Source organism: Amphiura filiformis, chromosome 19 (assembly GCF_039555335.1).
Source record: "Amphiura filiformis chromosome 19, Afil_fr2py, whole genome shotgun sequence".
NCBI lineage: Eukaryota > Metazoa > Echinodermata > Ophiuroidea > Amphilepidida > Amphiuridae > Amphiura > Amphiura filiformis.
In genome coordinates this window covers 23011195-23139936 of record NC_092646.1, presented here as the reverse complement: position 1 = coordinate 23139936, position 128742 = coordinate 23011195, and the positions used below count along the sequence as shown (strand labels likewise).

The following is a 128742-nucleotide window of genomic DNA, read 5'->3' as shown; positions in this document are numbered from 1 at the left end:
CGATAATCAACTTTTGAAAAGCACCCTAAACAAGGATTTAACCCTTGGCTAAAACGATACCCTAAACAAGTAACACACGCCCTAAACAGAGATTTTATTCCTTGCATCAAATTTCATACCCTAAATTTCATTTTTGCGTATTAACAATTGCAATTTTTTTTCCTATTTTTCATGTTTTTGACACCCTAAACGACGACACGGCAGATCGTGTCTACCCACCTAAAAAAACTATCCTTTTTACACGCTTTTTTTTATTATTGCGGATGGTGTACAGGCCACAATCAGGGGCGTAGCAAGAGCATCAGGGGCCCATGGACAAGGAGCAGTACGGGCCCTTTTAACCAGGGCGGGATTTACCTTGTGATGTGGGGGCCCTGGGCCAGGCCAAAATTTGGAGGCCCTGAAATCATGTGACGATGAAGGCCTGTGCACTCAAGTCAGTGGCTAAGTTTTCGTATACGTATAATAAAGAGGGGGACTAATATATTTTGTTCCGATGTTACTAGGACACTTGCGCGGAAAGCACGCGCAAAAATTCAATTTCAGACTATTTGTTTTAGCCAGGCCCGTACGCAGGATTTTATTTGGGGGGCTGCTGATTTTGAAAAAGTGGACTTTTTTTTCCAAGGGGGGCGATTTTGTGGAAAGTGGACTTTCTTCCCTAAATTTGGACCATTTTGACCACAAAAAAAAACCCAAAAACGTAAAAAACCTGATTTTTAAATTTTGGGACTTTTTGTATACTTTTGCAAATTTTGGGAGGTGCGGTCGCACCCCCCTCCCCTGCGTACGGGCCTGGTTTTAGCCCCAGATCAACATGAATCTTGGCATTTGAATGTGCGCGAAGCGCGGAAAATTTTTACAATTTTGCCCTATTTTGGCCAAAAACATGCTGTTATTGGGGTTAAAAGAAAGATGCATAGGGCAATTTTGGGGGCCCTGGGAATCGTAAATCCGGCCAAGCTCTCCTTTATCAGCTCTTATTTGATTTTGGCTTTTGTGCTCGGGGCCCCTGAACCCTCGGGGCCCATGGACTTCATCCACCCTGTCCCCCCGCTTGCTACGCGCCTGGCCACAATGGGAGTGAACCCCCGGGGGTCCACTTTCAGACCCTCAATGGTGCACCTCTATGTGCATGCTCCCTGCAGACTCCTTGAATGCCTTGCAAATTATACAATGTGTACATGAAATTGAGATTGAGATCAAACTGGAATTAAATATATTTGATATAAACACCCACACCTACATACACATGTTCTTGCAAATATTAATTCGCAATAGAAGATGCAATGATGAAATTAATGTCAAAAATGTAGACAAAAAGGAGTCATTGTTCTTTTCTGATGTCATGCGCCATTTGTCCAGGGTAGCAACCATGTCCACAGTTTACATAGCTATTGTGTTAATAGCAATGTATAAGACTTTTTTCCCGATGATGAAAATATTGGCATGCATACAAAATAAAATGGGTTATGAAATTGGTTATAAAATGGTTATGAAATACTTTAACATTAATTTCTGATGGATGAGATTCGAGAACACCCGGAGAGAACACGCACCAACACGAACACTACTACATCCCGGCCCCCAACTCAATACAAAAATTGACAACCATGAGAGTTACCAAATAGCGCGGAAAGGGGACAATTTTTTTACCAGTAGCGAGGACCGCGAAATTGGGAAAATAGGGGGTATTTAATTTGGACAGGATGCGAAATTTGACCACGAAATCAGCAAAATAGGGGTATTTAATTTGCACTGTCCATGAAATTTGGATAAAAGGGTATTTGGGAAAATCCGTAATTTTATGTCAATATTTAGTGTCACTGAAAAGGGGTGTTGGAAATTCTGGTCATTGAAACCACAAAAAAGGGGTTGTTTTGGCCAAATTTTGTCCTTGATTTTGCATGTAAAAATTTGATGAAAAATTATTGCAAGGGGTCTCTAAAAGATTTGGTAACTCTAATGGTTGCAACTTTTGTCTTGAGTTAGGGGGCCGGGTACTACATGCAACATTGTGCAAGCATTTAAAGAATTATACTTGATTCCAAAAATAATTAGGCCTATAAAAAAATGCTTAGCTCATCTGCATTTGAAACAAATCATATAGGTGGGAATTACCTGATTGCACTGGTGGTGTATGAGGTATTACTATGTATGTCTAGCCACAGAGCCTGAAGTCAACTTTAGTCAAATTTGAACTTGACTTTATTGTGTGTAAACAGGGAGTTCAATATCAGCTATACCAAAGCCACCAGGTAATCATGCAAGATGAATTCTGATTGGTTATCAGGGACAACACCCACCTCACATGGCTCCTGGTATTGACACTACATTTTGTTTGGGTCAATAATCATGATAATAATGCAGTTTATTTTTGCCCCAAATCCATGAGGTAATCATGCAAGATGAATTCTGATTGGTTATCAGGGACAACACCCACCTCACACCTCCTGGGTTTTGGCACTTGGCCCAAAGCCATGAGGTAATCATACAAGATGAATTCTGATTGGCTATCAGGGACAACACCCACCTCACACCTCCTGGGTTTTGGCACTTGGCCCAAAGCCATGAGGTAATCATACAAGATGAATTCTGATTGGCTATCAGGGACAACACCCACCTCACACCTCCTGGGTTTTGGCACTTGGCCCAAAGCCATGAGGTAATCATGCAAGATGAATTCTGATTGGCTATCAGGGACAACACCCACCTCACACCTCCTATGTCTAGACACAACATTTTGGGTCAATGTTAAATAATGCACTTGGTAAAAGTTTGTTGACACTTGCAAATATTTAGCTTTCATGTACCCAATACTGGTTCCTTCCAAAATTGAGCATTTCTGGAAATTTTGTTAAGGGATGTACCATTATAGACCATTAGACCGAAGTTATAATAATTATTAAAAAGCGAAAATGTTGCAATAAGTATGCCTAATCCATGCACGTATTTTGGGGGTTTTTAGCCAGCCCCGGGTAAAAGCAGGGCGCCAAAATGAAGGGGCGGCGGAAGAAGAAGGCGGTAAAAAAAACAGGGCGGCAAAAACGAAGAAGTGGCAAAAAAGAATTAGTAAATACAAAAGGGCTGAAAAATTTGATAAAGATTAAAAATTTTGAAAAAATGGTACTAACTACTATACATCAAAATGTGCTACTTTTAGGGCGCTAGCACTTGAAACCTTTTTTTTTTTTTTTTCACTTTTTCAAACGACCGAGAAAAAAATTGGGTCAACCTTTTCGGGCTGTTGAGGAAGGGCGGCAAAATTGAATTTTCTTCAGCCCCGGGTTGGGGCGCCATGGTACGCCACTGTAATCCCTGCCACCCCTCCCCCCACCCCAAAAGTTGATCCTATTTGAATAACTTTAAATAATAGGTCAATATTGATGAATCACAGTAATTCTTTTTCATAATGGTTACTACTTTGAATTTGAAAATTAAGGTAAGTTTAGGAAAAGAGTAGCAGCCTAGAGCAGTTTTGTCAAACGAACAAGGTACCAACATTCAACCCCAGTTTATGATGTATCCCAACATTTGCAGATACGTGCAACGTGCGACGTGTGTCTGCCAACATTTTCTTGTTGAAGAAACAATGCAATGAGTGATCTGGCAAAATGCTAAGAACCTGTCCATCCAGGTACTGGGACATTCATGGTTTGGTGGTTTCATTATCCACCTGAATTCCTTTAAATAATACACAGTAGTTCATTGTGATAACGATGAAACCTATAGTCTGATAGTCAAATCATGCTATTCAATGCAAATACGATAAATACATTTGCCATAATGGTTTTCGTTGAATCACGAAGCAGGTCTCAGGCAGGTAAAAGGCTATCTAACTTGCTAAATGACTCAACTTTTTGGTCTTAAAGGGACATGTTGCAAAATGCCAAGAAGGTATGACCCCCCTCAGATGGTTTCAAGTAACATAGAAAGTGAAGGATATAACCCCCCCCCCCATGACAATGATATTCATATTTTGATATTTTTCAATTTAGATATCTCAAAAACAAAATACCGTAGAAACCCGTCTATAAGGAATAGAAGCGACTGTGATGATAGCATATTTCACGCTAGCGCCCTCCACAATATTATATCATTATGGAATTTGAGCAAATCATTTACCGACACAAGCAGGTATACAATGTATTATTTTATCTTTATTTAGCATCTCACGAGCATAGCTCACTTGGCAAGGCATAAGACTTTGGTTCTTTAGATCGGAAGATGGTGAGTTCGAGCCTCATCACGGTCACACAAACTTTTATAAACAAAATATTGTTCAAACTTTTCATTTATATTTTCTTGCATTTTCTAAAGACTCCTTTCGTGATCATTTTTTTTTCATATTTAGTTTAATTTATTCTATTGTTTTTCTTTTATTGTTTCTTTTCTTTGTCTTTTTTTCTTGTTTAATTTTATTTTGTCTTTATTTTTCTTTGATTCATATAATATTGGCAGGATAAGGAGAGGAGGGAACTAAAGACCCATTCAGTGATTTGCTCATCCGGACGATCGTAAAAATCATCAAAATTCACCTTTGTCATTGTCATAGATGTGGTAACATAGCCTGCTAGTGGTTCAGCAGAAAACCGTGTGACACATAATATACATTTGGCTACATTTTATTATACGATAAATAATGAATTTATTAAACATGGTAACAAATATTCTCTAGCAGATCGGTTATACGATGGAACTGGTAGGCATAGGCCTATTATAAATTCGGGATATTAAATATCTTCCTGACGAGACAGATCGCGCATGTGGTCAAAGACGATTCCTTACTAGCCACAGACCGTCCGCTGGAATTAGTTGAATCGCTATGGCTGTTGGTCGGACCTCTCATCTCTCCACATCGATTGTGACCTATCCCCGACATTGCCCTTATGAACTCACATCCTCCTGTTTTATTCCAATACGCTGGCGAAGTTACGTAATAATCGGATTAACTACATAGCAATAGGTGAAAACAATTTTTGAATATACCGCGTTATACACTGATCAGTCCCAGAACAACGCCAAATATGGATTAAAAGACCTTTGACCTTGGATGTACAACAGCATGTTATGATCTAATGGGAAACTGTGCACATCAGCAAACACCATTTCTATCAAAAAGGCAACGTCTGATATAATTTGAAACCACATAAATTACTAGAGTTGGTTCTTCTCTTGGATTTGGACCAAGCTTTAGAATATCGAATGTTGCGTTTTGAAATAAAACAAACCAGAAATTTATCACCCATTGTAAAAGATATGGCATATGTACCGAATACATGTACATACATTGGCTGACCTTGTGGATTTTCTGGCCCAGCCATGCTAACCACATAAAGGAGATTATACGATTAACCTAGTGCAGCTATTGTCATAGCAGGGTATTATTATGTAATACTCCTGATCCATATTTGGCGTTCTCTTGGACTGCTGATACGTTCAGGCGGTACCTCTTCATTGAACCATATCATGCTGCACCTGTAAGATCTTTGAAAAGACCAGTATTGTATTCAATCTATGATTGCAGACATACACAGTACAGGTGATGAGTGTAACCTGCTTGTAGCGCAGCGATATGTTCAAAATTGTTTTCACCTATTGCTATGGTAATTAATCCGATTAATTACGCAACTTCACCAGCGTATAATGGCCGAATAAATTCTGACCATCACTTGGCTTGTTGGATTCGTCTATACTACAATTCGCTGTCGAGTGACGTAATAATCGCAATAACTACCATCAAGCAGATTGCACTAATCACCGCGTATGTCACCAAACATAGATTGAATACCACTCTTTTCATAAATACTAATCTTACATGGCGAGTGATTAGCATTTCTTTGACAACTATGGTTTAATGCATAGGTGCCACGTGAACGATGAAGTGCAGGGCTATATATTCGAAATTGTATTCATCAATTGCTATGGTAGTTAATCCGATTAATTACGTCACATCGACAGCGAATAGCCTATAGTATGGGTTCAAGTGGAACAAAAATAGTGTATGTCCATTGCTAGCTATGGTAATTAATCATGTTAGTGTTTACATCACTACTCGGTGAAGACAAGAGAAGTGTGCCTTCTCTACCAACGCCTGTGATATAACAGGTGCAAAGCGAAACAAAATTGAATGACCAGAATAGTTTCCTTTGTCAGATGAATTGATTGAAGTTTTTGAAGACACTCTATTCTTGATGGGACAATAGATTCAAATATGGAATAATTATTATTCCTCATCTATTTTTTTTTTATTGAAAAAACTGCAATTGTGGCAACAGAACAATATTTATTTTGATTTCATTTCAAGTAGAAACAAAATCGTGCTTAAGCCAAAAACGCACCCTACCTCAAGAATTGGGATGGCACAAAGGTGCAACATAGGTTTTATTGCAAAGACGAGGACAGACAAGTAGTTACAACACATCTGTCTAACCGAGGGTTTCGCTATTATTTAGAATAAATGCTTTTACTAGTGTCTATAAAACCACAAAATTACTAAAAAAAACTATAAAAAAAACAAAAAAAAAAAAAAAAAAAAAAACGCACCTAAAATTAAAAGTAGAAAGGTAGATTTGAAGAAAGATAAAAAGAACATGTCAAAAAGTTGAAATTAAACGAGAATGAAAAAACGGAACCGGTGCCCGGACCATGCTCTCTTCAGCATGTCTTCAGTTCCAAAGTCTGACGCTCTATCAATTGAGCTATACGATCCTGATATACTGAAACAGTCGTTATTATGTCAATACAATTGATTGGTGTTACAACATACTTAGATGGAATGCATAGCCACCCAGTGCCAGTATATATTTGCTCAAACTCCAAATACAACAAGCAACCAATTTTACTGAGGGCGTTTCTTAGGTATATCCTTGTAGACGGGGTTTTACGGTATGGTATGACTTAAAACTTAGGCTGTTACACCTGACGATCCAGGGAGACGATGGGTGCAATATTCAATGTTGTTATTTTGTTGGATATTTAAACAAAAATGGAAGAAAAAGTGAAATTTAGTCAGCAATCCAGCAGAAATAATGCTTTTAGTAACACACACAGCAAGGTTGTGTCTTTGCATGTTATTTTGAAATACGATCGCGGACGGATCGCGGACAGCTATTGGCATGATTGTCAGCTGTGTTGCATTCAAATGAAATTTTTACTATAGTAACAAAATTAACTCCCTGGACACTACTGGTCATCTAACAGCATTTCCCCGGGAGCATTTCTGATTGGTTGATGACTTGAAATGCTCATTTTAATTGTCAATTATGACTAGGCTTTAAACTTTTTATGGTCAAACTTGCATTTGCAAATGATCTTATTAATACCCTTCTTGATTGGTTCAAAATTGGACACAATATTCATTTTGGCCAATCGGCAGGTAGTTCTCATGGGGTTAATACTCTGGAGTTACACAAATTTCGTGCACCTAGTGAGTTTTGTACTTACTCTGTGTCAGTTTGTACTTGTCCATTAGCTGTACATATACATGGTGTTTTCATGTATGTGGCTGGATGACATACCAAACATTCACATGTATACCCTTGGTCATCTGCGACTTGGATTGAGAACTCCCCATTGCACAAAATACATGGTGTCTGAGAGATAAAAGTAGAAAATATGAGTTATTTGTTGCTAAAATCAATTTAGAGATAAATGTTGGGATGGGGTGTCCCCCGGGGGGTATCCATTTGGCTTCGTCAAGATAGTGACATCAATACTGTCGGAGTAGTACTTTGTGCGTGTGTGTGTCAATTGGATCATGCACTGACAATACTCTCTCAAGGAAACCAAATAGATTTCAGGAGGGTCAGTGGATGTTTGGCTGGGGTTGTACATTTTTTTATTTCCAATTTTAAGTTTAACTTTGTACAGATTTGGGTGGCGGATAAATTCTTTTTTACTCATCAGTGGGGCAAAAAAAATTGTCTCGATCAATAGTGGGCAAAGTTTTTTCCCCAAACCAACTTCCATACCCCTTTCACACTTTCATTTGAGGCATAGCTAAAACTTTAACTAAAACTGAAATTTTCGCATGTGCAAAGAAAATCACAGTAAAACCTGAACAAAATATACTCATCCCCTAAGCACCCCTAAATTTGAATGCTTCCGCCACCACTATCAGCATTTGCATTAGGGGTTATAGACCCCAACTATTGCCTCCCTCTCAACCCTGTCATACTTACCACCACGCCCGGTGGGCTCTCCTCACATTCAATATCTCGTTCAGCTCTCTCAGGTTCACCGAGTCCCAAGTTTCACTTCATCAGCTGCAGAAATACCGGATATGTCACTGTCCTGTTGCTTGTCACCGACTGGTGAGGTACCTTGAGATGGGGTCTTGGTTGGAGAGGATGCGACTGTTGTATCATGTGCATAAGGTTTACCATGTGTAAAAGTTACCTTCAAAAAACAAAATAAAACATTATTGAAAGTTACATGTATAGAGCCTAAGTGCACAACAAATTTGTATTGGAGTTTCACTGCAGATCAAGAAGAAAATATTTTTTAAGTTAACTAAAGTAGAATTTGTTTGTGGTTTAAAACTGTAAGATAAGCTAGAATGCCTGAATGATGTAACAATTTTTGATCTGTATCTTGATAAAATTTGGTAACACATACACTTAGCTTTGGCCCTAAAAATGTTGTATAACAGTATTGGCATAACCCTGACTGACCCCCAAAATATGCACACAACAAAAGTTCCAATTTTCAAACAACAACAAAAGTTCCAATTTTAAGGCCTCTCTTAAATGCAATTTACAGCCTTAAAAGTGTGTGAAAAAAGCCGACTACCTAGTATCTACCTAACCTAATTTTTGTTCAGCCCACGGCAATATAAATAATAAAAATTTTGGCCTATGATGGCCACATACACCCCCCCCCCCACACACACACACAAATATTTTACAAGTTGACAGTTGTATAGATTTTAGGGGGATTTTAAGTTGTATTCCAAGGGGGTCACTTGTACATTCAATATCACTGGCCCAGGGGGGCCACTCATATATAAAAGTTGTAAGCATGCGTGTGAATGCACTTCAGAAAAGCACCCTTAACAAGGACAACCATTGTGTCTTCAAAATGACCCTTAACAAGGATAATAGTTTGTTAACCATACCCTTAACAAGGACAAAGTTACAAGTGGATTAAATCCAACCCTTTTTTAGCAAGGATGCATGATTGATCAATTTTGAAGAAAAAAGTAAAAGACATCAACTTTCAAGGTTTCTTATTTCCTTTATTATTATACTCTAATTGGATACTTCCTAACTGGATTTGGTAGGCTTAGGCCTACTCAGTTATCATTATTCAACATAATTATCGCCTGCATTATTATAGGGCAGTATATTTTATTATGATGATTGTAGAGGTAGGAATGTGAATTAGATTTAACTACCCTTAGCACGGACACATGGTGTCAAAAATGACACCCTTATTTGCAATAATCAATGATTTTGAGATTTTAACACGGCCCGTGCGGAACCCGTGTTGCAGTAGAAAAAACACCCATATTCCGTGTTTTTGTTCACACGCATGCTTACAACTTTTTATATGAGTGGCCCCCCTGGGATCACTGGACAACACAAAAAGAATTGTATGTCAAATTACCTGAAAACCGCAAAAAATATTACAAGGAAAACACATGCATGCATTCCACATGATCAATTTTAATAAGCCATATAATTATATGCATGGCCAGGCCAGCGAAACACCCATGGCTACCGGTCGGTGAGTGCTTGGCATGTAAGGGGTCCAAGGTTCGAATCACAAGGGTACCTTCTTTGTTCATCTTCTCTCCTTTTTCATTCCTTGTTTCCTTTCCAATAGCCAAAAACAGCAGGCATCATTAGAGTTAATAGACTTGGTGAGAAAAATTGGATTTTTAAAAAGTGGGCTTCTATGCAACAGCATATGAACTGAAATCAATTCATGGAAATTCCGTTGTGTACCTTTCAACTTTGAACGAACTTAAACTATAAAAACCATCTTGAAATTTAGTCACACCTAGCCAGACAAAACATAAACAAACATTATGGGGCAACAAAATTGAAGGCATATTCTCTGTCTTGTTTTCTGCTTGTGGGTACATTTGTTGTGTAAGGTGTGGGTGGGTGGGGTTGGGTTTATATGTTTTTTGTTTACAATATGTGTAGACAAACAGATTGACTTGCTGTCAGTATAAACAAAACACCTTCCAATTCAATTGTGTAATACAGACAAATGAAATTCCATGGAAGATCTGGTGGAAATTTGCAAATGTTATGGAGGAAAAAAAATAGCCTATACAATTTTTCACAAATAACACCCAAAAAGCACCCAAATTTGCCATAATTGGGTGCTTTTAGGGTCACTTTTGCCCAAATGCACCCAATTGGGTGCATTGGTCTCCACTGAAAACCCACCCATCGATATACCAAAATTGCTGAAAAGGTACTCCAAAACCGTGGCACATCCCTGTATACCTTCAATCAGGGAGAAACCCCTCCGGGGCGAAACACCACAGGCGTTAGAGTTAATAGCATTGGTAGAGAATAATAAAATGGGATTTTTCAATTTAAGCGGGCTTCTGTGTAACAGCATATGAACTGAAATCAATTCATGGAAATTCCCTTCTTGTGTACCTTTCAACTTTGAATGAACTTAAACTATAAAACCCATCTTGAAATTAGTCACACCTAAAGAGCTACGGTACCTAACCAGACAAAACATAAACAAACATTATTTGGGGCAACAAAATTGAAGGTGTATTCTCTGTCTTGTTTTCTGCTTGTGGGTACATATTTTGTTGTATAAGGTGTGGGTGTGGGCCCAGGTGTGGGTGGGGTTGGGTTTATATGTTTTTTGTTTACAATATGTGTAGACAAACAGATTGACTTGCTGTCAGTATAAACAAAACACCTTCCAATTCAATTGTGTAATACAGACAAATGAAATTCCACCAGAGATCTGGTGGGAATTTGCAAATGTTATGGAGGAAAAAAATAGCCTATACAACAAAAAGACATACCACACTGGATGGAATAATGATAAGTAAAGCTTTCAATCTAAATTGCAATGACCCCCTTTTTTCATCAGCTTGTAAACACCAAATGACCCCCTTTTTAGAAATTTACATTAAAACAGAAACATGTTTTGTGTGTGTCCAATTTTATGTTTTTGTAACAATTTTTGCTTAAAAATGGCAAATTTTATTTTTCATGGTCAATGACTCCCAATTCTAAGCATTTTTAAGGCCTCTAATGCAATTTACAGCCTTAAAAGCGACGTGTGAAAAAAAAGCCTACCTACCCTAAATTTTGTTCAGCCCCGATGATTTTGCCAATATAAAAAAAATGTTAGCCCACATGTATATTAAAACAGCCACATACATACACCCCCACCCACCCACACAAACACTTTCTAACCATACAAGTTGTTGTATATATAGATTTTAGGGTCACTAATTATATGCACGACCAGGCCATCGAAACACCCATGGCTACCGGTCATGATCTTGTGCTTGGGTCTAAGGTTTGAATCCGAGGCTACATTCTTTCTTCATCTTCTCTCCTTTTTCATTCCTTGTTTTCCTTTCCGGTAGCCAAACACCCATCAGTATACCAATTTTTCACAAATAACACCCAAAAAGCACCCAAATTTGCCATAATTGGGTGCTTTTAGGGTCACTTTTGCCCAAATGCACCCAATTGGGTGCATTGGTCTCCACTGAAAACCCACCCATCGATATACCAAAATTGCTGAAAAGGTACCCCTAAACCGTGGCACATCCCTGTATACCTTCAATCAGGGAGAAACCCCTCCGGGGCGAAACACCACAGGCGTTAGAGTTAATAGCATTGGTAGAGAATAATAAAATGGGATTTTTCAATTTAAGCGGGCTTCTGTGTAACAGCATATGAACTGAAATCAATTCATGGAAATTCCCTTCTTGTGTACCTTTCAACTTTGAATGAACTTAAACTATAAAACCCATCTTGAAATTAGTCACACCTAAAGAGCTACGGTACCTAACCAGACAAAACATAAACAAACATTATTTGGGGCAACAAAATTGAAGGCATATTCTCTGTCTTGTTTTTTGCTTGTGGGTACATTTGTTGTGTAAGGTGTGGGTGGGTTTGGGTTTATATGTTTTTTGTTTACAATATGTGTAGACAAACAGATTGACTTACTGTCAGTATAAACAAAACACCTTCCAATTCAATTGTGTAATACAGACAAATGAAATTCCACCAGAGATCTGGTGGGAATTTGCAAATGTTATGGAGGAAAAAAAATAGCCTATACAACAAAAAGACATACCACACTGGATGGAATAATGATAAGTAAAGCTTTCAATCTATATTGCAATGACCCCCTTTTTTCATCAGCTTACACCAAATGACCCCCCTTTTTAGAAATTTACAAAAAAACAGAAAAATGTTTTGTGTGTGTCCAAATTTATGTTTTTGTAACAATTTTTGCCCAGAAAGTTATTTTTCATGGTCAATGACTCCCAATTCTAAGCATTTCCGTACATAATGAATGACTTTGGAGCCGCCACTGAATGATCCCCTTTTTTGACAGAAATCGCCACCGATAGACCCCTAGTGTCATACTCCGGTAGGCACAGGTACGTCACTTTCATATTCAAGTGCCCCCTAGTGGTGTAGCATGGGTCATCATATTGAGGGGGGGGCACCGACCATGATTGGGGGGCACCGGGTATGATTGAGGGGCACAAGCCATTTTTCCAATGGGATTTTTAAAATTTTGCAATCTATTGGGGGCCCCGTGCATGATGCTACACAACTGCCCCCCCCCCAATGTATTTAAAAAACAGTCAGGTGGCTATATAGCTGCACCACCTGGCACTTTCTATGACCTGATATCTCTGTCTGGTCTTCATATAAAATGAATGGAATGTGCCAGACTGATCCCAAGCAAATGGCTGTCAATTTTCAGATATTATTATGGGCATTGTTGGGCTTTTGCCAAATCACATGATGGTGCTTTAAATTCAAGTCAAATTTTTCCTGAAAACTAATGTATACTTTGCCACCAATTAAGCAGTTTTACTTCCTGAAGATGTTTGAAATATAAAACTGTACCGTCCTGCAAACAATGATTAGGCCAAGTAAAATAAAAAACATGTTTCACGTCCGGGTTTTTGAAAAAAAGGAGGCAGAGGGGGCTTTTTATTTTTTATCGCAAAATCAGTGTAGATACCCATAATTAAAGCTGTTTTAGCGTATTCGATTTTGCCTGGAAAAAGGAGGAGGCCTCTTTTTATTTGTTGTTCTGAGAGATAGGCCCCCTCTACTTAACTATCACAAAACCTTATAAAAGAGTTTCTTGTAGGCCTATATAAGCAAGGCTATAGAAAGCATCTCTACTTCCTAGATATATTTTTTGAAAAGTTATAACTGAATTTCAAAAATAAAAATAAAATTGAAGAAACCTCAAAAAAGGAAGCGGGAGAGGACGTGAAACATGTTTATTTTTTTATTTGGCCTTATACAGACACTAATCCGAGACTAATCCAAATTATTAGATTCAAAATTCAATCTAATGGATTTGAATTTCAATCTATAGGCCTAGAAATAGATAACCTAATTCAGATTAGCCCAATTAAAGGGGCATTTCGTGATCCACAGCCTCATCCCCCCACTTTTCTCAAAAAAAGTTGAGATTTTTATATCGCTGGAAACCTCTGGCTACATAATGTTTATGTACAAAACATCTCTTGCAGATTAATTCGTTTAGCTAAGATATCGTGAAATTTGAATTTCGTTCTGGTGCACCAGAACGAAATTACAACATTGTCTATGGAGCAGTGTAATACACATAATCATGCATAACTCGCATAAGCATAAAACCGGAATCAACTGAAATTTTGGGAATAGGCTTTTTTCGTGGATATGTACTGAAACATGTCATAAAAAGAGGATGCTAGGATCACGAAATCCTCCTTTAAGAAGATTAAGAATTTTCACAATTGAAAGATTCAAATTGTAATCTTAAGAATTTTGAGAGTAGGCCTACATGTATGCAACTTGTGAAAATTTCAGTTATAAGAAGGCCTACAGGAAAATTTTAACTTGACCTAAGTGCACACAGTGAGATGGACTGATTAGAACATGAACTTCATGTGCACAGACTAAACCAACAATGTCTCTGGCACATTCCCAATAAATGATATGTTCTAATTTACTCTCTCTGCACAGGTGTTTTTGCGGTCATTACCAATACTATAGTATTAATCATGGTAATATAATTATTGAAATTTTTCCATGTATAGCCACAATGTACAATCTTTTAAAACAAGTTTGATAAAAAAATTTTCACACCTGATTTGTTGGCATATTTGTTTATATATGATATGTCCCAACTTACACCAAATTGGATTCAGCCAATTTCATTGTGTTTTAGGGCAACAGAACAAGTTAAAATTAAAGTCATAATTATGATGACTTTTTATAATAAATCTTCCATCACCACAGTTAAAGGAGTATTTCGTGATCCTAGCATCCTCTATTTATGTCATTTTTCATTAGATATCCACGAAAAAAACCTATTCCCAAAATTTCAGTTGATTCTGATTTTGCATTCGCGAGTTATGCATGATTATGTGTATTACTATTACACTGCTCCATAGACACTGCGTTGTAATTTTCACAATATCTTTGCTAAACGAATTAATCTGCAAGAAATATTTTGTACATAAACATTATGTAGCCAGAGGTTTCCAGTGATATAAAAATCTCAACTTTTTTGAGAAAAGTGGGGGATGAGGCTGTGGATCACGAAATGCCCTTTAAAGTGGCTAAGAATGTCAGTGGCTGAGCAAGTGATTTTTTTTTCATTTTACCTCATTAATTTGGCTTCAAAATGACCAGTAAACTTTCCTGGCAGTTGTTACTAAATAATATTTAATATTTGTCAAAGAATAACCAAATTAAAATTGAACATTAAGGCTTTAAATGTGACATGATCAAGGGAATGAGTCACATGTCGGCCGGACTCGGCCCTGGTCGAAAATGAGTTTTACATATTTCTAAAGAGGACACTTAGAGCTTTCAGAAACTGAAAACCCCATGTTGATATGACATTTCTTTGTGAAGTTATGTTAATTTATCAATTGCTGAAAACAATATAAAACAAAAGAATTTTAACACTTTCTTTGCTAATATCTCAAAATCAATATTAGCGACATCCGACTCATTTCCCTTGATCGTGTCACAAATTATGAATAGGCCTACTAATACAAACAAAAACACTAATGGCATATTGGTTTTTGCATCAGAGCTCATCAACCTTTAATACAGTACTCATTTGTCCATTTTTCATAGTAGGCAAGTTTCATGCTTTAGTTTAATCCCACCAGTCAGTAAAAGATTTAGTTTGACAGAAACAAGATCTGTCTTTAAAAAGGACAATGTAATAGATGAAGATCATAAATAATTAAATAAATTACTAAATAATATAATAAAATAATCTGATCTATTTATTTATTTAACATGTAATGTCAATAATAATGGCATAATACACACACTCAAAAAATGTGCCTGCTTATACATGTAGTTATGCTGATGTAAAACACAAAGTATTCTCCCTTTTTCTCATCTTTTTAGTTTCAATTAAATATGGCGATGAAATAAAAAGTCGTGTTTTCATGCATATTTTGCAAACTTTTGAAAACAATGCAAACAGAAGAAATAAGGAAATAAAATGGTTCACTTAACAAACTAAATATGATATGTGAGCTGAAACATGCTAACTATTTCAGTAATTGGTGTGAAAAAATTAAAAGTTTGTTGTCTGAAATCACATGAATCGGGTCATCTGCCTTCATCAATGGAAAATACCAGATTCGATTTTGCACTTTGATTGACATACTTGAATATTTTCCATTCAGTAAAAGTGGCAATGCCAATATTTTATGTATCAATATTGTCACTTTACCTTAGCAAATAGACAAAAATATTGCCATGTGCAACAATATCTACCACTACAAAACATGTTTATTTTGTTTTGATTTATGCTTCAAATTCCAAATATTGATTGTCAAATTAGTTGCAAGTAGGTTTAATAGATATGTAAAAATAGAATTGGAAAGCTATTTATAATTTGATTTTAATTGACACAATGTCTTTCTTCATTTTTTCCTTTCTTTTCTTCATTCTTTCTTTCATTCAATTTCTTGTTGGGTGTGCGCTGTAGACTCTCAGCTTACTCTTTGTTCCAATGTGTGTAGGCCTATTTGCTGTTAATAACCTTTGCCCATGCAACAGTCTATAATATCGAATTGATTAATTCGAATTAAACAATTCATCAAGTGGCCATGGGCAGCGCCATTAGACATGTTACAAGACTACCAAGTGACAGGTGATGGACCGTACCCACACAAATGAATAGGCACTTTTTTGATAATTTTCACCAAGGTTACTCAAAACTTACCTAGCTAATTTATTATACATCAGGGGTCTCTGTCTTTTTAATATGTTATGAAAAACTTAATTTTAAAAATATCTACCGACGGAAATAAAAATCCATCGACGGATAGTCTTGTTATGCTCTCACAAACTTTTAAAAAAATCTGAAAAATCCAAAATGTTGGTCTAAAACATGCCCAAGGTTACTGCTGTCCCATTCAAAAGTACAGGAAGACCACCTACAGCGTTGAGGTCAACTTTCTAGACTTCCTGTCTACTGGCAGTAATGGCTACTACCCAGTGCTAACATCAATGAATTGTTTAATTCGAATTAATCAATTCGATATTATAGACTGTGCAATAAAGGCCAATACTGTCTGTCCAATTAACTTAGATACCCGGTTTTTCCAGCCATGGCTTAATTCTGAATTGTCACCTAATTTGGGTGTACTTTGTCTTGGGTCCAATCTCTATCATGGAAAGTTTGCTATATCTTTCTAAATATAATGATTGTTTGTTCAAGATTTGTGTTTTAGCATTTCATATTTGAAAGAACTAATGTTTAATTGTAACATTTCGAAACTACAAACCCAAACTGGGTGCTATGATGTACAAGATTGGGCTACAGTATGCATTTTACCAAGTTAGCAATAGGTATTTCCTTCATGTTGCCAATGCATGACTTTCTTTATTATACTCAAAAACGGATTTTATTATACATGTACTAGAAAGTTGTTTACGTGCATATAGGCTCCTTCACAGTCGGTTTCTGTTGTGTATGTTAACAACTGGCCACATACAGACTGGGTTGCCAGGACTACCAGACAAAGAATCTGTTTTTGACTATAATTTGGCCTCCTATCAGTTTTACTGATAAGATGGCTAATTGAAAATAAACACTTATTTTGTAAACAGATATGCTCTGTGGTTATTTTATGGATGGAAACTTAGGAAATTGCTATTAATGAAATAATTAATATATTAAACATACATTTTGCTTTGTTAACAAATAAAATCCGTTCACAAATAAGGTTTTTAGAAACCATTCGACAATAAACATTTTGAACAATTTTGCTCTATGAAAAAGGATACAATTGCACCCCTGCTGATCCGACTACTGATAAGCTGTCAACAAGTGTGACCACTAATTAAACAATAATAATGAGCATTATCTGACCATTCCCTGATCTGACCAGAGCTGGGTATAAATAGTGCAGGTGCCTATGTTGGGAGTGACACTAGTCGTCGAGGGGTGGGGGGAGGGATACCAGTAATTGGGGTAGATAGTGGCTTTGGTTTTATAGTACATTTTTGGTACAAGGTCGTCCGAGGTGAATTGAGTATAGATTGTGGATAACAATTCTGCCCAAAATTGTTAAAGGTCATTTGAGGTCGACTAAGTATATATTGTGTTAGCTTGTCAGAATGTTCAAAGTGGTGTCAAGCGCATTTGATGTCATCAGAGCATCGATAGTCTGATTTTCATAAAACATGGTGCATGTAATCACAATTAGGCCCTAAGGGTCAAAACCATCAAGGTCATATCAAGGTTAACAGTTACTGATAATAGATAGTTGGATTGTCATGAAATTTGGTTGATATGAAATCCCTTAATTAAGCAGCAAACATTCTTACGGTTATCTGAATATAGATTGTTGGATTGTTGTAAAACTCAGAGGATGTGATTTCAATTGAGCCGTTTGTTACAAGTATGAATTAAATGTAGACCAATTTAGCACACATTCTCCAATTCAGCTTTCGACATGAAAATTTCGAGTATTTCCTAGTATGTCATTGGTGGTATTTACCAATAGGCCTAAATGCCAATATTTCGCACCCGGTTAGTTGTGCCAAACATTAAAATTTACTAGCTTTCCAAGTACTTGCAATGCAAAATTATGAAACATGATCTTCATCCATGGCGTTGTCTTTTTAAAGACATTTCTTGTTATTACTTATTTAAAGGAGTATTTTGTGATCCTAGCATCCTTTATTTATGTCATTTTTCATTAGATATCCACGAAAAAAAACCTATTCCCAAAATTTCAGTTGATTCCGATTTTGGGTTTTGCGAGTTATGCATGATTATGTGTATATACACTGCTCCATAGACAATGCGTTGTAATTTTGTTCTGGTGCACCAGAACGAAATTCAAATTCTCACAATATCTTTGCTAAGCGAATTAATCTGCAAGAAATATTTTGTACATAAACATTATGTAGCCAGAGGTTTCCAATGATGTAAAAATCTCAACTTTTTTGAGAAAAGTGGGGGGACGAGGCTGTGGATCACGAAATGCCCTTTTAAATGTATGTTTTTGAAAAAAGTCATGAAAGAAAAGTTGTTAGTGACTCTCAGACCTAAGAAGTTTTTCTTGTTCCAAAGATATTTGGTAACATTATAGCCACAAATCTATTGAAATTTGAACAACCTCACTGCAAATTTGAAAATGATCCATGATGAAACGTTGGGTACCATTTACTAAATACATATTTGGACGGTTAGGAATAATTGTGTGGTCCCATTTTGAATAAAAGTCGACATGAAGAAAAACATTTTCAAAATGTTACCAAAAAATCTTGTTATGTCCGAGGTCCACTAGAACATTTTTCATAAAAACCGGCAGTGACCAGGTAATGGCAGGTATCTAAGTTAATTGGACAGACAGTAGCTATTATTATTACACCAACCACCTGACACTTTCTACGACCTGCACTGTCTGATTTTCCTATCAAATAAATGGAATGTGCCAGACAGATTCCTGAGCACATGGTTTGCAATTTTTCAGACTACTCACCCGCGTTGTTGGGTTTTCGCTACATCACATGATGCTTTAAAATGTCAAATTGATTTCATTTCACTTGGATGAGAAAAATAAATTTAAGAAATATTTTCCTTTCAAACACACAAACCAGGAAATCCAATAGACATTTGAGGTTACCCTCGCCTGCTGTCCTTTTTTTACGCCCCGTCAAAATTTTATTCAAAACTTAGTGAAAAATATTTCAGTTTTTTTCTACTTTTGATACTCCAGCAAAGAATCTATTGTCATGTTAGCAGGCCTGTAGTCCTGCACTGTTAAACTTAAGTAAGTCAAAAAAGGTCTAATTCGACTAATTTTCGACTAACTAAAATTAGTTATACAAGATATAATTTTTTTATTCAGTGAAAATAATGCTGAAATTGTGTATTTATATTCCTAAAAGAACAGTAATATCATTTCACATTAATTTGCAACATTTCAACATATTTTCATAGCTTATAATATTCGATTTGTAAATAATTGAAATGCATGACTAATGACGACTTTATGACGTTGCGATTTTAGCTGATTTATTGCGATTTAATTAGTCATTTACGTGCATTACTAATTGATTGACTAATTAAATGACAAATTATTTATCGAAAATCAGATTTTTGAAACCCGCCATCCATATACTAAGAAGATAAACAGTTAAGGCTGGTTCAAAGTGAATATTCGAAGGCGAATATTCGGCTTCGAATACGTTTTGGGCGTCAAAATATATGCGGCTTGAATATAAAACTATGAACCGGAGAAAGATATATTTCTACAGTTCATTGCGTTGCCCGACTGTTAACAAGTATTGCCCGTTGACCAAGGTACGCAAAATTGAGAGAATTTCTTTAACGAAGTTAATAAAATCATAATAGGTAAACTCCATTGAACTATTGTCATGATTTAATGTCTGTATAAACATGATAAATGGGTTTAAATAGGAGCAGTGGGCGGCGTAACCAGTGGGGGCCGGGTGCAAGATGACCCCCGGACACACAAAAACAAAAAAAAAAAAAAAAAAATTGGGAAGAGGGAAAGAGATAGGAAGGGAGAAGAGAAAAAAGGGGAAAAAGAGGGAAGAGAAAGGGGAAAGAAGAGAAAAATGGGAAGGAGAAGAGAAAAGAGGGAAGAGAAAGGGACAAAAAGAAAAGAAAAAAGGGGGGAGAAAAGGAGGAAAAAAAAAAAGAAAAGGGGAAGGGACTCAAGGGAGAAGAGAAAAGGGAAAGAAAGAGAGAAGAAGATCTATAGGCCTACTACTTTCATTGTGAAATGTGTTCTCTGAAACACTGATATTTTCTAATATGCAAAAAACCAGGAGCTTCATTCGGCCCAAAATAACAAAAATGGGTGAACTTCCATGGCAAACGCATTTTTATATCAATAACCAATGATTTACCACCCGGACCCTCACACGTCCTCTGCCAGGGGCAGATGCATATGGGGACCTAGAACTGGGGCCAAACATTATTTATGTAAAACCGGGGTGGAGGCATAAATCTGAATTTGGAGTTAGACTTTTTTTCTGCATCAGTTGATTTAAATAGAGCTACGTTAATATGGAAACATTGAAGCACTTGTACATTTAGGTTATGTTTGTAAGCCTAAATATCATATTATTTGGATAAAACATTACTAATCATATAAAAATGGGTACTCTTGTACCGCACTAATAAGGGCACACCACTAAATCAATGCGCCATTTGTGTAACCCTAATGAGTTCGGTAAAATACAGAAACTATTTGAGGTATTTTGGGCTGGTCTTTAGACTTATTAATCAAAAAGAGTGGCGAATTATAGCTTAAATAAAAGTGGAAAGCCTATACATAAATTTGAGTCACCAAAAAAAGTAGCATTTTTATAATTATTGAGAAAATAGGTCCATGAATTAAAAAATGGCAGAATCGGGTTTGCAGTCTTGAGACTGAGAGCATGTCAAAAACAGTGAGGGCGCTGTTCAGCGGCCTAAAGGGAAAACGAGGTGGAAGGACCGTATACATTGAAACATATGTTAAACTTTCATCGATTTACAATCGACTGGTCATCATAAAAAATTTAAACGAGCCCAAAAGGCCTCAAAATGAGCAAAGAAAACCGGTGTTTTTACACGTATTTCAATGGGAGATTATTTAGTGGTGTGCGCCCAAAGCATTTTCTTTCAGTTCGTTATCAGCCATGTTGGAACTATCCAGGCGTATTTGACAACTGGGCAGGTTAAGGGATGGGGTATGAACGTTTGGACAGTAGGTCTATTTATTGTGGGACATTGGAGCACATCAGACATATCGAATAGGATTCAGAATCGAAGAATGTCCTTCTGATATCAAATAATTTTGATTTTTGAAATTAGCAATGAAATACACATTTTATGGCAAATGATTAAAAATTGATATTTTTGATATTTAACAGTAACTTAATAAATCTGATGATTTATACTTATAGTGTATGTAGGTGGGATGAAAAGCCGACAATCAATTGACAATTTTGACCTTTCGTATTGAAGATATGGATTTTTTCCCCAAAACACCAAAAAAAATTAGGTCTTTTGGGGAAAAAATCCATATCTTCAATATGAAAGGGCAAAATTTTCAATTGATCGCCCGCTTTTCCTCCCAACTACATACACTAAGAAAATATCATTAGATTTATAATATTTACTTCGAGGACTGTTATATATCAATATGTGAAAAATATCACATTCTAATAATTTGTCATAAAATTTGTATTATATCGTGAATTTCAAAAATGAAAATTATTTGATATCAGAAAGACATTCTTCGTATTCATAATGTAATTCGATATGTCTGATGCTCTCATGTCCCACAAAAATACTGTCCTAAACGCTCAAAACGCTCATTCCAGATCCTTTAATTTTCATTGGGGATTTTTGAAATCATCGTTCGTCCGAAGCGATATTCAGGTGACCTCGAGCCTTTCATATAAATCAATAGTATCTCGCTATCAGTTGCGCGATATTTAATCCGGTTCAACTCATATTTTATTCGTTTGCGTATATATTTTGACGTCACAAAAAGTATTCGAAGCCGAATATTCGTCTTCGAATATGCACTATGAACCGACCCTTAATCAATTGATGATTTTGTAGTTGACATGAAGCATAGGTCATTATTACAATGTACATGTACTACCAGAAAATTGCTTGTAATATGCTACGCCCACTGATGATTCATAATCGATAACGGTGCTTTGAACTATAGACAATAATAATAGTAATTGCAGTGTAAATAATGTGTGTGTTATTATTTTGTACACTTGTTGCGATTCAGTGATCTGCAGCAAAAGTGTAAAAAAATTGTGCATAAATTGCTTAAAAGTGAAGGATAAGTCATCAAATTTGCCATTAGGTACCTTTTGAAATGAAAAGGTTCGACAAAACACAGATATAGACAAAATTGAAGCCCCCATTGAAATACATGTAACTTCTTTAGTTTAGAGATACATGTACTATGTCCCTGGCTGATAAAACTAGTTAGGGTAAGATGGGGTAAGTGGGACAGTGGGGTAAGTGGGACACTTACTATAATACATCTTCATTGCAGCACTAAATCCACCAATACAATACCGAATGGTGACTTATTTATTACTAAATATTTGAAAATCTTTGTTAAGATTTATGGACAAATTGAGAGATAAAATATACAAGCCCGATAGCAGGAAAAAAATTATGAAATTATGCAAATGAGCCAATTAGGGCCTATTTAGTATGGTGTCCTTCTTACCCCATCCACTTGGGGTAGGTGGGACAGCGGTTCTTGAAATCAATTTTTGATACAAAAAATAACAAAATTACTAAGTTAAATTGCATATGCCGCCAATAAGCTCAAAAATTAAATTAATACTGAACACGCCTATTGAATGACTTAATTATTGATTTAGTGGCCGCAAATCATGGGTTTTTGGGGTTTTGTCACTAAAAAGCAAGAAAAAATAATCTGCCTCATGTATTCAGATGAAATTACTTAATAAACATAATGATAGTAGAGTATTACTCTTTTTTGGTTTAATGTTAATAATCCCCAAATGCTCCAATATATATATAAATATGCATTGCTATAAAATAATATCATAAATATATGTGTCAAATTTACCCCTACCAGCCCTCAAATTAACCCACGGCACCCATCGCTTTTTGCCGTGGGTGCCCATCCCCACTGCCGTATTATGCCCTCAAAATATGTCCTTTACCCAAGGCAGTCACCTGCTGTGCCCTCTAATGAAGTTGCCATCGGTGCCCCAGCCCTGCCCCTTCATTATAAAATCATCTAGCTATCTATGTTTGTGTGTGTTTTCTTCACTTTTGAGAAATTGCCTTGGTGCCCTTCTCAAATTTTCAACAGTTACCAAGATGCCCTCTTGAAATATTACAAACTCCCGTGCTGCCTTACCTTTTCAGTGAAAATCCAAGGCAATTATCAACTTGCCTAAAATAGTTGCAGTGCCCCTTCAGATCCTTAATTTGAGGGCTGAGCCCTACCCCAGAATGTGTCCCAATTACCACAAAGTGTTGGGGTAAGTGGGACAGTTGAGTCATTACATAATTGGCCCCTCCCTTCTGTACTGAATTGGAGTATCTGCCCCAAAACTAACACCAGACATTGTCCTAGGATTATGTGCTTCCAAATAGGTCCTAGTATGGGAAAGTAATATGGAATATTATTACCAATATTGAAAAATGAAATTAATTAGGTTTAGACAGTCTCTGTAGGCCTGTACGCAGGATTTTTTTTGGGGGGGATGCTGATTTTGAAAAAGTGGACTTTTTTCCCAGGGGGAGCAATTTTGTGAAAAGTGGACTTTCTTCCCAATTGGACCCTCCCTCGGGTCCATGGAGAACGACTGGTAATGTAGATTACATACATAGCATTAAAAATCAACCCAATACATGGACCCTCCCAGTCTGTAAGCAATTTCACTTCCAGTTCCCACAAAATGCTGGGAGTTCACTTTTCTGATTTGGAGTCATAATCTTTCTATATACCACGTCCATGTTTTCACCATATTAACGTTTGAGTAAGCGACTAAAACAACGATATTGTATAAGACCAATCAACGCAGCTTGGCAGCGGGGATATTTGAAAAGGCTTCCTAGCTAAATAATGTGCAAACATTTGCAAACCGCATACGATAATATCATAATATGGACAATAGGCCTAAGTCCAAGTCGAGTGGTTGCCTTTTATTATATTGCGCGTACCATGGGTCTATCAGACGCGTGCCACTTGAGCTCAATGGCCGGTATTCACAAAAGGAGACTATCTTTAGTCCTGGACTAAATCGGAGGTTTAGTCCAAGACTAAAGTTATTTGGTATTCACAAAAGTGGACTAGGCTTAGTCCTGGACTAAAATGATGCAAATAATAGTCCACTGAGAGGGCAGGTTTAACTTGTGGACTAAGCGGTGACCGGTGGCTGTGAAATAGCAGTTTTGGGCACTTTATTAAGCATTTTGTTGAATAAAAATACTGTCAGGGGCAAACAAAGTGATCAGAACTTTAAAACTTACTGCGGCTTTGTAAATGTTATGAAAGGTCGCCTTGGAACCTACGTAAATAAGTTTATAGGTCGAGTTTAGTTCACCAAACCGGGAATCGGGCCGCGAAACTACAAGAAAGGCTGAAATTTCCTAGGTGAGTATTGTGATATTTGTTCATTTTTTTTATTTAAAAAACGAATTAAAACATTAAAGGACATCATCTGTGACGAAACATCATTAACATGTAAATTAGTAACGCCCCGCCCATCAACAGTTTCCGGAAGTGCTTTATTAATGCCCGTAATTAATTGGAATTTTGACATGTAGCCATACCTACCGCCACATTACTCGGGTAAAAATGCCCAATTTTTCAATCTAAAAATGCATCTAGTATATTTTTCGTTCGTGCAAGATTTAACGGAGACTGTGGTCTGCAAAGTAATGAAGCATAGAACTGAATTAGTAGCCAGGTATGCCGTAAACAGAGCTATTTTCAACCTTAATGTTCGTGCCACGTAAGCTTACGCATACGTAGGCACATATGTCCGTCCTGATGTATTTGCTATACATCATTCATGAAATGCTATGTTTAAACAAGTCATGGTGTACAGGTAAACACTGGATCACGGTGATCAGAAGGACATCATGGTTACGTTTACTAGGGTACAGTCTGATAGACTCCATGTCGCAGCGCGATGCGATGACCCCGGGGCTATGACATTGCTGATGCTGTGATACGTCTATGAAATCTGAGCAGCCAGGTTTTTACAAGCTTGCATGCTCGACAGTGAAAATTCTCATCGTGCGGTGGAAATTTCGTAGGCGATGAAAGGTCGCATTGCACTGCAATATTGTGGCCATGCTGCATGCATATGCTTGTGATTGGCTGCTTGAACAACTGCAGAATAACTAGATAAAAAGGAGATGCAGACCCCACATGCATGACATGAAAACATCGCAGCATCGTGCGATTGACTAAAATGAACATTTTATTTCATTGTGTGATGCCGCAATGTTCTAAAAGCATAGCATCATGCTGCGATGTGTTGTGGAGTCTGAATCGGACTTTAGTTTAGGGATGTCCTTCTGATCGCCGCGATCCAACGCTTAACTGGTATAAAGCCATAAAGCAGTGCTGGTACAGTAGTGATCACCCAGGCTTTAAAGCATTATCCACCCTGATGTGGCAGTGACGTTAGTACCCATTTCATTGGGCGCAGCTTCAAATCGAAAGTGTTTGCTCCAAATGCCGCTGGCGTACACATGCTTAAAGACGCTGCATAGATGCACATGCGAAACAGCTGCCTTCAGCGGTGTCCGAGTACTCTTGCTGATAATCTCTAGTTCCCATTTTTAAAGAGAACTATATCTCATCCAGTTTTAGGTTATGCCATGTTGGATTTAGTAGTGGCAGACTCGAATCAATGCATTCACCCGGTTTAGTCACCAGCGTATGGACAAATCGCCCTTCTACATGTGTGTAAAACATCCAGCGGGATTAAGGTTGCGCACAAGATAGACTGTAGGTCATGACTTGTTACCTTGCTTGACCGGCGAATGAGGTGTTGATGTAAAATGATTGATTTGGCCAATCAGAGCCTTGTTTATGCTAAAACAGTGCCAAATCTCAGACCGCTGAAGATTCTGCTGGATTTCGTAGGCCTAGTGGCAGATTCAAATTTCTTGAAATATAGTGAATCTAGCATATTTGGTGGAATAAAATAAATTTGCACGAAGCGCGCACAAATTTGCACTTTTGAGGCTAAAATTAGGAGTGGGCTATAGATGGCTCATTTTTGTTTTATTTTCTAAACATTTTTTGTTTGTTTTATATCCTATCTCAGCATGAAATGACAAAATTTTTGGCAGGGGGTCTGAGAAAAAAGTGTGCAGCGCCTTCTTGTGTCACCATACCGTATCTTTGTGGAGGAGTGGATTTGAGTACAAAATACTTCATAGTACTCTTTTTCTGGCATATTGCTATGATTTTGGTGTCTAAATATATGTAAACGAGCTAAAGATACCTAATTTTGACAGTTTCATGAAAATCGGACATTCTGTTTTCTTAAAAATTGCCATTTTGGGACAAAATTGAGCGTGAGGGCGCTTTTCAAGATTTTGCGCAAATTTCTCTCCTTTCGGTATTTTAATGTTTACATCTATGAAGATACACCGAAGTTTGATCAGCTCGAGAAATTTGAGCTTTTTAGCAGAAGTAGTTTGTCCACAACGCTCATCAGAACGTTCATTTGGATGCCACCATTGGATTGTACATGATAATTGACCCCCATGTGTTTGTATAGCAGTATTGAAGGAACATTCAAACGAGTGCTATGGACAAACTAATTGTGAAACAATGCTCAAATTTCTTGAGCAGTTTGAACTAATGATCATCTTCATAGCTATTAACTTAAAAACAGCGAATGGACGTTAACTTTCGAAAGATCATGAAAAGCGCCCTCATGCTCAATTTTGACCCAACATGTCCATTTTTAAGAAAACGCAATGTCCAATTTTTATGCAACTTCCAAAATTAGGTATTTTGAGCTCATTTACATATATTTAGACACCAAAATCATAGCAACATGCCAGAAAAGGACTACTTTGAAGGATTTTGTACTCGAATCCACTCCCTCAACAATGGGGTATGGTGACACAAGATGGCGCTGCACACTTTTTTCTCGGACACCAGGCCAAAAATTTTGTCATTTCATATTGAGATAGGGTAAAACTAAAAGGAATAAATAAAAATTGTTTAGAAAATCATATGACAAAAAAGTAGTTTTCACCTCTGTATAGCCCACTGCTACATAAATGGCCAAATATGAGGTTCGTGTGTAATTACGCTCACACACGCTTGTACACAAACACTTTCAGATGTACACATACCCGGGGATAGCACAACAAGAATGATATGTAACCTAGTGGCCGGCATGCTGGGCTGGGGGCATACATCATGCAGGGGACTTGTAACATAATGCCCATGGCATTGGTATGCAGGGGATGGGGTGTATATAAAAGTGGGTGTACTAAATACATTTAGCGGGGACATTGTTAAAAATTCGTGAATTTAATGTGTTTTTTTAAGATCCACATGACCCCTGTGGATGTTACAAATATTTTCCACAAGGAACCGTGGCAGCACCAAGAATTTTTTTTCAGGGGAGCATTGGGGGGCAAAGTGAATTTCAGGGGGGCAAAATTGGCAAATTTTATGCCTTAAAATTGCTGCAAAAAAGTGGGAATCAAAAGTGGGGGCAAGAAAAATATTTGTTTTTTTTTTTTTTTTTTCTAATTCCACCTTGCCACCCCCCCCCCTCGTAGCGCCGCCACTGACAAGGATAGTGAATTTGAAATAGAATGAACGCATTAGGCAGCTCCATTGAATTCCATACACCCTCTGATAAAGATTCGGCATTTGAGGGAGTGTGAGTTTCAATTTTTCAAAATCTTTTCAAGGGGGAGTGTGTACTTTAAATGGCTTAGCCCAATATTACTGGTAGTATGGTTTATTTCAACTTTTACAATTACAAAATGTCTCAATTCCAAGTTCAATTTCATGAAAAAACAGTATATAAAACATGCTAGTGCTACTACATGTAAGTAGGTTTTTATGATAGGACAAATATTTGAAGATGGTATCTATTTCTGAAATGTTGCCATTTTGTTTTTAGTTGTTTCAGACCTGTGAGACATTGGTTGCACTGAAAGCTACATTGGTTTGGTTGCACTGAAAACTGGAAATTACGGCCTAAATCTATAAATGGTGAGTCTTTTTTAATATGTTTAAAACAATCTAAGAACAATGGAAACATGATAAAAGGATGTTAATTCTTTAAATTTTGAGAAATCTAGAAATGTGCATGATTTGAAACCAACATAGCCTCATGCACAGTCCACTGTACACTAAGACACACCCCACTCCAAATGCCCATCCCATACCGGCATAGCCACCTTTTCAACATCACCTGTGAGCGTGCACGCATACACACCCCACCCACAGTAATATTGGGCTATTCCATTTAAAATCCACACTGCCCCTGTGGAAAATGTTAGAAATTTTCAAAGGGAATGAACACATTAGGCAGCTCCATTTGAATTCCATTTGATTCAGTATGAATCTTCCATAGAAGGAGAGTGAGTGTCAAATAGTGTTGGTTAATGTGCTAATTCCATTTGAAATTCATACTTTTCATAGGTTTTCATCACAGGAAAAATGTTAATTTTGTGTTCAATGTTTGAAGATGATATCTATTTCTAAAATGTTGCTATTTTGTTTTCAGTTGTTTCAGATGTGCTGTGAGACATTGGTTGAACAGAAAGCAAGAAATTACAGCATTAGCCTAAATCTATAAATGGTGAGTTTCTTTTAACATATTTAATATCAATGTTACTTGTAAGAACCATAAAATCCATAAAATTTTGATATTTAAATGAGATGTAAATTCTTTCAATTTCAAAGTAACTTTTGAGAAAAATGGAAATTTACATGAATTGAAACCTACAATCACATTGTAACATATTGTAATTCCCTGAGACTTGTAACGACTCAACTGGGACTCGTCTCATCATTTTGGGATTTGTCACTTGACTCAAGTTTTAAATCCCAAATGACTCCAACTTCAGGTTTAGTCTCAAAATCCCAAGTGATGACTCACTTTATTTAAAGGGGTGTACATAGCCAGATTGACAGCCTCATTTCCCTTCCCACTTTATCCTATCAAAATAGAGATTTGGTACCAGAAGAAAACTCATATATTTATCATAATGTCAGTGAAATTTTGGTCCTGAAATTTGTCCTGTTTAGATGTTTGAACAAACTAGTAATAGCCTCATCCCCATGGTTAACCATGCACTGTTAACATTATTTACACCATTGTGAAACAGCTGCTTATATCAAAAGCACTAGTATAATCAGTGGTGGTGCCACAGGGGGCATGGGGGGAATTGCCCTCTCAGTCAGAACTCTTGCCCCCCTGTTGCCCCCCAGAAAAAACCCAAAATGACGACGAAAATTTCCACTTGTTGCGGTAATTTTGCACAAATATATTGTATTGGTAATAATAATTATAAAACATGGTAATCAGATTATTTTGGTACAAAATGAAAACCAAAAAAATCTGACCACCCACAGGAGAAAAAGAAAGAGCACCAATATTATAAGTTGTTAACTACTCTATTTCTTTCTTTCCTGTTACAGGTATCTTCAAGCATGATGAGTAGTAACAGTTGACACCACCAGTTGGATGACTAAAGATGTTTGTGCAAGATCTCTTCTGTGAACGTTTTCAAAGGAAATCAATGTAAAAATGATACATAAATGTTAAAGAACCACTAAATTTGATATAGATTGCAAAATTTCAGTGAACATTTTTCTGGACCATTCCATTAAATCAGCATAATTATGCCTCTTCATTTCAAGTGTGTGAAAAATGTTTGTTATTCAATTATTCATACAATTTGAATTTTATATTTTTATGCAACTTTCTATAGTAGCAGATTAAAGTTTGAAGTTGTTATTATTGATCTTGCAATTTATTAAGCCAAAGCAGATAATTGTAACCCCTTTTCTTTTACATTTGTTTATTAATCTTAATCTCAGTGAACATTTTGTCTGTTTTCGCCATGGTAGTACAGGGTGCTATCGGGTAATTTTTTAGTTAGGATCTAATTTTGCTGCAGGGGGCAACCCGCCACTCAGAACACCTGTTACTCAGAAGGCCCACTATTCAGAAAACCCGTCAAATTCTGAATAGCGGGCTTATTTTCATTTTAAATGACCCGCTAACCAGAAGACCCATCAATCAGAAAACCCCTTAATCAGAAGGGGGTATTTTTCTGAGTAGCGGGCCTTCTGATTAACGGGCCCTTTGCACCCCTTCTATTCAGACAACCCGCCACTCAGAAACCCCAGTTCTCAGAAGTTAGGATTAGGGGTTAGGGTTAGGGTCAGGGTTAGGGTTAAAACAGCCCACTTGTCAGAAGTCTGAATAGCTAGTGGGCATTCTGAGTAGCAGGTCTTCAAACGGATACAGCCCGCAAGTCAGAAAATCCCCTATTCAGAAGTCACACTAGTCAGAAAATTCTGAGTACCGGGACTTTTACATAAAATTCAACAAAAAGCCCACCATTCAGAAAGTCCGTTATTCAGAAGGCCCACTACTCAGAAAATTCAGACTAGGGGGCCTTCTGAATAATGGGTTTTCTGAATAGCGAGTCTTACCGGGTCTTCTGAGTAACCGGCTGCACCTGACTAGAATTGGTTCTCCATTTTTATGCCCCCTGTGCTTCTCATGAGGGGTCAAAGGGTCATAATGGGGCCAAAATTTCAAATTTGTTCTATCATGTTGCAATCCATCCCTCAAATTGTTTGTTCCTCTTAGTACTTGGAATAAAAAGGTCAACTGTCATTCTGAACTAATGGTTAGTTCAGGAGTTGAGTAAAATAGGTCGAAGGTCAAATATCACGTGCACAGTGGGCAAATTTTCAAAGTGCACCGATTTAATCACAGCTTGTCTCAATACTCCTCTGGGCAAAAGAAATAGGAAAACAATTTGTGTGAGAAATGTATTACCTCAGAATAGATGAAATCGCATGATGAGTCAAAGGTTATGCATGCACATTTCTATTTGACTTTGACTGCATTAACTCTCAAAGTATATGTTTCAGATTTTCTTTATTGAGGGGAGTAATTTGAGACCAGTTTCAATTAAATCAGACCATATTTTAATTTTGACCTCTGTGTATGAAATATTTGACATTTGACCTATCTGACCTTACAACTCCTGAATTAAGAACCGTAGAAGATGATGACTATTGACTTTTTTATTCCCTGCGATGAGAGGAATAATTTGAGATACATTACAACATGATGGGACTCTTTTGAAGTTTTGGCCCCACTGTGACCTTTGACCTCTCGTGTGGACCACAAGTAGGGGGTGGAATTATTTTACAAAATAAAAGGTATTATTTTTCTGCAGTGCTTAAAATATGTACAGACCCTAGATAATAAATTATCAAAAAGAAAAAAATCAAATCAATAAAGCTAACCCCCTGTACATACCCCCTGAAGATTTGAAATTAAGGTTGCCGAATTCGGAAGACTTGTACTGTACAAAAGTATAGGGAATTTGTGACATTCGGGATAACATTGTTCAAATACAATTTATTTGCACAAATGTGATAATTTAAGAGTCTATAATTGTTTGGCATACATAAAAACATATATTGTATGATATTTTGCTTTTAATATTCAGTCAACAGATGGGGGGCACATAGGCCTACCCCATAACCCCAGCATGTATTCATTCACACAGATCTCAGTTAATTGAGCTAAGTACTCACTAAAGTCAAAGTTTTTCTGTTTTATATTGTAACTAACTACTTGGTAAGTAGAACATTACCAGCAGCATTAAAATCACCAATGCTTGCTTCAGCCTTTGATGTGTTATGACGCTATTTGCTTTCCATAGCTAATTTAAATATATATCGCTCCGCGGCTCCATCTCCTCAATTACCCCGGCCTATTATTCGTGGTAGTTTTCAGCCAGCCACAGCCGGGAATGGAGCTAAGAATATTTACTCGTCTATATTATGTTGTGACCATTTGGTTGATGAGTAATTAAAGTTTATTTGTGAAGTTATATTTTGCTCTCCGTTTGTTTCTGTTTGAGTCTTTCCCCGTCTCAGATGGAAGATCCATTGGCCATGTATTTGGTTTAATTTCTAGTAATCAGATAACTGGCGAGTGGATCTTCACATCAAATTCTGAGTCATATTAGATGTAACATATTGTTCAGATAAACCTTCAAGTTGTTGGCAAAGGTGGTTAAAGGCAGGTTCTTGTAATCCCTTTTCAGTCTACATATGTCGCTATTTGGTATTGACAGAGCAGTATCCGGGCGTACCGTACTTCAAGATAAAGTCTTGACATCTTTTCCTCTTCTTCTATTTCACTAGCACTATCTAGGTTTTGGTCTACCTCATCTGCAGTTGTGAAAGGCCCACCGAGATCTTTCAGTTTCTGAAGATCCTTATTTATGATTGGAATCTGAAACAGGAAGCGCTTACCAAGGAAAGTCTAACTGTCAAAGAAATCGCAAATGTTAGGGTGGAATCCCCCGGTGGATAGAAGAAGAAATAAGGATCTTCAGAAACTGAAAGATCTCGGTCGGTGGGCCTTTCACAACTGCAGATGAGGTAGACCAAAACCTAGATAGTGCTAGTGAAATAGAATGCAGATGAGGCAGACCGGCCCGGGGGCACTTCAATATGAAATGTATCATAGATAGTGAAGTCTCCTTAACTATTTATGAATGGATAGGTGTAGCCATGTAGGGCTGGTACTTTCGCACCAAGTGGCATTCGGTAAGAGCAAAATATCAAAAATATGGGGTCATTGGGTGAGAGTGTGGTTTTTGGCATTCGGTGAGAGCAAAATTGACAAAACATGGGGTTATTGGGTGAGAGACGGACCATTCCGATCTAAATTAGAGAGGCGAGAGGTGAGAATATAACCTTTTTTTAAATGGGGTCGTTGGGTGAGAGCCAAAAGAAGCCTCGGAAAATTGATGTTTTTAAAGTTCTAAATGGCTTCAAATGGCTTGTTATTTGCAAAGAAGTTACAAAATCAGTGATAGATCATGTAGATGATGTGTTGCTGTTCAAATGGAAATATAAGGGTCTTTGGGTGACAGATCGAAAGGAAATATGGGGTCTTTGGGTGAGAGAGCATGTGCTCTAAAAGATATGGGATGGGGTCTTTGGGTGATAGCGATGTTGAAAAGGGGGTCTTAACAGCCCTAACTACGCGTCCCCTCCAAAGTTTGGGGGCCCCCCCCCCCCCCCGTAGACCAGCACCTAGCTGGTTTATTTGATTATTTGATTTCAAAATCAAGTTGATTTATATGTTAAGATAGGTCAGCTACATATTTTAAGAGGTGCAGAAAAAAAAGTTGGTGCTAATTCCACCCCCTACCACAAGGGGCATAGAAAAAAATGGAACCAAATTTTTATTATTTCAGGTTTAAGGATGCCAGTAGCAAAAGAAAATCCCAAACCCATAGGGGACCGTTCGCAAACACTTGTTAGGGGGGCCTGATGCAAAAAGGGGGGATATGAAATTTGTTGACCCTTCTAAGGGGTGCCCTGAAAAAAAATGACCACAAATTTTCCTGGAAAAATGACCACAAATTTTCCTGGAAAAATTGACATATGCTTTTCTATGGGGATGACCCATAGTTTTCATGTCAAAAAGGGGGGGGGCCTGAAATTTTTGAGATCTTAAAAGGTGGGGGCCCAAAAATTTTTCGCGATGACATTTTTTGCATCAGGCCCCCACCCTAACAAGTGTTTGTGAACGGTCCCTAGTGCCTTCTACTATGGATGATATACTTTAAACGTGTCAGTACATTATTATCATCAGCAAAATACTTAGAGACATTCCTGGAAATGTATGATATTGATGTTCCTGGTAAACATGTTAAAAAACAGAGAGAATAATAATAATAATAAAAATAGAAGAAAAAAAAGATAACCATAATAATTATGTGTGTGTGTTTATGGCTCATTTGAATTTTGGTAAGTTGGGTAACATATAATATTAATTAAATATATTTCACTTTTTAAGAATATTACTGAGAGGGACGAACCAGAAGTCGCTATTTGGATGTTAAGTCCACCATCCTATTGTGTACTTAAATTATTAATTTGTGACCTATGACAAAATTTATATAAGTGTTCTGTCCCTATATTTCAAAACACCTATTTTTTGCTGAAATTTGATTTACCAGAAAGCTTTTGAACTCATTATTGCGCAAAACATCTATTTTGGACATCAGCAGTTCTGGTTCTAAACCATTATTTATATGCAATGGTATTTTGTTACACATCTTATTAAGGGCTGGGGTATGAGCGTTTGGACAGTATTTATTGTGGGACATTAGAGCACATCAGACATATCGAATTGCATTCTGAATACGAAGAATGTCATTCTGATATCAAATAATTTTGATTTTTGAAATTAGCCATTTAATACACATTTTATGGCAAATCATTAAAATTGATATTTTTGATATTTAACAGTACTTGAAGTAAACTTTATAAATCTGATGATTTATACTTAAAGTGTATGTCGATTGGGATGAAAAGCCGACGATCAATTGAACATTTTGACTTTTTCAGTATTGAAGATATGGATTTTTTTCCCAAAACACCCAAAAAAATTAGGTCTTTTTGGGAAAAAAATCCATATCTTCAATATGAAAGGTCAAAATTTTCAATTGACCGTCGGCTTTTCCTCCCTGCTACATACACTTTAAGGATATGTCATTAGATTTATATCATTTACTTCGAGGACTGTTATATATCAAAAATTTGAAAAATATCGAATTTTTATAATTTGTCATAAAATTTGTATTATATTGTGATTTTCAAAAAATGAAAATTGTTTGATATCAGAAAGACATGCTTCGTATTCAGAATGCAATTCGATAGGTCTGAGGTGCTCTCATGTCCCACAAAAAATACTGTCGAAACGCAATAAACGCTCATTTTAGATCCCTTAAGGCAGGGTTGGCAATAAGTTTTCATAATGACGGTTACTTTGAATTTATTGCTTATTCCCCGCACCCTCTCCCATGTTACCCTCCCACAGAGTTCATAATTATTGCACAACCAGAAACTATAGTTTTTAAATGTAGACATTCCACACGTATGTCTATTGAAAAATTTATGAGCAGATGGAGGGAGATGGGATAAGGGCCAAGAGCCTCTACTGCAATAATCTTCAAAATTTCAAAATTATTCGGAATTTTAAACCACAACAAAGTAGGCCTATTCCTCTGAACCACGAAAAAGCCCCTTCTCTTCCTGCAGTAGACTTTACATTACTGGCAATAACCAGGAGCGGACCCAGTTCGTCCCTGTACTCCGTGTATCCGTCGTCACTTTAGCACAAAAATATCGTAAATTTTGTAAAATATGCGATGATTTATTGAACGCACAAGAAAGTGTCATTTTTCAAAATATATTCGCTGAATGGGTGCAACAAAAATTGAAGATCTGTTCGTCTATGAATCAATAAATGTGCATATCCAATTATTCATCATGCACGTATGCTCGAAAGTCTTTACAGAAATCAGTGCGCATAGTAAATCGGTGTTAGGACTAGTCGTAGGCCCTACGCGTTTCTGTCAAAAAAACATGTGAGGGTTTCGAGAAATCGATTGAAATTAGAAATGGGTCTTTTTCCTCTGAAATTGTCAAAAAATGATATTCAAAAAGGGGATGTTTTCAAAGTTTGCCAACAATCATGAGCACCCACGGATACACGGAGTGTGGGCGCCTACAAAAGGGACTTTGACCATTTCTTGGCAATTTTGATAAAATGTTGAAAAATGTTACAACTCCGATCGATCATACCCCTTCGAGCTCATATCAGAATTTCCAGTAGGCCTAGAGTCGTATTTACCGTGAAAATTGGGGTAAACGAAGCACGAGCAAGACAACCGCTCCTCCTTGCAATAACTCCCCTGTTACTGCCCCTCCGTCCCTCACTTTTATATACGCTAAGCCTACTAAATAAGCAAAGCCATACTGGAAAGGCCTAATGACTTGTCGAAACAACGTTAATAAACGTAGGGCCTATACTTTCTTTAGCAGTCATTCTTTCAAATTCCCGTTGGCCTACTTTAAATTAAAAAGAAATTATAATCAAGAAAGAAAACACATAAATAAACATAAATATGTAGGCCTATTAATGTATAAATGACGAATAAGTTTGTGTACAGGGTGTTTCAAGATTGATCTCTTGTCACATTTTCATCGGACTACCATAGAAAACCCGCGATCGATGATGTGCGGCCTCTGATGACGCTGTTGCGCATGTGCAGTTCAATTAGTCCATGGATTGACCGTTAGATCTCACGTTAGTCCAGGCCTAACTCGCAATCTGAAAAGATAGTCCGCGGATTAACTTTCAGATCGCGAGTTAGGCCTGGACTAGTTAGTCCAGCTTTTGTGAATACCAATTAGTCCAGGTCCGTGGACCATCCTTAGACCAGGACTAACTAGTCCAGGACTAGGGATAATCCAGGACTAAAGTTAGTCTCCTTTTGTGAATACCGGCCAATACCTCTCAGTTGTTGACAAGTGTCCCATCCGATAGTTGCGTCACATCCTGCGGCATAGGAGAGCGTGGCCTAGCGGTTAAGGCATAGGACTGTGAATCCGAGGGTCAAGGGTTCGAATCCCAGGTCCGGCTCTTTGTGTCCTTGAGCAAGGCACTTCACTCTACTTGCTTAGTGCTTCGGAGGGCACTTTAAGGTTGGTCTGAACCCTGGAATTATGGAAACTTTCGGGCCTCATAACTTCTAAATTGTTGGTCTAAAGTATATAAAAGTATACATATTTAAAATGGCAAAGACTTGATAAGTTCATCTGTGAGGTCAAATTTGGGCCAAAATGGCACTTTTGGCCCAAAATCCCAAAAATAACGGTTTTTGGCCCACTTCTTTTTCGTGCATCATAACAAAAAAATTCTTGGGCCAAAATGGTTTTTTTCTTAATTTTTAAAAACTAGATCAAAATATCTGGGACCCGTTTTTTCATTTTTTTGAATTTTGACCAATTTCACCAAAAATATTTGAAATTTGTGCCAAAATCGGGTTTTTTTATGATTTTTTGAAAAATCAGCATTTTTTGACCATTTTAAGCAAATTTCTCAAAGTTAGTCGAAATTCAAAATAATGAAAAAACAGGTCCTAGATATTTTGATCTTGACTTACTTTTTGACTTAAAGCCGTCCTCCTGAGGTAGGTCTCGGAGATGGCTTCCCAACTAGTTTGAGTCTCCACAGCTGTCTGTTGGTGGCCAGATGTCCTGCCGCTGCAATTGATGGTATTCCTGTCTCTGAACAGAAGTGCTTGATATCCTCTCGAGCCACTTTTTTCCGGTCTTCCTCTGGGTCTGTTGCCTTCTATGTGACCTTCAAGCAGGATTTTTGGATATCGGGTGTTGTTCATTCTTTTCACATGACCAAAATATTTGAGTTTTTGGTCATGATAGTTGTAGTCAGTTCTTTGTAGTAATGTAGTCGCTCCCTGATGCTAGTATTTCGGATTCTGTCTCTACGCGTGTGACTCCTAATATTTTCCTCAAGCACGCCATTTCAAATACTTGCAGTCTCTGTTCATCTGATTTCTTGAGTGTCCAGGTTTCGCACTATATGTGATGATGGATAGGACCAGTACTCGGTATAATTCAAGTTTGGTTGAATATTTGATGTCTCTCGACTTCCAAATGGGGTTCAGCTTCTGCATGGATCCCATAGCAAGACCAATCCTACGTGTGGTATCGTTTTAATTGCTGGGGGGGTCTGATATTACCCCTCCCAGGTATCTGAAATCCTCCACCTGCTTGAGGGCTTCCCGCCAATCAGAATATCAAGTTTCACTTTTTCTCTGTTGATGACCTGGACTTCAGTTTTGCTGATATTAATAGTAAGTCCAAACTTCTTGCTGAGAGTATCAACTCTTGTAACCAGAAACTGTAGGTCTTCTTTTGTTTCAGCCAGGAGGACAATATCGTCTGCGGCGGAGGTTGTTGATGTACTGCCCTTGCACTTTTGCACCTATCTGTTCGTCTTGGATAGCCAACCTTAACACTAGTTCCAGCAGAATGTTGAAAAGTTGTGGAGACAGTATGCATCCTTGATGAACTCCTGTCCTAGTGGTAAACCAAGGTGTAAGCTCTCCATTGACTCTTACAGTGCTTTGAGATGTTCCATAGAGTGACGGGTAGCCCAGGTGTCGCATGGCTTGCCACAGACCCTCTTGCCATACAGTGTCGAAGGCCTTCTGGTAGTCTATATAGCAGCAGTACAATGGTTTCTGTTTTTCGTTGTACTTTTCAGCCAGTTGTCTTAGGGTGAAGAGTTGGTCTATGGTGCTCCTTCCCGGTCGGAAGCCTGCTTGGGATTCAGCAAGTATTTCCTCTGTTCGGGTTTGCATTCTTTTTATGGAGTATGCTACAGAATACTTTTCCTGCAAGGCTAAGGAGGCTGATCCTCTGTAATTGGAGCAGTCTAACTTGTCCTTTTCTTATAAATTGGAACAATAACAGCTCTTCCCCAGTCTTCTGGAATTTCCCCCGTGTCCCATATTCTGTTGCACAGTTTGTGTATAATCCTGACACCTGGTTCTCCTGTAGCTTTCAGTTCCTCTGCTGAGATCCCATCAAAACCAGGGATTTGCCTGTTTTGAGATGACCGATGGCTGCTCGAACTTCGTCTATCAGGATGTTTGCTTCCTCCCCTTCTTCAGGAATGGTTGGAATTGTTTGGAGGATGGAGGTGTCATCAGGACTGACTTTGTTGAATAATTCTTCAAAACTTTCTTTCCATCTATCCTTGACTTCCTTATCTTCAGTTAGCACGTTGCCATTTTTGTCTTTGACACTTGACATCGATGTTGAGCGAGTCCCTGTGATTGTTTTTATGGTGGCATAAATCTGCTTGGTTTTCTTTGCTTCATGCGCATCATCCACATCTTTGCACACTTCACGCAGCCAGTTGTCTTTACACTCTTTCGACTTCCGTTTTATTTCCCTATTTAGAAAGTTGTACTTGGGTTTCAGAGTAGGGTCCTCCAAGCGCTGCAGTTTCACTTTACTTCTCTGTCTGCTTAACTCTAGGACCTCAGTACTTATCCATGGCTTCTGTTGTTGTGGTTTTTTCTTTCCAAGAAGTTTATCAGAAGTTTCATTGATTGTATTTCTGATGTCATTCCATAGGTCTTCAATCTCGACATCAGTATCTGGGATGTTTAATAGGGGTTTGAATCTACCACCTATTGTCACTTCATATGACTCTCTAATCTCTTCCGATTTGAGTTTTGTAACCTCGTAGCGAGGAAGTCTGTTTGCCTTTGGTTTCACTTTCAGCTTGAGTTTTAGATCAGCAAGGACCATCTGATGGTCTGATCCAATATCGGCGCTAGGGTAGCTCCGTGAGTTTGATATGCTGCTATTCCATTTTTGTTGAATAAGAATGAAGTCAATTTTGTTCCTTGTTGTACCATCTGGGGATTCCCAGGTCCATTCACGGCTAAACTTTGATTGTTTGAATTTGGTGTTTGATATGCAGAGGTTGTTGGTGGCGCAAAAGTTTAGGAGTTTTTCTCCTCTTTGATTTCTTTCACCACAGCCAAATTTTCCAAGTATACCATTCCATGGTTCCCAATCCTTGCCTACTTTGGAATTGAAGTCTCCCATCACTATCAACATGTCTTGGGATGGGGCTTCATTTATAGTTCGTTGTAGATCTTCATAGAACTCATCCATTTCTTCTTCAGTGTTGCTGGTATTTGGAGCATAGACCTGGATAATTGTTGCTGCTCCTACTTGGGTGCGCAGCCTTGCTGAGATTATTCTCTGAGATATTGGATTATATCCTAAAAGTGACTTCTGTGCATTTTTGTTTAGCACTATAGCCACTCCTTTTCTGTGAAAATCTTCATTGCTTGAGCAAAGAAATTGGAGTCCATCTTGTTTGAATTCTCCTTGTATTGTGAAATGGGTTTGGCGATACCCATCACTTCCCAGTCATAATTATCAAGTTCACTTATAAGCAATTCTAGATTGCCAGTTTGATGCAGTGTGCGCACATTCCATGTGCCAATCCCAATTGATTGCTTTATGCGTTTAAAAAGCCCTCTTTCCGTCAGGGTTATCAGCAGCAGCCCGTCGAATTGGGGATCGGTATGGTGTTCCCCTGATGAAGGAAGATCATCATCCCTTCCAATACGCTTTGAGGTTGATGCGTCATCATGCTCTTGGCTTTCCAGGCCCTGAGGAAATCGTGACTGGTTAATATCAGGGCTTTAACCCTGGTGCTGTAAATTCGACTCATCATGTTGTTGGGTTTAGTGGTCTTTTTATACCAAAGCGGGGCGAAGGACCTTGACTTCTCTCCCTGCAGGTCACTACCAGCTGGAAATCAGTAGATTGATGTAGACTCAACAAATGCCCAGCCACCCTGGTCTGTCCGTCCCCATTGAATTAAATCAAAGGGTTAACAACCCCTGCCACTTGAAGGTAGACCAGGACGCTTACTCGTTATCTCACAAGTCGGTTGTCCACCTAACTCTCACGTGCTATACTACGTGCTGATACTACTCTATCTACACTAGCACTCGTTACCGGGGACGTCTCCTCCTTGTATGGTCCATCACACAAGTGTATTAGGATAAGTATGGTCCTTCATACACAAGTGAGGTAAGAGACTACAGGTTTAGGGAGATATTTTGATCTAGTTTTTAAAAATTAATAAAAAAAAAATTTTGGCCCAAGAATTTTTTTGTTACGATGCACAAAAAAGAAGTGGGCCAAAAACCGTTATTTTTGGGATTTGGGGCCAAAAGTGCCATTTTGGCCCAAATTTGACCTCACAGATGAACTTATCAAATCTTTGCCATTCTAAATATAATACTTTTATATGCTTTGGACCAACAATTTAGAAGTTATGAGGCCCGAAAGTTTCCATATTTCCAGGGTTCAGACCAACCTTAAGCTGTCGGTCCCGTGTACATGCATATTTTCTCACATTAATGTAGTGTGCACGTTAAAGAACGTCACAGGCTATTCGAAAAGAGCAGGGGATCATCCCGGTACTGTTGACTGTACTTCAAAAATACAATCATTAACTCTAGGTTCCAGAGTTCTCCTCGCCTGGTTACAAATGTAGCGTTGAGGAGTATCAAAGCAGAAGCAGAAGCATAGCTTTGTGCTACCATATTTGAATTGAAACTGGGGCGGGGCTTTCGTAATTGACATCAGAATCACCGGGCTTCGTTGAACGAATATTTGGAAGTGAGATCTGAAACAGATTGGACCAGTCGAGGATTCAGCGCTCAATGTACTTTCGCGTTCACTAACATGACTAATAATACGAGTATGTTTCTATACTGTGTAATCAGTGGCGTCGATTTGTGGATGAAGAGGAATGGGTTTTTGGCATTGAGAAAACTAAGGGGGGGGGGTTACAGGAATAGGGCATTATGTATAGAGAGTCAACGTATACAGCTGTAGGCTAATGATACCAGAAAAGTTGAGACTTTTAAATTTCAAGTTTATTTAATAGTTACTTACCACTAATAATACCAAAATAAATACATGTAGGCGGAATGTCAACTCGTCTTTCCTTTGGGAAGAAGAAAATGATGTAGACATATTCGTATATGACAGCAGATCATGTTATGTTTATACAGCAGCGGCGTTAATCCGTATTGCTAGCTATTACATGTAAGCTTATTACATGTATATCCTGGGTTTATATACAACTACAGCAAAATTATCCTTGACACCACGCGACAGGTAGGTAGAGCTGCGGCAGAGAAATGGATTCTGTGCACAGACGGCCGTTGACAATACACGTCGGCCTCACTGGAATTTCCCAAATCTAAATATAGCCGTGACAGATAACAGGTAGCAGGTGGATTTTCTCGACGCTTCTCATTGGCTCCTGCACCGCCAGATATGGCGGGCTATTCTGCATATTCACTGTGATTGGACTATGATCGTTCACGTGATTTAAAAGTAGTAAATGCGTCAAAAAGTCAGCAAACCCAAAACCGCAACCACGAAATTTAGCGGTGTCGGATGTCGTTCATTCCGATCCGATCTTGTGTAAAACTAAAAGTAGTCTGGTTCTGATTCTAGTTTCATACAGTTCAATGGGGAAAATGAACCGCCAGCAGCAGCGGAACTTCGTAGTTTAGTTCACATCTTCATCTCCATTATGATTTATAGGCCTATAGGCCTACTACTACTTCACGTGGTCCATACCAGGATAATACTGTAACGGGATTACTGTCATGATTCTCGTCAAAGGCCTAACCCTAAAGATAAAATGTATCAAATGCGAAGCAGCAAGCAGGTAACCGTGAAGGGAAAAGTAGTCCTACTGCTAAGCGTGATGATGACGACACAGGTAAGCCAATTTATAATTACCGTACTAGAGGTATACCCGTATGGCCATATGCATAACAGCAACACAGGCAGCAAGTGCAATTGTTTATACCATGGTCACTGACTTTTGAAAATTCACATTTTCGCGGATTTTGAGCCCAATCCTTTACCGATCGCAACCAAATGTGATCCCCGCATTCGACCGAAAGTAGCTTAGGACACTCCCCATATTTTCCTTTATCTCTCGTATAAATTACAGCCTAATCGGACCAAGTTTAAAAATTGACCTTTGACCTTCGACCTCCGATTTCGACCGAAGGTAGTGTAGGACACTCCTCATATTTTCCTTGATCTCCCATATGAATTACAGCCCAATCGGACCAAGTTTAAAATTTGACCTTTGACCTTCGACCTCCGATTTTGACCGAAGGTAGGGTAGGACACTCCCCATATTTTCCTTGATCTCCCGTATGAATTACAGCCCAATCGGATCAAGTTTAAAATTTGACCTTTGACCTTCAACCTCCGATTTCGACCGAAGGTATCTTAGGTCACTCCCTGTATTTTCCTTGATCTCCCGTATGAATTACAGCCCAATCGGACCAAGTTTAAAATTTGACCTTTGACCTTCGACCTCCGATTTTGACCGAAGGTAGCTTAGGACACTCCCCGTATTTTCCTTGATCTCCGGTATGAATTACATAGCATGAACCCACATGAATTTTGACCTCTGTTTGATGACCTTTGATGGCTGTTTCACCCCGTTGACCCCATATGACCTTTGACCCAGGATGACCGTTGACCTTGGATGACATTAATTAATTTAATTAATGTATGCATGTATTTATTTTACTGACTACTCCCTTTCTTACTTAAAGGGTTAATATAAACACTGTATAGAGCGAGTATATACATGTACAGAATGCATCAGAGCTATTTATAGATGAACAGACAGTGCACACAGGGTGGCACTGTGGATTTAGGATTTTTAACAAAGATCCACATTTTCGCCGATTTTGAGCCCAATTCATTACCGATTTCAACCAAATGTGACCTCCGCATTCCCCTAGCATCAAGGATTCCACCCACCGAGTTACAGACCAATCGGACCAAGTTTAAAATTTGACCTTTGACCTTCGACCTCTGATTTCGACCGAAGGTAGCTTACGACACTCCCGTATTTTTCTGCATCCCCGTATGCGAAAAGATTCAGAAAAATGTATGTGTCCCGGTATGTTTCTGATGCGGTTCCCGTTTCAAGTTCAACAACACCTTTCAAGAACATCACAAAACATTTTTTTTGATCATATAGTAGGCCTTTCACCCAGGTATTTTCCCTGCCCCCACTTTTAAGGCAAACCTAGTACTAGTCACTACAAGGAACTATAGTAGTACATTGTCTCTGGACAGCGGCTCGAATTTTGAGCCATACAAGTTAAAGTGGTCAGTGGTGAACATTTATAATCATCGCTCATTCCTTCCCCTTCCATTAAATTACTTTCCCCTAAATAATTTAGGTAAGTAATTGAATACATGAATACAAAACCCACCCAAGTCCATGGGAAGTGATTTTGAGAGAAAAACCTGTGTATCATTTTAATTCCTTAAGTTAGATTTGCCTGGTCAATATGGTAAGTTTTATGTGCAAATGAATGGATTAAACTATATAAAGTATGACGATTAGCATTTCAGGGACTTTGTATAAAGGGTTCATTTTAAATTTTGGACTTGGGTGGTTTTTTTAATCATACAAAGACAACAACGTTGGAATGAGATTACCGCTAGTAAGATAATACAAAATAAAGCACACAGGTATGTATAATGTTGATAAGCATTCTGCCATGTAATATAAACCACACACGTTCCTTTATTAAACCCATATCAAAAGTCACTGAATGTGTTACAAGTGGACTTTTATACATACTGGATTTCAATCAATGTGTTACAAGACTCAAATCACGGAATTGGGTGGTTCTTTCATACATGCTATTTCTCACATGCTCAATAGACACAGATGATGAATTTGAGTTGTTCTTTCATACATATGACAGGCGCTAGGCCTATGTATAGCAACAATTTCCCATGCTGAACTCAATTTGGCCAACGTATATTTTCCCTTTTCTTTCTTAAGTTTACCTTTCTTCCACTTTCTCTCATTCCTTCCCCTTCCATTAAATTACTTCCCCTTTTCTTCCTGAAATTTTCCTTCTCTTTCCGTCTTCTTCATATTCTTCAATTTCTTCCCTTTCTCTCATTCCTTTCCCCTTCCATTATTACACTCACTTAAATTCCTTCCCCTCAATTAGTATATTCTCAATCACTTTCCGTTCCCTTCCTTAAATATCCTTTCCCTCTTCATAATCTTCAATTTCTTCCCCTTTCTTACACTCGAGCTTTGCTCTTTTTTTGGTCATACTTTCATTAGGCCATCTGAATGGAATCCTGTGTCTCAAAGCTTGCGAGAAATTGACAACCTAATGCCGAATGCAGTGTTTTTTACTGTATTTTTTTTTAATTTTAATTTTGTTATGTTTCAGTACAGGATTTCGGACAAGCATTTTGTGCAAAAAATATCCAGTGTTGCAAATGATGGAATAGCAGACAAAAAAGTCACTGCTACAAACTATTATTCTTCTCTTTCATTATTTTCGTGTCCAAAGTTTGCGAAAAAATCAAAAACTTGAAATCAAATACGAAATTTTGATATTTATTTTCGCCTTTTTGTTTGAAAAAAATAGATAGTGATAAAAAACAAAAATGAATTTCTTGATTTTCAAAGAGGACTAAGCGCACGATTTTACTAATGCGCGCGGCAGCTTTGAGACACATGATTTAATTAAGATGGCCTTATGTATTATAATAATATATATATTTTCTTTGCGTTGTTAATTGATATGGTAAATAAATAAACTAAACTAAACTCCTTCCCCTTCTGCAAGAATTGCTTCCCCATAAAAGTTGTTTTCTTTACAACAACAACAACAAACCCGCATTTTTATAGCACCTTACGCGTACACCTCAAGGCGCTGAACAAAAGAAAGACAAACCAATACATTACTAAAAAACCCTTAATACCTTAAATCGTACAGTTTACACAGAAATTTATATGAAATACACACTGGCAATAATTAAAAGCACACAAGATAATTTGTTAAAAACCTGCAGCAGAATGTATACAAAGCAGGATCCAATGCACAAAGTCAATGTTCAAATGATGAAGATTGCACAAAATATAAAATTAATATTTTCTTCTTCCATCTTTCGTTCCCCTTTTCCTATTTCTACCCCATCCCTCTTAGACTTCCTTTTTTTCATTTCCCTCTTTTTTTATTATTCTTGTTTCCTCTCTGTTGCTTTTCCTTCCCTCTTGACCTTTTCTTTCCCAAATTCCCTCTTCCCTTTCTCTTCTTCCTTTCCCTTTCTTTCTTATTTCCATCTTTCCTTTCCTTTTTCCATTTCTTTTTTCGTTTCCCCTTTCCTTTCTTTTTTGCCCTTGTCCTCCAAAATTTCCCCCCAGATTTTTCCAGGGTGAGCAAGTCGCCCACCTCTAGCTTCGCCACTGATTATTATTTATTTTAATTATTTATATGCAGCATTTAGTTGGTGACCATTATATAATGAATAGGGAACACCACAGAAGATGAGCAAGCCACAGATATGTTGAACTTGAATTTTTTTTTTATATCCTAATTTACTTAGGCCTACATGATTTACTCAGCATGCATACTTATGACCACCAGCAGTAGAATTAAGGATCTGAAGGGGCACAGCAACTTTTTTAGGGCAAATTGATAATTGCCTTGGATTTTCACTGAAAAGGCAAGGCAGCATGGCAGTTTGTAATATTTCAAGAGGGCATCATGGCAACTGATGAAAATTTGAGAACAATTTCTCAAAAGTGAAGAAAACACACACAAACATAGATAGATAGATGATTTTATAATGAAGGGGCAGGGCTGGGGCACCGACGGCAACTTCATTAGAGGGCACGGCAAGTGACTGCCTTGGTAAAGGACATATTTTGAGGGCATTACGGCAGTGGGGATGGGCACCGATGGCAAAATGCCATGGGTGCTGTGGGTTAATTCGAGGGCTGGTAGTGTGGGTCATCATATTGGGGGGGCACGGGTCTGATTAGGGGACACAAGCCATTTTTTGGCAATTTTCCTATGGGATTTTGCAATCGATAGGGGGGGGGGAGGGGGCACACCACTGATGACCAGAGTGGTTTCTCATGTTCTCGGTTATGATAGACTAGACAAACTGCAAAACATGCCTTTGAAGTTGATGCACCCAAAAACTGATGACACATCCCGATTTCTGGAATTACGTAGCTGATTCATTTTACTCAAAATATTATGCTTGATTTGTTTTCTATACCATTATACAGCTAAATTATCCAAATTTGCGGTTGTTTTGTTTGCCTTTTCCACCTCATTTACGTTATACTATAGGCTGAAAATGCTGTCCAAGTTAGTGTCACAGTGGGTAATCATGGTAATCAATGATGAACTATTCCCTACTTAGCATGCTTAGTTGTGCTATCTACTGAAGACAGGAAATACAAAAAGTGACAAGGCTTTAGCATACTTTGGTGTGAAATAATATCATGAAGGGGAAGTTATTGAATTTTTCTTCTCTATTTCTACCCCACTATATTTTTGATTTAGTACCAGTGGCGCCACTCGAGGGAGGGGGTAGGGGCAAAGGGTGAATTTGTCCCCCTAAATATTTTTCTTACCCCCCCACTTTTAACCAAAATTACGAAAATTTTCACTTTTTGCAACAATTTTGGCCAAAATTTGTTGATTTTACTTTTACCCCCCCCTTCACTTTGTCCTCCCCCGAAAAGAAAAAAAATTCCTGGTGCAGCCAGTGCTTAGTACCTTTTTTTTTATATGTGCCATTAGCCTTTGTTGCATTAAATCAAAAATTTATCAAAGTAACAAATAAATAATGAAATTTATCTGTTTCAACTCTTTTAGGTAATCCAAGTTATCAGTTCTGATGATGCTACTGATGTGTTGACACAAAGAAATGATGAGGATACAGCAAAGACAGGCCTGGGTATTAGTGGTGATGACGTTTTGGCCAGGGGTAAGCGAGGTGTTTGCCCAACCAGTCCAGTTGGCCAGGTATTGTATTGGGCCATTCCAGATAAAACATGCACCCTCCCTATAGAGGGCGCTTAGCTATGCATGACTGAACACATCCCACAATGCTCCCTGTCCAAATAAGATTACATAATAGAGTAAATGAAACTTTGACCTCATGAATATAACAGTCCACTATGACAAGGAATATTGACCAGTTCTTGGTTTAAGTCTATAAAATGATCCATGCAGCTTGATGGTGTAAAATGTAGACTGGTATGAAGACCTAGATATTGTGTAAATCACCCCCCCTTCAAAAATGGAACAAAAACTTAATCAAATGTAATAATTGTCTAAACCTTAGGTCAATCCATGTAATTGTGTTAGCTAATCCTAATCCTAAACCTAATCCTAACCCTAATTAAAATTACATGAAGCAATATTGAACCAAACCTGGTCAGAAGAAGAATTTCTATGCACCCCCCCCCCCCTTCCAAGATGCATCCAGTTAGTGCGAATGTGTTTTACACAAAGTGCCCGGCCCAACTTACTAATAATTAGCAGACGACGTGAGGGCCAGACCAGAGCACCACCACAAGCTTCCGAGTCAAATTGTGTAACCATAAAATAGGCCTCTTAAAAATTGAGCTTATTTGTTACATTTTTCAAGAAATATGTGACTCGGATACATTGTTTTGATGCCATATTAAAACTGGGATGGTGTCGGTGAAAGTACATGCTGAGAAAATGATTTTAAATCTGTTCAGCTGGACTACTTTAAATGCAATAGGGCAAATAGATATCCTTGAATATGATGGTGGTGACTAGTTTGTATACAGTACAGAGATGGTTTGAGTTCGATATGCAATATCTGGATTGATTATTCCAAAGTGCTCTTGTTTTTATTAATCAATCAATCAATCAATCAGTCTTTATTTCATTCAAAATACAACAATACAATAACAGCTAAACAACACATTTGAATGAGGAGATGCTCAGAAGGCCAAAAAGGCCTGAACAAGCACCCCCTTAACCTTAACCTACGTTTCTTAATTTGTCTAATAAAATACAATTACATACATACAAACACCCCCCCCACCCTCTTTCATACATTCATGTAGAAACGAACTAAGCAGGAAAAATGATGAATAAAGAACATGCAGAATATAAGTGTAAGACAAATTAGGATTTCATAACATATGCTCACGTATATCGCAAAAGAAAGCTGACATTTTGTGAATATAGTATAGAAGCTAAAAGATCGGTTAATTTTAATCGATTTTTTGTTTTAAAAGGGAGAAAAATAAAACTAAGTAAATCAAAACTAAGAGGTATTAAGTGTACATTTCCATAAGGTTTGTTTTAATTTGGGATCTAAAGAGTTTTACTGATGTAGCCGTTTTGGCGCATCTGTCGATCGAATGCCATTTTCTTGGCCCGGCGGTTCTTATTGTTTTGTTAGCAAACTCTGTTTTTGTAAGACAGATCTTGTAATCTTCAGCGTTTCTTGTGTGATACCTGAGGTGATTCCTCTGCTCAACGAAATAACTATTGAAGGCCTTTGGTAACTGATTGGTATTATACTTGTACATAAAAGTGCTTAGTTCGAGATCATAACTATCATAAACATTAAGCAAATTGTAATTCTTGAAAATAGGAGCTGAGTGACTTAAAAAGTGACTATTCGATATCATTCTAAGGGCTTTTTTTGAAGTTTGAAAATCTTTTCCAAATATTTTTGACAAGTATTTCCCCATGCTAAGATACCGTAGTTTATGTAAGGAAGTATTAAAGTACAATATAGTGAATACATTATTCGCTCAGGAACAAAATGTTTCAGTTGGTTTATTACACCAACACCTCTAGATATATTCTTTGAGATGTTGGTAATATGAAATTTCCAAGTTAGATTCTCATCAATTGTCACTCCAAGAAATTTGGTCTTATTCAACCTTTCCAGGATTACATTATCTAATATAATATTATTAGTAACATTGTACAATACGCGTGATGTTTTGTGATTTGTACCAAGCACCATATAATTAGTCTTGCTTGCATTCACTGATAGCTTATTAGCCTTAAACCAATTATTAACTTCTTTTAATTCATTGTTGATAAGATCGTATTTGGACACAATGTCCTTATGTGAATAAGTTATAGTAGTATCATCGGCAAACAAGACAAATTTTAGAATGGTGGAAGTATTTATGATATCATTAACATACAAAATGAACAATAATGGGCCTAGGATGGAGCCTTGAGGTACTCCACATATTATATCTTTATATTCAGATTTACAAGAATTGTAATACACATACTGTTTTCTATTATGTAAGTAATCTTTAAACCATTTTAAAACGTTTCCTCTAAAACCATAATGTTCCAGTTTATGTAATAAAATACTATGGTCGATAGTGTCAAAGGCTTTCGACAAATCTAAGAAAATCCCAACAGTTGTCTCATTGTTTTCGACAGCATTACTAATTTTGTCAATAAATTCCAAGATAGCCATATAGGTAGAATGTTTAGATCTAAAGCCAAATTGCTTATCATTTAGAATTTCATATTTATCAATGTAATGTATGCATCTGTTGAATACAAGCCTTTCAAGTATTTTTGAAAAGCATGGCAGGACAGAAACTGGACGATAGTTGGAGAAAACTTCTGGATTTTCTTTCTTATAAATGGGAATTACCTTTGCGATCTTTAACTCATTTGGTACTACACCAGCAGTAATAGACAGGTTGAATATGATAGTTAACGGAATCGATATTTCCTTTGCAATCCTTTTTACCACGTAATTACCAATAGTATCGTGACCAGCACTCTTGTTTTGATTAAATTTATGTATTATTTTTATAACGTCTTCATTAACAATTGGTTTCATGTACATGCTACTGCTTAATGGGCTCTTTAAATAATCATAGTACTTCTTTGCCATTTGTTGTAATCTTGGAAGCTAATTTAGGTCCGATGTTAACAAAATATTCATTAAATTCATTTGAAATTTTCTGGGGATCTGACACCGTTTCGCCTTCATCATTTTTGAATTTAGCTTGCATATTTCTTTTGTTGTTACGTCCAATAATAATTGTTTTCCAAGTTTTTTGTAGATTGTATTTAACAGATTCAAATTTCTTTTTATAATACTCTCTTTTTGATTTTCGTATTAACGTGTTTAACTTATTTCTATATGTTTTGAATGACTCAAGCGTTTCATCACATGGCTTTTGTATATACCTCTTATACATCTTATTCTTAGTTTTTATACTTTTGAGAAGACCTCTACTTATCCAAGGAAATTTTGGTTCTTTTTTATTATTACTCTTGCATTTTGTCAAAGGCACACATTCATCATATACATTATTGAAAATATGTATAAACTTATTGTAACTATCATTTACATCTTCATTATCCAGTTCAGCATGCCAATTCACATTGGAAAGTTTTTGCTTCAAATTATTTATATTACAAGTATTATGATTCCTCTTATAGAAGTAATTTCTTTCATCAGGCGATGTTTTTCTTACTGCCCGATTTTTGAGTACTATAGTTAATAGATGATCACTGACATCAGTAACTATTATTTCTGAGTTTACATCGTTGTGATTATTTGTAAGTATATTATCAATAATGGTTGCACTATGTTCAGTTATTCTAGTTGGTTTGTAAATTGTTGGCATGAACGAATATGAATAAACAAGATTAAGATACTCATGAGTTTGTTTGTGACAGTCATCCTTTAACAAGTCTATATTAAAATCCCCCATTAGATAGCATTCCTTATTTTCTTTAGTTATTTGATCAAAAATAGGACCAATATCTTTGATGAAATGCTCAATTTTCGTATGTGCACGATAAATGGCACCTACTAACATATTTCGTGTATTTTCTCTTTCTATTTCTACAAAACAAGATTCAAAATTAGAGTTTGAAATACAAAGATCAGACCTCAGTTTATATTTGATTGAAGTGGAAATATATAAACAAACACCCCTTTTTCTCTTTCTGTTCTGTTTGTATATTCCATATTATAACCATTTAAGTTGAAGTATTCGGATGGCGATTCTTTTAAGTGAGTTTCAGATAGGCCAATGATGTTAAATTCGTGATTTAAGGTCTTAATGTTTTCTTTTAATTTTTCAAAATTTTTCTTGATACTTCTAATGTTAACATTCAGTATGGAGAGTTCACTATTGGTATCAATATATTTTTGGCTGAATTCTTCTGGTGTTAAATAATTGCATTCTGGTATTTTGTTCATTTCAATAAATTCGTCATTTTTGTTATTATTTTGAAATCTAATTGGATTAAACATCATTTTATCATATTTGTCTATATTAATATCCGATACGTGGATTGTTTCTCCAGATTCATTCATAAGGTCATTATCGCCATCAGAATCCTCATCATTATCTATATTCTCATCATTGATTTTGGAACATTTATTACATACATATTCATCTATTTTAAGTTACGAAATTTCCTTTCGACTGAGGTTCATACATTTCTTATGCACATAGTTTTTACATATTTTACATGAGAAAATTTGATGTTTCTTTTGCATGTTCTTTTTACAAACGATACATTTTTCTTTACCTGCCATTTACGTCTACACACATACAATCTTATAAAACAAATATAAATAATAAAAAAAACAACAACAGTATATATACTGTATATCTTAATTTTGTACGATCAAATTATAGAGTGCTCAATAGGACGTGATGTACAAACAATTTGGTGAAAACCCTGCATGCAAAATATCCTAGACTTAACGCATCGTGGTTTTTAAGAAGTAAAATGTGGGTAGTGAAGAGCTAAAGCTTATTCAATAATTGAGTATCGATATAATATTGAGTATCGATATAATATTGATCAGCATTGCATACATTCAATCTACACACCAAATAGTTTTATTACACATGATTGCTATTAATTAAGTAGCAAGGACAATTTAGCATTAAGTGAGAACAACTTAAAACATTTCCCTGGTACCTAATTTAGTCAGTTAACAGTTTTAAAGGTAATAATAGTATTATGGTATTTGCTCGATAGTGATTGAATAACATTGCATAAAATTCATCAAGAGAAAGACTCTGATTAATGATTGTACAGAAATTTATCGAATTTTCGTATTGAACAACCTTACAATACTATTATAGTTTAGCCATATTTAACATGCATGTGTATAGGGGCCTACAGCTCGCCATTTTGATATACAATGATTTCAGAATATAATATTGAACACAGTTAATAATTTTATTATTTATATCTGATATATCTTGAATCTTCAAGACAAACATTTGTCAATAATTTTGTAGCATTCAAGTTCACACTTTCACAGTTATCAATAACTTAATTAGTCTGTTTTTTCTCTGCTTTCCCGTGCTGGTCGGTTATAGGATGCATCACCGATTCTACTCTTCCATTGTTTCTTCAAAGTCCCGCTTTTAACCATTTCAGCGCCTTTCCTCCAGATCCTATCGAGATCATCTTGACAGGTTACAGTCACTTTCTTCTCTGGAACTTCTATGTTTGTTTGCACAAGACAAGTAACACGACCGTCCCATGTCCATACTTTTTTAACCCACGGTGCTTTTTGTGAGAGCTGATTTGCCATGTTCAACATGTGCTGGGTAAAGGAAGTCAAATGTTCCTGGATTCCCATTTTCTTACCCTTGAGTTTCCTTCTTTCCTTCATAACCGCTAGGCGGGCGTTATATCTGGTGAATTTGACAATAATTGGTCTGTTTTTCCCTGCCTGTGGCTTGCCAAGACGATGCGTGCGGTCAATATCCACATCTTCGATGTTAACTCCCAGATAATCACTCGCAAATGTTTTGATCACCTCATCAGTATCTTCCGATTTCTCTCCCTTATGTTCTGGTATACCAGTCACTAGAAGGCAGTTACGCCTAGAATATTGCATCTGGTTCTCCAGTGCCATGGATTTGTTTTCAATGTCTAAGAGAAGATCATCCAGTTGCTCTTGCTGGTTAGAGGAAACAGACTCCATTCGTGTGTTGTTGCAACTGAACTCATGTATTTCCCCTTCCAGTTGCTCGATACGTCTGGTATATTGTTCTTCCATTTTCTGGATTTTGTTATCAACATGCTGTGCTCGGCTCATCTGTGATGCTTCCATTTCTTTATACTTCTTTTCCATTTGTTTAACATGTTCTGTGTGTTTCTCATTCATTTCTTCTATACGCTTGCAATGTCTCGCCTCCATTTCTTCAATCCGTGTTGTATGGTGATCTAGAGATTCTTTCATTACTTCTGATAATGTTACCTTCATAAAAGTTTTAAACTCCTCGTTGTTGATCAGATCTTTGAGTTCATTTGCCATGCTGATCGTAATAATTGTAATTCACAAGTCAGTCGCTTCGGTTGGTGTAAGGGCATCATACGCCTATAGATGAAATTACATACGGTTCACATGCGTGGCCGGAGCGTGCAATACACACGTCCACACTCGACGAAATCTATATTTTCTTGTTAGTCTGCAAAAAGTTGACTTGTAATCATAATTCTAAGCAGGGAAAGAAATATGTACACAAAATATCAGAAAAGACTGGATTAGGCCGATGTATTTAGGGGCTGTGCAATAATTATTTTCCCCCCCGGGGGGGTAAAATTTCCGAACGGCCCGCCAAAAATCGCTGGCCCCCCCCTCTCGGCCTGCCAAAAATCTTTGCCCCCCCCCCTTACACATGCCAAATTTTTGGGATCCCAATTTTCAAACCTTAAATGGTCTAGATATATGTTGCAAGCGCAGCGAGCAGGAAAATTTGCATATTAAAGCGTTTCTGTACTGTTTTCCTAAGCCTTTTTAGAGCGATTTATTTAAAAGGCGCCCCATGAATGTGTGCCAAAAATCGCTTGCCCCCCCCTCTCGGCTGGCCAAAAATAGCTTGCCCCCCCTTTTGGCTCGCCAAAATTTCTTGCCCCCCCCAATTTTACCCTCCCCAGGGCTCATAATTATTGCACAGCCCCTTAGAAAGACATGTAAAATATCTGTCAGTGATATGCAAACAAGACTAGTTTCCATCCTGCGCGAAATTCAATGAATTAGATTTCTCAGTGTTCGATAGTTTTTTGATGTATGATTCTTGCACAGCTATCATGAGTAAAGCACATTTGTCACGTGTGAGTATAGAGTAAAATATGGGGAAAAGACCGAAATATGTGTAAGCTTATCAAAAAATGTTTTATATCTAGAGCCTACCTATACCTGGTTGGCTACCACCATACGTACATATACTGTACGTTCTGCATGCATGGTTGCAAAATTCAGCACTCCATGCCTGGCTGAGCTATTATCAGTCTTGCATGGTACATGAGACAGCTAAGGACTGCCTTTTGAGGAGAGCGAGGGCAATTGCTCTCTACTGCTCTCCTTAAATCTGATATAGGAGAGCAATTTTTAGCTCTCCTTAAATTAGTTGAACATAAATTCTCTTAACAATTAATCCATTTTAATGACGTAAATGCTCTTATTTAAAACAGCTCTCCTGAAAGGCTCCAGAAGAGTTATTTAATGCTCTCCTGCCAATTCCAAAACTAAGACAGTGTTGTGTGTCGGTCTCCATAGCAACACGTAACACAGCACAGACTAATCTTCAGCATGTTCACTGTGTATAATACGGGCTGTGCAATAATTATGAGCGAGGGGGGCAACATGGTCATGCCATGGGCAAGAAATCCTAAAAATTTGGCATGTGCAATTCAAGGGGGGGAGATTTGTTGGCTGGCGGGGGAGATTTGTGGCAGGCCTAGAAGGGAAGTAAGTGATTTTTGCTGGGCGTTCAGAAATTTTACCCCTGGGGCTCATAATTATATTGCACGGCCCCTAAGGCTTAAGTAGAATTCTGTAGAAATCCGAGAAAACAGACTGTTGAATTGTCACTGCCAAAGCGTACCTTGCCTTGTACACAATATGCAACATTAGCACACAGCCAATTGTGTTTGCCTGTATTCACACACTATAATATAGAGTGATCTTTATATTCACCTCGAAGGTCAAAGTTTCATTTTGATTACATAACAAGTGTTTATCTTGGCTCAACCCATTGTTTGATATGGTAATTTTATTTGGACAGGGTGCATTGTGGGATGTGTTCAGTCATGCATATATAAGCGCCCTCTATACCCCCTGTGCACTCTTTATCTGGAATGGCCCATTATATAAATTGTATACACATATCTAAAATACTTAAAGGCCCATTCAGTGATTTGCTCGGTGATTTGCTCATTCGGACGATTGTAAAAATCATCAAAATTCAGATTTTGGTACCTTTGTCATTGTCATAAATGTGTTAACATCATTATAGCCTGCTAGTGGTTCAGCTGAAAGCTGTGTATTTAAGACAAAAATAAAGAATTTATACATGAATCTGTAATTTACATAACTAGAGTTAATACCCGTATGCGTAAATGATTATTAAGCTCAATATGCCCGTATGCATAACAGCAACATAGCCGGAGCCCACATGACCTTTGACCTCTGATGACCTTTGACCTCGGATGACATAAATTAATTAATTTTGATGACCATTTGTTTGTTTATTTATTTATTTATTTATTTATTTATTTATTTGGATGACTTTTGACCGCAGATGACATCACTTATTTACCGATAATTAATTAAATCAATTAATTTATATAGTTACTTGTGTCTTCATTTAATGGGTTAATATAAAACCCACAGTGGAAGACATTGGTTTTATAGCAAGAGTTGTTATATTCTGCAAGGCCTATACATGTATCAGCATGATCAGAGCATATATCATCAGAGCTATTTATAGATTAACAGAGAGGGCATTCAGGGTGCCATGCCATGGTTACTGTGGATTTTGGATAAAACAAAAAAGAAATCAAATTTTTGCCGATTTTGAGCCCAATTTTTTACTGATCTCAACCAAATGTGACTTCTGCATTCCCCTCACATCAAGGATTCCACCCACCGAGTTACAGCCCAATCGGACCAAGTTTAAAATTTGACCTTTGACCTTCGACCTCCGATTTCGACCGAAGGTAGCTTATGACACTCACCGTATTTTTCTCCATCCCCTGTGCGAATTTGGCGAGGCTCGGATCAAAACTGACGGAGCCGTTTGCATAAAATTTGACCTTTGACCTTCGACCTCGACCGAAGGTAGCTTAGGACACTCCCCATATTTTGCTCGATCTCCCATATTAATTACAGCCCAATCGGACCAAGTTTAAAATTTGACCTTTGACCTTCGACCTCCAATTTCGACCGAAGGTAGCGTAGGACACTCCCCATATTTTCCTTGATCTCCCATATAGCCCAATCGGACCATGTTTAAAATTTGACCTTTGACCTTCGACCGCCGATTTCGAACGAAAGTAGCTTTGGACACTCCCCATATTTTCCTTGATCTCCCGTATAAATTACAGCCCAATCGGACCAAGTTTAAAATTTGACCTTTGACCTTCGACCTCCGATTGCGACCGAAGGTAGCTTACGACACTCCCCATATTTTTCTGCATCCCCCGTGCGAATTTGGCGAGGCTCGGATAAAAACTGACAGCCTTTGGCACACACACACGCACCCCCACACCCCTACACGCACCCCACATTAGGCAAATTATAGTAAGATGACAGTTATATAAATTAGCTACATGTATTTGAATGGGGCTTTGCCAATACTGCTGTTTTCTTTGTTTTTTGCCAATTTTTTTTGACAAATATTTCGAAAATACCAAATGACAATTTGAATGACTTATCCTTCACTTTTAACAATTTATGAATAATTTTAATATTTTTACACTTTCGCTAGGATCACTGAATGAGTCTTTTACGCCACTAGCAACACCCTCAATTATTCTTGAATTTGTACTTTTTACATGATTGTATATGTAACTAGATTTCGCGGTTCTCGGGTCGGGCGCTTCTCGTGATAGGCCTATTTCTAATTACCCGAACCCGTTACCCCTACTTCGGTAGTTCGGTAGGCCTACCCATAATCTGGAAACCCATCATTTGCCCCTGCCCTGCTACCACATTTAGAGTAACCGAAATTAGTATCTGGACGTGGATATAGGCTGTTACTAAAGTAATGAAATCAATCGCGAGAAACGTGAACGCAAAAACATTCATAGGCCTTAACACAACGGATAATTTTTATGTTAACAATTCTGGAGGATTCCGGAAATAGTCATGTTCTGCTGAAATAGGCCTATATACACGTGTTTGGTGTGTGCACGTGTTCGGTATTGAAATATGTGTTGAAAATAAGGCCTATAATTATTGGTCCGATGAGATGCACCTGTTAGTCACACTGTAATGCTTTTCCGATGCATGCACTGTACCTCGCACACTCCCATTGATACTCGCGATAGCGCACCGCTGAAAGCACGCGATAGTGCACCAGCGTGAGCGTGGAACGCGATAGAGCGCTGGACGGACGGACACGCCGTTATTAGTATTAAGATGCCCAATGGTGTACTAAAATACCATGTGAAAGACTATGACTGAAGTGCTTTAATTACTAATTAACAGTAAAATTTAAGTTTTATATTAAATCCGAAGATTCTGAGTTCAACGATTTGGGCCGTCATTTCACAAATTAACAGCTTTTTAAACTTCAATTTAGTGCAAAAATGGTCCACCAAATGGGTTCAGTTAGGTCTTCATTTTCCAAAAGTTTCTACCCTCAGACACCCCCTGCATCGCAGAAGCGCGACGCGATGACCACTTCGCGGCCATTTTTCCCATTCAATTTTCATTTTCAATTTTAGCCCCGGTAGTTTACCGTTCTGGATCCACCTGATCAACAATCTAATACTGCGTTGGAATGATATAGCAATTTTAAAGTTAAGTGTTGGTGAGGAAATTTTTTTAGTGATAGTGGGGAAAGGTTTTTTTGCTCATGTAGTGGGGGAAGTGTTTTTTTGCTCATGTAGTGGGGGAAGTTTTTTTGCTCATGTAGTGGGGGAAGTTTTTTTGCTCATGTAGTGGGGGAAGTTTTTTTGCTCATGTAGTGGGGAAGTTTTTTTTTGCTCATGTAGTGGGGAAGTTTTTTTGCTCATGTAGTGGGGGAAGTTTTTTTTTGCTCATGTAGTGGGGGGAGGTTTTTTTTTGCTCATGTAGTGGGGGAAGTTTTTTTTGCTCATGTAGTGGGGAAGTTTTTTTGCTCATGTAGTGGGGAAGTTTTTTTTTGCTCATGTAGTGGGGGAGTTTTTTTTGCTCATGTAGTGGGGGAAGTCCACCTCCTGGAAGTCAAAATGGTGCGTCCCTTATTGGAAATTGCATTCACAGTATACAAATATTGCATATTTTGATTTTTATAGCACTTTGATCTGGTCTGGGTATATAGAATTACAGATTTGCCATAGGCAGTCTCTAGCTTATTATACTGTATAAGTGGTAATTTTCGCGAGGGTTTTATTTTCGCCGATTTCGCGAATGGAGTGCCATCCTCGAAATTAACACCTCGCGAATATATGTATAATGTATTGCAAGTATAGGGCAAGACTAGGCAATCGCGAAAATAACAATCCCAAAAATGTCTCTCTCACTCCAATTCGCGAAAATTACCACTTATACAGTATTCATTGGAGATAGATGGCAAGTCTGTAGCCAGGGGGCGTGTGACACACACTGTGACCCCAAATCGGCAAAAAGGTCCACTTTTCAGCGACAGAATGTTAAAAATAATATACCACACTGACAAGAAGGTCTAAATTATAAGAAAAATTAATAAGGGGACCACCCTTTTCATGTTCAACTGATCAAAATTGTCCAAATACTGAGCCTTTTTTAGGTGGGGGTTAAGCCAGTTTTTGGTTAAAATGCATTAATTTTGAAAATGTTTGAAAAAATTTCAGAACATTAAAATGTTTCTTATGCAAAAAATCATCAAATTTTGACAGATTTTGGGTGATATTTTAGGAACAAACAAGGGAAGAGGCTTACACATCATACACTGGAACATAGAAACATTCAAACATTACAAGCTTGTGCATGAGTTACCTCCAGAAAAAAACACATTTAAAATAATCATCCCGACTGATCAACCCTATTTGAAAAGTCCGTCCATTGGATGTCTGACCAACAGAATTGCACACATTGTTGAGCTCTTTCAATTGAGCAAAATGCCTTGACAATCACAAACCCAAAGCCCAAATGGTCTGGGCATGAATGATTCAATGGGGAGGGGCTGATATGAGCCTGATTGAGGGGAACCAGCCATTTCGGCAATTTTCAATCCCGGTTTTCCAGAAGTTTTTAAATTTTCACTTCAATGGGGGGGGGGGCACAAGGTCCACATTTTCTCTTCACAAAGCAACAGGCATCAAAGCCTAAGTGATTTGTGTAAAAATTGACTAGCTTTACATACTTGTCCATGCTACAATATTAGAAAAAATTGTTCGAACACTTTAAAGGCCTTATTGGAAATGGTCCCCCTTCTACCCCCGTACAATGTTGGCATGCCGAATATGCTCATCTTCACCATATCTTCTCCCAACATTGATTGGTGGGGAAAGGGGAGGGGATATGCTTAAGTAAGCAATTGAATTTATACAATAATATTGTAAATTTGTTCACGAATGGGAAATGAGCCGTCGTGGCCATTTTACCAATTTTCCGCGTTTTCAAACTCAAATTTTGCACAATAATAGTGTCAAAATGGTCCACCAAATGGCTTCAATTAGGTCTTCATTTTGCAAAAGTTTCTCACTTCTGAGGGGGGCACATCCCCCCTCAGACACCCCCCTGCGTCGCCCAAGCGTGACGCGATGACCGCTTCGCGACCATGGTTCGTCGCCCTCTATCTCATGTATTTTGCGCCCCCGTATTTTTTTGTTCTCTGGATCCATGCTGTACATGGATAAAGAAACAATTTTATATGGTATGAAACACATGCAACTTTTAATTTTTGATTTTTTAAAAAAAAGAATTTTTACTCTTTTTTTTTTGCAAATTAGGAAATACGATTAATTTGAATATAAATATACCATGTATACTATTTTATCCATTCACATTTGGCAGATGATGAACACTCAAGTCAAAATGCCTATTCACGCTCAAAACTGCCTAGTCATCAGTGGCATCGCGCCATTGGCATTCCGCCTACATTCTGTAACACAATGCTTTGTATATTAAATTTATGGTTTACGGAATCTGGTGGGAAAATGATTCATTAATCATTAATGAATAGATGAATATGATGAATAATCTAAGTAAGTCAGGTGTGACATATCCCATTGGTGATAAAACCAGGTACATGTGTATACATTATGTATTATCAATATCAATTATGTATAATTCCAATCCATTCGATATCTAGTACCAAGTTCAATAAATAATAGTTCCTTTTGTCAAGTTGAAGTGATTCGCTATTGTGGAAAATTTTCTGGAAGAATTTGTTTTTTCTTCAAAGATGGCTCTAGGCCTATTCAGAATAAATTCCTTTCAAAACTGGAAAGTACTAACTTTATATCATATATTATGCAAAATTTTCACATGTAATTACTCTGCACTGATTTGACAATAAATATTGAAAATAAGTAATTTGAGGGGGGGCTATGTTTATACACTGCAAATAATGTTGGTCAAAAAAATGACCAACAGTTTGGTCTATGTACAACACATGAAACAGTTGGTCAAAATTTGACCAACAAGAGTTGTACAAAAATTATGACCAACAGTTGGTTTACAAAAACTTGCTCAAATATTGGGCAAAGTATTTACCCAACACAGTTGGGCAATTTGTTTTACCAATTATTGTTTAAAATTTGAACAAACTGTTGGGCATTTTTACACGGTTTTGGTTATATGTTGGTTTATTTTTGCATAACTGTTAAGCAAAATATTTGACCAACATAGTTGGGTAAATATTTTTCACTAATTGTTGGGCAATATTTAATAAAACTGTTGGGCAAATAGTTGATTGTACCAATTGTTGGACAAAATTTGATTAAACTGTTGGGCATTTTACACATTATTGGTTCATATGTTGGTTTATTTTTTGCTTAATTATTAAGCAAAATATTTGCCAAATTAGTTGGGCAAATATTTTTCAATTGTGAGGTGAGTTTTCTCTAAATTAATTATAAATACATACAATATTACACGCTGTTACTTGCCTCATTTCATTCTGACCACTGTGTATGAAAAAATACTGAGAAATTTAGTGAAGTTATTTTCAAATACTTGATTGATTAATAAAAACCTGATACGTAAGCTTATTAACTGCTCAGTACAGACTGCCATCATGCATGCATGGCTATGCGTGCATATCACGAGTGTCTGACTCGTACATGTCGTAAAACAACTTCACTAAATTTCTCAGTATTTTTTCATACACAGTGGTCAGAATGAAATGAGGCAAGTAACACCGTGTAATAATGTATGTAATGTATGTATGTAAAAGAGAAAGAGTAAAATTACACATAATTGAGGGATCATTCTTAGATAGTCGGCCCTATTAAATTAAAAATCCTGTTCATTTAGTGTACCAATACAAAGTTAATAACATAGTCAAAAAATAATCAATAATAGTGTAAAAATGGTTCACAATTTTGCTTCAATTGGGTATTGCTTTAAAAAAAATGTTTGCAACTTCTCAGAGGACATGTGCCGAAGTCCAAACTTGGGGAATCCTCAAGTCTAAAAGACAAAATAATGAATACATTTTCATGTGGGCATTGCTAAAATCGATTTTATACACTCCTAGATAGTGAGAACCAATCAGAGCACACGTTAGTAAATTACTAGCCGTCCATTTTAATGACAATCTTGTTATAAAAATAGCGAAAATCACAGGATTTTTTTCTTGTGTATGAAATAGGTTAATAAATGCGTAAATTGTGTATCACTTGTTGCTCGAGAAATTGTACAAAATAATGCACTTGTACTTAGATGCCGGGGGTACTCAAGTTTGGTTTTGGTAGGGACGTGCGCTGAGAATTTGAAAGTGGACCCATAAATATACCAATTTTTCATGAAATTTGGACCCATTGATATACCAAAAGTCAAAATTTTCGGCCGAATTTAACCCAAATTGTCCTAGTTTTTACAAATTTTCCCAAAATTTTGGGAAAATTTTGAAAATTTTAACTAAATTAACGAAAAAAATTGGGCTATTTTACGAAAAAAATTGAGAAAATTTTGAAAAAGGACCCATTCATATACCAAAATAGGCTTTGAAAAAGGGGTCATTGATATACCAAGAGGCTGAAAATGCTACCCATATTTGCGGCACGTCCCCGTATGGTCATTTGTACTGAGAACCCCCCCCGGGCTTAGATGTTGATGCATCTAATGCACGGACCCCGAAGGGGACGCATCAACATCTCAGTAAGCGTGCATTATTTTGTACAAATTCACTCCCAACAAGTGATACGCCTATAAATGACTACAATAAAAAAATGCCTATATCCCCGTCCTAGTGTGACATCAAAATTCATTGTTTCCAGTTCAACTGGTTCACCCCATTTGTGTTTGGGACCATGATCTCAATGATCATATCACAATGTCAATGAGTTGCTTGGTGTTCAAACCCCGGGGGGGCACTCACATGTTAAGGTGGTACGGGTATGTGCGGCCGTCAAGGGTCCCTTTTTCAGGCTCTCCGGCAGTTCCTTAAGCCCCACATTTGAATCTGCTCCAGTTCTTTGAGCCTCAAACTCTGACAATTGTAGCTCTTTAAGCTCAAATTTGGAAAAATTTAAAATTTTTAGCTCAACAGCCTATAATTTGGCCCAAATTTCAGTTCTTCAAGCCCTATTTTGCCCGAAAATCAGTTCTTAGTTCCCAAAGTTAGGCGCCAGCACACCCCTACCAAAATTTAAGTTGAGTGCCCCCCCGGGGTTCAAACCAAGCGTGAACCATTAACAAAGGTATGTAACAAACGTATGACATATTTATTCACAATGACTGCAAATTAATATCCATGATACGCTAAATACACTTTTTCTGGTAATTTCTGGTTTGATCTAGATGCAGATGTACGTAAAAGATATGTGGTTGTACTTCATGCAGACAATCACATGACTTGTCCTGTTTACATACAGGTAAAAGGACATGTGTATATAAGATACATTCTTTAAATTCTGTATCAAGTTTAATATGACCGCATTTGTTGAATTGAATAATGCAATTGTGGGAACTTGAAATTTGAAGGATACAGGAAGTTATTTATCTATAGAAAACAAACACAAAGCTCAGTCATGTATTGGCCATTCACATGATGTATGGCATTTAATTTATTTGTATTTTTGGCTCATAAGAAAATGAAAACCCACACTAGCCCTACTACGCGTCTTGCCATCCCATGGAATCACCGGGTGGTTGGTGGTGGGGCTTTCAGCATTGCTGGTCCCAAACTTTGGAACAACTTGCCATCATCCATACGGTCATGTCCCACTGTCAGCAGTTTCAAGAGCCATCTAAAGACTCATTTGTTCACCTCATAAGATTTTTGTTGTTGTTTTCTTCTTTTCTTTTTGTGTAAAGTGCTATGTTCATATTCCTTGAATTTGTAATAGCGCTATATAAGTGCTGGTATTATTATTATTATTATTATTATTACCAGAGGGCCTTTTGAACTTGGCAATCCCTAAAATACATGAATTATGCTACCCCGAGAACTGCTAAACCTCATGTGATTGCTTCCCCGAGTGGAGTGGTCACTGGGTTTTTAATGGTTCTCGGAGTATAGCATGTTTAAAAGGCCCTATAGTACTCTCTAAATATAAGAAAATAGTGAATAAAATCACCCTTTTTGAGTGATTTTATTCACTCTTTAAGAGTGAATTTGCTCACTCTTTTTAGAGAGTGAATTTCACTCTAAAAGAGTGGTCACCTATATATATATATATATGGCTCCAAGGAGGAGTGAAAAAAACACTCTTTTTGAACTGTTTTTCACTCTTTTACATTTGGAGAGTTCATTTGATTTTTCAATAAATCAGTAAACTTGGTGAAATGAGCTAGTTTTTCCACAATTTTCTATATTCTTTTCTTTCCTGGCCTGGCAGGAACCCTGCATACATTGCCCAGATCATGATGCTAGTAGCCCAGATGATCACATACCTATCCACTATGAGTATACAGACGAGAATAGCGCCACCTGTACCTGTCCGCTATGTCGTGTCCCTATGTACATGGATGGACCCTGCGTGTGCACACCAACTGGTGGAGAAGTCTCGTAAGTTTCCAAGTTTAGAACATGGGGGGAGAGTGGGCACTCAACTTAAAAGATGGAGTAAAATTCTATTTTTTGTCCCAAATATTTTGGGTTTAGAAGCAAGATCCATTTGTTTGTTTTTGTTTGGTAGGATTGTGTTTCTTTACTATAAATCATGATTGGTGTTGCCTGCAGATAAGAATTCAATTTTCAATTAATTACTAATAAGTTACATGATTATTGGACTGGAAGTGTGCACTTTTAACCATTATTTGCATTAAAATGGAACTTTTATCTATGATTTATTTCAAACAATGGGCTATTCCAGAAATTAAAGGCACTCCCCCTAAAGAAGACATGGGATTCCCAAAAATTTTCACCCATTTTTGCTCTGGGAATTCCCCAAAAAAATAGTTATTATTCTCGATACCCTAAAGAAGACATGGGAATTCCCAGAAAAAAACCCTTTTTAGGCTTGGGAATTCCCAAAATTTGCCTGTCTTCTTTAGGCACACACCGAATTCCCAATTTTTGAAGCATTTGTTTCTGGGAGGGAATTCCCCCAAAAAAAAAAAAAAAAGGGCAGCATATTGATGAAACCCTAAAGAAGACATGGGAATTCCCAAGAAAAGTAGCCCTTTTTAGGCTTGGGAATTCCCAAAATTTGTGGCAAAAATTTGCACGTCTTCTTTAGGGTCACTGGGAATTCCCAATATTTTTAAGCATTTTTTTATCAAACTGGGAATTCCTAATTTTTTTGGATAAAATTTTGTTCTGGGAATTCCCAAAAATTTATGGTACAAATTCACATGTCTTCTTTAGGGGGGGGGGGGGTGCCATTAATTTCTGGAATAGCCCAATTTAACACTTTTAAGGGGGTACTACACCCCTGGCCAATTTTGTGCCTATTTTTGCATTTTTCTCAAAAATTATAGCGCATTGGGGACAAGATATACATGTATATATATTATAGTGGCAAGGACTACAACTACTGTACTGAAAATTCAGCAACTCAAAGCAAGTAGTTATTGATTTATTTATCAAATATTGGTTTTCCCTCATTTTTGACTGTAACTCCACAACTATTGTCTGTGCTGAAATAAAATATCCAGTGCAGTAGTTGTAGTCCTTGCCCCTATAATATACATATCTTACTTGTCCCCAATGCGCTATAATTTTGAGAAAATGCAAAAATAGGCATAAAATTTAGCAGGTGTAGTACCCCTTAATGTTATAATATTATTTTACTTCTAGTTTGTGCATTTCATCTAGTTTGCTGATTTGATTTGATGCATCATTTTAGCTTTTCAGTTGCCATGCATGTTTTACATAATTTTGTTTTGGGCTCCAAATTGGGCTCTCATTTTGCATGTTTCTTTTCCTTTCATGTTTCTTTTTGTTTCATGTTTGCGGTAACAACAGGTGCATATTTCCAATTAGGGGCATCAACTTTATGCCCCATCATAATAGATGTAGGGTGCCATACAACTGTTCCCAATGTCCAGGGAACATGGTTTTAGTGAGTATTTTTTGCCTCATCATCAACACTATTTTAAGGCCCTATGTCAAATGCCTCCTTTGGCCCCCATGGACCAGATCATGTCACATTTGAAAATCTTTAAATAAATCTGTTTTTAATAATTGATTTGTCATTTTTTTGCAAAGTTTGAAACATGTCCTGCGATTTTACAAAAATGTTGGCGATTTTGCAACATTTTTGGCAATTTTGCAAATGTGTTGGCGATTTTACACAAATTTTGGAATTTTACAAAAAATTTGGCATTTTCATTTGAGTTTGTGATTTTATGTGAACCCGCATTTGCCTTAGTGACATTGGACCGATTTCATTATGTTGTTGTTGTTGTATGTTGATGTTACAGAAATTTGTGATCATGACAAGCAAAACCTATTATCAAAATAATTATAAAAACCTTAGTTAGATATACAATGTATAGTTATTCACATGAAATATACTATTGAGGGAAAATTAAAGGAAATTTAACTTTTAGTCACATTTTTTTAATTAATTATTATCATTGAACATTACATTTACAACTTTAACTTGTGATGGCTCTGGACTATGTAATAAAAAAAAATGAAAATAGATCTGTCCATATAATATTTATTGATAGTCCGACAACATTTACTTGGCTGCATTGAATGTAAGCGATATTAGTAAATGTTGGTGAGCGTGAATCGGCGCCGGATCGGTAGCAAGAAGGGAATAATTTTGCGAGTAGGCCTACTCAGGGTTGTAGCTAGCCCAAGTTGAGCGCCTGCTAATTTTACTATCCAATTCATGAATTAAAGCGGGCTCGGGTACACTCTTTCTAGTGAGCGTGAGAAATCGGGAATGCTAAAAAAATTTTGTTGCTCTTTTTCATAACTTTGAGCTTAAATGCTGCAGAATAACTTTACTTCCTCGACGACATTTTGCAGACATTCAATTCTCCGTACACATCAAAACTCAACACGTGGTGATGAATGCACCAAACTTTTACATTAATATTTCATAGAGTATTATACTTGAACTGTAACATATTATACCTTCACTCATATAAATATGCATTTTTTGTTAATTTTTTTCTTTTTTAGATAAAAGAGTGCAGTATAGACCAAGATAGTGTGTGTGGCTGTGCTGATGGTTATTTCCAAAACAGTGCCACCACCTGTAAAACAATCCCTACATGCCAGAAAAACTATCACGCAGATTTAACCCACAGACTTGGTAGGTGCACCGTAGTTTCTCTGAAATTTAAGTAACAAGATGGGTCTTTAATTCAGTTGATTTGATCAGGGAGACAGGCATGAATTAAGCCAGGATTTATTGAGGGGAGATAAAAAGTGAATCTTTGTGCCCCCCCATGACCAGCAAGTTTTAAAAAAAGACTGATAAAGAAGACTAATAACAGATGCTCCCATGAGACTATATTTACGTAACATTAAAACACTTGACTTCTATTGTTCGATGTTATTTTTAGCTGGGTACAAAATGTATCTAAAACCATGCTAAATGTTATTTACAGTCCCAGGTGTAATATCGTGACAACTCATTAATTCCAAAAGGGCCACCAATCCTACAGTCAATCATTGTTAAGTAATAAACAAATATTTTTGCTTCCATTTCACGCGGTATTTCATAGCGAAAATTAGTTGCAAATCATACTGATCCAGAATTTTTGGACACTGCTACAGGTCTACCTGGTTATCACCTTCACACTACTTTTTCAGATTCACTTCCAAATATACCCTAGCAGATTCCTGGATACCCTACATACAAATTCTGAGCGCAAAAAAAAAAAAAAATCAAGTTTTTCACAATTCTTTTGTTCTTATCGGACGACGCATCCATTTATATAATAAATGCTGTATTTCGACAAAGTATTTTACAGCAGAGGTCCGTGGCCTAATGGTTAGTGCGCTTGACTCCAGATACGCTATCCCGAGTTCGAAACCCGGTGACCAACTGATTTTTTTTTCAATGTTTTATTAAACAATTTATTGTCATTAATCAAGGATAACATAATTTTAAACATCCAGTGCTATTGTGATATTATTTTTTTAGTAAAGCAAGTTGTTTGATTCTCATGTAAATTGTTTTTTGTGTTAAGGGCCTATTTAAAAACACAGCATAATGTGATACAACACCATCAAGGATCAAAAGAAATCTGAATAACACAAGAAACCAGATCAGGTATTATAGGGTATGCAATACGACGTTACTCATTGTTATTCTCATTTAAATATATTTTGTCCTACCACGGGCAAATTCGCATGATAATAGGACAATGATGATTGTGATATGTATGAATGGTTGTTGAATCGATTAAGAGACCTGACTCTCTGTCATCTTCAGCTATCGTAGAACATGACAATTGTCATACCGTCCCGGTAGGTTGATTACAAATACTCTGTAGGTGTGGAAAATTGTTCCGCTAGTATGGAAGGCCAGCAGGAAAAAAAATTCAAATAACATTTATCAAGCATATATAGTACGGAAGCGTCTATGTGACACAACTTGACAAGATAATTATCTTGCCATGTCGACTTATTATCAGCATTATGTCAACATGACGATATAAAATATCTCGCCAAGACAACTGAACAAACAAGTCAATATGGCAAGATAAATTATCATGCTAAGTCAACATACCAAAAATGGATGTCTTCTTCCCGAAATAAATTATTATGCCAAGTCAATTTAGCAACAAATTAATGTCTACATAGCAGGATATTTTGTCACGTCCAGTTGACTTAACAAACAATACAAGTCAACATGGTAAGATAAATTATCATACCAAGGAATAGTAATTTTTGACACCGTATAATTTAAATTATTGAAAAGCATCCTCGGGATGTAGAGGAGGGGGCGGCCCGAAATTAAAGGTAAAATTAAATCTCAAAAGACCGCCGACAACCGCCGCTCAATAGGGATATCCAACTAGATATCCAGCTAGATTGCCCCGCAGGACTCAGGAACCACAAATCTTGAAATATGGATATCCTGCAAATTAAAACCACAAACCGCGAAAAACCGCCAACAACTGCCGCTTAATAGAAATATTCAACTATATTGCCCGAGGGCTACAAAGAACCACAAACCGCGAAATTTGGATATCCAACTAGATTGCCCGCAAGAGGGCTATAAAGAACCATAAACCACGAAATATGGATGTCCAACAAGTTTTAACTATAAATTAGCCCTCGATAGAGGGCAAAGCTTGAAGGATTAGGGAAATTATAACCACGAACCGCGAAAGTTGCCTTAACAAACAATATAAGTCAACATGGTAAGATAAGTTATCATACCAAGTAATAGTAATTGTTGACACCGTATAATTTAAATTATTGAAAAGCATCCTCGGGATGTAGAGGAGAGGGCGGCCCGAAATTAAAGGGAAAATCTCAAAAGACCACCGACAACCGCCGCTCAATAGGGATATCCAATCACAAACCGCGAAATTTGGATATCTAGCTAGATTGCCCCGCAGGACTCAGGAACCACAAATCTTGAAATATGGATATCCTACAAATTAAAACCACGAAAAACTGCCAACAACTGCCGCTCAATAGAAATATCCAACTAGATTGGCCCGCAGGGCTATAAAGAACCACACACCGCGAAATATGGATGTCCAACAAGTTTTAACTATAAATTAGCCCTCAATAGAGGGCAAGGCTTGAAGGATAAGGAAAATTATAACCACGAACCGCGAAAGACCTCCAACAACCACCTCAATAGAGATATCCCCTATATTGCCCAAGAGGGCTACAAAGAACCACACACCATGAAATATGGATTTCCAACAAGCTTATACAATAAATTAGCCCGATAGAGGACAGGGCTTGAAGAATAAAGGAATACCACGAACGCGAAAGACCGCCAACAACCGCCGCTCAATAAAGATATCCAACTAGAGTGCCTGCAGGGCTACAAAGAACCACAAACGGCGAAATTTGGATATCCAACTAGATTGCCCCAGTGCTACAAAGAACCACATACATTTTAGTTATAGCTACATATACTCGTATTTTTTATTGTCATAAATCAAGGATAAAATATTCAAACTTCTATTTTTAGCTTTATACGTCTTATGGAGTACTTCGTTCCCGGATGACTTTTCAAGCTTGGAGCTACTCGGCTTCATTCATAAAAAAGCGAAATCTACCAAAAAGCGTTGACAACGTAAAGAAAGCAGCAAGTTTAAAAAGCCCCCACCTCGGCTCACTTTTTGAAACTTGGTCCCATTTGTAAAATATACTGATTTAAACTTTGTCATAATTATCAACTTAAAACATTTCCAGAAGTGTTATGAATCTTTAATGTGCCGATGCGATATATTACTTAAAAGTTGTTAGCATTCTGGAACGATCAGAAAGGTTATTATGTTGTTCTTGGCCAATATCCTATATATGTTTTGTTTTATAATAATTATTAAGTTCATGATCAATGATTGAATTAAACGAATAACAAGTAGGCATGTTAATGGCAATGATGCTAAAAAACACCGATTTGCTGTTGATATTCAAAATGGGACCAAGTTTCAAAAAGTGAGCCGAGGTGGGGGCTTTTTAAACTTGCTGCTTTCTTTACGTTGTCAACGCTTTTTTTTGGTAGATTACATTATACATACAATAGGCTATCATTTACTGAAAACACCAAAGATCTAGCATACTTGGTTCTAAAGTTATGAAGTTTTTTAATGTCTATTTTCTTATGTATCTTATTGTTTTACTCCATTACCTTTATCTCAGTATCAAATTTGCCGCCTTTGGCCCCCATGGACCAGATCGTGTCACATATTTGAATGTTTTCTACAGTGTTTTAGAGTGTTATTTAAAAGGTGCTTTGTAAATGTGTGCCAAAAATTGCTTGCCTCCTCCTCTTTCCCTGCCAAACAACTTTGCCCCTTCCCAATTTTATCTTCCCCCAGGGTTCATAATTATTGCACAGCCCCTAAAGCATTGCAAGCAAGAGGCAAATGATATTCATTTTATGTATCGTTATTTTAGATGACGAGTACACATCATACATCTGTGTACCATGCCCTAATGGGTACATACAGCCGAAGGATAATAGTTCCGACAGGTGCTATCAAGAACCACTGCCCGTGTTCAATTTGGAAGCTGCCCCAACAAAACATTCACCTGCTGAAACTAATGGTAAGATTTGAAGCGACCATGTAAAGTTACTGTATGTGACCAGCTCCTACAAAACCCAGAACAAGTCGCCAGACATGTTTTTGAGTTATAGGCCTTTAAAGATGACATTCCCATAAAAAAAATCAAATTTTGTAATTCTTAATTTCATGGTATTTGACAATGGGACTAATATTACCCAGGAGCACCAGGTGATGTTAGAGTTTAAAAATATGATTTTTTGCTATTTTTAGTTGATAGTATTTTTTGGATACCTTATTACCTCTAGAATGTCCCCTGAAAGGGAGACCATTAAAAAAATACACACAGCTCATGTTACAGGGGGGTCAAATTAGGGTTTGTACAGTAAAGTATAGGGAAATCAAAGCTGTTTTTGATTTTGACTGCATTTATTTATTATGCAGTTTACTATGACAAATTTGGTTTTAAAAGAAAGATATTCATGTAAATTAATTTTTTCAAAAATAAAAACTTAAAATTTGTGTATGGTTTTCATGTAATTAATCACATAAAATTGATTAGTTGAACACTGCCCTCGTAGGCGAATTGCTGTTAATGAGCTATACACGCAGCCTGTCATCATGACATGCTGCATATAGCTATTATCACACGGTGGTGGGCAAATTTGCCAAATCATATGGCACTGGTTAAATTGCATGATTTGAATGTTCTAGTTGGAGTAGATCCACTTAAAAGAAGTTAAACTCAAAGTTATAAGATTCAAGCTGCCGTTGATAGACACGTCAAGCATGATAACATGATTATTACAACCTGACGGTGTGGTGTTTGTGACTGCTTGTATCAACTGTCATGACTAAGCTTAGGCTTGTTCCAGTGCCAGTGGTTCTGTCTTCTGAGACTGAAGGTATATGAATTCTTGGTAAGTTGCATTTTATCTATGAAGTTTTGACTTTCACTTTAGAAAGCATATCATGGTACATGAATGTAAATTCCACTTTACTATGAGCATATACCTGTACGGTACCGTACATGATATTTTAATGGTAATATAAATAATTTATGTGATATTGATATTTATTGTCATGATTGTTATTATCATGTATCAAATGACTGGTTTGATCAGTTGAGTTACTGGTACCATTCATGCATTAACACGTAATCAATTTTGCTTCAAGACAAGTTAGTTGCACAGGCAAATATTCAAGCTGACCAGTGTTAAATATTAAATTCGGGATTAAATTATTCTTTATCACTTAGGCCCTATCAGTCAATGTGTTTACGTTAGCGCCGGTCGACTCAGCAGGATCCATAAGTTTGGACGTAATGCTAAGTGTAAAAGGCCTGTATAAAAATCTGCAAAAAAAGTGCAATATTGTCACAGAGATCTGCAGGAATATCTAGGTCTATGTCCCAAGTCTATTCTAGACTCTCTATTGTCTTTTTTCCCAATTGATGTATTTTATTGGGAATTTCGACTTGTATACATGACATGTGAAATGTGGTCATTTATGGGCATTTCCACGGTAACACGTGTTACACTTTAGCGCATCACGTTTACTTTCCATCCTCTGGTTGTAATATAGTAAAATTTAATAATACAACAATGGTGCGAAAGCCGTAACCAACCAAAACAAAATCATAGCAACCGCATTGACCCTCTTTATTTCTGGCGGCAAAAAAGTTTATTGCTGAACAATAAACTCAATAAGCGTTATTTAAACTTAAACACAATTTTGAAAATTTCAGGCGTATATCACCAAGATTATCAAAAGCCGCTGCAAGGTCAAGGGAGTGAAAATATCACCAAGTTTATCAAAAGCCGCTGCAAAGTCAGGGAGTCGCCATGCAGAAATATAGATTTGCAAGATAAGCGTAAGCAATTGTACTTTTTTTTTTTGCCAGTTCACATGAATTTCTAACAAGTTTTCTATTCCCTGTTTCTAACTTTATACTTTAATACAGAGATGTGATTTTCATAAATTTTCCTGATTTCATGAAATTTTATTAAAAATTTATTGTTTTCAGGAAATTTTGCCCTGCACGATAGAAATTAGAATGAGACAGCTCATTTTTTCAGGAAATTTCAAAGCATATCAGGAAATTTTGACCATGTACTGTATCACATCTCTGTATTTATTTTATTTTACAATTTTACAATAATTAATCCAAGTCATGATAAAAAATGATATGTTGATAAAAATGATATTCATAAATTATGACCACATTTGCATGAATTGCCAATATCAGTGATTCTGAACAGTCCACTTCTGATGAAAACACTTAGTTAAACACCTCGGTATTGTGCTGACAAACAGTTCAACTCTTGACTGCAAACATTTCAATGTCCTGTAATGAGATTGATTTCTGGTCTAGCAGTTCTTTGTGCAGCATTTGGATTGAATTTCATTAGTCATTTCTCTTAGCAAGCTTCCCAGAGGAGAATTTTCTATTGCAGGCTGACATTTATATTACCTTTATGTCCCTGATATGCACAAAAATGCATCAATTGGATATTTTGCGCTAAAAGTTGTGACCTGATTAAAAGTTTGTTTTATAAATCATTGTAAAAGACGGGTGATTTTGTGGTATTCAGCTCTCTCTCTCTGTACTTCCTATCATTTTGTAGTTCTACACACTAAAAAGTATATAGATTGATGGATATCGTGCACTAGAGTTTATCACCAGATGTCTGCCGATGCTCCTATTTCACAACAACTTTTGCGTGGTAATATCTGTGCAGCACAGCAGCGTAGCATAGCAAAACACTGGCATCAGCAGACATCCAGGGATAAAGTCTGAACATATCAAAAGTTGATTTTGGACAAATTCATTGTTTATGTTGTAGCAATTATTTTGAAGTTGAAGTACTTTTTTGCTCCTATAGGGCCTAAACCACTTTAGTTTCCTCAGTGGGAATTCACAGGGGTGATTTTCCCACAGAAACATTTAAAAGTACTTTTGCTCCTATAGGGCCTAAACCACTTCAGTTTCCTCAGTGGGAATTCACACTAATATTATTATATTATTTGATTTGTAAATTATAAGATGTTTGTAGCAAAGACAAACCTATAATATTTCAGGTCATTTCATCATGGCAGTTGGCAATGGTAGGCTAATGTCTTGCATGATACAGTTGTGCACACATTGTTTTTCACTTGTCCATTTCACTGCCAAGATTAAATGAAATGGAGTATAACATGAGTAAAACTAGATTGTTTGTGTCTTTTCAGATCAATGAAATGGCTCTCTGAATGAATGCATTGATGAACAGATTATATCGACTACTACTAGCAAGTGTCATTTTGGAAATAATAATTAAGTAATTCAAGATTAAGAACTTGCAGAATGTATGTTACATTAAGGAAAGGGGATAATAGATAAGGTGACAGGTGACATCATGCGCACACATCATGGCAATTTCCACTGTTCTTTGCCCAGCATTATGCGTATGCATCATACTTTGATCAAGGTCCATTTCATATCTAGTACAAAAATGTAGGCATACAAGAAAGCCATTTTAAACATCAATATTATTCCAATTGCCCTGGTTGATATACACTGATGTCACCTCATCTATACATTTATGACCATTAATTGTTATTGGGCTGTTAAAATGTAGTAAAGCTAGTCTTAGAGATACTGTCCAATAGTTCTTACAAAACAATGGGACAGCATTGATTTAGTATATTTAGTAAGACCACACTAAGGCATTTAATTTTTCCAACTTGTCAAAGCGATATATGTAGTATACCATTTGATATGTTAAATACAAAATTATACATTGCTAAGGAGCAACTTAAAATGTGTGTTGAACAGCACTTTCACTTTTCAGTAAAGTTATTATGGTTCAACATAATTAAGCCATACTTTAAATAAGATTCTTAAACACTTGAGAACGTTCCTGCAATCTTATTGGTTCTTACCTGTGTGATATGACACGATATCACACGGGTCAGCGATGTGCATTGACGCGACACGCGTACTCGCTATTTGAACCAATCGGAGGCGCATAACAACAACAGGACTGATCGATTTTAAGCCCTAGGTAATTCCTTGCAAAATGTAGGATTTAATTTCATTAATATTTGTAATAGGGGCCTACTTGTAATGATATTTTATTTGAATTGAAGTGTTTAAGAATGAGAATAAAAGTATTGTTTTTAGCAGCTGTCGTGCATCTATCGTCTCATATAACAGGCGACATCATTATTTTTGGCGTAAAACAACTCGGCTTCGCCTCGTTGTTTTACTTAAAATAATTATGTCGCCGTGTTATATGAGACGATAGATGCACTCAGGGCTAAAAACAATACCCTTATTCTCTAATTCACACCTGTGGCTGAGATCAATCCTGTGGTAAGCAGACTCAAAGCAGATACAAAATAATTAATAAAAAACATGTTGACAATGCATATCGTGTAAGATTGCCAAGTAGAATGATAATGCAAGATTTTTCAATATATGTCAATCAAGTCGCAAAGACTCTCAATGTAATACACAGTGGCTGCCTGTGCTTGTGGCTCAAAGTGAAGCAGGTGCATATGGTGGGATCATTTTAGACTGAAAATAAGGGTAATGTGCAAGTCTGGGGTGCCCTGCAGTTTCACTCACCCTGAGCCTATAGGAGTTACGCCATTGTAATACGCTCATGTACAAATAACGCATCCATTGACACATATTTTATACTATATATGGTGTTTTTTGAAAATAAATGAAAAACGATTTGTTTAAACAAGATATAATTGTGATATTTGAATTTCTTGTGTGATTTCCTTTCATTTGATACCCATATTGACATACTTTCGATGAAATTCAGATTTGACCCCCCCCTGGGGGTGTCTGTGTGAATATTTTGGGGGGTCTCCCGGTCGGTGCTTAAAATACTTGCCATGGACCATCCAAATTGATGGTGCAACTAAAAATAGCATTAAGAATTCAAAAAAAGTACTCTGTGCTCCCTGGTTATAAGTGGCCTTTCAAATCCTTGAAAGTACTTATTAAAAAGAAGTTTGTTTAATCAATAATTAACTATAATAATCCCTATTCAATCCTGTGTAAGGCAGGAAACTTATTAGCCCATTACTCAGAATAGCAATTGGCAAAAATATCAAGGCATCATTTACAAAATTATCCATATCTTGAAAAGTATTGATGCTATTTATATAATTTTGGTATAATTTTAAAGCTTATTGTCTTAACAGGAAAGTAAAAAAAATGTGAAATCCTCCATTTCCCCCTTGGCGTAAATAGTGACCAGTCCCTAAGGATGCCATTCATTTATTCATTTAAAAAAAAATCAGAATTAATGTAAAAAGTTATGTACACATGATAAATACTTACAAATGTACTCACTCATCCGGGGTACAAAATATTCTTTAACATTATAATATTTTTGCATTGCATATACTTCAAATATTTTTTATTGTTGTTAGAAACCCATACCAGTGATGCCCCTAATAACATGAAGACCATCCACCAGGAAAGTAAGTACTAGTATTCTTTATATTATAGGTTTTACTTATTCCTATCATTAATAAGAAAAGACAAACAGCAAAAATTAAAGTATGCTTGAAAAAAAAAAAAAGAATAAGTTACTTTTAAAATCAAACAAATAAATCACTATATATATTGAAAATTGTTATACCGTATTCATTCCAATAAGTGCCCAGGGCGCTTAACAAAGTCTTTTTGGGTGAGCGCTTATTTTTTACCTAGTTTACCTAATTTTTTCGTAAGGGGTTGGATAGAGACAAATTTATGTATGTTTTAAAAGAATCCTGAGACGCAGGGGCGGACTGGTGGTTTTAGGCGGCCGTGGCAAATTTATTAAGACCGGCCCTATTACTCAAATAGGCATAGCGAAATGAAGCGACTAAGCGCATGGGGTCCCGGGACCAGCGTAAGGGCCCCTGGTGGGGTCTAGGGCGAAGCCCCGGACAACTAAGGGTTTTAGCTATTCTAGGGGTCAGGAAGCCCGGATTTGACAACGATTTCTGAAGCCAAATTCCATTTGTACAGACTTCAAATATTCTTTATCCATTGTCACTCACTTGCAATAATCAAGATCAAACCAACAGTTATTCAATTTATAAGTAGTGTGCATGTTTTATGTTTTGACTCATTTGCACACATATAAAATTACATCTTTGCAGAACTGTGTTATCATATCGTGAGTATATTCAATTATTAAAAGACAAATGCTAAAAATTGTTTAGGCCTACTGGATAAAGGTTAATAGCAACTTTTTTAAACTATTGCGATTTGGTAGTTCACAGCATCTAGCGAATGCCGCGGGTAGTGAGCTTTGGCAAAAATTGCATTGATCATTTCATAGCGAGCGTGATAAAACTCCACAGTGGCGTATAGATTTGTTTTTGACATTAGGGTTGGAAAAATATTCTTGAAATAGCACCTTTGGCGACATTATAAGTTTATTGTACAAATGCGTGCGAAGCGCACAGACATTTTTGGCATAAGCTAAACTGGTGATGATGCAGTGGAATAAATTCGCGCGAAGCGCGAAAAAATTGCCCTTTTTTAGGCTAAAATGGCCAAATATGAGATTGATTTGGTCAGAAACTCACATAGACCTACAGGTGTCATCATGTGGGGCTTGTATGGACCATCCCCTTTTAAAATATTGGGGGGGGGGGTTATGCCCCTATTTCTACAGGCCTTAGGCCCTATCATTATGCAGACAAACAGCGGGCACACTGTGTAGGCCCTTATATTACTCATCCCCCTCAATGATCCCCCTCCTTTCTTCTCTTTTCCTTTCTTTCTCCTATGTCTGCCTAATACCAAATGCCCATACCGGCCCTAGCCTCATTCCGCAGCCGCAATGAAATACCAATATTCCATTGACAGCCAGCCCAATATTTTGCTGTTGGCTTAAAATTAAAATATTTTACTGTATGCATCTAGAGTATTGGCCTTTTGCTGTGTTTACTTTCTAGAGAATTGATTCAAAAGGCCATTTGTAGGTGATGCCGCGACGGTGTACTAGTAATATAATAGCTTAGTGTTAGGGCCTATATCTTAAGCCCTAGGGCCTATGTCTTAGGCCTTACGCCTTCGGCTCTCGGACCTATGCCTCAGGCCATAGGGCCTATGTCTTAAGATACTCCTTCCCCATTCTCTCCCCTTTTCTCCTATTTTCCCTTTCTTTCTCCTAGTTTCCTTTTCTCTCTTTCTCTTTTTTCTCCCCTTCTCCTTTCTTTTCCTTTTTCTTTCTTTTTTTCTTCTTTTTGAGCAACCGGCCCTGAGCGGCCCATAACCAAGCGGCCCATGTGGCGATCGCCACAACGCCACAGTGGCCAGTCCGCCCCTGCTGAGACGTTCTAGTAGCTTTTCTGATGTAGAAAATGTATTGCAAGTTTACACAGGACTTGTACAATAAATGTACATGTAGTAGTCCTCCAGCTATTTCACCGTATCGATGTCTATTTGTCACTTCAACATTGATGGTACCGTACCCTATTTAGCAAATTGGAAATTTCCTGGGTGGGCGCTTATTAGGGCACGGGCGCTTATTGGAACGAATACGGTACTCATATACTGGTTGGAATATTACTTATTTCACTTGACTTTTTAAAATTCCTGTAGGCACTCCAGGTTAGTGCTAGGAGGTGGAATGCAGGGCTCAAAATAGACTGGGCAAAGGGCAAATTTTACCCTAAAATGCCAAAATAGCTCTAGAAAATTAAATAAGAATAATAGAAAGTAGCCTCTGAAAGGAAACTATTTTGAGGCTTGTGGCTCAAAATAAAATTTAGATTATTCATATTTATCACCAGAAATCTTGAAAGTAGCCACCAAAAATTACCGGGTAATTTTGGTCAAAAGGAGCCACCAACATGACAAAAGTATTTTTTGGGCCTGATGGAATGTATTGTATAATGTTTTCTAATGTGTGTTGTTTTCCTTCAGATAAAAGCGGATGTCAGTGAAGAACCCATGTCGCCTAAAAGCCATCTTGGCAATAATCATCTTTTAATTGTAATTATTTTGCTAGCTGCCATTCTTGTGGTACTTGTTGTGAAGCTTGCGATCTACTTTAGAAATAAATGCAGTACCAAGCAGCAGCGACGACGACGACGACCCCGTGCAATATATAATAATGGTAGGTACAGGGCCGAATTTACCATTGGGCCAGATGGGCCCAGGGCCCCTAAAATTTGGGGCCCCAAACTTGACCTGCACGTCCAAAAAACACCCATATTTTGGGCCAAAAAATGTTGCAACATTTTGCACGCACTAGCCTTTTATAAAGCAATTTTCATGTTCATTTTGGGTTAAAATAGTCTTAAATTGAATTTTTTTGTGCGCTTCGTGTACATATTAATTGTAAAATCTAAACAGTATAATTATGCTTGTCTTCATCTAAATTCAATTTAATGTTTCCGCCGCCACTGTCGATAGTATTCGTAAACCAAAACTTCACCACTTGACATGCTTGAGTGCACAATCTGCAAATACCTTCCTCACAGTGACTTTGGAGGCCTCCAAATTTTAGCCTGGCCCAGGGCCCCCAAAAAGGTAAATCCTGCTCTGGGTAGGTATGACAGAACATGATGCACAATTAGGTATTTTTATATTTGAAAATAAATTGAATCGTACTGTTCTAAAGGACTCAAAGGGTTTACATCTTTGTAAAAAGAGTTTGTGAAATTAAAATGGTTGCTCTAACCTGCTTGTTAGCACTATAGAGTTCTAAGTTATAGTGCAAACTCAGAAATATCAAAACTAATGAACACAAGATTTGAACCAGGAAAACAACTTGATCATGTTGCGATAGTACTCGTAGCTTCTATGGTTAATTGCATACTGCTTTAGTTTTATCTTTGTCTTACCCACATCAAGTTGGTAAAGTACACATGGCTCAAATTGTAAAAACTTAATATTTTGTTCCATCTGTAACTTTGAATATTATATATTTATTATTTGAAACTCACATTGAAGATTGCTATCTCATAGGCAATCCTTTTGGTTTCTGATAAAAATATAAATTGACCATTTAATTGTATTTTTTTTCTTTTTTTTTTTTTTTTTTTTCTCTCCTTTTTTTTTGTCTCTTTTTTGCTTTTGATCCGGGGAGGTACTCAGTACAAATGACCATACGGGGACGTGCATAAACATGGGTAGCATTTTCAGCCTTCTGGTATATCAATGGCCCTTTTTCAATTCAAAGCCTATTTTGGTATATGAATGGGTCCTTTTTTCAAAATTTTCTCAATTTTTTTCGGAAAACAGCCCAATTTTTCCTTAATCTAGCCAAAATGGGTCAACATTTCTTGAAAAATTGGTATATTCATGGGTCTACTTCCAAAATCTCAGTGGCACGTCCCTACCAAAACCAAACTTGAGTACCCCCCCCCCCCCTGGGCTTTTGATAACATAATTACTTTTGTCACTTCACTTGAATTTTTGAAACACTGATCAAAATCTATTTGTTTCTTCCAGGTGGTGTTGTTATACATGTGTAGGAAGATGAAAAATGTGATGAGCTACGAGACTACGAGTCTACATAATGTGTCACAATCTACCAACCAAATGTTTACTTTGCTTTCAGAAGTCTTCCCATGGTTCTACACTTTGGTTCACCTCAAGTTCGGTAGTGATAATGCCTTTTTGTGGTTGCGTTGCAAATGTGTCGACAAACCGCCCATGTTTTTGTTTGATGGTGCACAATTAACGAACCACTGTATAATGTGAGAAGTACTTTAATTTAAATACATGTCATTGTAGTTTTATGGGAACCTTCAAACTGGCATTCACAACTGTAATTCTGAAACATTGCAATATAAAAACAAAATTGGGACTGCTGGGTTGAAAGTCTGCAAACATGTTTCCCATAAACATGACTGTAAGGGACCATTCACAAACACTTGTTAGGGGGGCCTAATGCAAAAAGGGGCCCCTTAAAATTTCTGACCCTCCTAAGGGGGACCCTGAAAAAAATGACCAAATTGAGGTTATATGCTTTTCCATGGGATTGACCCATAATTTTCATGTCAAAAAGAGGGGGCCCTGAAATTTTTGAGGTCTGAAAAGGGTGGGGGGGCGAAAAAAATTTGCGGTGAAATTTTTTTGCATCAGGCCCCCCTAACAAGTGTTTGTGAACAGTCTCTAATCAGACAGAGTGGTAACCACCCTACCAGGTAATAGGCAAACCCAGAGAAGATAACTGACCCTTCCCAGAATCCTTTGCTACATGATGCATCACTTTATTACTGTAAATGCCCGAATGACACTTCTATTAATTTGTACAGGTTCCCTTTGTTTTCATGTTGAGAATAGACTGGATAAACTTGGGTTGATAGTCAAGAAATGAATATATTTTGCAAGATCTGGATGTGCTGTACTGATTGAAGGTACTTTTTGTCACTATTGACCCATGATGCAGTAGATAGCAAATCAGTATTGGCAATTGTAATGGAAGAATTGCATTGTGGGAAGTGTAAGATTTATTCTCTGAGGCAAACCTATCCATGGTAGTTTTATCTTGTGTTTCTTTGTTATGTTAATATTTAAATATTTGTGTGTGCTCATTTGTTTTACTACATTTTTGTAAAGCACAATGATCTTTCGTAATGCAGGGACTGCCTTTTGAGGAGAGTGAGAGCAATCACTCTCTACGGTACTGCTCTCCTTAAATCTGATCTAGGAGAGTGATTTTTGGCTCTCCTTAGTTGACCATTCTCTCTTTACATTCAATTGTAAATGCTCTAAACAGCTCTCCTTGAAGGCTCCAGAAGAGCTATTTAATGCTCTCCTGCGAATTCCAAAAGACAGTCCCTGGTAATGGGGCTATAGAAGTCCCCTAAGATTTCCTACATGTACACCAGTACCTGTATGAAACATGTCATACATTATATTTAGATGTTAAAAAAATTGGAGAAAAAATGACCTGTTTGATGTGACAGACTAAATGAATACAAACTGTGAAAACATTTTATGTAAAAAATTGTATATATTTGTACAAATACTGCATATCTATCATGTTTTTGTTATATTTTTGAGATTGAATAATATCAGAATATAAAAAGTTGAACACCTCATCATTCATAGTGATAAAGCTTTCTATGCAAAATGGTTGTAAATGATAGCAAGTTCACACAATTGTGGTTAAACAATATGAAATCATTTCTTATACATCATTAGTTATATCAACATGGTTGATAAAGCTGCAAAGTGTCGCTGTCAGTGAAGTAAATCCCACAGAAAAGTTCAGTCATGCGTTATATCTGTTCAAATAATATCACATGCAAATCATGTGGGTTCCATAATATTAGGGAATGGAAAAAACAACCTGTTGTATGGAAATGACCGAACCAGATTTTTGCAAAGTTGTGGGGATTTTTCTTGCACGTATGCAAGTAAAAACAGCAGTTTTATGGCCTAAGTGGATATTTTGACTGAAATATTTTGAATTAAAAATTTTTAAAAAAACTTTCTGCGATTTTTTTATGGTCATTTTTAGCCTCTTCCAGATAAAACTGAAATTGTGACTGACCAAACTTACTTAAAAGGAAGTGTCCGGCAATCACAACATTATGTCTTATATGTTAGAAAAATATTTATGAAGCACGAATCACATGGTTTTATTTAAAACAAACTCATATTAACCATAAAAACAGCGATCTCTCAACACGCGATATTCAAAATTCTGCTCTAGACAATTTTGGCGCGGGAATTTTGAATATCACGTGTTGAGACTGAGATGGCTGTTTTTATTCGTTTTTTATGGTTAATATGACTTTGTTTTAAATAAAATCATGTGATTCGTGCTTGATAATTATTTTTCTAACATAAAAGACATAATGTTGTGATTGCCCGACAATCCTTTAACTTGGAAAGTCCCAAGTCCGCCTGTAGAACAAGGCATTGTTGTTGTTTTTTTCACCTTCACAGCAAAAAATATTTTGTGCAACCCGGTTGTTCAGGGACACTACTTAAAGTTAAACAACTTGTTTTAAAAAAAACATACATTTCAAACAACTTGTGAAATATAGGTTTTTTTAAACAAGTTGTTTAAGTAGCGAAGCTGAACAACTAGGTTGCTTAAAATATTTTCTGCTGTGTTGAGCTGAAGCGGTCTAATATTAATATAATAAAATCTGTGGCTGTGTTACACAATGTATGTACTATGTACATAAGATAATGATTATTGATAATTATAATTAATGCCTATACAATGCAAATATGATTCATTAATGTAAATAGATGTATTCTTCCTATTTATTAACAGTAGTTTGGTATAAAATTGTGTAAAATTGCAAATTATTTTGGTATAAAATTGTGTAAAATTGCAAATAATTTTGGTATAAAACTGTGTAAAATTGCACATTTTTGCATGCTGCGCTCGAAATTAATCCAGTGTGTATCAACTTTCAAAATCATATAGTATGAAACCACAGTAGTAGTGGTATGAAACTGAAACCTTTTGCATGCAAAAATTGGGCCAAACTAATGATCGCTGGGCAGAATTTTTTCTTTGCCCTCCTGACAAAAGTTCAGGCAGACCAATATTTATTGAGACTACTTTGCACTTGACAACAAAGTCAAATTGGTGGTAGCAAGTTTTTCAAACTTTAAATGTTACTATTCATCAATGGTAAAGTAAATATTTGAAGTGATAGATCAACCAATATTTTACTTCCTGGATACAGAAAAAGACCTTTTGAACATTTTGTAACTTCCGATATATATTTGCACAAACTGAATGAAATCAATGAACTGTTTTGAACTATATTCGTGAACCAATTACAAGTGGCCAGTATTACGAAACTTGAGAAAAATTCATCATCATAAAACATGTCATGACATGTTTATTTATTTGATTGAAGTATTAGACATTAACATAGTAAACAGTATCAATCAAAACAGATAAAAAATAAAACTTGTTATTAAAGATAATTTTTTAATTGTACTCTTATTGTAACAAATTAGATCGCTATTCTTTTCAAAATTATTGACATTAATATGTCAGTGTTATATAAGAATAATATATGTGACCATCCACCACAACTGAGCCCGGATGTCTCCAGTGCCACTATTGAGATATGCTCCATTGAACTTAACAATAAACAATAGGAAACAAAGGATTTATTGACTGTTTTATTGATTTTTCACTACTTAAATGTCAAGTACTATAGACATGATATACATCATTTTAAAGCTAATTTCAAGCAGAATATTTTGGTTGAATATCTCAAAAATGATGATTGGCGACTTCAGGGCTCAGTTGTGCTGGATGGTCACATATGTTATGTTGCTCATCAGTCATTGAATCAATAAATGATAAGTAAGGAAAGCATAGTTTTCTTCTCTCTCTTTATTGGTTTTCGCCTTTTTAATGTTAACTAATTACCTTTAGCAACAGTGATAAGCAAGTCCTTGAATAAGTTCATCAGGACTGTTGGGTATCATTGGTAAATTTAGTTTTACAAGTCCAATAATTTACGTTTTTGGACGTTTCATCTTCATCAGTAATGCGATGAACCAGCAACACTCCTAGTCCTACTCTCATCTCCAGAGTGCACAGTTCTTTGTAGTTGTTGGCAAAGGGACATACTCTCTAATTCATATATTACGACCAGCTACTGCAAAGAACTGTACACTCTGGAGATGAGAGTAGGAGTGTTGCTGGTTCATCACATTACTGATGAAGTCTTCGGATCGGGAGATGAATCATCTAAAAACGTGAGCAAATTATTGGACTTGTAAAACAAAATTTACCAATAGAGTGATAGGCAAGGGTGGAACTTACACCTGGGATACTGAACTATATGATAATATAGTGATATACACATATTGACTGCTATGCTATCGAGGGGCATGGTTAAAATTATAGGCCCAAGGTGATCACCGTGGGCCTATAATTTTAACCATGTCCCGCATATAAAGCAGTCAATATTTGTTTTATGTACCGAATGGATGTTGCGATTGCGCAATGTGATCGGGATGCATATGACCGGTCAATGGTCAATAGTTCATTTCCATGACCGGTCAATAGTTCATTTTGATGAAATTCTCTCAAATACAGGGCATAGGTAAAACAATGCCCCCACTTTTAACCAATCGGATGACAGGATTCTAGATGACAGGTATCCCAGCAAACACCAAAACGTTTTAAAAACGTTTTTAATAAGTTATATTTTGGTTTACATAAGAACGTTTTAAAATGTCTGGTTATATAAAGGTCATGAAAACGTTTTAAAACGTTTTGTATGAAAACACACTACAACAATATTTTTAAAATGTTTTCAAAAATGTTATTGTAAACTATTTTTGGAAACATTTTTTGCAAAATATTTTGTCAACACTTACATAACATGTTAAAATATTTGCACTCAGCAAACACAGAAATGTTCTTCAAATGTTTTTTTCAAAACGTTTTAATAACATTTAAATGTCGGGTTATATAAAGGTCATGAAAACGTTTTTAAAACGTTATTGCAAATATTTTGGGCAAACATTTTTCGCAAAATATTTTTTCAACCCCAAAATAACATTCTGTTTAGAATGTTTAGTATCAAGTTTTCAAAAATGTTTTTGGAATGTTATTAAAACGTTTTATACCCTTTATATAACCCAACATTTAAACGTTTTCTCTAAAACCTTTTTTGTTTGCTGAGCAGTAGATTATCAAAAAATGATTTTTAATGTTAGGAAAACGTTTTATACCCTTAATATACCCTTTATATAACCCGACATTTAAACGTTTTCTGACAACTTTTTATAACCTTTTGCGAATGATGTCGAAAATGTTTTGTGTTTGCTGGGATATAATAGATTTGAAATTTTGGTCCTCCCCCTTGAAATTTGCCTTCACACCCTAGAAAAATTCAGTCTACGCCACTGTTTGGCAAGTGCGTAAGACAAAAGTTTTGATGTGCTGATTAATTGGGGATCATCACCAAAAGATCAAAGATGTCCTATGAATGAAAGTAGTTTCATGAGAGATGTCATGGGTTATATTTTTCCAATGCTCTTAAAAACATCAGTGCAGTTATTTTGACCCAATTTCAGTTTCGTTACAAATGAAGAGGGGGGGGGGTTAGCTATCAGATTAAACTACACAAGCTTTCAGAGAAGAATACTTGTAACAGGGTTCTTATCTGTGGTATGTGTAAAAAGGGACGTGGGTCCCAATTGGCTAACTCAATTGCCTTGCAATTATAACGACTAATAATCTGATTGACCGATTATCAAAGCCGTATTTAGAGATCATAAAAGGGGGTAGTCCTGACTGAGTCGCTCATTATGATTTAACACCACCAAATAGAATTATATCGTTGTGCGCCCTTAATTTCACTTCTTAGAAAAACCCATGGATTCTCAATTTAAGCATTAAAATGAGCAGAAATTTGCATAATTTTAGCCAAATTTGGATTGGTCATGATTAGTAATATTATTTCCTGCAAGTGTACCACAGATGGGCGAGATCAAATAACTTTCAATGATTTTAAGCAGCCTTTTCTTTACAGAAACACTGGCATGGTTTTGCCTGTAAAATAGGCAATTCCCAGACATCGTAGACTTCGAGGGCCAGTCGTAAAAAATAATGACGGTCAACCTATATTTTTTCCTGGCTGATTTCAACCATCATAGCTGTCGCTTAAAACTGAGTCGCTCCTGTGAAGAAAAAATGACGTTTCCTTAAGGCAAATTTAGCACATATCTCTATGGGACTGATTTGGTGGTGTGAGATCTTATCAGGGCGTACGCATTGCACACAGCAAGAGAGGCAGCCGGTCCTTCTCTGGAAGCTAGTGTAGTTACGTTTATGCATGTAGGGCTTCATTAGTTTGTCCCTTACATGTACCTGTTATATAACGACCAATAGATAAAGCATTTAGGCTGCAGCTGTATAGACCACTTGACACCATTGTTTATCACCAAAGGCGAGTGACTGGTCTATCGATATGCTTGAACGAACCGCTCACTGTTCAATGGCTTTTTTGTACTATATGAAAAGTGGTGGGTGAAATGCATGTGTCCAGAGCAAACTACGATGCATATGCACAGTGCACACTGCAGGGGCAAAAAGAATTGGAAATTGCCATAATCATGATAATTAATTTGTGCACATGCTGTCGGGCAATGGTGTCACATGTCAAGTGGTCTATAGGCCTAGTCTATAATATTTACCTCCAGTCTCCGGCACTAGCTTTGAAGTTCATCATGTTCTGCTTTAGCTTAGCGTTAACTTGGTGCGTGTACATACTTTTATGCGCGCAATCAACATGCCGCATATGTACACGCAAGAAACCATGCTAAGCCAACACAGCACACGCTGAACTTTAAAGCTAGTGCCAGTGACTGGATGTAGATATAAGACTATAGAACAGCAACAGCATATAAGATTACAAGCCCTCGCTTACAGGGTAAGCAAAGAGTACAAGGGAAGAAAAAGTCTGAGAAAGAGTACAAGAAGAATGCAAGATTCAAATCTTTTTCATAGGAATTTACATGATCTTTAATGCACTTCTTGCAAAATTAGCTATACATGTTTAACACCAACATTGACATAATTGCATAAGGGTACCACTCTCAAATTAGGATTAGTGCTGGTTTCAAGTCAACTTGGGAGTGGCACCGCTCTGATGCTTGCAAAAAAGTATGCTTGATGAAACGTCACAGGGGTAAATGTCTCATTTAAAGGAGTATTTCGTGATCCTAGCATCATCTATTTATGTCATTTTTCATTAGATATCCACGAAAAAACCTATTCCCAAAATTTCAGTTGATTCCGATTTTATGTCATGAAGTTATGCATGATGATTATGTGTATTACACTGCTCCATAGACAATGCGTTGTAATTTCGTTCTGGTGCACCAGAACTAAATTCAAATTTCACGATATTTTTGCTGAACGAATGAATCTGCAAGAAATATTTTGTACATAAACATTATGTAGCCAGAGGTTTCCAGTGATGTAAAAATCTCAACTTTTTTTGAGAAAAGTGGGGGGATGAGGCTGTGGATCACGAAATGCCCTTTTAAGACAAACTATCACAATATGTTAATTAGGGTCAGGAGTTACTAATCCTAACCCCTAATAACCGTAACCCCTAACCCTAAATAACATATTGTGATAGTTTGTCTTAAATGAGACATCTACCTATATAGCTATCAGAAATTATATTTCATTTACTTGAACATGGACATGCATATTTATGAGAATTTAGTTTTTTTTATCACATTCTTACACGTCTGAGTACAAAATTATTATATATTTTATTTACATGTTCAAAGCAATGTACCTTCCACGGTTAATTTAACAGTGGGCATACAAATTTTTGGCAAATCATTTTGGGGCTTCTTTTTAGTATTGCACCAAATTAGTTTATACAAAAGCAACAAACAAAATTCCCTGGTCACTATGGATGACATTATGGTTTGAATATTGGCTTCGCAAAATATTAACATGTGCAAATAATTTTTGGCACAAAATACTGACAATTCACCCCCGGGGGGCAGTGGCGTTATTCAGGCTTGAAAATGGGGGGGGGGGGGATTTGGCCTGAATTTCCAAAAGGTGACTGAACAGAACAAAAAGGGACTTTTGCTGAAAAGTGGGAAGGGGCATGTCCCCGTCCCCAACTGGATTGACACCCCTGGCTGGGGCTACACATAATTATTACACAGCCTCTTGATTGTCACTCATGCATGAATACAAATAGGCCTATTTACAACAACATAAAATTAACATTGAATATTCAATAATATTAACAGATTTTTCTTTTTTTAGAATGTTTACATTTTAAATTTTGATTTTAAAACAGTTATTTCACACCCCTGGGGTCACTTTCATTATGTCCATATATGCATCCACATCCGAGAAAACATCAAAGAAAGGGAAGGATTTTTACCATGGGGCATCGTTTCCCTTTTTGTGATCAACCTTCAACATTTTTGCAATGTACCTTTCCTATTTAGGTTTTTGATACCATTAACAGGTATGATTTACAGAATCTTAAGCCAAATTTTCTGCAACAGAATATGCCATTTAAGCATTAGGGTGCAACATTAAGATGCTTGGAAGAACATTTTGCTCCTCTGTATAGACCGTATCGAATAAACTTAAGCGGAACGGTATAACAATTGAAATGGCAGCCACATTGGTTCTAAGTTTTAAGTGACAGAGGGATAGGTGTCTAGTTTGATTCCAAAACCATTCATACCTATCACATGTTTTATTGTATTATCGTGCGAATTGCCCTGTGGTACCTTATGGTGGACAGAATTTTATTTAAATGAGGACAAGTGAGTGACGTAGTATTCGATAGGGTCTATAGGAGTGACAGCCCAGGGTTTGTGTTTGGTTTAAAATATGATTATGAAGTGATGTTAAACTAGATCCTTATTCAAATCTTATTAGGTTACAATGCATAATGGAAAGTTCAATATGCAGTTTTAACTAAAAATCCTGCCTCTCACTAACCCAATGATGTGGACAATCAAACAATTTTTCATTGGCTTAAACCTAATGCAACATTTTGTTGAGCTATAGATAATTTTTTTGCAAAAATACATATATACATTTTTTGGTTCCATCTGTTTTGGTTTGGTATATTAGTTGAATACTGGTCACACAAGCCTCAGTGTTAAGTCTTGCTGCTGCTCCTTTTTGTTGCATACTTCTTTTGTGCCATGCCTCTTCGACCTCCTGTAAAACAGATCAAATGTATAAACAATGCATAACATAACAATGCATTTTGTATCTGTAGTTGATACTACCATGGAAGTAATAAAGCACGAAGTGCGATGGAATTGCAACTCCGATCATCGATGTGAGGTCAGCGATCGTCACGCTTGCAACATGTGGACGTAGATGGCAGCAGCATTTTTCTTTAATTAGCATATTCGTGACGTCATGTTAACGTAAGTCTCCACAGCACTACGCATATTTTTTTAGGTAGCTTTTAGCAGGGGCGGCGCCAGGGTATTTTGATAGGGGGCCAAAAAATTGTGGAAATTTTGTATGCAGCGCGACGCAGGGGGGATGTGCCCCCCTCAGAATTTAGAAAATTTTCAAAATGAAAGCACAAATGAAGCCATTTGATGCATCATTTTCACCCTTTTTAGGGTTATTTATTTATTTTCCAACTGCATTTTTTATGGATTTCATTCACGGGCCCGACTTTTAGCCCGCTGGTTTTAGGCATGGACCTACTTAATTAGTAAATCCAGCACCCTTTGGCAACAAAATAAGTTCATGGTACAAATGTGCACGAAGTGAAATATGGTGGAAATGTTAAATAAAAGTCAGCAAGCCTTGAAAAAAAATGTGGCACTTTTAGGCTAAAATGACCAAATATGAGGTTACTTTTTATGCTTTTTCAGATGTACGCCTCTGGTCGCAGCGCGGTGTATGTTAAGTCAGTTGCATGATATGCCAGTTTTTTTAAATATAAATTGGCACGATAAAATTGTATGAATGGGGGGTGTCTTGAGGTTGGAAATATTTCAAATTGAAAGCCGTAATCAGGAGCGTAGGCGGGAGGTAGTCGCCCCCTATGATCACTAAAAGCCGAAAAGGTCCACTTTGCGAGCGTAGCGAGTGAAAAAAACCCATTTTTTTATGCTTTTTCAGTCAGAAATGGACAAAATTTGCCCATTAGCGAGCGAAAGTAGTTGGGAGAAGGCAAGAGAGGCCATGTGACTTTTATAGGGGAAATTTCAGTGCCCAAAATATAAAAACCAACAACTTTAAAACCGCGTAGGTCAGCATTCCACAAGGGGCAAGATGTCCGAAGGGGGAGTTTCCTCCTTCTAACCATGGCCAGGGTGGGGAATGGCTCCTTTTCTTCTTCTCCTCCTCTCTTTCTCTCCCTCCCTTTCTCTCTCCTTCTTCTCTTTCTCTTTTCCTTCCTTTTACCTCTTTTTGAAAATCATAGGGGGCAATTGCCCCCTTGCTTCCCTAATAGGCGCCGCCACTGGCTTTTAGTACTGTCGTGGTGGCAGCAGCATTTTTCTTCACTTTTCTAAAATGGCGACGCCCAGGGTTTAATTGCAAATTCTTCAATTTATCAATATTTCATGAAAATTTACCAAACAAACGGATACAGTCATGACAGGTAATATTTAAAGTACATGTATAAATGGTCATAGTTATAAAAGAAAGAATATAAGAAACATAAACAAATGAATTGTAGCAATATTCAATATTAATGGCAGCGGCCGTGACTTATTAATGGCGCTGGTGGGTAATACACGGGGGAAGCCGACGGTGTCGCCACCTTTTTGCATTGCGCTGGTATATGAGTTGCAACGGCCTGATACTACGCAACACTCCCTATGGAGCCAGGCGTGTAGGAATTGGTGTGCGCATGAGTTGTTTAGTCTTGTCTTAGATGTTCCATCACTAGCAGTTTTGAAGCTGGCAGGGTCTTGGATTTGTATAATTGAGTATGGGAGATTGTTCCAGTTGATTACGGTTTTGGGGAAGATTGACTGTTTGTAGAACAATCTGGAAGAACTACAGTGATACAAATTATGTACCACCTTGTAGCCTGTGATGGCAATGGGGCAGTCAGTGGTGGATGTAGAAAATGTAAATGTAGGGGGTGTCTGAGGAGGATGTGCCCCCTGAGAAGTGAGAAACCTTTTAAAAAAATGAAACATGTATAGGCCTAATTGAAGCCATTTGGTGGACCATTTTGGTACTATTATTGTGTACAATTTTAGTTTGAAAAGGCCAAATTAAAGCCATTCATTGACATCATTTTCACTAAATATTATATAAACTAGGCAGTTGCCCGTCTTTCGTGGTTTGTACAAACATAATCCGACAACCACCCAAATCAAGACTTCTAAATTAGAAGTCTTGATTTGGGTGGTTGTCGGAAGATTTTAGTCAGTTTAAATTGTCTCGCTCCAGTGGTCGGTCGGGCTAATTGTACCTACCAAAGTTCATGAACCTGCAACAATATGTGGCAATTTGACCACTATTGACCCTTAAATAACCTTAACATTTTTGTCTCACTTCAATGATCGTTCCCGGCAAATTACATGAACCTGCAACAATCTACTGCAATTTGACCTTGACATTTTTTTTCTTGCTTTGATGGTGGTTCCCACCAAATTTCATAAACCTGCAACACTACTGCAATTTGACCCCAAAATGACCAGTGGCGTAGATTTCTTTTTCACATTGGGAGGATGGGGTTGGAAAAAATATCTTAAAGTATAGTGAATTCAGCACCTTTTTGCGAACGAAAAAGTTTATGGGAGAAATGCGCGCAAAGCGTGCGAAAAATTTTGCCATATTGAAGCTAAAATGATGAAATATAATGCAAAAGAGGAATATATTAGCACGAAGCGTGAAAAAATTGGCACTTTTAGGGCAAAAATGGCCAAATATGAGGTTAATTTGGTCAGAAACCCACATACAGGCATCAACATTGGGGGATGATTGTATGGACCATCCCCCTGGCAAAATATTGGGGGGATTTATCCATTGGGATCTACGCCTATGACTTTGACATTTTTTTTCTTGCTTTGGTGGTGGTTCCCACCAAATTTCATGAACCTGCGACATTCTATTGGGATTTAAGTTTAAGAGGTTAATTTTGTTCACTAAGATAAAGTAGAGACCCAGTTAGAACCTAATTTGGCATTCAGCATTTAAGAAGTTAAGTCAAGAGAATTAATGCGTAACGTGAATTTAACAAAGAGAGAAATTGATATTCGACTGTCTGCCAAACTCATAATAATATTATACATGTATTATATGCAGACTGTCAAAGAGTGGTAAATTGGTTCACTTTTTGGGACACATCAATGAAATGATTGAGAAGACCTATATTATATTATATTATATTACATTATATTCTGTTATATTATATTATATACAGATAGATATATTGATCATAATTACCCTTTGCACTTTCTTCATTGAAGAGGCGATGACCAGTAGGATTTTCAACTGAGTGATCTATTGCACTTGTGCTTGACTCCTCAACAGAATCCAAAGTTAACCTCTGAGTTTCATCCCCATCAGTTGTTACATCTGCTAGACTTCCTGATGATTCTCCAGATTGTGGAAGTCCTTGTTCAGAACATTGGTCTAAATCTGCACCTGAAAGAACATTGACAACAATTTTACATCATGGTACATTCAGAACTTCAACCTACATGCTTATAATGTAAAATGTGCTGTGCCCGAAATAAGAAAAAGTTTTACTGTCTAAGTGATAAATTGGTTCACTTTTTGTGACACATTTGTAGTGCTGAATTTGAGTCATTATAATCAGCATTTCTATTGCTGTAACCCTCTCCCACCTTCACCCTACCTCCACCAAATAGTGCCGCGTCATGTGGATCATGGGGGGAATTCGTTCCCCGTCAGAACATATGCCCCCATGCCCAGTGAAAACCCCCAATTATGAAAATGTCCACTTTTTGCAATTAATTTAAGGCAAAATTTGTTGATCCCCTAAAAATCACTTTCCCCCATGCCCCTACCCCCCAAAAAATCTTGTGCCATCACTACGACCAAACAAATAGGACTAAGGCTCTCACACATGTAGCTATAAAGAGGTCAATTTTTTTTTATGAAGCCCTACTGTACCACATATTCTTTGAAGGCATTATCAGCGATAGGCTGAATCAGAATTTCTAAAAAGCATTAAAAAAGCAGGTGTTTTATTTTTGCATATAGAATGTTTTAGGCTTATCCCTGACTTCCTTAAAAGAATCAAATATTATTTTTATGCTTTTAAAAGGATCACACTGAGTGCCTTGTTGGACAAGCCAGTTGGCTAAGCTTAGGGCAAGGGTTAGGTAGGGTTATGGGTAGGGTCAAGATTCGACATAGCAAAGTTATTTCATATTCAACATCGCATACCTTCATCATAGTGGGTGTAGCCAAGCCTTCTTCATTGGTATGATTGAGGTTTGATCATGTAAGCCCCTGCATCAATATACCTACATACAATTATGCCAGGCCCTGGATCATCCGGCATTGACCCCATTTTTCAACTCCCTCTCACCCAATGACCCCCTTTTTGTTTTACTGAATTCCCTGTCACTGAAAGAAATTTGGATACATTTCTAATTATTTCTCTCTGAATGTCCCACTTTTTTCATTATTTTTCTTCAATTCTTCAAAATTTTAAACATTTTGATGACTTCTTGAAAATTTTGTATCAACTTATATATTTTGACCAAATATTTTTCCCAGTCTCACTGAGAGACCCCTATTTTGGTACGATTTTTCCCAGTCTCACAAAAAGACCCCTTTTTGGGGGCCTTCTCACCAAAAGACCCCCTCCTGTTGGTGAAAGACCCCTAGTTTTGAACTGCTGTCTGCACATCCCCGTCACTTCCAAAGTCGAGTACCCACGCCCCTGGACTTACATACACATTGCCAATATTGTATAAAATGTAGTTGCTAATCACTTACCCAAGCTCCTGTATATCCATCCATGTACCCCAATCTTAGTTGCTAACCATTCTACTTTTTCTGGGTGTTTACTACCATATACCAAAGAAATCGGAATACAGACAAAAATAGCAATGACTAAAAGAGTTATCACTATGATATGCCAATAATCATGCCCGGACTTTTGTGCATTCAAAATTCCGTAAGTATTTGTATCATTGCAGTTGCTATGATCTTTATCTGTAGCCGATGTGTTGGTAATCAAGGTATCTGTAGAATACTGTGCCTCGGTAAAATTACATGGACATGCCAAAGAGCAGTTGACTTGTTCTGCAAATCAAAGGAATCAGAAAGAAAATGGATGCATTAGTATTATACCTACCCTGTGTTTTTGGTATTACGTAAAATAATAAAATCAGGAGTATGTCACAAGGTTACAAGTGCCTAAATCAGTCCGGTCCGACTGCCTGCCCAGGAAACATTGCCGGGCCAGGCAGCTTGTTGCAGACTATGCCCTAAATTGTTCATGGTGATTTTATAAAAGATCGGGGAAAATTTGTCTTTTACACACATAAGCTCCATATAATTTGAAAAATGTTCACCAGGCGAAAAAAAAATCACCATGTGGAAATGATTTAAATAACAAAACAATTTTATGGTTTTCTTAATATTTCATTTAAATATGCAAATTACCTTTATTCTAATTAGAATTGATGAAAACATACCACTGATTGTAGGCCTACATCCATTGATAATATTATATATTTGACCTACTTCTTTACTCTAACCCAAGAAATAACGGTATATTAATGGATGCTTTATTTGAAATAGAGCATTGCATTGTGGGTCCGGCAATGTTTCCTGGGCAGGCAGTCGGATCGGACTGTTAAATAATATGTGATATTTCTCCACTACAATTATAAGTGGGGCAGTGGCATAATTGGGATTTTTGTTGGGGGGGAATGGTCACACCTAGTGGGGGGGGGGCAAAATGGCTCAAAAATACCAGGACAAAATTAACCAAACATTGCATGTGCATCTTCCACTGGCCCAATTTTAGGCCACAACAGTCCCAATTTTGATCCCATGTCAAAATTGCATGTTTTCGCACATACTTCAGATTTCACACCACCAAATAGTATATATGGTTGTGCGCCCTTGAATTTCACTTCTCAGAAAAACCCATTGATTCTGAATTTAAGCATTAAAATGAGCAGAAATTTGCATAATTTTAGCCAAATTTGGATTGGTCATGATTAGTAATATTAATTCCTGCAAGTGTACCACAGATGGGAGAGATCGAATAACTTTTAATGATTTTAAGCAGCCTTTTCTTTACAGAAACACCGGCATGGTTTTGCCTGAAAAATAGGAAATTCCCAGACATCGTGAGACTTTGAGGGCCAGTCGTAAAAAAAATAATGACGGTCAACCTATATTTTTTCCCAGCCAGAGGGATCAGGCAAGGGCTGATTTCAACCATCATAGCTGTCGCTTAAAACTGAGTCGCTCCTGTGAAGAAAAATGAAATTTTCTTAAGACAAATTTAGCACATATCTCTATGGGACTCTGATTTGGTGGTGTGAGATCTGAATGGAGCTGTGTGTGTGAGTCTCAACTTTTGATTGAGCAAGTTAGCCCTGTGCCTAATTCGTGTTTGGATTCACCGAAGAAGTGCATTGACTGAATTTATGTAATTAAAGGCTAAAATTGAAGAGAACTGCAACATTTGCTACTAATATACCAGTGCTAAGGTGAGTTTATGATCCAAAATGTGTGTTTGAGTTAAAGATTCCATTTCGTAGAGTGACTTAGGCCCATGCAATGTAATCATAATATTTTGTAAGCTTACATCATCAATGGCATGCAATGACTCGTCAGTGCCAGATAGAGAATACATTGCAGTATGGTGCTAGGGTACTGGCCGGAACTCATGAAATAGGCGCCTGGATCAGGTAAGCTTACGGTTTGTGTGTTGGTGGGGGGTAGGCTAAGCTTATGATTCCACTACTGGTAACCCAGGTAATGTTTACAATCATGATGGTATGCAATGACTCAGTGCCAGATGTAGAAGACATCAGTATATGGTGGCACTTGGGCCAGGGCACTGGTTGGAGCTCATAAAATGTGTCCATGGATCAGGTAAGCTTATGGGGGGGGTAGACTTAAGATTTCACTAATATAATTCAACACTTATAATTCAGACAATGTGGTCATGTTCTTCTTTGTTTTTGTGTCTATCTGGTTACTTGTCCCTCTTGACTGTAAATTGCTGAAAGCCTAAGTCTTGGTGAATTTTTAACATGGTAATCACAATGCTATCTTCAGTAGATAGCAGATGTCACAGACACAATGATTCTGCTTGAGAAAAAAAATTTAACCAGCTTCTTGCTCAAATTATGCTAAAAATAAGTTAATTAGATTAAAATAGTCTGAAATTAAGGATAATCAGAAACTTGTTGCATCATTCAGATTTCACACCACCAAATAGTATATATGGTTGTGCGCCCTTGAATTTCACTTCTCAGAAAAACCCATTGATTCTGAATTAAGCATTAAAATGAGCAGAAATTTGCATAATTTTAGCCAAATTTGGATTGGTCATGATTAGTAATATTAATTCCTGCAAGTGTACCACAGATGGGAGAGATCGAATAACTTTTAATGATTTTAAGCAGCCTTTTCTTTACAGAAACACCGGCATGGTTTTGCCTGAAAAATAGGAAATTCCCAGACATCGTAGACTTTGAGGGCCAGTCGTAAAAAATAATGACGGTCAACCTCTATTTTTTCCCAGCCAGAGGGATCAGGCAAGGGCTGATTTCAACCATCATAGCTGTCGCTTAAAACTGAGTCGCTCCTGTGAAGAAAAAATGATGTTTTCTTAAGACAAATTTAGCACATATCTCTATGGGACTCTGATTTGGTGGTGTGAGATCTGAAAGCATATTTGCCCAGGTAATGCTTCATAATCAGAAATTTGGGTCTAGAGTTCTTCTTAAAATTATTTGAACATAGACCTACCTGATGGCAACTGTGAAGTAGATTTAGTAGAAGGTGGATTTCCAGAACTGGGAGACAAATGCCCAGCATCTATTAATAAGCAAACAAACAAATTTATTAAAGTAAGTAAATAAATAAAGTGATAAAATGTTATGCAGATGGGGTAGTTGATCCATTATGTGATCAGTGGCTCAAGAAGAAGGGGGGGGGTGACCAAACTGTAATCCATTCTGGGGGTAAAACATTTTGCAAAAATAAATAAAAACACAATATTCTGGTATTTGCCCACATTTTTTTATTCCACCTGAAATTACAATGTGAACCCTGCACTAATTTATTGAGGGGGGCTTGGCCCCCTGCTTCCTAAGCATTATGGTGATGAGATTTGTTAATGTGAAGTCAGTGAGTTTTAAACCGGGACATTGCAACATAATCATAAAAATTCTGATATTTCTGATATAAACTGATATTTTGCCAATACATTCCATATAGTTTAATTTTTTGCACTCCATATTTATCAAACTTTTGCTGTGTTAAATTTAAGCTTGATGTATGTCATTTCAAATGTTTATCATTTGTTTATTTACCATGATTATCTGTTCTTTGTCCATCAGTTTTGTCACCAACATTCGCAGGTGGCTCTGTGGTGTCCGCTGCATTCTTTTCAACACATCTTTCCCAACTGTCTTGTTCTTGCTGGGTAAAGCCTTCCTTACATGGTCTACACTCATATGTGCTGTACCTAGTGTCTGCAAATAAATTAACATGGACGAAGTGATTAAGGACCGTCGATCTATCGATAATAATCAAAAAATCTACTATCCAATAATATCAATATCGGCGATATCACTTTCTGAACAAAATCGATATATCAGAGTTGCCGATATATTGATAAAAGAGTAGATATATCGGCCAGTACTACATGTCAAGCCTTCATAATTTGTCACCTGTCACAACATTAGGCCACAATGATATAAAAATAAAGAAAAGCATGTTTTTTCCCTATAAATATGCCAAATGACACTTGAAAGTTAATATTCCAGGCAATCACAGCTTTCCTTCTTCCCATTTAGCCATCCCCAACAACATTTTACCATCAATCAACATCAAGAGAACCAAGTCAAGTATGGTTTGGGATTTTGTATTACAAGCTTCCAGCCCATCACCCTTTCAACAGACATGCATATATACTGAATTTATGCTGAATCTTTATCAACATTTTGTTGCCAAAAAGATTAAACTTTATATGATAACGTTGAAATACATTAAAGTTTACATTAAATACACACAAGTACAAAATGTAAGGCTGAATGTTGTATACACCAATCCGACTAAGCCATTACTAAGGTGTCCCCGACGTAAAACTGCCGTGTTCCAAGGTCGGGGGTTCCATCAATTACTTGTTAGTGTGCTATACAGAATTGTACATAACAGTGATTTTCAATACACGATCATGAATTAATTGAACAAATTAAATCTCCCGCACTGGTACATCTGTGGTTCCGTCAATAGAGGGCCATGCAAATACAGTAAACGCTTCTCGGATTGGTGTATATATTTTCTCTTACCCCACTTGCTGCAACACGTGTACAGATCTTAAAAAAAAAAAAAAAAAAAGGAAATCGACCTACCGACCTACTCTTTTGTACCCCATGTATGGGCAAACAAACACTTTTTTTTTTGGCCTTACCATGAAAAATCTCGCCGTATTATAACTTTCCTGGCAACTTTCCCCTACCTGCTTCATATTTTATATAAGAAGTAATATATTTTTCTAAAAACGTTCATCATTCAAAAATTCACTTCAAGTGATATTTATAAGTCATTATAAGTATAAAGTAATAAGCACAAGGTAACAGGAAGAAAAAGAACAAGGTACCGTATTCATTCCAATAAGCGCCCAGGGCGCTTAACAAAGTCATTTTGGGTGGGCGCTTATTTTTTTACCTGGTTTACCTAATTTTTTGTGAGGGGCGATTATTAGAGATGAATTTATGTATGTTATAAAAGGGTCCTGAGACGTTCTAGTGGCTTTTCTGATGTAGAAAATGTATTGCAAGTTTACACCGGATGTGTAGTCCTCCAGCTATTTCACTATATCAACATCTATCTGTCACTTCAACATTAATGGTACCCTTTAGCAAATTGAATATACCCTGGGTGGGCGCTTATTGGGGCATGGAGCTGTCAGCACATCAGGGCAACATATCCTATCACCATACCAAGTTTGAAGTTGATTAGTTATTGCGTTGGAGCTGCACAGTGGATTTATGAATTTGCTTCCGCCCGGACAGCCAAACAACCAGGTAGACAGACGGACTGCCAGCCATCTGGATGATAACATAAGCCCCACACATGTGTGGGGGCCAAAAATGAAAAAGTTGATTTAAATCAATGATTTTTTTAAAACACTTGTGTGATTTAAATCGGCGTGATTTAAATCAAACAACCCTGCATAATTCAATACCTACCTGTTCGAATTTCCTGAATCTCATAGTCTATATCACAAGTTGGAATAGGTTGACAGATTGTCTCATTAGCATGGTAGGTATCCTTAGGACAGTTGCATATCGTATCTATATATGCAGTGCAGTTGAATGTCTGCAATGGTAAAAGAGCAGGAACTTTAGATGAAGTGTAAACATGCATGCTACAGGAAAAATATCCCTTAAACAAGAAATATTTGTACCAAATTTCCCCCCATAAAGCAAGTCTTCAATCAGCCAAAATATGTACTCTTTTTAGAATCAATTTACGACAATTTGAAACATTTAACTTTTAAAGTTGACCAAGTTGAGAAAAACCTTGGAGAAAACTACCCTTTTTCTCGAGATTCAGTTCCCAGCAAACACAAAATGCTTGCGAAAACATTCGCAAAAAAGTTTTAAAAGGGTTGCTTTATATTGGGTTATATAAAGGGTAAAATGAATTTTAATAACATTCAAAAATATTTTTGAAAAATATTTTGCAAATATGTTTCCAAACAAATATTTCAAACAACATTTTGAACTTTTTCCTAAAACATTTTGTGTTTTTCCTTTAAAATGTGTTCATGAGCTTTATATAACACACTGATTTAATGTTATTCAAATGTTTTTGATCAAATTCCAAAAGCCATTAAAACATTTCAAAATGAAGCCGACGAAAAGTTATACAATAGAGATTATACACGGTGACTGAGGTGGCGTAAGGTAAGGGTAAGGTTAGGGTATTGCCTGTTTTCCATAATGACGTATCACTTTGTACTTTTTCAATTTGCCAGCGAATAATGTGATTTATTTCTTTTGAACATTATATAACGCAATCACAAAATATAATGAATGTCTGATTTACACAACTCGATTTTATATTGGCATTTCTTCAAACCCGATTTATCTCGAAAAGTTGTTTATTCACGGTGGGGGTGCCCCACGATACGTTATTATGGAATACAGCCGACAAATTGCTCTGCTGACCTGCAAACACAACAAATTTGGACGATTCCACTTAGGTGTAAGTTGGGACATGTGTAAACATTACAAATGTGCCAAAAAATTAGGTTTTAAAAAATTAACCAATTTCATATTATAAGATCGTACATTACGGCTTTAAAGAGGTAGCCCCGCCTGAGCAGATCTTTTGAGGTGAACTAACCTGCCTGGTTATCAAATTAATCAATGACAAGGTTATCACTGAATTTGACAGGTGCTAATTGATCATATGTTATTGCATCAATCAGCACTGTCAAATTCAGAGATAACCTTTTTTGTCACTGATTAATTTGATAACCAGGCAGGTTTGTTTCACCCCAGAAGAACTGCTCTTACGTAGCTTCCTCTTTAATAAAGTCCCATCACAAAGTTTTTTCACTTACTACTATTAAATCCCCTTTGCACTTTGAACACTTAAAGGGTCTGTCACACCAGTTGGAATGGGCCATGAATTCTTCATCATGCTTGGGTAGACTACAACTATACACACAAACATGCCACATAACAAAAAGAATGAAAACATAACCAAAATTAAAATAAGGTTACCAAGTTCACCTTGAACATCCATGACATCTGGAATGATTGTACTGATTGCAACATTCAAGCAATATTGCATAACACTTGTTGAGGAGGATGCCCTCAACTTGTTTGTGACAAAATTCTATTTTTTTTAATCAAGTGTTTAATTCATACAATCAAAATTAATTAATTGAACACATAGGCCTAGTGAAAACTAACATTTTCTGGAAGAAAAAAGATCTGTTTTTATAGAAATATCGCAATCTAAATATATTTTGCTTAAACTTGTGATTGACAAAACTCATGAAACCCACAGGACCATAACTGTTATTGCTGTAAACATTTAGAGCGAGTCACACATGTTTTTCAAGAAAAAAGGCAAACACATTTTTTCCTAATGATTTGAAAATTGCATTTTTTATTTAGCACACAAAATGAAAAATACTTGGCAACCTTGTTATGAAAAAATAAAATTAATTTAGAAAAACAAAGTTTGCATGCAACAAAAAACACTGGTAATTAAATAAGAATATTACACATACACGTACACATGCACAGCCAAAATCAAAGAATTAAAACTTATTAGCAAACAATATTTGAAAAACTTTCACAGATTCATCTAACTACCATAGACATCAAATCAAAACTTTGCAAAAAATTTTCACCAAGTCAAGAATCACAAATATAATACAGATAAATAAATGATACAACATGAACATAATTTTAAAACAAAGGTGTATTAAAGCCATATTATAACATTTTCAAACAAAATAGATTAGCTTTTCTTTGCCATAAAATGTTAGCTTTTACTGTCAGATATATCCCCTTTTATTTGTTATATAAAGTTTTTTTGCAAAGCAAAGAAAATTGGAATTTAGTACCAGCACACATGTCGCCAAAATACGTACCACTCCTTCGGTCATGTTGTGGTACGACCCTTTGTTGTGTATATCACCATCCCGCATGCCGTGTACGTATTGTGTGTTATGAACATCGTGTATGCGTTTGACTAATAATTCCATCGTAATAATAAAGCGCCGGTTCCGGCGTTTTATTCAAAATCTCGGATTTTGACAAAACTACAGCACCTAGAGTCTTGATTTTTGCAGGGTATATTGGTTTAATAAAGTACAATATAATCGTGTAAAAAAGGAATTTTAAAGATTCAGTGAGGGCGTCTTCCTCAGCAAATGTTATAATATGCAGGCGGCATAGGACACGCAACACGGACGTACGAGGCTGGCGAAGATACAGGGCTGACAGCCCCATTCACAATACACGGTTAGCGATTATAAATGGACAATTAACATACTTGCAGTGGGGTACTTTGCAGAACCCCAGCGGTTTTAGAGTAAGATAATTTTGCTTTGACACCACATAACAAATTTAGAATTGTTTGTGAAGATTTCATGATTATGTGTTAATCCAATGGCGACGTATAAAATAGCGATATCGCATCCACCATCATCTGATAATATGGCTTTAAATTGATTTGCAACTTGTTTTATTTTTATGGTGGTGTAAAGTGCATTCAAACTAGCAACTTTGCAAAACTTGTAAATCAGAATAGTATTCTACAATATAAGCAGAGCAAAACATTTGAAGTCATTAGGCCGCATTAAATTGAATGTCTTGTTTTTCTTGCTCATTTTGTTTTATCCAAGGGCTTGGAGTAAGAAACAATCAACTTACGTTGGGCCAGACAACACCTCGTGACCTTCTCCACATATACAAGGAACACGCATGTATTTGGGAGGACGGCAAATCTCACACCAGCATTGCAAACCGTTCACATCAGTGAATAAGGTAGAATCACTTCCATCACATGAAATACATGGGGCCTTCTGCAAAAGAAATAAAAAGAATAACTAAGTCCCGGAACTAAGTATTCAGATGCAGAAGCCTTATCTTCAAACTTTTTGCTTTAGGTGTTATTTTAAAGCTTGAACAGGTCTTTCAAAGCAGAGATACTGATCTAAAAATTGAGTTCACCTGCAAAGTCCCTATTTTCATGTGCTGCATCACATTTATGAACATTTTCTGTTTAAAATGTTTCAAAAAAAAAGTTGACAAACATGCTACACTGTAATATACAAAGTATCCCCAAAGTAGGTGGACATACATCTAGGATTTTGTTCCTCTCCTTCCATAAATTTCTTACAGTATCAGTGGCCCATTCACCTTGATTATAAGCAAAAATGGTGTAAAATTGCAAATGTAATTGAGATTAGAACCAAAATCACACACACACCCCCCCCACCACCACCCCTCCCCCACACACCCCACCCCAGATGGGGATAAGATGCGTACTAGGATTTATATGAATGGGGATGGCATGGGTAAAGGAACACATATGTCCTTATTCTTTGTTGTCATGTGTGGAGATTATGATGCATTGCTGCCTGGCCATTCAAGCAAAAGGCCCGGGAGGCGGTCACTCCCATTGTGGCCTGTACACCATCCGCGATAATAAAAACGCGTAAAAAGGGTAGTTTTTCGTGGATAGGCACGATATGCGCATATCGTGTTTAGGGTGTCAAATACATGAAATATTGGAATAAAGGGTAGCAAAATGTCAATTGCGGAAATGAAATTTAGGGTATAAAAGTTGATGCAAGGAATAAAATCCCTGTTTAGGGTGTGAAAACAGGTGTGTGTTAGCTGTTAAGGGTATCGTTTTAGCCAAAGGTTAAATCCTTGTTTAGGGTGCTTTTCAAAAGTTGATTATCGCGGATGGTGTACAGGCCACAATGGGAGTGACCCCCAGGGCAAAAGGTTAGTAACACACCCCCACTCAAGATGGGTATAAGATGTGTGCTAGGATTTATATGATTGGGGATGGCATAGGTTAAAGGAACACAATCTCCTTATTCTTTGTTGTCATGTGTGGAGATTATGATGTATTACTGCATGGGCCATTCAAGCAAAGGGTTAGTTATTAACACCCCCACCCCACCCCCCCCCCAACAACACCACCCCCACCCCATGTTATGTTATATCTAATCCTGTATTGTTTCCCCTTTTCATTGTTGTAGATCTGGTGGGGTTTGCATGCGGATGTAGATGTAGACAAGCGTAGATAAGCGTAGACAAGCGTAGACAGAACTTATTAGAGACTAACATTAATAAGAACTTTCATGGTAGCAGAGCAAGGTTAACAAAACACAATGGCAGACAAGAAGGATAATAAGTTCTTGACCCCACCAGTTTGGAATACTGAAACTACATCCTATAAGGATTGGAAGTTTGATATAAATCTGTGGACACAATTCACAAAAGTAGAGAAGAAAAGACAAGGCTTTGCAGTATACAGTGTTTTGCCAGCAAGTAAAGGAGTAAACGATAAAGTCAGACTGGCTATGCAAAATGAAGAAATCAAATTTGACAAAGCGGACTCGGTAGACCAAATATTCAAAATTCTGGATAAGTGGTACAAGAAGGATGACCTAAGTGTAGTCTGCGAAGCATGGTGTTCATACAAAAATCTGACAAAGAAGGACACTGATACTATGGATCAATTCCTCAATGAGTATGAGAAGAAAGTGAAAGAATTAAAGAAGGAAGGCATCACACTGCCAGAAGTAGTACTGGCTGTGTAACTTATCGATAGTGCTGGACTAGACAAGAAAGATAAACAGATTGTTCTCACTGCAGTTGATTACACTAAGAAAGAAGAAATGTATGACCAAATGAAGAGTGCCCTGAGAAAATTCTTTGGTGATCAGGGTATGTCACAAAGACAAAGATCTGATAAGGTGTCTATCAAAGAAGAACCTGTATATACAACAGAAGCAGAAGAGGCTTACTTTACCAGGGGCAGATATGCCAAACGTGGAGGAAATTATTCAGGACGTGGTCGTGGTACGTGGGTCAGGGCGTGGCTCTGGTCGATTAACTGGTCGTGGTGCAGGACAAAGTAGTACATATACTGAAAGATCCAATGCTGGATACACAGGTACCGTACTCAAGTTAACAGAGGTAGAGGAGCCTACAGAGGAACCAGAAGTTACATCAGAAGAAATCCTCGTGATGCAGATGGAAACTATTTAAAGTGTTTGGTGTGTGAGTCAATCATGCACTTCAAGAGAGACTGCCCACATACAAATCATAATCAGGAAGCAAGTGCTCTTGAAACTTCAACACCTGCTGATGCAGAGGTATACAAAGTGAATGATTATTCACACGACGATAAGCAAGTGCTTATGGCTGAAACTGCCAATGCTGCTGTTCTGGACAGTGCTTGTAGTAAAACAGTAGCAGGCCGTGCATGGAAGGAGATGTATCTGGCATCCCTGTCTGTAAGTGAAAGGAAGCAAGTAAAGTTCCTTCCAGGAGGAACAAAGTTCAAATTTGGAGCAGGAAACAAAATTGAGTCTGAAGAAGGAATGGAGATCCCATGTGTTATTGGAGGGCTTAAGACAACCATAAGAACACATGTGGTTAATAGTGATATTCCGCTACTTTTGAGTAAGCCAGATATGAAGAGAATGGGGTTCAAGTTGGACATGGAAGAAGATACTTTAGAAGTTAATGGAAAGAAGATAGAGCTGGATACTACATCTTCAGGTCATTATTATGTTCCATTGAAAGAGTGTGAGGTGAAGATAGAACATGTACAATTGGTGGTTGAGCAGAAAACATTTGAAGAAAAAGAGAAAATGGTACAGAAACTACATCGCCAATTTGCTCATCCTACTGCTAAGAGTCTGAAGGCAATAATGAGCAATGCAGATGCCCTTGATGGTGAATGTCGGATGCTCATCGATAGTATTAGTGAGAAGTGTGAAGTATGCAAGAGATTTAAGAAGACCCCTGCCCGACCTGTGGTATGCCTGCCTTTAGCTAGACAATTCAATGATGTAGTAGCCATGGATCTCAAACAGTATGGAGATGTGTACTTCATACACTTTATTGACCTCTTCACCAGATTCAGTAAAAGCAAAGTCATCAGAAGAAAAACCCCCAAAGTGATTGTCAACAGTGTTGCAACTCAGTGGATTGCAGCTGGGTTTGGACCTCCCAAGAAGTTTCTAGTGGATAACGGAGGAGAATTTGACAATGCTGAATACAGAGAACTAGCACAACAATTCAATGTAGAAGTGTGTGCTACAGCAGCATACTCCCCATGGTCAAATGGTATTTGTGAGAGAAACCACTATGTAGTAGACTTTGTGTGCAGAAAATGCTGGAAGAAGATCCTCAATTGGAACTAGATGTTGCCCTGGCCTTGGCGGTGAATGCTAAAAATAGTATGCAGAACCATTGTGGGTTTAGCCCAATTCAGCTTGTCCTTGGCAACCACCCTAATCTGCCATCAGTCATGGTAAATCAACCTCCAGCTTTAGAGAATGCAGATGTGAGTGACACGGTGATCAAGCACCTGAATGCCCTTCATGCTGCAAGGAGAGCTTATACCAAAGCTGAGTCATCTGAAAGAATACGCAAAGCCTTACGACACAGAGTTAGAGCTACAGAGACCACATTTATGGCTGGAGACCGTGTTTTCTATAAACGAGATGACAGTAACAGATGGCGTGGACCAGGAAAAGTTATTGGCCAGGATGGTAAGATAGTCTTTATCAGACATGGAAGTCAGCTGGTACGTACGCGTAGCAACATGTAGAGCAATAAAGACACAGCCTGCAACTGTGCCAGCAAAGAATCTAGAAAATGGATCCACAATGCCACATGCTGAATACAAAGAAGAAAGTAAAGAAGCAAATGGACACACAGAATTGCCAATCCGTGGAGTGTTCATAGATGAAGAAAGTGAAGATGGTGAAATGCCAGAAGAGCAAGATGGTGTTGAAGAAGTTGAAGACCTTGTGGAGAACCAGAACAATTATGATGAACATGTGATGCCACATGAAGAAAACAGTGTGAAACATTGTAGTGGTAGGCTAGAGCAATGTAAGGATGTTACAAGGACAGCATCACAGTCAAAGTATGGGCTTTCAGAGTATCAACCAACTAATAAAGGTGCCAGCATGATAGAACTGCAGAGAGAAGTTCCTAAAGTAAATGACAAGATAAAATATCGCTTGCCAGATAGTGAAGAGTGGATGAATGCAAAGGTGATAAGCAGAGGTGGAAAAGCTACAGGCAAAAACAAACGATATGTCAATGTGATCAACGACATAGACAAGTGATCAATGAGAATGCTGATAGAGCAGAAGTTGGTGGTAGCAGAGAAGAAGAGTGTGTAGAACCTAGTGTAGAAGAGGAAGATAAAGAAGACGTAAATGTAGTGTTTGTCCCAATAAGTAATCATGGGAAACCAGAAGTTGTTAGAGCAAAAGAACAGGAGTTGCAGAATTGGAGCAACTTTGATGTTTATAAAGAAGTTCAAGACAGTGGTCAAAGTGCATTATCTACACGTTGGGTAGTGACTGAAAAACCTTTGCCTGGTGGGCAAAAAGTAGTGAAGGCAAGACTGGTAGTCAGAGGTTTTGAAGAAGAAGAGAAGGTTCAGTCTGACTCACCAACAGCATCTAAGTCAACACTTAGAATAGTTATGGCAATTGCAGCCAGTGAAGAGTGGCAATGTGAAGTTATAGACATAAAAGCAGCTTTCTTGCAAGGAAGGAAGATTGATCGGGATGTATATCTCATACCACCTGCAGAAGTTAGAGAAGAAGGTATGATTTGGAAACTGAACAATGCAGCTTATGGACTTGATGATGCATCTCGAAACTGGTATTTTATAGTGTAAAAGAAGAACTCATCAAGTTGGGCTGTAAGGAGTCAGAGTTGGACAAGGCACTATTCAGATGGTATAACAATGGGAAGCTAGAGGGGATCTTTGTGATGCATGTTGATGATTTCCTGTTTGCTGGAACTGAAGCTTTTAATAGGAATGTCATTGATGCAGTTGCTAACAAGTACAAGGTTGGAAAGAGACAAATTGACAACTTTTGTTATGTTGGTTTAGATGTGTCACAAGATGAAAGAAGTATCAGAGTCAACCAGAATGACTATGGAGCTGAGATAGAAGAAATCACAGTCAATTCAAGCAGGAAGAGTGACAAATCATCTCCACTGAATAAGCAAGAAATGACTATACTGAGAGCTACAGCTGGTCAGTTAAACTGGATGGCCACACAGACAAGACCAGATTTGAGTTATGATGCTCTAGAGCTGAACATGTCAAGACATCACCCTACTGTAGAGCAGTTACTGAGAGCCAATAAAGCCATTCGACAAGCAAAACGAGTCCAAGTAGACACATGTTTTCCTCAGCTTGGCCCTTTCAATGAATGGAAGATGAACGTCTTTTGTGATGCCTCATGGGGTAATCTACCAGATGGTGTATCAAGTGCTCAAGGTCATGTAATATTCATAACAGGACAAGAACAGAAAAGCTGCCCACTGTCATGGACATCAAACAAGATTAAAAGAAAGGTATCAAGCACCTTGGCAGCAGAAGCTCTCTCAATGCATGATGCATTGGATGAAGCTGTATATCTTGGTAGTCTGATAAGTGAAATTTACTGCGGTAACTATGAAGTGAACAGATTGCCCATTGTTGTATACACAGACAACAAGTCTTTGCACCAAAATATCCATTCTACAAAGCAAGTCCATGAGAAACGCCTAAGAATTAACATTGCAGAGATACAGAGAATGTTGGCTTCAGGAAAAGTACAGATGGTTGAATGGGTGCCAAGCAAGCTTCAGTTGGCTGATTGTCTTACCAAGAGAGGAGCAGATAGTGAATGGCTGTTGGAATGCTTCACCACCGGAGAATTGAAGATCAAGTGCATGGAAATATAGATATGAACTGACTTATCTCAGAAAGGACTTAAGATTCTTAATCATACTCTAAAGTGAACTAAATATCATGTTAAATCATGATCTCAGAAAGGAGTTCAGATTCTTAATCATACTCTAAAGTGAACTAAAAATCATGTTAAATCATGATCTCAGAAAGGACTTCAGATTCTTATGATACTCTAAAGTGAACTCAAAATCATGTTAAATCATGATATTGTAAATGTGTTATAGTCAATAAGTAATTGACCATTTTCCAGATAGTATAGAGACATTTACTACATACTGAACTCAAGAACATTATCCAATGTATATATGTTCAAGACTTTTGTTATATCAACAAACTCAAGAAATACTGGGGAATATGTTATGTTATATCTAATCCTGTATTGTTTCCCCTTTTCATTGTTGTAGATCTGGTGGGGTTTGCATGCGGATGTAGATGTAGACAAGCGTAGATAAGCGTAGACAAGCGTAGACAAGCGTAGCGTAGACAAGCGTAGACAGAACTTATTAGAGACTAACATTAATAAGAACTTTCACCCCACACACCAGATGGGTATAAGATGTGTGCTAGGATTTATATGAATGGGGATGGCATGGGTAAAGGAACACAATCTCCTTATTCTTTGTTGTCATGTGTGGAGATTATGATGTATTACTGCATGGGCCATTCAAGCAAAGGGTTATTTATTAACACCCCCACCCCCACCCCCACCCCACACACCAGATGGGTATAAGATGTGTGCTATAGGATTTATATGAATGGGGATGGCATGGGTAAAGGAACACAATCTCCTTATTATTTGTTGTCATGTGTGGAGATTATGATACATTGCTACCTGGCCATTCAGGCAAAGGGTTAGTTATTAACACACACCCCCACACCCACTCGCGTAGGCAAACGAGGACCTCATTTTTCACTTGATTTAAAACATACTAACCGAGGACTCACACATCCGTTCTTAATCGCCATACCGTGGACCTCACTCACACACACCAGACCACTTACTATCCAACCGTGGCCCGTCCTATACCACCCATAGGTGGACCCGTTTTAAATGCATTTTTATGTTATTTGCGATGTCTTGGATATATTTAAAACACCGAGGACATCCACGGTCACCGGGTGTCCTCATTTGACATGTGTGTATCCTTGTGTGTGTCCTCATTTGCCTGGCTACGTAAACGCACCCCTATAGATTATACATCTATATAGGCTGATATATCAGTCAAAAGTTCATATTAAAATAATTTCTTTATTGTACCTTTGTATAAAGTTCTAAATTATGACAAATCAAAGCATCTTAACTTTGAAAGTCGATCATTATATTTGATTCTATTACCCCCACGACCCATTATTCAAAATCGCGCACTGTGATTTGTTGGAACGCGTCACGTGACAGACCATTAATTAGCGATAAAGTGTCAAGGGCAACGAACTTTATGTTCTTATATCAGCAAAGCGCACAGCACACCTGCTTATGTAGGGGAGAATGGAATGCCAGGCGCGTGTTATTGTATAGGGGAGAATGGAATGTTAGGTTGTGTTATTGGAATGTGCATTAGTGGTGGTGCATACGCTTTGGCTATGTGTAGGCGCTACACCTTGAGGTAAACAACTTGAAATATTTGGGCAAAAAATGTGATATTTTCTCTTTAAATCGCACTATTTTGTGGTAATAGAATAGAAATAAAGGGTGCAGCATTATCCTTTACACGCAAATAATGTGTCCTCGGCAGTAAAATCGTTTAAATAATGGGTTCGGCTGCGCCTCACCCATTAGGCCGTATAAAATTAATGTTTTGGTTCTCGTCCAGAGGATTTTCATGAATTGATGAGGGAGGGAGGTTTTTTTTTTTTTTTTTTTTCAATGTAAAATTACATTGTTAGTAGTTTTTTTTTTTTTTCTTTTGTTTTTGATGGAAACGATGAGGCCTTTTTTTTTTTTTTAAATGTGAGATTCTGAGGAATAAACCCCCTAGAGTACCACAAAAAGACTTGGAAGTGATGCTTGTTCTCTAATAAACTTATTTATATGTATGAAGATTTCATAAATCATTCCAAAGTCTTAAAAAATTGAAAAATCTAAAAAAAAAAAAAATCTGACAAATCCCAGAAATTGAGGAGGGAGGGACGAGAACCAAAATATTAATTTTACACGGCCTTATTTACGTTTTTACTGCCTCGGACACATTATTTTCGTGTAAAGGATCATGCATTACCCTTTATTTCTTAATTAATATATTTCAACCAAAATTAATGAATAAATATTTTATTTGCCACACACACTCATTATATTTGATTAATATATTTTAACCAAAATTAATGAATAAATATTTTATTTGCCACACACACATTTGATCAAAACTAACATAGGTCAGAGTGCGACAAACGTTATTGTATATTAGTCCCAAACAAAAATGTTTGGTAGACTCATAACCGGTGCGATCTTACCTTTCCGATGTTGATTAAGATACTTCTTGCATCGATCCCGAGATGCGGAAAAAACCAATAGTCATTTTGTCCCACATAAATGAATAAATAACAAAAACCCCCCGATCCCCCGGTGGACTCACCCAAAAGGTGACGTCACACCATATGATCGTCCCTTATCCGACTTGGGATCCCCTACTCGGACCAAACTTGTAGGGGTGGCCGGGGTCGGGATAATCAACATCGGAAAGGTAAGATCGCACCGGTTATGAGTCTACCAAACATTTTGTTTGGGACTAGACTCAGTACACCGGTCGATCTTACCGTTTCCGATGTTGATTAAGATACTTCTTGCATCAACATCTGAAAGATCGATCTAGCAAGTAACCGACGGATGGAGGTACAAGATTGGTCAGCATCTGATCAGGGATCGGGAGCGGGTAACGATGGTTTTCGCGAGGTCAGAAAATATTTTCCCCAACGGTCGGGAAACAAAAAGACCACGCGATCACAGACATAAACCTCCTTACTTAATAAGTTTGGTGGTTAAGAATAGCGACACTGGTTCTTACCATGCTGAGTATTCTGTATAGTCTGAAAACCTGGTACCCGTACACCACCGTATTATGATCGCCCGAACAATGTCCCGGTAAACCTCCCGCCCCGTCTCTGATTACTAACGTAAACGGAAGTATCGTAGAGAAGGGCGAAGGTGGCTTCCGGGACACCGCCTGCTAGATCTCCTCAAGGGACAACCGAACGGTATACCCAAGATGATGAGATAGCTCGTGTCGAGTGGGTCGTGGGACGCGAAACCTTCGCGATCCCCGGACCCCACCAACACCTGGACCAGCCATTGCGACAGCGGCTGGACCGAAAGGCTCTGTAAGGGTGATGAATGCGGTCGTGAGTCCCTCGCAAGGCTTGTGTTCGGAAGAAATAGTGCTGCAGCGCCTTATCGGACACCCCAGCCTATCTTTGGCTTCAGCCGAACCTTGCCCAACCCTGGGGATTGGAGAGGGACGAATGTCGGTATGCACCGCGCCCGTTCGTAGTCACGAGAACAGAGCGCCGAAACAGTGTCGCTCCAGTGTTTGTGAACACGGAAGCTAACCTCGAGACCGTGTGCAACTCAGCACCGCCGTCCCGAAGCCAACGCCAAACCGGAAAGCCATCTTGAGAGTTACGTATTTAAGCGTCGCTTTTGACGGAAGGTCAAAAGGGTGACCCTTAAAGTAATCTAAGACTGTGTTGGGATCCCTTAGGAGGATCACTTTCCTTTTTGGTAGACACTCGTTGAACATACCGTCGAGGCGTAGACTAATAAGGTAACCATCGGCTATGATAGTCGACCCGTCTCGAAACCTCGGTGAATGGAGAGGACAGCTGACTTATAGCTGGCCCCAGTGGCCCGCTGAAGTCTTGCTTGGAACTTTTCTGTCAGAAACTCCGGAACTAGCAGCACAGAGGCTCTAGCGGGAGAGCTATTTGTCTCATTGCACCAAGCGTAGTATGGAGCCAGACTCTGGCTATACGTACGGAGGGTAGACTTCCGTCTAGCCCCCGGCGATGAGAAAAACAGCTTCTGATGAAAAGTATCCCTCCGCTGCGTGTTCCCTGGTAAGGGCCATGCAGCTAACTGCAGGTGCTCTAGTGATAGACTGGGTACCTCCGCTCCGGGCATCCGGAGTAGATCTGGTACCTCGGGGAGTGCCAGCGGCCTTGCCGCTAGCAGAATGACAATGCAGTCTTCCCACCCGATCTTGGCCACCACCCTCATGAGTAGTGAGATCGGAGGGACTGCATAAGCTGTCATCCTCCCCAGTCTATGGACAGAGCGTCCACGGTGAATGCTTGGGGTCCGCGACCCTTGAGCAGTACACCGGCAGTGGATGATTGCGATGAGATGCGAACAGATCTTTCGAGGGGTGGTGCATCCCTTGAAGATCGTCTGAGCGACCTGCGGAGCAAGGGACCATTCTGCTGGTCCCGACACCCTTCCTCGTGACAGATTGTGCGCGAGGATGCTGGTGACGCCCGCGATGTGTATCGCTCTCATCGTAATCTGCCTGAACTTGCACCACCCTATCAGGTGTCGTGCATGCAGGCTCAATCGTGGTGGCCCGGAGTCCCCTTGTCTGTTGGGGTAGGCTACCACGGTTGTGTTATCCGTCAGGACAACGGTATGTGATTCCACGATCACCTCCTCGTAAGCGAGGGAGGTTGATGTGAAACTCTGTCTCTATGGCCACCGTAGGCCCGAGACGGAGTCTCCGTGGATGTGGACCCCCAGCCCCGTTTTGACGCTATGGTCGTCACTACGTGACATACCGGGGTGCAGGAAACCTGACACCCTGGGTCAAATTGGGCTGATGGGTCCACCACCAGAGTTCTCTCGCGCGATCTCCGACAACGGAACCGCGAGGGATATTGGTGACGACTGGGCCTGCAAGCAGGCTAGAAGGTGTAGTTGGGTAAGCCTAACGTAGAAACGGCAGTACAGTACGAGGTCTACCATACTGGCCATTAGGCCTACCACCTTCATCCATGCCACAGCGGGTTTTGCCCGAGACTCGGCCAAGAGTCAGGCACACCGCACCATGTTCGTCACCCGCTCGGGTGAGAGCACCGCGAACCCCTCCGTGAGGGTGATCTGGGCCCCTACAAATAGTGGTGTCTGCGTCGGGACCACGCTGGACTTTTTGAGCTGATCAAAAAATCCAGGGTCCCGCACCCTACGGACTATCAACCCCATGAGACCCGTAGTCTTCAGTGGAGTGCGTCCGTATATGAGCCAAACGTCCAGGTAGCAACTGATGTTGACACCCCTGTGCTTCAGGTACGCTGCCACCGCTCTGACCAAGAGTGTTAAACACCCTGGGAGAGATGGACAGTCCGGATGGCCGGTATCAAAACTGGTAATTTTGATCCTGTACCTAGAAGCGCAGATGCCTCCGGTCTTGAGAGGCGATTGGCATATGCAGATAGGCGTCCGAGAGATCTAGCGATGCTGTTCCCATGCCCCTGATGGGGCAGGCTAGCACCGAGGCGAGAGTCCCCATTCTGAACCTCTTGGGCCTGAAGAACGTGTTCAACAGCCTGCGGTTCCGGATGGGGCTCCCGTCGCCGGTCTTCCTTGGAGCCAATGGCTCCAAGATCACCCGTAGAACGGGGGGTAGACCGGGACAATCGCCCGCTTCGTGAGAAGCTGTGTGATCCCTGTCAGTAGTGCCCGACGCTGGGGGCCGTCTGACGGCACTACTGTGGACCTCTGAAATGTGCAGACGAATGTGGGGAGACTGGGTTGCCAGTCTGTAACCCCCACTCACCACTGACCATACCCAGGCGCTCAGAGAGATGGTTTCCCACCTCTGGGTGAAAGCCATAAGCGGTCGTCCACTGGGAGATCCCCCTGTGGAAAAACTGCTGAGCCCCCCAGGAATGCTCTGCCTAGCTTCCCTTGGAAGAGCGCTTGCTCTTCTTCGGGGCTTGCCAGCTGTTCCTGTGCTACCCTTGCGCCTCCCAGAAATGGGTGCTGCAGAGGTAGTGGGCTCGGGTACTGTTGGTGGTGCACGGCCTGCTGAAGTCGGAGCTCCTACCCATGGTAAGGGCAGTTTCCGACCTCTTCAGAGTGCTCCTTTGGTAGCTTCTTTGCACGGTCCTCCACCGTAGCGCAGAAGCATCCAAAGCGAAAAACGACCCTGCCTTTCCATCGCGTTCAGCGATTGGAGTGGCAGGCCCCTCCCCGGCGCTGAGTGGACACCCTATGGGCTAGGCCCATGGAGCTCTCGTTGAGGCTAGCTGTGAGCACCGCTAATAGGCTCACCTCGCGGAAGAGCTCAGATGTTGTCTGAGCGTGATACGCTTGCGACATCTGGGTCCCTCTCGGATCCCCTCAGGTAGGTCCCGTGGTCCTCCCGCGTTACATCGCAGAGGAAGCGTGCAAGCACGCGGCGTCATAGCTCTACTGAGCTCGACAGCCCCACGATATCTACCCGTGAGGTTTGCCGGGAATGAGAGTGCAGGCGCCCCTGTGAGGAAGCAGCAGCTGAGCATCCTACTGAAAGGATCCCCTGGTCCTCCTCCATGGACCCCCCCTTAGGGGGTGTCCGGAGGAAGATCAGTGCTGTTGCTCCCCTCGCGGGGCAGCGGGGGAAGGAGACTGTAGTGATGTCACTACCGGACTCAGCTTCCGACTCCTTTCCCTCGCCCACAGTATCCGTATCATGCTCTGATGATGACGGTAACTGAGGACGGGCATCTGAAAGCGGGTAAGAAGGCATAACCACTGTGTGGCTCGCCGACTACCTGCCAGCAGAAGAGGGAGTACTCCCGCAAGACCCTGAGGTATCCGCCATGGCACCACTGGGTCCGCATGCTCTCGCAGCCGTCGTCCTAGCGCTAGCAGCACGGGGCCTACCCTGATCAAGATCTGGGTTAGCTCCATGCCGGCTGGCCTGGTCAACAGCTGATGTTGGTACTGCGTGGCCATCGCTAGGCGACACTTGCCACGGTGCTAGGCCGTGGAAGAAACACCCTGCGGCGGGTACCACGGGGCATACCCAGCCGGCAGCTGACCCTGAAAGGATCCGCCACCAGGGTAACCCCATGGTACTGCAGTACCAGCACCGCCTCCCCCCTTGTTGCCACAGAGACTGTGGCGACTAAGGCGAGTGCTGCGGTACCGGTGCGGTATCAGCGTGGGTACCCGTGAGGGTTCCCAACTGTGGACCGCTGTACCCTCGCCACACTGCGTTCCCTGTTTGGGGGATCAAGCTGTGTGCTGGCGTGGTACCGGCGCGGTACTAGCGTAGGTGCCCGTGAGGGCTCCCGGCTGTGTACCACTGTACCCATGCCTCACTGCGTTCCCCGCAAGGGGATCAAGCCGTGTGTATGGGTACCCCGCTATACCGGCTGTCCCTTGGCTAGAGGGAGCTTGCCTAGTACCACGGGTAGCTGAGCGTGCATACCCCCGATCAATCACCTCGCCACCTGAATAGGCAGCGTCAATCAATGGAGCTATGCCCTGTTGATTTGACAGTGATCGATCAAGAGAGGGTAATTGACCCATTGACGGTAATGGATCACCCACGCTCCGCTGGCTCTCGAGGACATAAGTGGGTTGTTGATCAGCTAGGCTGTTCAAGCTACTTACTGTACCCTCTAGAGCTTCGCCCAAGGTCGCTGTGTGTGGCGGACCACTCACGGCAGCTATGGGCGGGTGCATAGCGGCTACCACTGAAGTCAAGCCGTAGCTCGTCTTTGTAGCTGCCACCGAATGCACCTGGGTCGCTGTCCCGTGAGAGACTGCGAGCCCAACCCCTGAATAATCGCCAGCCAGTCCCTGTGGACAGCCAGCAGCTATTCTAGGGCCCAGGGTATCACTCGGCGGTCCCGCCATGGAACGCTGCCGTGTGACAACCCCAGTTGGTTCTGCTAAGACTACACCCACAGCGTTAGCCGCGGTATCGTCTCTGCTGAACCCATGCATGCTAGGGTTCAACCCAGGCAAGCCCGGGGTACCCTTGCATGCTGCCCGTCGCTGGCTACTACTGTGGCTGTTTGAGCCTGTAGATATGCCTGCAACAGACGGGTGTCCTCCTGCTAAAAACCCGTGAGGATTTTCGCTAGAGGACTGGTATCCTCCTGCTACAAACCCGCTAGGGTTTTCGCTGGTGGTTACCGCTCTGCTGCCTGCTACTTTGCTCCGACGTATAGTCAGTGCTTTCGCTGGCTGCTGAGCCTTTGGACGCGCTAGCAGTCCCCGAAGGAACCGCCTGCTTGTCCGGGGACCGGAGCCCCCTTAAGCAGACCTGCCATGACCCATAGGGGCTGTCACAGCAGAATCTACCGTATCGACTGGTATCCTCCTGCTGCAAAACCCGCTAGGGTTTTCGCTGGTGGTTACCGCTCTGCTGCCTGCTACTTTGCTCCGACGTATAGTCAGTGCTTTCGCTGGCTGCTGAGCCTTTGGACGCGCTAGCAGTCCCCGAAGGAACCGCCTGCTTGTCCGGGGACCGGAGCCCCCTTAAGCAGACCTGCCATGACCCATAGGGGCTGTCACAGCAGAATCCACCGTATCGACCTTACCAGTGCCCTTGGTAGATTTCTTCTTCGTCTTATGGCGATGACGGAGCCTATCCAAATCGTCAAGCTGGAACTCGGAGAGTCCTAAGCAAAAGAAAGACATCTAGAAGATCGTGAGCACTCCTGTGGGAGAAACAGAGCGGGTGTGGGTCCCGCTCCGTCACCAGGGAAGGGCAAGCCCGACAGGGCCGAGGCGAAGCGAGGAGAAAGGGAGGGGGGCACTACCCCCCAACACGCGACTCAAGCCCAGTAAGCAAACCTGAGCACGGAGGCTGGTCGCTAACGTTAGTGGTAAAGTAAGGACTGGCTAACTTTATTACTAAAATGTCAGACGGGTCCCTACCAATCCCCACCGTATGAATATCTGATTAACTCGTCTTTATTGGACGGTAATGAAGACATAACGATAGAGTAATCACCCTAACATAGCAACACTAACCTACCGTACATGAAATACAATGTGTATGTACAAACATCTATTGTAACTTACAGGCTGCAATGGTTGTTTTACGTGGGAAACAAAATGAATGGCGTCAACGAGCGGCCATTTTGAATTGCTCGTGTGTCCCGTATACAAACGGAGGCACGATATGTAGCTAAGTTTTGGATCGTTTTTGTCACTTTTTCGCCAGAAAATGCCGTCAAAACTATCCTCAGCCGAACAATACCGGTTTGGTTTTACCTAAGGTGTGAAACTACAACCGTATATCTCGCCTTGGTCGAGAAATTGATACACAGTGCTATGAACAATCGATAGGCACGTCTGTGTCAGTCGGAGACCAAGGAGGATACGGGACGATCATATGGTGTGACGTCACCTTTTGGGTGAGTCCACCGGGGATCGGGGTTTTTGTTATTTATTCATTTATGTGGGACAAAATGACTATTGGTTTTTTCCGCATCTCGGGATCGATGCAAGAAGTATCTTAATCAACATCGGAAACGGTAAGATCGACCGGTGTACTGAGTCTGGCCTATACAGGGGCGAAGCCAGCTTTTTTGGTCGGGGGGAGGGCAAAAGTAAAATTTCGGGGGCACAGACGAAAAAAATTACAGTTGCATCATACAATACATAGAGACTTTATGTCTTCGAGCTTCCAAAAAAGGCTTTATTGGGATGACTTGCCCTTTTTCTTTTTCTTTGCCCTCCTGATTTTCTCTTTCATTTTTTTTGTCAGAGGGCACTTTTTCTTTCATTTTTTTTTTGTCAGGGGGCACTCTGCCCCCTGTCCCCCTTCTCAAATCCCCCCCCCGCTGGCTACACTACTGGGCCTATAATAGACATTGATGTATATAAGTATGTATATATCAAGTCTTCAATAAATTATTGAATTGTGACCTGCTTCTACTTACCACTCCTTCCGGACTTCGCCCACAATCGGTATCGCGTCTCTTCGTTCGATTTTTAATCAATCCTTCATCTGCAAGCAGCGTACCTCCACCACCATCTGCACCCTGAGCACCTTGTTGACTTGAAGACGGATCTGATAGGCCTAGTAGGCCTACATCTGTGTCACCAGGTTGATTTGCGGACGGATCTTGTAGGCCTGGAAAATCTGCGTCAACTGGTTGATTTGAAAACGGATCTGGTGGGTCCAGTACATTTGTGTCAACTTTTTGTGTATTGTCTTGTATTTGCTCCTCTTCCGCAAAATTGGTGAGAATAAACGCATCCGTCTGTATATTAAATGTCAATAAAAACAATAGATTACCTTTAACCTTCCTCTTAAAAAGTGCAACTATTTCTGGGATTGTCACTGAGGTTTGCATTCATATATGTAACCAAGTTTGTCATAGCCAGGGACAATAAATGACAATTGGGGAATGAACTAAACATCTCAAAAAAGTAACTAACCCCCCTTAAATAATGGCCAAAAAGGGGCTATTGTATTAAAGATCTGTAAAATGCGTTGGAAGCAGAATTTATTTTTGCGCATTTTGACACCTCATTTGATACGATAGCCCAAAAAACAATAAAACACCGGTCAATTTAATGTAGTGAGGTCCATATTTGAAAGTTGCACTTATATACAAATTTTTACAATACAAAAACACTCGGATATCATTACACAGATTTCCTACCATTACACTGAATGCAAAATCAATAGAATTTACTGCAACTTTCAAATCTTGGGCTACATTGATTTAAATGTACGCTGTGATGTCAATATTTAGTCAATTGCTACAAATGAGGTGTCAAAATGTGCAGGAATAAATTCTGCTTCCAACACATTTTACAGATTTGCAACCGTTTTTGAATAATGGTCATTATTTAAGGGGGGTTAGTTACTTTTTTTGAGATGTTTATAATATTGTCCAACAGAGGGGCTTTTGTCTTTGAATGTGAAAAATTATACAAACTTTGGTTCACCTCAAGTTTGGTAGGTGGATATTTTGTTGGCACAGCCGCCGCTAGAGGAGGGGGATTGGGGGTGTGTGACACCCCAATTCCCAATTTTATTGGCAAAAATTGACTGTTGTCAGCAAAACCAATGGATTATTGTCGGCAAATTACCAAAATCATATAAAAGAATAATAAAAGAACTTTGCCGTCAAAGTGGCAAAAACTGGCAAAAAGTCACATACTTAGTAAACGGGAGTGTTTAGTAAACGGGAGTAAACGGTGATGATAATCATGCTGTCTTGGTGTAGATTATTCATCCAGCAATAATCAGATGTTGATAATCATGTTAGCTTGTGTCATGTAAGAAGCTAAACGTTTATTTAAGTGAATATCCAGATCTGTGATAATGTTGTTATACTCACTCAATCCCTCAGATTTATTTTGCAAATCTGTCACCCAATGACCCCTTTTTTCACCAGCTTACACCCAATGATCCCCTTTTTTTTCAATAGAAATTTACACCAAATCTGCAAATATTTCGCGCGCATTGTGAACAAATTTAACATTTTGTAGTTTTTTCAATTTCAAAAAGGCAAATTTTCACAAAACGTTGCCCAGAAGGTTATGTTTTACGGTTAATGGCACTGAATTTTAGCGTTCTCACACATTTTCTTGGAGGCCCCCACTACTGAATAACCCCCTTTTTGACCATAATCGCCTTCGATAGACCCCTAGTGTCATACTCTGGTAGGGACAGGTACGTTACTTTCATATTCGAGTGCCCCCTCCCCCTCCCGGCGCACCCTCCATCAGACACCTCCGCGTATTGATAAGAAGCTTATTTTGGACATCCGATAACAACTATTATAGTTGAGTGGTCGCGAAATAGCTTCAATTCGGTCTTTATTTTGAATTTTTTTTCAAATAGGGCCTACTCTCGGGGCCACATCCCCCCTGGGTATTATTAAGAAGTGTCCGTTTTTGCTTCTGCTTCGGACAGCTGTACACTTACGTTTTAAACGATGATAACAACATTAGTGTCAAAATGGTGCTTCAATTGAGCCTTTATTTTGATTTTTTTTCAAATACTCAACCCCCCCCCCCCCTGATACCCCCTGCGTATAAAGAAGTGTCCGTTTTGGCTTCTATTTTGGACACCTGTACACTTTAAAGCAATGACAAAACAAAAATGGTCCCCGAAATGGCTTCAATTAGGCCTATACGCCTTTATTTTGATCAAGTGTTCAATTCTGAGTGGACACCACCCCCTCCTCAGACCATCAGACAACCCTCTGCGGCGCGCGACCTATAAACCCAGACGCAGTACGTGTCAGGATGCGTGACTCGCCACTAATCGCGCGCGTGCATTTGACGTACGCGTTTTGGGTCATGACCTGAGCCATAAGGTTATTGACCTCAACGGCCTAGCAACCAACCTTTTTTTTGTTATTTCCATAGTGATTGAATAGTTTTGCAAAAATGAACCTCAGATGGTGTAATGGCAATATGACCTCAGATGGTGTAATGGCAATATGTACCCGATCAATGTACGAATAAATCAGAGCTGAAAGTGAAATCATCTCTGAGTCTATTCGCGAACAAGATTTAGCGACTTCCTTTTATTTATATAGATGAACACAGAAAAGTTCATAAACTGCAACACACAACTTTCAATGAATCATTCAACATATTTTTTGTCTCATGAAGTCCTTAAAATGAAAAGTTTTGAAATGCACTAGTGAGCAATGAAAACCCATGCTTTTATTTCTTAACAATTTACACTCAGGGAAGTATTTTTGTAACTCAATAATTTGTTTTGAGATGAAAAAGTGAACTATTTATTACTTTTATAGTTTTTGCCAACAAAAACTGGCAAAAAATGTTTTTGCCAAGCGGCAAAACCTGCGAACCATGTGCCATAGGGTCATATTGCCCCTCCCCCATGCTTTCACCAAAAAATTCGATTATTTTAGCTGTGTCATGTCACGTGCATGACGCTAGTGGGTACCAGCCAAACTTCAGAAAAAAAAAATCACGATCGCCGATAACGATGTGATATGGGACTTACATAGGATTACACAGAGATATTTCTTGCTAAAATTTGACCATTTCTAGGTAGCTTGGCCCTACTTTGTCTGCGTTATATGAAAAAGGACAGTCTTAAGTAAGTAAATATGCAACGCTTTTGATGTTTTGATGGAGCCTATTCTTGACTGCGTGTAATATTCCTTCACCACATTGCCGTACGGGGACAGTCTTATACGATGGACAGATAGTATCCGTTTGTGAATGAGGACATCGTATAAGTTCCTTGTAGGCTACTAGCCACAGAGGCTTCCAGCCAGTGTTCGAAATAAGTGGTTGTCCGGTCGCCCGGCACCTAAATCTAGCACTGGCCAACCAAAAATGCGATTGGTGGTTGGACAACCCAAAATCTGCATGCACAAGTTTAAAACCTCAGATAAAATACACTGTACAGTCATATAGTACAAGTCATGAATAAAAATAATGGAAAAAGTGTTCTCTTAAATATATTTTTAATGGGATTTCTACACAGGTTTAACAGTAAACTTTTGCAGAAGTCTTGATTCCGAAGAAACATGGACAACCAAGAATTATGTTGGACAACCAAAAAATGAGACCTGGTTGTCCGGCGGATAACCACCTTTATTTTCTTATTTCGAACACTGTTGAGCACTTGAGAAAAGAGAGTGGGGTGGCTGTGGATCACAAAATGCCCCTTTAATACCTACATTGTACAGACTAAAGCAAAATTATCCACATTGCAGCAGATAGTTTCTGACCATAAAAAAATCACAGATTCAGATAAATGTTTTGTTGCCCTTTTGACTTTAGTAGAATTTATACAAGTCTCTCGTATCCTCAATTGTTTCGCTGCTTACATCTACACTACACAGACTCGGGACAGAGTGCAACGCAAATAAGGCTTACTGGACTTTGATCAGTCTATCACTTGTATGGGGGAATTCCCTATCGATATCACTGCGTCAGGCTGACTGCGTAGCTGCCAGACACTTCTGGATTATGGCTTACGTGCATTTATTTCAATAGTCCCTTTAAAAATGGTTACCACCAGGAAAAACACAAAATATGATAAAGAAAATATACTGTAATTCGGTGAAATAGGCCAGATCACTAAATGTGCGTGAAATTTGCCTGATCACGATATAAAATTTTGTGACTCGACGTCGACTGACACATGACAGATCATCTGATGCAAGATAATGACATAGTTTTATAAATTTTATTAAAATATTTATAACTTACCTGGCCCTGGCAGAAAACTATCACCACACATAGAACACAGACACGTTTTGTGAAATAAGAAATCATGTTTGATGACCATGATAAATTTATACAAAATGCAAAATTGATGAATTTTTTCAGCCTGCATGCATACACTCCAATAAGTACAAAACCTTGGACGAAATAGATGATTACAAATATTGTACGTTCGTGTAACGTAATATAAAGGGGATTTACGCACAGCAGTGTGCGCAAAATCCAAGTGTTTCTAAAATGCTTTTAGAATCAAAATTAATTTTAATGCTAATTTATTTCACATGCTAAGGAGTGACATGGAAAGACAGGAGAACAAATTCCTGGATCCTCGACAAGATTGGTACAAGTCTAACCATCAGAAGCGGCATAATGGAGAGAAAGCTGAAGTACTTTGGCCATATTGTCAGGAAACATGGAGGTGTAGAAAAACAGATTTTGCAAGGGGCTATCATGGAAGGCAAACGAGGAAGCTTAGAGGACGTCCACCAACATCTTGGACTAATGACGTGAAGCTGGTTTCTAACCAGGGAATGCAAGGTGCAACGCACTTGGCATCAGATCGAGTGAGAATGAGGGCGTAGTACTCTTGTGAAGACCACAGCAGCGCTACACAGCACCACCTGACACAGAGAGAGAGAGAGAGAGAGAGAGAAGGAAGCCTGATTACCTTGGATTGCTTGTTGTATAGCCGATTAGCCGGTACGTTTAAAGCCCTTTCTACCAATTGCACAAATAGCGCTTACTGGAGGCAACGCCGGCAGATATGAAATAAAAATTCCTTTAAAAAGGAACAGGGCGAACAAATGAGGAAGTGTCAAGATAAAGGTGTAGTTATTTTATTGTTTGAACTGTTTCTATAATTCGCATCGATCCTAATGAGTATGTTTTTACGTACCTCAAATGACAAGGACTACGACGGTACTTAGCCTATGATTTTGCCTAGAGACTGTACTCAGTGTATGGACAGTGTAGCATATTTGTCTAATCATTTTGGCTATTTAATTCTGACCATTGTGAGTAAAACAGGCTTTCAGATTGGTGAGCTATTGTGTACCAAGTGATAAGACCGGGCACGTATAATAAAAATACACTGGATAATTCATGACAGCCTATTTACTGGCAAAAGGTGGGCCAAATAAATCTTAGTTGATTCTTGAACACAATTTAAGCAGGAACCTTGAGGCAGAATTTGAATACATATTATCCTGTAACGTTTACTTAGCCTAACAGTCAATGAACGTTCATTGTTAGCATAATAAGTAGCTTTGGGTATCCTATGTTTATGAAATAAAGTGTTTACAAACGAATAAGGAACAATAATACAGAACATTTATTGTTGATTAATGTAGCTATGGGTATACAATGTTTACAAAATAAGAGCGTTAATGTTTTGTACATGAAGTTAACGTCTTTGCTACATAGCTAGTTGTTAATACATCGAAAATGTGACTAGAGATTTACAATTTGATGACATTCAAAATAATTTAGTATTAAAGAATTTCAACAAATTACAGAACTTTCATTTGTTGACATACTAGCAATATTGATGTTGAAAATCATGTTCATAAGCGTAACATCCTCTATGTTCATAAACGTAAGTAATCCCATAACTGTTCAAATAACAGCCCTCACTTAACAGACATTAAGTCTCAATTGACAGGATCCATAAGTGGTAAAGTAAATATATTTTCTCTTTATCGCCTGCCTAAGTTTCCCCATTTAAGGGATGGGGTATGAACGTTCGGACAGTATTTATTGTGGGACATTAGAGCACATCAGACATGTTGAATTGCATTCTGAATACGAAGAATTTCCTTTTGATATAAAATAATTTTGATTTTTTGAAATTCGCAAATGATGATTTTTACTTAAAGTGTATGTAGGTGGGATGAAAAAGCCGACGATCAATTCTCGCGATTCCAAATACAGCGCGCCACCAACGACGGCAGTGAAAATTGGCTTGGGGTCGACAGTTTTTCATCAACCATAGCTGACCATTGTGATTATTACTCTAAAAACACAATGTTTTATAGTACTTTCTGAAATTTTTTGAGATTTTCTGTGTTGAAGTGAAATATTGCAGTTTGATATTCACAGATGTCCTTTTCTAAATCCTGCAAACTTGACGTTGATACTAGGTGTTTCCTTTTTGTTATACATTTTCTAAAACCGCCCTTTTTGTTTTTAAACTTTGCGATGCTTTTCAGCCCGATACGCGCGAGCCTAGTCAATGCGAAGTAGGCCTAGGCCTGTCCTTTTTTTTTAATGGAAAACGCATAGGTTTTATTTTGGTTATTAATTGTTTTAATTCTTTCTGAATTTATTGTTTGTTCAATACGATAATAATATAACACCAACATCCATACAATAGGTGGGGCATTTTTGTAATCGGCCTACATTTTCTAAAATGGGTTTTTTGCACGAAGCGCTTATAGCGGCCCGCCGCGCGGGATAGGCCTACCGCAAAGAAATTCAAGTAAATTTTTAAAAGATTCTTAATGTCTCATTACTTATAAACATGCATCACATTGGTTTGCCGTTTTTGTTATTATTGTAATTGTTTCATTTGTCCTTTTATATTTTTAGCCTAAATTTGTATTTTTAATTGTATTTATACTATCAAACATTAAAAAAATTACGATCACAATAAAAACACTTTGTAGGCATAGCCTACCGCATAAGGCCCTAAAAATAACATTTATTTTTTGTTAATATTTCAATTTTAGACTTTAATGCATAAGTTCAACAATACCTCATAAAGTTCTAGCATTATAATAAAGATGAAGAAAGTTTCAAACTGCATGCATAGAAAATATGCATGAAAAACTCCATAACTTTAGAACCAAGTATGCTAGACCTTTGGTGTTTTCACAGTAACACAATTTTCAAAATGTCTCTTTTGCCCCCATGAACCAGATCGTGTCACAATTAAGGTTTAAATTTGACAATTGTCATGCCCGATTTTAATATTAATTCATGTTTCTTTTTCATATTTTATTTTTACTTCCGCTTTCTTGCATGTCATACCATCTTTATTTCATATTTCCCCTTTTCATAACCCAAAGAAATTTACTCTTAATGTAGGCCTAGGCCTACTCCCAATTAAAATAGCACACGTTGGTTGGAATGAGTTTCTTTTTTGTCATATAATATCGGTCGGCACAACATTGAAAAATCAAAAACTGTTTCGACTAAATATTCAATTGGGCAATTTTAAACGCCTAGGCCTATACATGTTTTTTAAAAAGAAAAAGAAAATGGGAAAGATTAAAATCTTTCCCATTTTCTTTTCTTTCTCATGAAATTATAAGTCAACACTGTGAAAAGAACTGAACTGTAGTGTAGCCCAACCTTTACGGCATTGTGGACTTTGGCCAAATTGGAAAGGTTTAAATTCGGAGGGTCGACATTTCTTGCATATTAAATAATGGATCAGGCCCATGGATCAAGGACTCAACCTACAAAGTAAAGAGGTCAAATCTGGGGATGGACTTTATTCATGTTATTGGAGGGGTGAACGCATTGTTTAGGCCTGCTTCATTTGAGACTGAAGGGCGAACCAGGACACCCCCCCACACACACACACACCAATTTACGGTGAAGAATATACAGTACAATAAGGGACAAAACAAGATAACTTAACAATGTAGCTTAACAATGTAGTTTGGAGGCCATTATAGGCCTAAATGAAAATCAGTGAAAACATGCCTATTCATACAGAAGGGTAGGCCTATTCGAGCCCCGCACCAAATTTATTGAGGGGCTGAGCCCCCAGCCCCCGGTTCATAAGCCTATGTAATTTTGTTGACAGAATTGCACCACAAGAGTTTATTTTAAAAATTAACAGGTTTATTTGTTTAGTGCAAGTAGGCTATATCTGATATATTTTCTCCCGACATTATACATTGGGGCCAAAGTGTTTTGTTTATGGCTATAGGCTATAGAAGGAAATGGCTTCTAAATTTACCACCTTTCGTGATCATACAGTAGGCCTACATCATGCTACAAAGAGCGTTTCAAAACGTCACACGAAAAATGCTTTAAAACAATTAATTCATATCTATTCAAGTTTGTAAAAAGGTTATAAATGTAAAACATCTATAGGCCTAGGTTAGGAAAATAATAATAAAAATAAGACAAGCGTTCAAAACATTTATGAAAACCAAAAGCTTTTGTCTTAATCATGTATCACGCATGGTATAATTATGGGAACATTTATCCAAACAAGAAATAAAAAAGATTTAGATTAAATTTCCTGTTTGAAATTGTCTTGTATCAAAAGCATTTTCTATTATAGGCCTACCCAAACTCGAAAATTGACATTTTGACATCAGGTTTATAGGCCTAGATGGTCGATCAGAGACATCGAGTTTTAACCGTAGATGGTTGAATAGGAATAGAGTACATTTGAAATTCGAAAACGTTTTAATCGTATTAAAAAAAATGCTTTACGCTGTCCATGCTGTTAAAATATGTACCGGTATTGAATATTTCGTTATTCTAAAAATTGAGAATTAGGCCTCCTTTACTTAAAACAAACAAGGTTTAAAAATTGTTTTTTTAAAGGATATATTCATGAGGGTCTAAGTAGGCCTATCCCCAATCACTGATTTTTCAGTGTTTTCTTTTCTTGTAAACGAGAGCCTAAAGTACCGGTATTTTCCCAAGCGCCTCGGATCGGGTTCGGAAAAGTTTGAAAATAAGGGTTTAATTGATGCCCATTATTTTGTGTGGGAATAGGCCTAACACTCTGAACATTCACAGAGGTAGGCCTAAACCATGACTGTCGAAATTAACTTTAAAATGGAGGCAGAAAAAAAAACATAAAAAAAATATATACTTTACGCTGTCCATGCTGTTAAAAT

General features: G+C 38.1%; 2 protein-coding genes and 2 long non-coding RNA genes across 4 annotated transcripts; 2 read left to right on the top strand and 2 right to left on the bottom strand.

Moving 5' to 3' along the window:
* Window positions 1-7450: 7450 nt before the first annotated feature.
* On the bottom strand, window positions 7451-42133 carry LOC140141064 (uncharacterized). The gene is made up of 3 exons (XR_011857348.1): window positions 41852-42133; window positions 8184-8400; window positions 7451-7595 (listed from the first exon to the last, which is right to left on the bottom strand). It is a non-coding gene; the product is annotated as an uncharacterized lncRNA (long non-coding RNA).
* Window positions 24609-32383, top strand: LOC140141061 (uncharacterized). The gene is made up of 4 exons (XR_011857347.1): window positions 24609-25175; window positions 28380-28471; window positions 28989-29063; window positions 29906-32383. It is a non-coding gene; the product is annotated as an uncharacterized lncRNA (long non-coding RNA).
* A 150-nt stretch (window positions 42134-42283) lies between the features above and the next one.
* LOC140141062 (uncharacterized) lies at window positions 42284-83104 on the top strand. Its single transcript, XM_072162836.1, has 9 exons — window positions 42284-42692; window positions 47656-47805; window positions 64780-64949; window positions 66351-66447; window positions 67524-67656; window positions 71442-71591; window positions 76982-77032; window positions 79564-79671; window positions 81012-83104. Exons 1-9 carry the CDS (start codon window positions 42612-42614, stop codon window positions 81032-81034), a joined length of 963 nt encoding a protein of 320 aa, XP_072018937.1. The 5' UTR covers window positions 42284-42611; the 3' UTR covers window positions 81035-83104.
* Window positions 83105-89296: 6192 nt separating this feature from the next.
* Window positions 89297-124024, bottom strand: LOC140141060 (uncharacterized). Its single transcript, XM_072162835.1, has 10 exons — window positions 123863-124024; window positions 119584-119907; window positions 103629-103780; window positions 101801-101897; window positions 100419-100548; window positions 98535-98696; window positions 97969-98037; window positions 94966-95274; window positions 93439-93639; window positions 89297-90225 (listed from the first exon to the last, which is right to left on the bottom strand). The coding sequence occupies exons 1-10, from the start codon at window positions 123926-123928 to the stop codon at window positions 90164-90166; spliced, it is 1572 nt and encodes a 523-aa protein (XP_072018936.1). The 5' UTR covers window positions 123929-124024; the 3' UTR covers window positions 89297-90163.
* Between the last annotated feature and the right edge of the window lie 4718 nt (window positions 124025-128742).

What these genes read in the sequence shown, in the direction of transcription:
- LOC140141060 (XM_072162835.1), bottom strand. Translation starts at nt 123,928, where the DNA reads ATGATTTCTTATTTCACAAAACGTGTCTGTGTTCTATGTGTGGTGATA. An exon ending in TAGTTTTCTGCCAGGGCCAG is followed by an intron (nt 119,908 to 123,862) that starts GTAAGTTATAAA and finishes TTTAATATACAG; the next exon opens with ACGGATGCGTTTATTCTCAC. An exon ending in GAGGTGTTGTCTGGCCCAAC is followed by an intron (nt 101,898 to 103,628) that starts GTAAGTTGATTG and finishes TTGTGTGTATAG; the next exon opens with TTGTAGTCTACCCAAGCATG.
- LOC140141062 (XM_072162836.1), top strand. Translation starts at nt 42,612, where the DNA reads ATGTATCAAATGCGAAGCAGCAAGCAGGTAACCGTGAAGGGAAAAGTA. An exon ending in AGATTTAACCCACAGACTTG is followed by an intron (nt 67,657 to 71,441) that starts GTAGGTGCACCG and finishes TCGTTATTTTAG; the next exon opens with ATGACGAGTACACATCATAC. An exon ending in GAAGACCATCCACCAGGAAA is followed by an intron (nt 77,033 to 79,563) that starts GTAAGTACTAGT and finishes TTATTTTGCTAG; the next exon opens with CTGCCATTCTTGTGGTACTT.